This window comes from Hevea brasiliensis, chromosome 3 (assembly GCF_030052815.1).
Source record: "Hevea brasiliensis isolate MT/VB/25A 57/8 chromosome 3, ASM3005281v1, whole genome shotgun sequence".
In the NCBI taxonomy this organism is placed as follows: Eukaryota; Viridiplantae; Streptophyta; class Magnoliopsida; order Malpighiales; family Euphorbiaceae; genus Hevea; species Hevea brasiliensis.
In genome coordinates this window covers 71,025,111-71,169,289 of record NC_079495.1, presented here as the reverse complement: position 1 = coordinate 71,169,289, position 144,179 = coordinate 71,025,111, and the positions used below count along the sequence as shown (strand labels likewise).

At 37.3% G+C, this 144,179-nt stretch overlaps 1 protein-coding gene across 3 annotated transcripts; it reads right to left on the bottom strand.

Moving 5' to 3' along the window:
• Nucleotides 1–66,333: 66,333 nt before the first annotated feature.
• On the bottom strand, nt 66,334–138,297 carry LOC110657700 (uncharacterized). Of its 3 annotated transcripts, XM_021815028.2 has the most exons (12): nt 138,010–138,297; nt 137,898–137,932; nt 137,718–137,796; nt 137,340–137,418; nt 136,492–136,688; nt 136,166–136,222; nt 122,265–122,424; nt 117,311–117,524; nt 93,070–93,183; nt 74,072–74,197; nt 73,459–73,510; nt 66,334–66,962 (listed from the first exon to the last, which is right to left on the bottom strand). In XM_021815028.2, the coding sequence occupies exons 1-12, from the start codon at nt 138,076–138,078 to the stop codon at nt 66,810–66,812; spliced, it is 1,335 nt and encodes a 444-aa protein (XP_021670720.1). In that variant the 5' UTR covers nt 138,079–138,297; the 3' UTR covers nt 66,334–66,809. The 3 variants fall into 3 exon arrangements, with proteins under 3 accessions (XP_021670720.1, XP_021670711.1, XP_021670728.1); XM_021815019.2 differs by lacking the exon at nt 73,459–73,510; XM_021815036.2 differs by lacking the exons at nt 73,459–73,510; nt 74,072–74,197.
• Between the last annotated feature and the right edge of the window lie 5,882 nt (nt 138,298–144,179).

The window sequence follows — 144,179 nt, the reverse complement described above, 5'->3', positions numbered from 1 at the left end:
AATCCAATTATACTCACATACCACATTTTGGGTGCCAAATTTGTTGGTTTTGATTGTTTCTTCAAATTTTAGGTCTCTTAGATACAATTTCAAATTTTCCAAATTTAATGTCTTGTTTTGTACTATTCCATTCGTCATGTTGCTGTGAGAATTTGGCAAAGTATTATACATAAAACTTGTTCCTTATTGTCTTAACTTCACTTCCTTTTTTGAATCACTCCATTTGGAGTTTTGTAGCCCAAGATACGGCCATTTGAACATGGCTGGCTAGATTGGTTTAACCCAGATTTCTGGGCACCTAATTTGGTTCTGGCAGTTTTGGATCACTAATTTTGGGTGGCAAAATGACTGGGTTATAGATAGAATTTGGGTTGGTGGTCTTCATGAAAGTTGTAGTGCTATGTCATAGCTTTCCAATGCCACAAAAATCAGGTCATTTGGACCTATATAGCCCAAGTTATGGCTAAATAAACAAACACTATTTATTTGGTCATTTTTGTACAGTGGCAGTGCACTAGACCCGAGTTTGACCTAATTGTTCACTAAGTTATGGTCATTTTCTGGGCATGATTCCTACATGAAAAATGGTCCATTTTGTGTCTAGTTTCATTCCCAATTGGCCTCACACCAATTGAGTTAGTAAATTTTTAGTTTTGGTCCCTAAAAGGGACCTAGGTCAAGCTGCCAGAATTTGAACACTAACCAATCCGAATTGTAACTTGGTTCTATCAATTCACACACACCACAAATGGTCTCAATTGACCATTTCTCAACTCAAGTAAGGTCAATTATATCAATTGACCAATTCTTAAAATTTTTTCTAATTTTTCACATGCTCAAGAACCCTAATTTCATAAAGTTCAAATCTAATACATTCAAAACATATATCCATACTCTACATGTATAATTCAACCTAAACAAGCCTTCAATTGCACCAAATTCAATCAATTCAAACCCTCACATAAGCTAGAAAAAATTTCCTTTGGTCCCCCAATAATTGTTTTCTTTTGATTTTAATTTAATTTCTAAGTTACTTACACCAAGAACACAAGTAATAAACTAAAATTTTTCAATTCAAACTACTAACCTTTCTTTGATGTTCAATTCTTCACTTTCTTCCTTTTCTTCTTTTCTTTCCTTCTTCTAATGCTTTCTCAAGTTGATCTAACAAGTTTTTATAGAACACTTTAGGGGATTTAGGTCTAATTTGGCAGAAAATCAAGCTTGTACTCAAGGTTTAATGGAGGTGCACATGGAGGAAAAGAGAAGATGGGTTTCGGCCACTCTTGAGGAAGAAGAAGAAGGATTTTTTTTTTCTTTTTAATTATTTTATGTATTTTTATGTCTTTCACAATGCTTTTGACTTGGTCAATTGATGTAGGAAAATTAAAATTATTTATGATGTCACATATGAGCTCATCATGATGATGCAATAACTTTTCTTTTTTCTTTTTCTATTTTCATTTATTTTTTCATTAGTTCTTTAATTTAATTCTCGATTCCAAAATTTTTGTTTCTTCGATTTTATTGGATAGTTAGGTAAGGAGTCGCCTCTAGGAGTGAATTGACCAATTTGCCCCTTGCCAGATTGATCCGGTTTGCAAATAATCTAGTATTTCTTCCGGAGTCCTGACCTAATTATTTGACCTACTTATCAGCTATTTTCTGTGATTTTCTCTTTTCCCCTAGGTTCGCAATAGTCCTTAGGACAATAGCGTCACATTTTCGATTCAAAATTTGGCTTACGACTGACCTCGCAGTCACTTCCAGGGAAGGTCACCCATCGCTGTGACTCCCGGCTCATTTAACCTTTTATGTTCTCTTTTTCTTATTTATACTTAACCTTCTAGCACTCACTATTTATTTTCATTCAGGGATTTTCTAAGTTTCTTAAACATAGTTCTAATCCTCTTAATTATCTGGACCGATACCGGTCACCGGAATAGAATCTTATACTAGGCTATGCAAATAGGGGTGTTATAATTCTCCCCCCCTTAAAAGAAATTTCGTCCTTAAAATTGTGTCCACTATCTGTCCTCAAATAGTCATACGTGTTATTTTCTCATATTTTTCTCACATTTCTACATAGCTTCATAGTCTAAATAATAGTCCATAGCACTTTAACCAATACTATTTACCTAATCATTGGTCCTCTGACCATTCTAGTCAACAATCTTCCTAATATTCGTAACATTTCGTTGTTACACCTGAACCAACTGTTCAATTTTTTTTACTTTCACAACTCTTTTATCTACCGATATTCAATAATTTATCTTGTTCTAGGTGATGTCTTTCGCTAACAAACTCTTCCAAAACTGATTCTAAAAAGACTAGTCACTTACATATCAAAATTGATTTTTATACATATATATCTTAGTTAAGAATTAAGAAAATATCAGCAATAATGTCAGAAGTCTCATCCATGTCCTTCTACCGCATAGTGTATACTCTAGCTAGAGCATCACTTTGTCCTGGCTGATTCATAGTACTTTGACTTTCGGGTGTACTACCCCTACCTCTGCCTCTGCCTCTACCAACTGCTAGTGAATTTGGGGTAGAGACTTGGGCTGATACTTCTGACATGGTAAATGATCCATAACGGCATGGACTTACGCAATCCTTAGCAAAATTACTAGTCCCTCTACAATTAAAACATGCTCCTATAGCTCTATAACATACTCCACTATGTGGTTTACCACAAGTCTCACAAAGTCGATCCGACAGTGTATATCTGTGTGTCTGCTGAGTTTGCTGATCGGATTGGGGTGGTTTCTGTCCAAAAGATTTACCTCTAACCGATTCGCGTGAGTTAGATCCTATAAAATGTTTTCTCTTCCCTGAACTACTTTCTGTAACTTGACCAGTAACTTTTTCTGTTTTCTCTTTCTCTTGTGTGCTCTTTTTCACTGCCCCTTCTAATTCTATCCTTTTCAGTTCTAAGGCCTGTGAAATTAGCTCTGAGAAGTTCTGATGTTTGAACCCCACCACTTGCATTCTCAATGTAGGCCTTAACCCGGCCTCAAATCTCTTGCACCGGTCTCTGGGGGTGGTGACCAAGCTTCCAGTATAATGGCTTAGTCTTGAAAAATCCCATTCATATTCTACTATGGTCTTGTCCCCTTGCTTCAGATTCAAAAATTCTTGCAATTTGATATCAACATAGGTATCGGGGACCCATTTCTGTCTGAACTCCCTCGGGAAGTCTGCCCATGTGAGAACAGGGGGCTCAACCAGGCTGTGGGGGATGGTCTTCCACCATTCATATGCATCCCCTCGCAGAAGAGATACTGAGTATTCAAATTTTAATTCCTCGGCACATTGCAGCTTTCTGAATACCCTTTCCATCCGTTCTAGCCACTATTATGCCTCCAATGGATCCACGGTGCCCTTGAACTCGGTAGCCCTAAATTTCGTTAATTTTTCATATTGTCGAGCCAAGGGCTGTGGTTGTGCTACAAGTGCTTACATCTGATCTTGTGGTGGCACATTTCCCGCCATTTATTGAAAGAACGCAACCATCTATTGTGCAAACTGAGCAGGAAACTGCGGTGCTTGAGGAGGAGCTGGAGTGGCTGACCCACTCACATTCTGGAGTGCTGAGGCTTCTCTTTGGGCCTCAGCCTTGATAGATTGCTCAACGGAATGATCTCTTTCTTCCATTCCGCTTCCAAAAATTTTCTATTTTCTGATAACAAATACAAGGAGATTGACTTCCGTTAGTTTATATTCATGATGTAAATATATCATATGTATCAATTAAGGACACTTGAGCAGTTGTACTTATCAAAGGAAATATTCACATGCATAGTCAAAATTCATTTAAAAACTATGCTCTAATACCACTAAAACATGTCACACCTTAACCCTCTGTAGGCATAACATGATCCCGTAGTATACCTAATGAACTACCGACCTTCACCTATCGATAACCCATTAAGTACACTACAAGGGATTTTAAAACAAATTTTACTTCTTTTGAAGGTGGCGAGCACTTTTGGTAGGAATTAAAAACTTTTATTTGAAGTTAAACCACATATCAAATTTTAAATCAATTTAAAGTTTTCATAAATTTTATAAAAATTTCGGCAGAGTGCCTATAGTATTTGCAAAAATCAAAAATTTTACCTGTAGAAAAATACTCCCAATAATGATACACTTCACCAATTTAACCACCAAAACTTTCAATCAATACAAATCAACCCAATCTCCACAATTCAAAATAAAATTGTCATCTCAAATATTTCAAATTAATTTATACACATTGCATTCAAAATAAATCATTTGCAATCACAATTTAATTTACAGGCATAAAAATCCAAAAGGTAATATTATTATAATTTACTATACAACTGCTCAATTTTACATACATATATATGACAATACCATATTTACATCAATCAAAACACAATGGGTACAAATAATATACCCGTACAAAAATCTTCAAGTTGTGCTCACCTATTACTGTAGCAGCTCACTCTGCTACTATGTCCTTTTCCCTATCTGTGACAGCAAAAGAAGCTATTGCTGATATAAAAATACTCAGTGGTGCACAATAACATATAAAGTGCATAATATAAAACATTTGTTATCAATTCACAGTTCAAATAATTCACAATCACATTTCAATTTTCAAACCACAGTTATAACAAATCACAATTTAAATATTTCACAATTTTCAAAGTTTAATGTAACACAAATTTGATCAAACAATTTAATAAACATAGTATTGCCAATCAATAACACAACTTAGGCCATGACACAAAATTTCCAAACATGCCATGTTGTACACCACGACAAGGCAAACTCACCCCACTAATCCAAATCAATAAGGGAGGTGGCTAGCTAACTAATGAGTACTCATCCAAACTCACCTCAGACTGGCAAGCCAGAGAGGGAGGAAAATCATCAAATATCAAACTCAACCCCACAAGTGGAGGAGGAACATAGTAAGGGACTGCCATGCCAAGTGTGAATCAAAAATAATTTCAAAATCATCTTATTCAACATTTCATGCAAACCATTAATCAATTTTCATTTCAAATTTCCATTTACAAAGTAGGCAACACAACATTTCTCAAAGCATTGTTTAGCATAAATTGCTCCAAAATGTATTTAAATAAATTTTCCAATAGCAAATCGAAAGTGAAAAGTTATTGTGCACAAACGTGATGTGAGTCACCTCTAGGCCTTGACTCAGTTTTCCCGATCCTTTTCCAGGTCTTTTTCAGCTAAAACACGCAATTTATAGTGTTTCAGTATCTTATCTCACAATAAATCCAATAATTAATTCATATATATACTTAATTCTAGCCCTAATATGCTTAAACTAACGTTCTTAGAAATTTTCATTTCAGGGTTACTATTCATGTCAATATGTTGACTTTCTTATGATTAATAAGTATGGGAAATCCAATTATACCCACATACCACATTTTGGGTGCCAAATTTATTAGTTTTGATTGTTTCTTCAAATTTTAGGTCTCTTAGATACAATTTCCAAATTTCCAAATTTAACGTCCTATTTTGTACTGTTCCATTCGTCATGTTGCTGTGAGAATTTGGCAAAGTATTATTCATAAAACTTATTCCTTATTGTCTTAACTTTACTTCCTTTTTTGAATCACTCCATTTGGAGTTTTGTAGCCCAAGATATGGCCATTTGAACATGGCTGGCCGGATTGGTTTAACCCAGATTTCTGGGCACCTAATTTGGTTCTGGCAGTTTTGGATCACTAAATTTGGGTGGCAAAATGACTAGGTTATGGACAGAATTTGGGTTGGTGTTCTCCATGAAAGTTATAGTTGTACGTCATACCTTTCCAATGCCACAAAAATCAGGTCATTTGGTTCTGTATAACCCAAGTTATGGCCAAATGAACAAATACTGTTTATTTGGTCATTTTTGTGCAGTGGCAGTGCACTACACCCGAGTTTGACCTAATTGTTTACTAAGTTATGGTCATTTTTTGGGCATGATTACTAAATGAAAAATGGTCCAATTTGTGTCTAGTTTCATTCCCAATTGGCCTCACACCAATTGGATTGGTAAATTTTCAGTTTTGGTCCCTGAAATGGACCTAGGTCAAGCTGCCAGAATTTGAACACTAACCAATCCGAATTATAACTTGGTTCTATCAATTCACACACACCACAAATGGTCTCAATTGACCATTTCTCAACTCAAGTAAGGACAATTACATCAATTGACTAATTCTCAAATTTTTTCCCAATTTTTCACATGCTCAAGAACCCTAATTACATAAAGTTCAAATCTAATACATTCAAAACATATATCCACACTCTACATACATAATTCAACCAAAACAACCCTTCAATTGCACCAAATTCAATCAATTCAAACCCTCACACAAGCTGGCTGAAATTTCCTTTGGTCCCCCAAGCTTTAATGGAGGTGCACATGGAGGAAGAGAGAGGATGGGTTTCGGCCACTCTTGAGGAAGAAGAAGAAGGATTTTTTTTTCTTTTCAATTATTTTATGTATTTTTATGTCTTTCATAATGCTTATGACTTGGTCAATTTATGTAGGAAAATTAAAATTATTCATGATGTCACATATGAGCTCATCATGATGACATAATAACTTTTCTTTTCTCTTTTTCTATTTTCATTTATTTTTCCATTAGTTCTTTAATTCCAAAATTTTTTGTTTCTTCAATTTTATTGGACAGTTAGATCAAGAGTCACCTCTAGAGGTGAATTGACCAATTTGCCCCTCGTCGGATTGATCCGGTTTGCAAATAATCCAGTATTTCTTCCGGAGTCCTGACCTAATTATTTGACCTACTTATCAGCTCTTTTCTGTGATTTTCTCTTTTCCACTAGGTTCGCAATAGTCCTTAGGACCGCGGCATCACATTTTCCGTTTCAAAATTTGGGTTATGACTAACCTCGCAGTCACTTCTCGGGAAGGTCACCCATCGCTGTGACTCCCGGCTCATTTAACCTTTTATGTTCTGTCCTTTTTCTTTATACTTAAACTTCTAGCACTCACTATTTATTTTTATTCAGGATTTTTCTAGGTGTCTTAAACATAGTTCTAATCCTCTTAATTATCCGGACCGACGCTGGTCACCAGAATAGTAACATATACCAAGCTATGCAAATAGGGGTGTTACATTTAGGATTTTAGAGATACTATATATTACCCAAGATATTCGTATTGTATTTTTCAGCTTTCATTTTTCTAGTTTTAGTATGAGCATTAGGGAGAGAACTAGATTGCTGGAGCTTGAGTTTCTTCTATGTTTCTTCCATGTTTCTTGAAAGAACTTGGATTCTAGCAATATGAACCCCTTGCTATTCTTTTTTTTATGATCAATATGCTTCTGAAATTCTGCCTTGTTTGGATGATTAAAGATCTTGATTCCAATCTTTAGATGTTGTGTTTCTTGGCATCCTAGGAGTGCTCATCAAGGAAGATGTTTAGATTTTCATCATATTGGAAAGACCTTTCTTGGCAACCTTCGAGGCTATCATAGACGTTAAAAATGGGCGGTTAGCTCTTAAAGTAGGAGAAAAAGAAAGTTCAACGTATTTTGAGCTATAAAACACAATCTAGATACAAATAAGTGACACTATAGACAAACTAGTAGAAGAGAAATTCTGCAAGAGATATCCTAAAGATCCTTTTGAAGCATGTGTTGTGCACAATGACACCATAGACAATGATAACAAGGAAATAACAATCTATGCACAATCATTTGAAGCTAGCTCACCTCTACCCCTAGCTCAAGTACTTCAAGTGGAGGAGTTAAAGGAAACACAACCCATGGCTAAACCAAAAGAGGTTAAAAAGTAGGTAGAACTAAAACGCCACCCTTTTACTCTCAAGTATACATTTTTAGACTCTAATTCTAATTATCCTATTATAATAAGTGCTAGCCTAACTGAATTGGGAGAGGAAAAACTTCTAAGGGAACTAAGAACCCATACTAATTATAGGGTATACCATAGAAGACCTTGAAGGAATTAGCCCTTTTATTTGCATGCAAAGAATACCTATGGAAGAGAATAACAAACCCACCATAAAACATCAGAGGATACTATACCCTAACATGAAGGAGGTAGTAAAGAAATAAATTTTGAAACTATTAGATGTAGTAAATGGTTTAGTCTAGTTCATATAGTGCCTAAAAAGGGTGGAACAACTATTGCTAATAATTAAAATAATGAGCTAATTCCTACTAGGACAGTCACTGGTTAGCACATGTGCATTAATTATAGGAAACTAAATAGTGCCACCTAAAAAGACTACTTTCCTCTTCCCTTTATTGACCAAATACTTAAGAGGCTAGCCAAACATTTCCATTTTTGTTACTTGGATAAGTATTCGGGATTTTTCTAAATCCCAATTTACCCAGAAGACCAAGAAAATACCACCTTCACTTGTCCCTATGGCACTTTTGCCTATAAGAGAATGCCTTTCGGTCTTTATAATGCCCTAGCCACTTTTCAAACATGTATGATGGCTATTTTTTCTGATTTCATTGAAAATATTATGGAGGTTTTTATGGATGATTTCTCTATTTATGGGACTACTTTTGATGAGTGTTTAATGTCTAAAGTGCTACAAAGATGTGAGGAATTAAATCTAGTCCTCACCTCGAAAAAATGCCACTTTATGGTAAGAGACGGCATAGTACTTGGTCACCTGTTATCAGAATGAGGAATCGAAGTGGACAAGACAAAGATTGAGATAATAGAGAAGATGCCACTATCGGCATCAGTCAAAAGAGAGTGCAGACCAAATTTATTAAATCAAGATATTCCCTTTGATTTTGATGATAATTGCCTTGACTCTTTTTGCAAGATTAAAGAAGCCTTGATTTCTACCCCCATAATGCAACCACCAAATTGGGAGCTATAGTTTGAGGTGATGTGAGATGCAAGTAAAGCACTTGATGATGCATAGATCAATTATGAAGCTATAGAAAAGAAACTGCTAGTAGTAGTATTTATAATTGACAAATTTAGATCCTTACTAGTTGGATGCAAAGTCATTGTATACACATACCATGCTACTATCTGGTACCTCTTAAATAAAAAGGAACCAAGGTTGATCCAGTGGATTCTTCTTCTACACGAGTTTGACATGGAAATTAAAGATAAAAAAGAGATCGAGAATGTGGTAGCAAACCACATTTCTAGGGTAAAGTAGGAAAATAAAGGAGATCTTACCGAGAACCTGCCCACTTTTGGTTTTTTTTCCAGATGAGCACCTCTTATCCATCTCTCAACCCCCATGGCATGTGGATATAGTTAATTATCTTGTGTATTGAGTTTTGCCACCAAATATGTCCTATCAGTAGAAAAAAAAGCTCATAAGGGACTATACTTGAGAGGAACCTCTGCTATACAACAAATGTTATGATGGACTTATCAAAAGATGCATACCAAAGGAGGAAGTAGATAGTGTGCTATAGCATTGCCATTCATCACCTTACGGAGGACATTTCAGCACCTCTAAAACACTAGTAAAAATATTACAATCATGTTTTTATTGGCCAAACTCATTTAAAGATGTAAGAAATTTTGTGTTAGCATGTAATCAATGCCAAAGATTAGGGAATATTTCAAGAAGGAATGAGATGCCACTCCATGGAATACTTGAGATTGAACTATTTGATGTTTGGGATATAGACTTTATGGGTCCATTCCCATCCTTATTTGGTAACAAGTATATCCTTTTTTGGTGTGGATTATGTATCTAAATAGGTAGTGTCGACACCATATTTTGGCCGATCCCCAAAATCAATAAAACTTTGAAACCGATCCCCGGTACTAAGTCTCCATCGGACAGCTAATCACATTTCCGATCCCTCTTTGATAGGCTGTCACAATTCTGATCTCTCCTCGCAAAGAATTAAATCAAATTGTTAAGTTCTCGCATCAATCAAAGCTTTACCAGTCTATCGCTCACCGATCTCTCAAACCCATTGTCGAAACTCAGGACCCGTCAAGTATATTCCTAATAAACGAAATGAACTGGCACGAGATCTTTTCTTACCAGTTTTATTGCCGATCTCCCTTTCGAAAGTTTAAGAGCTAAGGTTTTGGTTCGGTTTAATGAGGATTCCGATCTTAAGTGTTCAAGTTAAATTTTCAATTTTAATCAAGTCCCATTCAGCATTTCTTCCCCACCGATCTCATGCTTATTGTGCTTTCCAATCTCTTATACTTAGATTAATAATTGCATTTAGTTCTTGTTTCGCTATGCTCATACAATCAAATACTTAGGCAATTCAGAGATTTTCCAATCACATCCATTCATTGAACAAAAGAGACATTCCATTTCATTTCATTTTTTTGTACAAGCTATTCAGCTGGAGGGTCACCCCCAGCCTGATTTACATTTTGCTCACTCTCTCTCTCACCCTCGGCTTCCTCCTCACTGTCCTCATCATCGCCCCCAGGAGCCGCATCCAAGAGAAGTCCTCCTCTGGGTAACGCTTCTGGAGTTCAACCAAGAGATCCTTGTGAGCATTCACATAGGCTCCGGCTATTCCCGTCACCATCTCTTCATCTTTCTCCTTAAGCTCCTCGTCTTTCTCCTTAAGCTCCTCGATGAGTTGAGCGACCTGAGCAGCTTCGTTGGCCTGTAGCGCCTGGACTTCTCCGAGAACCCGATTCCTTTCAGCCAGAACATGAGACTGTTCGGCCAGCTTGTCTTCATAGTACTTCGCCCGTCCCTCAACTTGAGATATATAATCCCGAGCGGATGAGAGTTGGGATCGGAGGGAAGCCACTTCCTGATTTTTCTTCCCGATCTCCTTACCCAGACGCTGAACCTTTTCCCAAACCATGGTCTGATTCACCAGGCACTCCACGTTCAGGCTCATGGATTGAGTCAAGATATCATCAAGGCTGTTCGAGGATAGCCTGTCCCGATCCTCCCGAAGGAAGATGGAAGACCCCAAGACTTGGGCAAAACCGGGGTTCTCCCGAACAGTCCGGTTATTCTTCAGGGACTCGATTAGCTTTTGAGCGCCACGAGAAGAGGTCCTCCCAGAAGATTGAGAAGGACCCCTTTCCGTGCTTGGAACAACTGGAAGAGCCGGAGGCTGCTCTTCCAATCTAGGAGGAGATCGGACAGCTTCAGCGGTCGGCAGATCCGAAGGTTGAGGCGGGTCCCCTTGTACTTCCCCAGATTCATGACCAGGTGTTCGAAGCATTTCCGAACGTTTCATCTCCTTTATTTTCCGAAAGATCTCTTTGTCCTTCTTCCGCTTCCTAGAACCCTCACCACCCGCCATACCTGCACAAAGAAAAGGTCAGTGAGATCGCTAAGGTCCTGAGAGCTGAGATATAGAAAATACCAATGCCGAGGTCAGAGAGCGGAAGTTCGCGGTCTTGGCCGGTGAGCAGTTGAATAGTCCAATGGTGCAGCTCGGCAGTCACCGCATCCAAACAAGAATACTTTTGAGTGGCGGCCTGACTCTTCAGATCCATCACTATTAAGCTTTCCTCCTGGTTCAGGGTAATATGCTTCGGAAGCAAAGGCCCCTGGTACCACCAGCTACGGGGGAAGTCCTCAAAGCAGCTCGGATCTTTGCTCCTCAGAATGAAGAAATGGTTCTTCCAATTCTTAAGGGATGAGGGCAGATCGGAAAAGAGCCCGCAATGAGGCTTCACCAAAGAACCAAATGTTCGTCATCCTTTCGCGAGTTAGTCATGCAGCTCGGTGAACACCTTAGCCGTAGGTCTGATTCCCTTAGCTCGGCATAGACCTCGGAAGGCTACCAAGATCCGCCACGAGTTAGGGTGAATTTGAGCAATGCACGCTCGGTGAAGTTTTAGGACCTCCTTATAGAAGTCATCTAGAGGGAACCAAAGACCGCCTTTAATCGTTCCTCGTACACCATAACCATGTCATTCTCTTCAAAGGAGTGATCGACACGAAGATCGTCGTGGCACTTGATTAGCTCGTACGAATCAGGCCGAATGTTGTATTCTTGGCTAAACGATTGCAGATCGGATTCTCGAAGAACCGACGGTAGCTCGTCTATAGGGAGAGTCTCCCTCCCTGAAACAGGTGCACGCCTTGATGGTATGATCCACCCCCGAGCTGGAACGGAGACCCTAGGAGGTTCAGGTTGCGTGCTTGGCCCGACTACCTCTTCTTCATCGGACGACCATGAGAACTGAATGGAAGGAGGGCTCGCCGCTCTCTGACCTTCGACACCACTCATTTTCAAAAGAAATAAAGAACTTAAACTAAAAAGAAGATCAAAGCCCTTACCGAGTCCGATCGGGCCTAAGAACTTGGGAAAAATGAGAGAACTTCGAAGTTGTGAGCAAGAGACTGAAAATGGAATGAGAGAGCAAATGGCTAACCCCCCCCCCCATCCCTATTTATACTAGTCCGAGCATTTAATGCTCACGAGGTTCCATGCAGTGCATCGGTTAACGGGATTCGCCAGCTATTCTGACACGTCTCTCGAACATTCCGAGATCGGTTAATTGGAGATCGGCATAATAAGTTGAATATTTTGAATAAAGGATCAGTTAAGAGTCATTTTGTTAGGAACCAGATCGGACAAATATATCAGAGATCGAAAAATAATCAATAAGATAATAATTGGAGAAATAAGGAAGGGAAAGATCGGAATAATAGATCGGAAGATGGGAGACCAGCATGAAAGATCGGAAAGAACATGTGAAAGAGATCAGAAAGAGGAGGGATCGGAAGGCAAAAAGAATAAGACAAATCCCAAATAACCGCCGAATCGTGAGCCGAGGTAGTTAAAGCGTTGCAGACGAGATCTCCACCGCATGCCTAAGAATCGCCCGCAATGCTGACAGGTGCCAGGGTATGTCATGACAGTCCTGTACATCCCAATCTCCACCGTTGATCCCCCTTGTAAGGACAAACCCGGAACCCTTGGATCAAGAGAGAAGACGACAATACCAGCGTCTTTCGCTCTTAGCCCTTAGATCGTTCCGGACAAGAAGATCTGGGACCGTCAGATTGAAAGAAGAAAAGGACAAACGTTCTGAAGAGGGATCTCAGCCATTCATTTTGATTATCTTTAATTCCTGGACATCCGATCATGTCCTTCGAAATCTTGACCCTCCATCTCCCTCAAAATAAATCCTGACCCTTCACGGGGAGCGCCCGATTCCTATAAATACCTGCATGAAAAAAACTGTTAAAGGGGGAGACGAACGGACAAAAAAAGAGGCTGTTATTATAGCGGAAGAACTCTGAAAACTTCATTCAGTTTGTTATTCCTCTACTTTGAAGTGTTGATAGGAAAAACTTTTGAAACTAGTTTTCTGAAGTGTTTCTTGAAAAGGATTACGAATCGGAACTCTACATTTCAGTTTGTTCATTATCTGGTCACACCCTCACTTTCACCCTTTATCATCTCTGTTTTCATTCCCCTTTGTCTAAGCTAAACTTCATTCCACTCGGCTTTTATCCTAATCTGATTATATTTTAGCTAAGCTCCCTTCACTTCCCGACGAACATCAGCTCTCAGGCTAATCAGTCCACTGTCTTATCTCTATTTGCCACCCCATAGCTATTTGATGGATTTGGCTCCTCACGGTAAGAGCTCATATTCTTTGTTTTAATTAGTTTTTACATTTATTTTTCGAACTTTATTTGTTATTCTTACGTATGTGATTTTCTCCAAGTTCATTTTATGCAAAAGGACCCAAAAGAATGTTACTCTCGAGTTATCTCTTTAGTGATTAGTCCGTCATTTTATTAATCTTCGTCATTTCTGAATGCAAGTTCTCTAGCTCCTAGTAGCGTGTAAATGGTCCTAAGGCGTAGGTAATCGCAACTTAAGGATCTCTTTTAAAGAGAGAACTGAATGACGTGTCGGAAGATAGCCAAACTATTAGGTGGCGTAAGCGACAATTAGACAAAGATGTCATAAAGTGGAATAAATCCAAAATAAACAAAACAGAATATATCGGTCATTAATAGATATTGGTAAAATGAATAAATGTAAGGTCGGTAAATCAAGTGTAGTTTTCACAATCTATCCAAAAGTTATCGAGAAGCCTTATCCCCAAGATCTTTGAATGCGTAATCCTTAGCTTTAGGCTCTTATGTCATGTAGCTGAAATTAAAATCAGGAGATCGGAAAAGTCCCTTTCGTGCTCTGTTAATCTAAAAGAGATCGGAGGAGAGTTCTTATCCGGTCTCAACTCAATTTTAATAACTATTAAATAGAGATCGGAGGAGGGTTCTTATCCGGTCTCCACTCAAAGTTTTAATAAGTGACCATTAAAAGAGATCGGAGGAGAGTTCTTATCCGGTCTCAACTCGAAAATTTTAATAAACATTAAAAAGAGATCGGAGGAGAGTTCTTACCCGGTCTCAACCAAAATTTTAATAAACGTCTAGAGGAGATCCGAGGAGGGTTCTTATCCGATCTCCCTCTAAAATTTTAATAAATAAGTTAAAAGAGATTGGAGGAGAGTTCTTATCCGATTCTCACATCAAACCTTAACCTGTACGTAAAATAATCCCAAAACCAAGATGATTCGCGACACCAACTCACTAAGGTTGTCTCATTTACTTGTGTATCTGGGTGATCCAAATTCAGTGAGAAATCAAATGTTCCTTTAGCCAAAAGGATTAACATTCCCATTCAAGCCCTCCTAAGTAATTTATAAAGAACGCAAAATTAAATCTACTTACCCTTATTAAGGGACGAGGTGGGGTGCCTAACACCTTCCCCACCCGTTTACGGACCCCGAACCTAGAATCTCTGTTTTGAAGTGGTTTCATTTTTAATTTATCTTCCCAAATGGTTTTCTTTAGTTTCCCTCAAAACTAAGGTGGCGACTCCTCACTCTTTCCCACTTCGGTGAGGGTTCGTTCAGGCGACCGCAAAATCCCTTGCGACAGCTTGGCGACTCCACTGGGGACTTAATTTTAACCCCGGTCTAGTGGTCCAAAAGTAGATTTAATTTTGTTAGATCAAATTATAGTTAGATGGGCTCATTCGGCGATGTTTTATACATTAATTATTATTGCTGCTAACTATTTTGTTTGTTTTGCCTGTTCTATTTCCTACAGTGCTCTTCATTTCAAAAAAAAGGGAAAAAGGGAAAAATGGAAAAATAAAATCCCCCTGAATTGGGAAGAGGTAAAGGTGTCCCTTCACACACTGAACACTCACACAATGTCCTCACACACTATGGTCCTAACCCGGGCTTTCTTACCCTTTTAGGAAAGTAGGAGGGGGTCATGTAGCGGTACCCGTGGGTTTTACCCCGTTAGTATCCGTGAAGGCTTCTGCTCAAATTGAAACTCGTTCTATTTACCGTGATACCCGTGGAATTTTCCCGACAATATCATGGGGGTAGAATGGGGCTCTCTTGTTCTGATGAGGGCAATTTGGGAACCTGTGGCTTTTAGAAAATTAGATCCTGAGCTAAACTATCACAATAGCTGAAAGCCGTAGTAAACTACCTTATAAGATAGAACTATCCAGATAGGTAGCGCTCACCCGGTATTAGGAGTCTCCCTACTATAGGACAAAAGGGGCATACTTACTCTTACCCTATTCTGCTTTAATTTCCTTTTGTTCATTTTTTTGAGGGTAATCTTGAATCCTACTAGAACACCTACACATTTTCCTACTTTGATAAATGTCTACGTGTCACCCTGTCAACAGTATGATTCAAAATTACCCCAATTTATCTTGCTAACGTATTTTCCCGCAGGCGTTACCAAACCAAGAGTCTGTAAAAGGATAGGCATCATTTTTATCATGGCATCCTCAAGTCAGTCGGCAGAAAAGGTTCAGAATGCTAAACTTTTGTCCAAATCAGCTCATAGTCCGGTACCCTCGCAAAATGATGTTTCCGAGGCACATGCTAGCTTACTACCTTCACTAGATCTGGATAAGATAGAGGTCAGAATGAACAACCTCGAGGGTCTGTCTGATAGATGGAGGTCGCTTCCCGATCAGGTCAAGGTACGATTTGAAGAGAAGTACGGAAGGATTGCAATCTTAATGCGAGTCAAGGTCCAAATCCCGGCATTAAAAGCCATGTTGTCGGTTTGGAATCCTAAGTACGGGGTATTCTCTTTCAATGACATTGATACGGTTCCCACTATGGAAGAATATCAGGCATTACTAGGGATTCCATACTCATTGCAGAACCGGATCTACCTACACCTTGAGCATAGGCAGACCTGGAAACGATTAACACATTTGTTGGGCATCCCTTCAGAGGAGGCGAAGTCAAAAGAAACAGTCAAAGGGAACACGCATGGATGGTATTGGACGTACCTCGAGAAGCGGTTAGATCATTACATCCAAGAGAAACAGTGGGATCAAGCTTGAGCACTCGCCTTGGGAATCTATGGTGCATACATTCCGGGGCCATTGGGAATCATCACTTGCGGTAGCGGTGGAGGTATTTTGGGCGGTAGAAAGGCGGGGATCAATCCGATGCGGCAATTCTTGCGAGACCCTATTGACCCTTACACCTTTGCGAGAAGAGGGCAAAGGGTCCATTAAGTGTTGTTCTCAATTGTTATACCTGCGGATTATCAATCACGTGTGTCCCGTGGAGACAAAGGGATTGACTTGGTACCTTGACCAGCCTCCCATCGAGAGAATGACCCGGTTAGTAATCAGTCTGAAGAATGAACAGCAGTGGTGGGAACGGATTTTGAGTTTCAATGGCCATAATTACTGTTGGAGGAAGCTGTGGACGTCAGACCAACCCGTTCTGATCGGTACAGGGGGTAATCAGGCGGTGTCCCTAATTGGAATAACCGGGTATACAAGTTACACTCCGGCATTGGTAATGAGGCAGTTTGGCTCAACACAGTCCGTGATCAACATCAAAGAATACCACCAAGGTCGCTTCTACCATGAGCTCAAGGAAGAAGAAGGGTTGAAAATGGCTCGCAAGTCTTGGGAAAACATCACTCTGATGGAGAGATCACCCAAAGGCCCAAGTGCCTCGGGCGATTATCTTAAATGGAGAGCTGACAGGGACCGAGAACACTCTACTGTAGAATTCAAGGATAGCAACCCTCGCCAAAACGCCCTATTAGAGGAAGCTGATAATCGCCTGGTTGACTCGCTACAAAAGGCAAATACCGAGAACTCACAGTTGCAAGAACGAATGAAACAATTGGAGGACCAACAGCAGAAACTTAAGAGAAGGATGAGAAGACTCAAGGAAGAGGCAAGAGCCGAAAGGATGGAGTTCGAAAAGCAAGAGGTGCAGTGGGAAAAGGAAAAAGACTCTCTTCAAGCTGAGGCCAAAGAAATGAAAGTGCAGAATAGTAAGCTTGGAAAAGATGAAATACCAAGAAATACTCATTGAAGAGTATAAGCAAGAAAACAAAAGAAGAAGCTTGAATTAAAGAACAAGCACTACTCACAACGATATCTTGAAAGAGTGTGCTAAAGAAAGGAAAGAGAAAGAAAAACAAATTTGCTCTCTATCAAGGATGAAAGAGAACGTTGACCACTGGAAAAAGCGATATACGGGGAAAACAAGAACTATTACACGAATCAAGTGCGCTCACGAAAGCATTCGATCCTGCCAAGCAAGAAGAAAGGTTATATGAGTATCTCAGAAAATGTCATCTCATTATAAAGAACCTCCCAGAGCCTAGGCCGATGTAAAGAATATGGTGTACAAATTATTCAGTTAATGAAATGATTTTTGGACCATTAATTAGTAAATTTGTGAATGAATAATATGACTCCCGTAGGAACTCCCTCGCTAGGGTTATGTGATTGAATGCGCTATATGGACAGGTATCATAAATGCGCATTCAATCCCGTCATTCACAGTCAGACTATCGGACGATGCCATGATAAAGTTGATGCGATTGTCCTTTTACAGATTTCAACCTGGCTCTCAAATGCCACTGTATCCTTCGTCCAGACCAGGACTTTTAGTTTCTTTGCAAAATTCAAAGTTCATTTAAAATTTTCTTTTTTTTACACCACAGGAAATCAATATTGCTTCAAACAACGCAAGTCTGACCAAGCACACGGTTCAACCTAAGCGAGTGTACTTAACAAGATCTCGAACAAGGAAGATAATGGAAAATCGGGAACAAAATGCAGAACCTACGAGGCGGTCTCCGAGTTGAAAGATCAGCTTTCTGAAATTATGAGACTAATGAAGGAAATGTCTCAGAATAAACCTACTTTAGAGCCTAGCCCACCATTACCTCCTCCGCCTCCTACGACAAATGATCCTCATCAAGCTTCAACTTCTTTTACCTTTCAGTCTCCCATCTCGGACCCGACAATCACTGTCAATCCGGTTACCACAAATAATGACCTACCTTACTCTCATTACCCAACCATTCCAAACACCGACCCTTACCCTTCAAATTCAATCCCTCCAATTCACTTCACCCCTCATCTCCCAACTGGGGGAATATCCCGAGCGATGGGAGGGAAAATAAGTCAAAAGAAAGCGGCTAAACTGCTCTAGAGGAAAGATTGAGAGCAATTGAAGGGCTGAATATGTATGGCTCTGTGGATGTGGCATCACTTAGATTGGTTCCCGATGTGGTGGTACCTCCTAAATTCAAGGTCCTCGATTTTGACAAGTATACTGGGAATTCGGACCCTCGAATTCATTTGGCCACCTATATTGCCAAGATGTCCTCTATGACAGATGATGACAGATTGTTAATCCACTTCTTCCATGAGAGCCTCTCTGGAGCAGCCCTAAGGTGGTGCGTTCAGTTAGATAGGAGCAGACTACGCTCCTGGAAGGATTTAGCCGAGGCCTTTTTGAAGCAGTACAAATTTAACTGTGATGTCGCCCCCACAAGGAGGGATCTTCAGAATCTGGTGCAGAAAGACCGGGAAAGCTTCAAGGAGTATGCCCAAAGATGGAGAGAAAAGGCGGCAGAAGTCCACCCTCCGGTGACTGACAATGAGCTGTGCTCTCTATTTATCGAGACTTTGAAGGCTCCCTACTTCAACTTGATGATTGGGAACACTTCTAACAGCTTCTCTGACATCATACAGGCCGGTAAAAGAATAGAGGCCAATCTAAGAATGGGACGGTTGCAGGAGTTGGCTGAGAACCCTGCCAAGAAGACTGCCAGCTTTGGCAAGAAAAAGGAGGGTGAGGTACATTCTGTCACCCGTCAAAACAATTATTCCCCATTCCCCCAAAACAACTACCGGCCGTATCCTTCCTCTCCTGGCCAAACCATCGCAAACATTCCACCTCCGTTTCCTAATTATCCGCAACCACGCCCACAATATCCCCCACCTACAAATTTCCAACCAAGACCACCTCCTCCTCCTGCTCAACCATGACCACCACAAAGCAACCCAAGACCTCCAAGGAACCCTGATCCACCTCTTCCCCTCCCTCTTAGTGAAATATACCGATACCTTATCGGTATAAACCAAATCGTACCAGTCCCCTTGGACCCAATCCAGCCACCATATCCCAGGTGGTATGATGCCACTGCCCGTTGTGAGTACCATGGAGGGGCACAAGGGCATTCAACTGATAACTGCGGGGCACTCAGAGGGAGAGTGCACGCTTTAATCCGAAATGGGTGGTTGAAGATCGAGGGAAATGGATCCCTCCCCAATGTTACCTCAAACCCACTGCCTAACCACAATGTGGGCAGTGGTGTAAATATGATTGAGTCTGAGGAAGAAAGATCAACGCCGGAAGTGAACAAGCTGGTTCCCTACTTTAAGGAGATTTTTGCTGTAGCAATGAGGGAAGGCTACCTTTGCCCTCAGGTAGCGGGATTCGAAGAGAGTACGGGGTGTCCTTACCATGGAGGGGCAGCTGACCATGAGCTGCGAGACTGTGAGGGATTCAGGCAAGAGGTCCGGAACTTATTGTCTCTCAAGGTTACGAGATGCGGACGAAGTCAAAGACAGAAGAGGGAGTGAACACCACTAGGTTCAGCCAAACTGCTTCTACCTCCAAACCCAGAATCACCTTCTTACCCCCGGTAGCCTCACCGCCAGTAACGGTTATCCGAACTCCGCCTCAGCTCCCCGTCACCAATACTCACGCTGTCCCATGGAATTATAATTTCCAAGTTTTCACTCAGGGAGCGTCAAGCAGTACATCGGCTCCTAGTCTTGTCTCACCTCCGGCACCACCAAAACCATGTTTCGCTCCTCATGAGCACTTCAGGATGACTTATGCTGGACCTGCCAGCGACATTACTCCCCAGACCAGTTCTCAGCCCGTTATCACAACAAAGCCCTCTCCACCTGAGCAAGAAGTCGAGTTTATAACTCGAAGTGGGAGTGTTCTGAGAGCGAAGAAAGAGAGAGGAGGAAAGGGAAAGTAAAAATGGGAGAGTCATCAAGAAATACAGAAGAGGAGGTTGAGAAAGCAGGGGAAGTAGAGCCTGTTGAGCACAAGGAAGAGGAAGAACTGCTGCTCCAAATAATGAAACAGAGCGAGTATGATGTGGTGGAGCAGTTGAGAAAAACACCCGCCCGGATTTCACTGTTATCACTGATCCTGAGCTCGGAAGTCCACCGACAAGCCTTACAAAGAATCCTGGATCAAGCCTTTGTAAACCCCGACATTACTCAGGCGGTTTGAGAAGATAGTAGAACAAATCCGGGCATCGGCTTTGTAGCCTTTTACGAAGAGGAGGTAGACCCCGCAGGCTTAGGGCACAATAAAGCTCTACATGTAACTGTGAAGTGTAAGGGTTGTATAGTGGCCAAGGTTCTCATCGATAACGGATCAGCCCTCAATGTACTGCCTAGCGCTACCTTAGCCAGGCTGCCGGTCGACCAATCATATATACGTCAGAGTGCTATGGTGGTAAGAGCCTTTGACGGTACCAGGAGAGAGGTGCTGGGAGACATTGACTTGCCAATCCAAGTCGGTGCATGTACTTTCAACGTCACGTTTCAGGTGATGAACATTGAGCCGGCTTACACTATGCTGTTGGGAAGGCCATGGATCCATTCTGCGAATGCTGTTCCTTCGACTTTGCACCAGAGAATAAAATACATTAAGGACGGCAAAATCGTCACTGTAAGGGGTGAAGAGGCCATATTAGTCACCAAACCGCAATCATTTCCTTATGTGGAAGCGGCCGAGGAGTCATTGGAGAGTTCTTTCCAGGCCCTTGAACTGCAAGATACCGGGAAGGAGGGGGCTATGGCTATGGTGGCCAAAGTGATGTCGAGGAACGGGTATCACCCATACCGGCTATTCAGAAGATAGGCCGTTGTGGTTTGGGATATGAGGAGGATGCCCTCGTGGATGGGCGGTTCTGGATGAGGAAAATACTTCGGGATCAGAGGTTTGACCAGGAGATGGGAAAGATGAAAATAGTCCCGAGAATTACGGAGATCTTCACTAAACCGGTCATTCAACATCCGGCAAATACAGAAGAATCACCCGATGATCCATCCATAGATGTCATCCAACTGGACTCCTTGTATGAGGCCCTAGTATCGCCAATGGCTGAGGGGCAGGAGTTGGACAACTGGACAACAGAGGATATCCCTGTACTCAATCTCGAGTAAAGTACCTTTGGTTATCAACACTTGATCATTTTGTCCATGGTGACAAGTGTAATACTGTAAATGGACCTTTTCTTATGGCATTAATATTAATGAATTGATAGCGCATTTTAAATCCAATACTCTCTTTCTTTCCTTTTTAATTCCATCCTTATAACACGTTCTATTCTTTATTTATTCAGGACCATTCATCAATTAACACCTAATAATCCAATAGACTCAGAAATCCCTCTGGTTAATTTTGAAATCCCCATAACTGCCATTACTTCAAGTGATTCTGAGGAAGACCTTACACAAGAAGACAGTGAAAAGGATGAGCCCTCCTCGTGCCTTGTGGAGGCAGAGGCGCACACAACAAACTTGGGCACGGAAGAAGTAAAGGGAACTTAAGGTAGTGGAGAGTGAAGAATCGGAGATATGATCGATGCAGCTTAAGAATTCCTCGATGTATTTTCTGGAGCTATGATGATATGGTGGGTTTGGACCCTCAGATAGTAACGCACAAAATTCCCTTAATTCCAGGAACGATTCCGGTGAAGCAGAAACTAAGGAGAATGAATCCCGACACACTGCTCAAGGTTCGGGATGAAGTCAAGAAACAGTATAACGCACGGTTATTCGAAGTGGTCAAATATCCCCAATGGGTGGCTAACGTCGTCCCGGTAATGAAGAAGGACGGGAGAGTCAGCGTGTGCGTTGACTACATGGCTCTTAAGAAAGCTAGCTTGAAAGTCGATTTCCCTCTCCCCACATTGATGTGTTAGTTGACAATCTTTGCGGGATTGGGCGGTGTTCGTGTATTGATGGGGCATCGGTACAATCAGATCCCAATGGGCCGAAGAAGACAAGGATAAAACTGCTTTCATCACTCAATGGGGAGTATTTTGCTATCGGGTCATGCCCTTCGGGTTGAAGAATGCCGGGGCTACTTACCAGCGCGCAATGGTCACATTATTCCATGATATGATGCATAAAGAAGTGGAGGTATACGTGGATGATATGATCATCAAATCCAGGGGAGAAGAGAGCCACGTTCAGGTGATGAGGAGGGTATTCGAAAGGCTCAGAAATACCACTTGAAGGTGAACCACCTGCTAAATGCATATTCGAGCTAGATCGGGAAGTTGTTGGGATTCATAGTAGCGAGAAAGGGATAGAAGTAGATCCGGACAAAGTCGAGCTATTCAAGAAATGCCGTCCCCAAAAGCGAGAAAGGGAGGTGCGATTTTAGGAAAGTGAACTACATTTCGAGGTTTATTTCTAATCTCACCGCCAAAGTGAGCCTATTTTCGATTACTCTAAGAACAACTCTACTCAATGGGATTTAGTTTGTCAAGAGGCTTTTGAGAAAATCAAGCGATTCTGTCAAATCCACCGATTGGTTCCACTGTGGCGGTGCCTTTGATCCTCAGTATATGGCGCTCAAAGAGAACTAGATGGGATGTGTTTTGGGACAACATGATGATACCGGCCGAAAAGAGAGGGCCATTTATTACTTGAGCAAGAAGTTCAATGATTGTGAATCAAGGTACTCTTTCTTAGAAAAGACTTGCTGTGCATTAGCCTAGACAGCAAATCGCCTCAAGCACTACATGTTGAATCACAAGACATGGCTCATCTCCAGGATGGATCCTATCAGATATGTATTTGAGAGCCCATTCGTGCCAGGAAGGATAGCCAAGTGGTAGGTTATACTCTCGCAATATGATATAGTCTACATGACCCGGAAAGCGGTGAAAGGTAGCGTGATTGCTGACCTCCTAGCGGAAAACCCTATCCAGGATTATGAAGCTCTGGATTTTGAGTTCCCTGATAAGCATATTAATGAAGTAGACTGCGAAGAAAAGGGGCCAACCGATGTATGGGAAATTTATTTTGATGGAGCAGTCAATTTATCCGGGAATGGAATCGGAGCTGTACTAGTATCCCCGGATGGAAAACACTTCCCGATAGCTGTCAAGTTGAGATTTGACTGTACTAACAATGTCGCAGAATATGAAGCTTGTGTAATGGGTCTACAAGCTGCTATTGAGATGAAAATCAGAAAGTTGGAGGTGTACGGAGACTCGGCTCTGATAATTTATCAAGTCAAGGGAGAATGGCAAACCAAAGACCTCAAGCTGATCCCATATCAGAAGTACCTACTGGAGCTAATCAAGGAATTCGAAGAAATCTCTTTCACCCATCTTAGCAGAGACAAGAATCAATTTGCTGATGCTTTAGCTACTCTAGCCGTTATGGCTCAAATGGAAGAAGGGCAGACAACTCAAGCATTGAGGGTTAAAGCAAGGGATGAACCAGCCTACTGCTTCATGATTGAAGAAGAGCCCGATGGAAAGCCTTGGTATCATGACATCCTGGTCTACTGTAGAACCAGAGAATTCCCCTCAGGGGCAAGCAAAAATGAAAAGAAGATGATTCGGAGATTAGCATTGGGATACTTCCCCAGTGGAGAAACCCTATACAAGAGGAGCTCCAATGGCGAATTATTGAAATGTGTAGATGCAAAAGAGGCAAAGAGAATCCTTTTTGAGACTCATGAGGGAAATTGTGCAACCCACGCCAATGGACACATGATGGCCAAGCAAATCATGCGACGTGGGTATTTTTGGACCACAATGGAGAAGGATAGCATCGAGTATTTCCGGAAGTGCCATAAGTGTCAGATCTATGCCGATCCGATAAATGTGCCACCTCACAAGTTATTCAACCTCGTCTCACCATGGCCTTTCGCAATGTGGGGCATCGATGTGATTGGTCCCATCAATCCCAAGGCATCCAATGGACATAGATTTATCCTAGTGGCCATCGACTATTTCTCCAAATGGGTCGAAGCAACGTCGTATGCTCACATCACGCAAAACACGTTTCTTAAATTCTTCAAAAGCAACATCATCTGCCGGCATGGCCTCCCGAATGAAATTGTCACTGATAATGCCAAGAACTTGAATGGTCCGAAGGTTCAGAAACTGTGTGATCAATACAGAATCCGACATCTCAACTCCTCCCCATACCGTCCCCAGATGAATGGAGCGGTGGAAGCCGCAAACAAAAACCTCAAGAGGATAATTCGGAAAATGACGGTCACATATAGGGATTGGCATGATATGCTCCCCTACGCTCTTCACGCATACCGGACTTCCGTGAGGACCTCAACCGGGGCAACTCCATACTCACTGGTCTACGGGATGGAAGCAGTATTACCTATTGAGGTCGAAATTCCTTCTTTAAGGATTCTGAAGGAATCAGGAATTGATGAATCAGAATGGATCCAGTCAAGGTTGGATCAGTTAAACCTGCTGGACGAGAAAAGATTAACAGCAGCATGTCATGGGCAATTATACCAGAGGAGAATGGCTAGGGCATTTTATAAAGGTGTCCGCCCACGCGAATTCCGACCCGGGGACCTAGTACTGAAGAAAGTGCTGCCGAACCAAAACGATCCCCGGGGCAAATGGTCACCAACCTATGAGGGACCCTATGTGGTTAAAAAGGCATTTTCTGGAGGAGCCTTGATCTTGACCCACATGGACGGTGAAGAATTCCGAGACTGTGAATGCCGACACCATCAAGAGGTACTATGCATAAAATGAGTGAAGGATGAAAACCCAAAGGGCGTCCCAAAAAAAAAAAAAAAAAAAAAAACACTTGGGGTGAAAACCCAAAGGGCGCCCAAGAACCAAAATGGAGAAATAAGGAAGGGGATATGAAACCGAGGATGGAGAGGAAAGCGTCGCATGAGGCTTCAGAGAACTTGAAATAATGGCAGTTAAAAGACTTCAAAACCAACTATAAGGAATATGTGAGATCTATCCTTGTACCCTTCCTTTTCCTTTGAAAGTCTATCCCTATTTTTCCTAAAGCCATAATAAAATTATACTTTATTCCTTCTGCTTTTGTTTTCCTATTTACTCACTTTTTAAATACTATCCTTTCTCTTTGTTTAATGCGCTATTGATTAGTTAAAATTTTTGCCATAAGATTTGAATTCGAAAATTGATAACCTCACGTACTTTACTATGAGATTTGCAGGGAATGGCCTTCAAAAAAAAAAAAAAAAAAAAAAAAAAAAAAAAAAATAAGAGTGAAAACCCGAAAGGGCGCTTCTGGTCGAATGGACGAAAAGAAAGTAAAAACCCGCAAGGGCGCTTTCCGTAAAATAAGGAGAAAGTCGGGAACAGAAAAGGGGCATCCGAAGGAATGGGATCATGGGTCAAGTCTTGCAACTCCTCCTCCATTAATCATCGGCCTTCGGTATCTTGTTAAGTACACTTCGTCAGGGAAAGAACTTCTTGTGTCAGGGTTAGACTTGCTTTGTAAGTTGATTTTAATTTCATGCAATTTAAATTTCCTGCTATCAACCTCTGGTTCCTTGATCTAAGTTGATTTTAAATTCCAGCAATTTACATTTCTGCTATCAACCTCTGGTTCCTTGATCTAAGTTGATTTTAATTTCCTGCATTTAAATTTCTGCTATCAACCTCTGGTTCCTTGATCTAAGTTGATTTTAAATTCCAGCAATTTACATTTCTGCTATCAACCTCTGGTTCCTTGATCTAAGTTGATTTTAATTTCCTGCATTTAAATTCCTGTTATCAACCTCTGGTTCCTTGATCTAAGTTGATTTTAATTTCCTGCTATCAACCTCTGGTTCCTTGATCTAAGTTGATTTTAATTTCCTGCAATTTAAATTTCCTGCTATCAACCTCTGGTTCCTTGATCTAAGTTGATTTTAATTTCACGCAATTTAAATTTCCTACCATCAACCTCTGTTCCTTGATCTAAGTTGATTTTAATTTCCTGCATTTAAATTTCTGCTATCAACCTCTGGTTCCTTGATCTAAGTTGATTTTAAATTCCAGCAATTTACATTTCTGCTATCAACCTCTGGTTCCTTGATCTAAGTTGATTTTAAATTCCAGCAATTTACATTTCTGCTATCAACCTCTGGTTCCTTGATCTAAGTTGATTTTAATTTCCTGCATTTAAATTTCTGCTATCAACCTCTGGTTCCTTGATCTAAGTTGATTTTAAATTCCAGCAATTTACATTTCTGCTATCAACCTCTGGTTCCTTGATCTAAGTTGATTTTAATTTCCTGCATTTAAATTCCTGTTATCAACCTCTGGTTCCTTGATCTAAGTTGATTTTAATTTCCTGCATTTAAATTTCCTGCTATCAACCTCTGGTTCCTTGATCTAAGTTGATTTTAATTTCCTGCATTTAAATTTCTGTCATCAACCTCTGGTTCCTTGATCTAAGTTGATTTTAAATTCCTGCAATTTACATTTCTGCTATTAACCTCTGGTTCCTTGATCTAAGTTGATTTTAAATTCCAGCAATTTACATTTCTGCTATCAACCTCTGGTTCCTTGATCTAAGTTGATTTTAAATTCCAGCAATTTACATTTCTGCTATCAACCTCTGGTTCCTTGATCTAAGTTGATTTTAATTTCCTGCATTTAAATTTCTGCTATCAACCTCTGGTTCCTTGATCTAAGTTGATTTTTAAATTCCTGCAATTTACATTTCTGCTATCAACCTCTGGTTCCTTGATCTAAGTTGATTTTAATTTCCTGCATTTAAATTTTTGCTATCAACATCTGGTTCCTTGATTTAAGTTGATTTTAATTTCACGCAATTTAAATTTCCTGCCATCAACCTCTGGTTCCTTGATTTAAGTTGATTTTAATTTCCTGCATTTAAATTTTTGCTATCAACCTCTGGTTCCTTGATCTAAGTTGATTTTAAATTCCAGCAATTTACATTTCTGCTATCAACCTCTGGTTCCTTGATCTAAGTTGATTTTAAATTCCAGCAATTTACATTTCTGCTATCAACCTCTGGTTCCTTGATCTAAGTTGATTTTTAAATTCCTGCAATTTACATTTCTGCTATCAACCTCTGGTTCCTTGATCTAAGTTGATTTTAATTTCATGCAATTTAAATTTCCTGTCATCAACCTCTGGCTCCTTGAACCAAGTTGATTTTAATTTTCTGGTATTTTAACTTTTGTTGCCAATTTCTAGGTCATTAACTTAGGTGTGCTATAGTTCCCTAACTTCGAACGCCTAATCGTCCAAAACATGAGTCTAAATCTTTACATAATTCCTACACGGAAATTTTCCTTTGATAGAAATTATGTAAAGAGGGGCAGCTGTCGACACCATATTTTGGCCGATCCCCAAAATCAATAAAGCTTTGAAACCGATCCCCGGTACTAAGTCTCCTTCGGACAGCTAATCACATTTCCGATCCCTCTTTGATAGGCTGTCACAATTCCGATCTCTCCCCACAAAGAATTAAATCAAATTGTTAAGTTCTCGCATCAGTCAAAGCTTTACCAGTCTATCGCTCACCGATCTCTCAAACCCATTGTCGAAACTCAGGACCCGTCAAGTCTATTCCTAATAAACGAAATGAACTGGCACAAGATCTTTTCTTACCAGTTTTATTGCCGATCTCCCTTTCGAAAGTTTAAGAGCTAAGGTTTTGGTTCGGTTTAATGAGGATTCCGATCTTAAGTGTTCAAGTTAAATTTTCAATTTTAATCATGTCCCATTCAGCATTTCTTCCCCACCGATCTCATGCTTATTGTGCTTTCCGATCTCTTATACTTAGATTAATAATTGCATTTAGTTCTTGTTTCGCTATGCTCATACAATCAAATACTTAGGCAATTCAGAGATTTTCCAATCACATCCATTCATTGAACAAAAGAGACATTCCATTTCATTTCATTTTTTTGTACAAGCTATTCAGCTGGAGGGTCACCCCCAGCCTGATTTACATTTTGCTCACTCTCTCTCTCACCCTCGGCTTCCTCCTCACTGTCCTCATCATCGCCCCCAGGAGCCGCATCCAAGAGAAGTCCTCCTCTGGGTAACGCTTCTGGAGTTCGACCAAGAGGTCCTTGTGAGCATTCACATAGGCTCCGGCTATTCCCGTCACCATCTCTTCATCTTTCTCCTTAAGCTCCTCGTCTTTCACCTTAAGCTCCTCGATGAGTTGAGCGACCTGAGCAGCTTTGTTGGCCTGTAGCGCCTGGACTTCTCCGAGAACCCGATTCCTTTCAGCCAGAACATGAGACTGTTCGGCCAGCTTGTCTTCATAGTACTTCGCCCGTCCCTCAACTTGAGATATATAATCCCGAGCGGATGAGAGTTGGGATCGGAGGGAAGCCACTTCCTGATTTTTCTTCCCGATCTCCTTACCCAGACGCTGAACCTTTTCCCAAACCATGGTCTGATTCACCAGGCACTCCACGTTCAGGCTCATGGATTGAGTCAAGATATCATCAAGGCTGTTCGAGGATAGCCTGTCCCGATCCTCCCGAAGGAAGATGGAAGACCCCAAGACTTGGGCAAAACCGGGGTTCTCCCGAACAGTCCGGTTATTCTTCAGGGACTCGATTAGCTTTTGAGCGCCACGAGAAGAGGTCCTCCCAGAAGATTGAGAAGGACCCCTTTCCGTGCTTGGAACAACTGAAAAAGCCGGAGGCTGCTCTTCCGATCTAAGAGGAGATCGGACAGCTTCTGTGGTCGGCGGACCCGAAGGTTGAGGCGGGTCCCCTTGTACTTCCCCAGATTCATGACCAGGTGTTCGAAGCATTTCCGAACGTTTCATCTCCTTTATTTTCCGGAAGATCTCTTTGTCCTTCTTCCGCTTCCTAGAACCCTCACCACCCGCCATACCTGCACAAAGAAAAGGTCAGTGAGATCGCTAAGGTCCTGAGAGCTGAGATATAGAAAATACCAATGCCGAGGTCAGAGAGCGGAAGTTCGCGGTCTTGGCCGGTGAGCAGTTGAATAGTCCAATGGTGCGCTTTGGCGACACCGCATCTAAACAAGAATACTTTTGAGTGGCGGCGACTCTTGAGATCCATCACTATTAAGCTTTCCTCTGGTTCAGGTAATATGCTTGGAAGCAAAGGCCCACAGTACCACCGGCTACGGAGGAAGTCCTCAGCGGCTCGGATCTTTGCTCCTCGGAATGAAGAAGCGGTTCTTCCAATTCTTAAGGGATGAGGCGGTCGGAAAAGAGCCGCAATGAGGCTTCACTGAAAGAACCGATGTTCGTCATCCTTTCGCGAGTTAGTGCATGCGGCTCGGCGAACACCTTAGCCGTAGGTCTGATTCCCTTAGCTCGGCATAGACCTCGGAAGGCTACCAAGATCTGCCACGAGTTAGGGTGAATTTGAGCAATGCACGCTCGGTGAAGTTTTAGGACCTCCTTATAGAAGTCATCTAGAGGGAACCGAAGACCGGCCTTTAACTGTTCCTCGTACACCATAACCATGTCATTCTCTTCAAAGGAGTGATCGACACGAAGATCGTCGTGGCACTTGATTAGCTCGTACGAATCAGGCCGAATGTTGTATTCTTGGCTAAACGATTGCAGATTGGATTCTCGAAGAACCGACGGTAGCTCGTCTATAGGGAGAGTCTCCCTCCCTGAAACAGGTGCACGCCTTGATGGTATGATCCACCCCCGAGCTGGAACGAAGACCCTAGGAGGTTCAGGTTGCGTGTTTGGCCCCACTACCTCTTCTTCATCGGATGACCATGAGAACTGAATGGAAGGAGGGCTCGCCGCTCTCTGACCTTCGACACCACTCATTTTCAAAAGAAATAAAGAACTTAAACTAAAAAGAAGATCAAAGCCCTTACTAGAGTCTGATCGGTGTCGGAAGAACTTGGGAAAAATGAGAGAACTTCGAAGTTGTGAGCAAGAGACTGAAAATGGAATGAGAGAGCAAATGGCTAACCCCCCCATCCCTATTTATACTAGTCCGAGCATTTAATGCTCACGAGGTTCCATGCAGTGCATCGGTTAACGGGATTCGCCAGCTGTTCTGACACGTCTCTCGAACATTCCGAGATCGGTTAATTGGAGATCAGCATAATAAGTTGAATATTTTGAATAAAGGATCAGTTAAGAGTCATTTTGTTAGGAACCAGATCGGACAAATATATCAGAGATCGGAAAATAATCAATAAGATAATAATTGGAGAAATAAGGAAGGGAAAGATCGGAATAATAGATCGGAAGATGGGAGACCAGCATGAAAGATCGGAAAGAACATGTGAAAGAGATCAGAAAGAGGAGGGATCGGAAGGCAAAAAGAATAAGACAAATCCCAAATAACCGTCGTCAGAATCAGAGCCGAGGTAGTTAAAGCGTTGCAGACGAGATCTCCACCGCATGCCTAAGAATCGCCCGCAATGCTGACAGGTGCCAGGGTATGTCATGACAGTCCTGTACATCCCAATCTCCACCGTTGATCCCCTTGTAAGGACAAACCCAGAACCCTTGGATCAATAGAGAAGACGACAATACCAGCGTCTTTCGCACTTAGCCCTTAGATCGTTCTGGACAAGAAGATCTGGGACCGTCAGATTGAAAGAAGAAAAGGACAAACGTTCTGAAGAGGGATCTCAGCCATTCATTTTGATTCTCTTTAATTCCTGGACATCCGATCATGTCCTTCGAAATCTTGACCCTCCATCTCCCTCAAAATAAATCCTGACCCTTCACGGGGAGCGCCCGATTCCTTTAAATACCTACATGAAAAAAACTGTTAAAGGGGGAGACGGACGGACAAAAAAAGAGGCTGTTATTATAGCGGAAGAACTCTGAAAACTTCATTCAGTTTGTTATTCCGCTACTTTGAAGTGTTGATAGGAAAAACTTTTGAAACTAGTTTTCTGAAGTGTTTCTTGAAAAGGATTCTGAATACTGGAACTCTACATTTCCAGTTTGTTCATTATCTGGTCACACCCTCACTTTCAGCCCTTTATCATCTCTGTTTTCATTCCCACTGTCTAAGCTAAACTTCATTCCACTCGGCTTTTATCTTAATCTGATTATATTTTAGCTAAGCTCCCTTCACTTCCCGACGAACATCAGCTCTCAGGCTAATCAGTCCACTGTCTTATCTCTATATGACACCCAGTAGCTAATTCAGTATATTTGTCTACTCACAGGTAAGAGCTCATATTTATATTTTACTAAGTGTTTACATTTATTTTTCGCACTTTCTTTGTTCTTCTTACGTATGTGATTTTCTCCAAGTTCATTTTGTGCAAAAGGACCCAAAAGAATGTTACTCTCGAGTTATCTCTTTAGTGATTAGTCCGTCATTTTATTAATCTTCGTCATTTCTGAATGCAAGTTCTCTAGCTCCTAGTAGCGTGTAAATGGTCCGGTAAGACGTAGGTAACTGCAACTTAAGGATCTCTTTTAAAAGAGAGAACCTGAATGACGCGTCAGGAAGATAGCCAAACTATTAGGCTGACGTAAACAGCAATTCGACAAAGATGTCATAAAGTGGAATAAAACCAAAATAAACAAAACAGAATAGATCGGTCATTAATAGATATTGGTAAAATGAATACATGGAAGGTCGGTAAATCAAGTCTAGTTTTCCCCATCTAGCCAAAAGGTATCGAGAAGCCTTATCCCCAGCATCTTTGAATGCCAGAATCCTTAGCTTTAGGCTCTTATGTCATGTAGCTGAAATTAAAATCCGGGAGATCGGAAAAGTCCCTTTCAGGCTCCTGTTAATCTAAAAGAGATCGGAGGAGAGTTCTTATCCGGTCTCAACTCAAAATTTTAATAACTATTAAATAGAGATCGGAGGAGGGTTCTTATCCGGTCTCCACTCAAAGTTTTAATAAATGACCATTAAAAAGAGATCGGAGGAGAGTTCTTATCCGGTCTCAACTCGAAAATTTTAATAAACATTAAAAAGAGATCGGAGGAGAGTTCTTATATACCCGGTCTCAACCAAAATTTTAATAAACGTCTAGAGGAGATCCGAGGAGGGTTCTTATCCGATCTCCCTCCAAAATTTTAATAAATAAGTTAAAAGAGATCGGAGGAGAGTTCTTATCCGATTCTCACATCAAACCTTAACCTGTACGTAAAATAATCCCAAAACCAAGATGATTCGCGACACCAACTCACTAAGGTTGTCTCATTTACTTGTGTATCTGGGTGATCCAAATTCAGTGAGAAATCAAATGTTCCTTTAGCCAAAAGGATTAACATTCCCATTCAAGCCCTCCTAACTAATTTATAAAGAACGCAAAATTAAATCTACTTACCCTTATTAAGGGACGAGGTGGGGTGCCTAACACCTTCCCCACCCGTTTACGGACCCCGAACCTAGAATCTCTGTTTTGAAGTGGTTTCATTTTTAATTTATCTTCCCAAATGGTTTTCTTTAGTTTCCTTCAAAACTAAGGTGGCGACTCCTCACTCTTTCCCACTTCGGTGAGGGTTCGTTCAGGCGACCGCAAAATCCCTTGCGACAGGTAGAAGTAATAGCCCCACCAACAAACGATGCAAGGGTAGTTATCAAGTTCCTCAAAAAGTACATCTTTAGTGATGGGGAAAGTCACTTCTGTAACAATCAGTTTGAAGCCTTACTCAGAAAATAAGGAGTGACTCACAAAATTGTAACACCATACCACCCTCAAATAAGTGGACAATTGGAAATCTCAAATAGAGAGTTAAAGAGGATACTCAAGAAGACAGTAAATTATTCAAGGAAGGACTCATCCCTGAAATTAGATGACGCACTATAGGCCTACCATACTGCCTTTAAAACACCTATTAGAGCCATTCCCTTTTGCTTGGTATATGGAAAGTCATGCCACCTCCCTATTGAACTTGAATACAAAGCCTATTGGGCAATCTAGACCCTCAGTTTTGACTTAAAAACTGCTAGAGAAAATAGGCTTTTACAACTCAATAAACTGGAAAAAATTAGGCAAGATGCCTATGAGAATGCAAGAATCTTCAAGGAAAGGACAAAAAGCTGGCATGACAAGTACATCACAAGGAGAGAAATTAAAAAAAGAGACCTTGTCTTGCTTTTCAACTTCAGATTGAAGCTATTCCCAGGAAAGCTAAGATCTAGATGGTCCGGCCCCTTTAAGGTTCTACAAGTCTTCCCACATGGAGCAGTAAAAGTGTGGAGTGAAACATCAAAAGCCTTCCAAGTCAACGGTCAAAGACTGAAGCCACCTTGCTTTGGAGAACTAATTGAGAAAGGAGCAACACACTCCTTCAGCAACCCTCCTGCCTAGCATTGAGCTAAGAAGTACAGTCAAGCTAAAGACCATAAATAAGTACTCCTTGGGAGGCAACCAAAGACTTTTGAATTTTTCTTTAAGTTTATTTTGTTTTTGCCTTTTTTTACATTTAAGTTTTATAGGCATCCTAAACTCTAACCTTAGACATTGTAGACAAAAGTAAGAAATAAAGAGGAAGGAACAGATTGAGAGAAAAGAGTCAAAACCGTACAAGATGGGAAAATTTCAAAACCAGGAAAGTACCTCTATTGTTAATCTTTGTTATGCATTTCACACATATATTTAAAAACAAGTTAGCATGAAAATTTGAAGAGAGTAAGAAAAATTATGCATATGAAGTGCTGAAATTTTAGGTCCAGAAGGTTACACAGGGGACCTCGTGCTTTAAAGCATGCACCATGTAACCCATTGAGCACAAAACACACAAATTTAGCACTCCAGAATGTTACATAGGGTGCCCCGTGCATGAATGTATGCCCCTTATAACATGGAAATGGAACAAAATAGGAAAATAGGCCAAACAGAAACTTACATAGGGCACCCCATGTATTGATACACGAGCCGTGTAAGTTGAGAGGCCAAAATAAAAAAAGAAAGAGAGGTCCAGTAAGTTACATGGGTCACCCCCGCGTATCGTTACATGAGCTATGTAATTCAGTAAACTTTAAAAAAAAGGGACTAAAAAATTACACGAGGCAACTCATGTAGTGGAACACAACCCCGTGTCATTCTTTGTAGAATGAATTTAAAAGGGTGTTAAAAATCATGTGAAATGACACACCCGCCCTTTCATCTCCTATTTAAACCTTCCCAAACATCATTCTATAACAGAAAACCTTTCTCTCTTCAAGAATCTCTCAAAAAGTCTCTCCCCCTTAAGATTTCTCCTATCCAAACTCTAAACCATTTTTTATTCCTCAAAACAATGGCTCCAAAGAAAAGAGTCACTAGATGTATCTCCTCCACCCATGTAAGAAATGACTCACCATCACCACTCTGTAGTTAAGAACGAGGCAAGCACACCAAAAAAACACACCACCATAACAAGTGCCTTAACCCCAACCATAACCATAGCCACAGGCACAACAACCCGACTTCACTTTGGCTTGGCCCTTCGAGAATGGTACCCACCATGATATCTGTACCAGGTTAAACAATTGTAGAATTATATCCACCAAATACCTAGACACAGAGTTACTAGAACAATTTGGAATAAGGGAAGAAGTGGATCACTATCTGGATAATGTTGGGTGGAAGAGATTCATCCAATTGCACTACCTAACATATAGAGATGTAATGTTGGAGTTTTTGAGTAGTTTCCAAGCAACCCTATGGGCTACAAATAGGGGAGATGAAGGAAGGATAGAATTTAGACTTATGGGCATGGATCAAGTAATAAACATAGATGAATTCAATGTTGTGTTTGGATTTAACAGCGAAGGCTTGCAGGAGATCCCTCAAAATAGGATAGAACACGATAGTGTTACATTTTGGAGGACCACTACTCCTAACACAGAGGTGTATAACTCTAGTCGCTCCAAATCTTTATGTAACACCCCTCACTGTAGCAATTCCGTATATTCTACTGTTCCGGTGACTAGTGTCAGTCTGGATAGCTAGAACGTCTAGAAAAATATTTAGACTAGAGTGAGGAGTCATAAAAAACTCAAATAATAATAATAATAATTTAGAAAAAATTTTAAAAATAAAATACAACCAAGTTAAATGAGCCGGTGCCCTAGCGATGGGTAACTTAGTGGGAAGTTACAATTTTTTTAGCTAGAAGCCCTAAACCCAGGGAAAAATTCATGAAATTATTTTAGGACTCCAGAGAAGAGTCATTGAGGTTTCTATGGCATTAGAATACCAAGAAAATGTTTAGAAAAATTTTTAGATCGGTACAGACGATTTTGGCTCGATAAGCCAAACAGAGGGCATTTTGGTCATTTCGTCTTCGGAGATGATTTTTGACCGACTTGTCCAGTTAAGTAAATAATTATTATGACATAAAATATGAATAAATATTGCTACAAATTAAATTAAAATTGAGTAGAAAAGAAAAGAAAAGAAAATGAATTAAAATTACAATTTTGACCTCAAAGCACTCCTCCCCAATCACATTGTAATACATGGCTATAACTCACTTAAAATGAGTTAAATGGGAAGAAATGAAAGAAAAAAAAAATCAGATTTCATCTTATTTTCTTCTTCTTGCCGAAACCTCACTTCTCTCTCCCTCCATTGATTCTCAACCAAAACTCCATTTCCCTCTCTATTTCACCATAAAACCACTAGCTTGCTTCACTAAAATTCATCCTTGCAACTAGAGCAAGCTTAAGGCAGCAATAAGGAAGAGAAAAGAAAGAGTTTTAGACGCTTAGAAATTCCATCAAACAAGGTTAGTGCATATACTTCTTTCCTTTCTTCCTATCTTTTGTTTAGAAAGCTAAATTGAGTTCAATTTGTTGAAGAATAAAAGAAAATATGTATGTATAACAAACCATGAATTTTGGCAGCTTTAAGTGAGTGATGATTTTGATGATTTAAACTGAACTAAATTGGTTTGATGATGGTGTGACACCCCTTACCCATCTACAGTGTAGCCGAGCAAGTGATGTCACTCAGTGTGTCGGAACATCAATTCATGTTTCAATTTCAATTAATCCCTTTTTATTCATTTATTTACAATTTTTTATAAATCTAAATTTTTCTGCAAATTTTATAGAAAATCCGGCAGAGTGCCGGCTATAAATTGGAAAACAGTTCTTCTGAACCTGTTTAAAAACACTTCCAATAATATTTTAATCTCACTCTCAATCAACCACCAATATTTTTCATCCATTTCTCAAATCAATTCAATATCTCAAAATTTACATTTATCTCATATCACACCAAATTCAATGTAAAATACTCATATTTATTTCTGAACACAGTTCATAGATAATTACAGCAAAAATATAATTACATGAGTTTATAATGTACATAACAAAAGTTTACAAAATACAAAATATCAAAATATCAAAATATCCCAGATGGCCTAATGTCCTACCAAATGCACTGCAATATGAGGTGACTCTGAACTCTGAGTGCAGATATGATGGCTCACCCAGTATGCGGTCTGCTAGACTCCCCAGCTACGTCTCCAGTACCTGCACGTGGCAAAAGTGACGCGCTAAGCAATTCTGCTTAGTGGTGACAATATAAAATAAAATAAAATAAAATAAAATAAAATATAATATAATATGAAGAATGTATATTTACATTTCTGAGTAGACTTAGTTTGTAACACCCTCCCGGTAATCATTCCGTACATTCTACTGTTCCGGTGACCGGTGTCGGTCCGGACAGCTAGAACGTCCGGAAAAATAATTAAACTTAAGTGAGGGACCATAATTAACTCAAATATTAATAAGAAAATTTTAGTAAAAATTTTAGAAATAAAATACAACCAAGTTAAACGAGCCGGTGCCCAAGCGATGGGTAACCAGAGGGAAGTTGCGGTTCTCGCAACGAGGAGCCCTAGACCCGGGAGAAAAATTATAAAATAATTTTTGGGACTCCAGAGAAGGGTTATTGAGGTTCCCATGGCATTAGAATGCCAAGAAAATACCTAGAAAAATTTTTCAATCGGTACAGACAATTTTGACCCGTTAAGCCAAACGGAGGGCATTTTGGTCATTTCGCCTTCAGAGGTGATTTTTGGCCGACTTGTCCAGTTGAATAAATAATTAATATAACATAAAATATGAATAAACATTACTAGAAATTAAATTGAAAATGAGTAGTGGAAGAAAGAAAAGAAATTGAGGAAAAAGGGCTATTTATGACATCATGGTGATGTCATTTATAATTACCAACCAATCACAATTAAGCCCTTATTTGACTAACTAATAAAGAGACAAATTGAAGACTAAATTCATCAAAGAACCAGCAGCCATCCTTCTCTCCTCAAGTGCAGCCGAAATCCATCTCCCTCCCTCCATTGATTTTTTTTTTTCAATCAAGCTCAATTTCTCCCTTGTTTCCACCACTAAACCCTAAACCCCTTCATTAAAACTTAACCACACCTCTTAGGGAAGTGTTTGGCAGCCTAGAAAGTGAAGGAAAGTGAAGTTTTGAGTGAGGAAAAATCTGCCCTAATCAAGGTTAGTGCATTAGATACTTAAAACTCCTTATTTTCATGATTTGCAACTTGAATTGAGTAAGAATTGTAACTAAAATGAACAAGAATTATGTGTACACATACTATGAATTTTTGGCAGCCCTTGTGAAGGAATTATTTTGATTGTTTTGATGGACTTAAAGTGGGCTATAGATCAAGTTTAAACCATGTGTGTATGTGATTATTGAAGGAGCTAGTAATTAAGGTGTTGTGAAAACCTATAATGGAACTAGGGTTTTGAAGAGTGAAAAATTAGCTTGGCTTGGGAAATTGTTAGAGCACATTTTAATGGTCAATTAGTGACCATTTTAGGTAAGTTGACCATAATTAGAACTGAAAAATAGTATGGTAAAGTGAAGGTGTAATCTGCCCTAGGGACAGCAAAGAATGGTGAGATTTCAGTCAATTACACAACCATAACTTTAATTACACAGCCATAACTTTGGCTGTGTTAGTCCAATTGGTGTTTGGCCAATTGGACATGAAACTAGGCTTATAATGACACATTTTTGCTGAAGAAACCATGCCCAAAAGACCAAAGCAAGAGGACCAAAACTTGGCCCCAATCCGGATACCCTGAAACTAATTCTGCAGAATTGACCAAATGAACAGTAACTGTTCATTTGGCCATAACTCACTGTAGATTTGGTCAATTGACCTGAAATTTTTACAGCAACAAGTTAAGACATAGACAAACAACTTTCATGAAGGAACCTACCCCAAATTATTGCCAGAACCCATCCAACCAAGTGACTCTAGTTATTGTTCCTGTTACTGTAGATATGGTCAATTCTGCAGATTGGCAATCCGGCCAGCTGTGGTTTTTGAGCCATATCTGGAGCTACAAAACTCCAAATGGAGTGATTCAAAAAAGGAAATTCAACTAGACAAAAAAAAAGGAACAACTTTCATGTTTTACATTTCTTCAAATTTCCACAGTAACAGTGTCCAATGGAACAGTGAAGTTGACTCACCAAAACTGAAAATTCTGCTTGTGTTGGTTTAAACTTTGAAATGGTATAAATGCTTAATGCCAACAAGTTTGGAATGCCAAATGTGGTATGTAGGGAGTGCCAAAGTCAATGTACATATTTTTATTCTAAAAGTCAATATTTTTATTGACCAATAAGATGAATAGTGACACTAAAAATTTGAAATTCACAAATTGAAGAATTTAAAAGTTTCAAATGCCCTAGTATACCTAACATGATTGGTTTGGATAGTTTGGCATGCCAATAGGGTTCAGTTAGCAGTACTGCACATGGCAATATGCCATTCTGTGATTTTATGGCTTTTAGCCATTCTGACTTTGTATTGAGCTTTGGCCTTGTGCCTGATATATTTACAGCTTGTTAGCTGTTCTGTTGCACACCGGGAGATGCATATGTGACCGATGGTGTGACGGCCCGAGGTACTTGATACCCAGTGCCAGTTTACCCGTTATTCAGTCCAGTCGTCTAGTGTAGGTTACTTGGGCAACCAAATGAATGAAAGTGAACAAAGTTACTGAATTAATGTATACATAACCATACTAAACAAATGAATCATACACATTCACTATATATTCGTTTTCTTGCTATTTTCTTTTATTATATTATTGCACCACTAAGCATTATTGCTTAGCGCGTTGCTTTTGCCACGCGTAGGTACTGGAGATCCCGATCGTGAGCCCAGTAGACCACAGACTGGGTGAGTTCATCCTGCAGATCTACACAGTGTCCGTGTCACCTCACTACCTGCAGTGCATTGGTAGGGCACTAGGTGTCATTTTTTCATTTTGTAATTAAATTTTTATTTTCTCATATGTATTTGGGATTATGTAATGTATTTTGAGGTTCATGTAAATAATAAAGATTTATGGTTATGTATGGAAGTAATTTGAGCTTTTAATTGTTATTTATATATATGAGAACCCTGAGAAATGGATGTTTGAGAAATGAAAAGGCTATTGAGAACTGAAATTGAGAAATATTGTTGAGTTTTTGACATTGAGACTCTGTTGATGAATTGAAGTTGGGTTTGTTTGAAAATTATTTGGAAGTGTTTTCACAGGTTCCGAAGAACGGTTTTCTCCATTTTTAGCCGGTATTCCGCCGGATTTTCTTTAAAATTTTCGGAACCTTAAATGAATAATACTTTTGATAAATGGCTTAAATAAATTGTATTTCATAAATTATATGCAAAAGCATGATATAAATTAATTGAGGAATATTAGAGTGTGCCGATACACCTTGTGGCATTACTTACTCGGGTATACTGTACACGGGTAAGGGGTGTCACATAGTTTCTGATATTTATTGCAGTGTTATTCGATTTAAGTTTGATAAGATTTATTAACATTGCCCGAGTAACCTAATTTACTCAACTAGACTGGATAAACGGGTAAACTGGCACTGGGTACTAAGTACCTCGGACCATCACACCATCGGTCACATTGTTGTGTCTCCAGGCAAATGTAATGTACCTAATAAGCTGTAATAATTATCGGGGATTAAACCCAAGTATAACAACTCAACATCCTAGCCAAAAGCTATTATGTTACATAATGGCATGGGAAGCCATGAAATACAGAATGGCATAAAGCCATATGCAGTACTGCTAACAGAACCCTATTGGCATGCCAACCTATCCAAACCAATCACATTAGGCCTACTAGGGCATTTAACACTTTTAATTTGTGTAATTTTTTGAAATTGAAATTTTTATGACCACTATTCATTTCATTAGTCAACCAAACTGTTGACTTTTGCATTGACAATATGTAATTTAGTTTAAATATCATCAATAAACCACATTTTGCATTTAAAACTTGTTGGTATTGGTTGCCAATACCATTTCTAAGCTTAATGGTAATTAGACAAAATTTTCAGTTTTCATGCTTTGACTTTACTGTTCCATTAGTCATCTTTGCAGTGGAAATTTGGAAAAGTGATCAACATGAAAGTTGTTCCTTATTTTGTCTAGATGAGTTTCTTTTTTTGAATCACTCCATTTGGAGTTTTGTAGCTCAAGTTATGGCCTAAATACCATAACTGGCCGGATTGGACAGATTCCAAATTTCTGGGCAAAACTGGTTCTGCCAGATTTGGTAGTTCAAGTTGGATTGGAAATTTGACTAGATTATGATCATAATTTGGGTCAGGTTTCTTCATGAAAGTTGTTGGTCTATATGTCACCTTGTTGCTGGTAAAATTTCAGGTCAATTAGACCTTTCTACATTGAGTTATGGCCAAATGAACAAACACTGTTCATTTAGTCATTTTGCCCAGACAGAGTGCAGGTCACCCGGATTAGGGCAAGCTTTTGGTCAAGTTGTTTTGGTTTTCTGGGCATGGTTTCTTCATCAAAGTTGTGCCATTATGTGTCTAGTTTCATTTCCAATTGGCCAAACATCAATTGAACCTCTACAATTCAAGTTATGGCTATCCAAACAGGCTGGACTCACAGCCAAACCTGCAGGTCACACAAGGTAGCCACTCCAACCTCAAATCCCACAACCCAATTCACTTCATTTCTGATTCAAACCCAACCAAATGGCCACTAATTGACCATTAAAACCTACTTCCCTCATCACAAGATCAAGGTCTCATTTCCCCACTCCAAACCCTAACTCAACATTATCAAACATGCATTTTCACTTTATTTCATCAATCTACTTAACAAATACATATTGTGGGCAGCCCTAATACCCTTTTAACTTCATTAAATTCAATACCATCAAACCCTAACCATGGCTGCCAAAAATAAGGGATGGCATACCAATGTCTTTCCTCAAGTTTCTTTGTCATTTAATCACTAATATAGTGTTTAAACATGAAATTGAATTAAAATTTAAGGTTTTAGTCACTAACCTCTAATGGAGTGATTTTCCTCCTTTCTCAAAGTCTTGATTTCCTTTTTCTTTTTGCTCCCAAAACACTTGCCAAGAGGTAAGAACACTTTTTTGTGTTGCTAGGTTATGATTTTGTTGGGTAGAAATTGGTGAATCAAGCTTTGAAAAGCTTGAGTATGCTTAGCTATGGAAGAGGTGGTTGACGGCAAGGAAGGTGGGAGAAGCTTTCTGATTTTGTTTCTTCATTTTCCAGCCCATTAAGTCTCTTTTAAATTAGTTTAGGCCATGTGTCAACCTTGGATTGGTGGAGAGAATTTTAATGACATCATGATGATGTCATTATTCCATTTTCTTTCAATTTCTCACCATTTCTTGTCTATTTAATTTCAATTAAATTTTTAACAACATTTATTCATATTTTATGTCATATAATTCATTTACATAAATGGACAAGTTGGTCAAAAATTATCTCTGAAAACGAAATGACCAAAATGCCCTCCGTTTGGCTTACCGAGCCAAAATTGTGTGTATCGATAGAAAAATTTTTCTAAGTATTTTCTTGGCATTCTAATGCCATAAGAACCTCAATAACCCTTCTCTGGAGTCTCAAAAATTATTTTATAATTTTTTTCCCCTAGTCTAGGGCCGCTAACGGCCTTCACCGTCACTTCCCTTTCGGGTTACCCATCCCTGGTGTTTCGGCTCGTTTAACCTTAGTGTATTTGATTTCTAAAATTTTTCCTAAATTTTTTTAATAATATTTGAGTTAATTATAGTCCCTCACTTTAGTTTAAATATTTTTCCATACATTCTAGCTGTCCGGACCGACACCGATCACCGGAACAGTAGACTGTACGGACTAGCTAAAGTGAGGATGTTACAACTCTTCCCCTCTAATAAAAATTTCGTCCTCGAAATTTACCTGATGCAAACAGTTGAGGGAACTGTTGCCTCATCATCTCTTCACTTTCCCAAGTTGCCTCCTCGGTGTTGTGGTGCTTCCAAAGCACTTTCACCAGTGGAATCTGCTTATGCCTCAACTCTTTTACTTCCCGAGCCAGGATTCGTATGGGTTCCTCTTTATATGTCAAATCCGGTTGTACTTCAATTTCTTCCATGGAGATGACATGTGAAGGATCTGAGCGGTATCGTCTTAGCATAGACACGTGGAACACATTGTGGATCTTATCCAGCTCTGGTGGTAAAGCTAGCTCAGAGGCTACTGGTCCCACACGTTCAATGACTTCATATGGGCCAATAAACCTAGGGCTCAACTTACCTTTTCTTCCGAACCTCAATATTTTCTTCCATGGTGAGACTTTGAGAAACACTTTATCACCAACGGTATACTCTATCTCTTTTCTCTTCAGATCGGCATAAGACTTCTGTCTATCGAAGGCAATCTTCAGGTTAGCTTTGATTATTTTCACTTGTTCCTCAGTCTGTTTCACCAGGTCTGGCCCTACCAGCTTATCTTTGCCCAATTCAGTCCAGCACACTGGAGTTCTACATTTCCTCCCATACAGTGCTTCATACGAGGCCATTTGGATGCTAGCTTGATAGCTATTGTTGTATGCAAATTCTGCCAGTGGAAGATATCTATCCCAACTTCCCTCAAACTCAATGACACAACTCCTCAGCATATCCTCAAGGACCTGACATATATTTCATGTTATTATTATCATTTCAGTTCAATATTTGCATTAGTTCAATTGGTTTCAGTTGTTTACCTGGATTACTCTTTCTTATTGCCCATCCGTCTGAGGATGGAAAGCTGTGCTAAAATGGAGTTGTGTATCCAAGGATTCATGCAACTTCTTCCAGAATCTTGATGTAAACCTTGGGTCTCAGTCAGATGTGATAGAAAGTGGGATTCCATGCAGTCTAACTATCTCACTGATATACAATTCTGCTAGCTTCTCCAGTGAGTAGTCAGTCCTAACTGGTAGAAAATGTGCTGACTTCGTCAATCTATCCACTATTACCCATACTGCATCATGCTTTCTTTGGGTGAGGGGTAGACCACTAACAAAATCCATAGTGACTCGGTCCCATTTCCATTCAGGTATGTTTATAGGCTGTAACAAACCCGATGGAACTTGATGTTCTGCCTTAACTTGCTGACATGTCAAGCATTTAGTCACATAGTCAGCTATATCCCTCTTCATACCAGGCCACCAATAATGAGGCTTCAAATCATTATACATTTTTGTGCTCCTCGGGTGCATAGCATAAACACTAGTGTGTGCTTCATTCAGAATATTAGTCTTCAGTTCCCCATCATCTAGTACACACACTCTTCCTCTGTAGTATAGACACCCATCAGCTTTCACCTCATATTCAGTTTCCTTCCCCTCAGAAATTTTACCCACAATGGCCATTAGTTTTTCATCTGCCCTCTGCCCATCTTGTATTTGTTGTAGTAGGGTTGGCCTCACTTGCAACTCAGCCAAAATAGCTCCGTCTTGAGCTAAGGACAGACAGGCATTTAGTGATCTTAAAGCTGTGATGGACTTCCTGCTCAAAGCATTAGCCACTACATTTGCCTTCCCAGGATGATAATCTATCACACAATCATAGTCCTTCAGGAATTCAATCCATCGTCTTTGTCTAAGGTTGAGTTCCTTCTGGGTTGGCAAATATTTTAGACTCTTGTGGTCTGTATAAATGTAGCATTTTTCACCATATAGATAATGCCTCCATATCTTCAGTACGAAGATGATTGCTGCTAATTCCAGGTCATGAGTAGGGTAGTTCTGTTCATGTGGCCTTAATTGCCTGGAAGCATAGGCAACCACTTTCCCCTCTTGCATCAATACACACCCTAGCCCATTATGCAAGGCATCACTATAGACCACAAAGTCTTTCCCCGACACTGGCTGTGTTAACACTGGTGCTTCTGTCAACATAGCCTTCAACCTCTCAAAACTGGCCTGGCACTTGTCGTTCCAGCCAAATTTCACATTCTTATGCAACAACTTGGTCATTGGAGCAGCTATGAGAGAGAACCCCTTCACAAATCGTCTGTAGTATCCAACTAGCCCCAAGAAACTTCTGACCTCAGTTGTATTTCTAGGAGGCTTCCATTCCATCACTGCTTCTATCTTTTTGGGATCTACTCTAATCCCCTCAGCTGACACTATGTGTCCAAGAAAAGAGATCTCACTCATCCAAAAATCACACTTGGACAACTTAGCATACAGCTTCTTATCTCGCAGGGTTTGCAGAACAATCCTCAAATATTCATCATGTTCTTCCCTGGTCTTGGAATACACCAGAATATCATCAATAAAGACCACTACAAACCGATCTAAGTATGGATGGAAGATACGGTTCATAAGGTCCATAAATGCTGCTGGTGCATTTGTTAACCCAAACGGCATCACTAGAAATTCATAGTGCCCATACCGGGTTCTGAATGCAGTTTTTGACACATCTGCATCCTTTACCCTCAACTGATGATACCCTGATCTAAGATCAATTTTCGAAAATACACCGGCTCCCTTTAACTGATCAAACAGATCGTCAATTCTGGGCAATGGATATTTATTCTTCACAGTTACTTTATTCAACTGCCGGTAATCAATACACAATCTCAAGGTTCCATCCTTCTTCTTCACAAATAGCACCGGAGCTCCCCATGGTGACACACTGGGGCGTATGAACCCCTTATCAAGCAACTCTTGCAACTGAATTTTCAACTCCCCCAATTCAGTAGGTGCCATCCTATAAGGAGCAATAGAATGGGTGTTGTACCCGGCATTACCTCAATAGCAAACTCGACTTCCCTTTCTGGTGGTAAACCAGGCAACTCCTCAGGAAACACATCTGGGAAGTCTCTTACTGTGGGTATATCACACAAGTTTGGCTTAGCTTGCCTAGTATCAACCACGTGTGCTAGGTAAGCTTCACAGCCTTTTCTCATCATTCTTCTTGCAACTGTGGCTGAGATAACATTGGACAGGAAATCTGTCCTTTCACCCACAACAGTGATCTCATTACCCTCAGAAGTTTTCAGAGAAATCCTCTTCAATTTGCAATCAACTATTGCCTGATGACGTGACAACCAGTCCATTCCCAAAATCACGTCAAACTCGTGGAAGGGCAATTCAATTAGGTCTGCTGAGAATTCATACCCCTGAATCCTCAACTGGCAACCTTTATACACCTTATTCACTACCACACTGTGGCCTAGTGGATTTGTGACCAGAATGTCTTGATCACTTTCCTCTACTGAAACTCCCCTCTTTATGGGTAGTTTGATGCAAATGTAGGAATGAGTGGATCCTTGATCCACCAATGCATGTACAGAAGTGTTGTAGAGGGAAAACGTACCCCTGATGACATCCGGGGCATCTTGCTCCTCCTGAGCTCTGATGGCATAAGCCCTAGCTGGCATTCTAGTGTCTGGCCTCTCAGCTGACTCGGATGCAGGCCTTAGTGATGGACCAGCTACCTCAGGTTTACCAGGCTTCCTACCTCTTTGTGGTGCAGGAGCAGGTCTGTTAGTTTGTGTTGGAGCAACTGTAGTAGTCCTCTTCGGACAATTCTTGATCTGATGTTCTGTTGATCCACACCGTAAGCATGCACCAGTCACTCGCCAACATTCCCCCTTATGCCACTTCTGACAGTACTGACAGGCAGAAGATGCAGGGGCTGGTCCCCTAAACACCGTCCCTGGAGAGCTGCCCATTGATGGTGTGGACTGGCCTCTCCTAGGTGTAAACTGTGGTCTGGGCCCCTGAGACTGACCCTTACTCTTCTTGCTGGGAGTAGAGAATGCACTGGACTGACCCGGACCTCTCTTCTGCTGTCTTTCCCTTCTATTTTGTTCATTGATTCTAACCCTTTCCACTTTTGATGCAGCATCCACTAGTTTAGAAAAATCCGTAATCTCCAGTGCTGTGATCATGACTTTGATGTTGTCATTGAGCCCTTCCTCAAACCGTCTGCACCTCTCTGCCTCAGTAGGGACTATCTCCCTCCCATACCGGCTCAGTCTGACAAATTCACGCTCATACTCAGCTACTGACAACTGTCTCTGTCTCAGACTGATAAATTCCCTTCTTCGCTCCTCTAAATATACTTTGCTAATATACTTCTTCCTGAACTCTGCAAGGAAGAATTCCCAGGTAATCCGTTCCGGTTGCACCTCACTGGTTACTGTGTCCCACCACTGATACGCATCATCTTGAAGTAGGGACACAGCACCCACCAGTTACCTCGAAGTGCGGTTTAGCTGATTACTCACGATGGTTCTGTCCAACCAATTTTCCGTAGCCATGGGATCATCCTCCCTCTTCCCAAAGAAGTCTACAGCCCCATGTTTCCGTAATTTCTCCAGATGAGATTTTTGTGGTGCTGGTGGAGGTTGTGGTGGTGGAATTGCCCCCATCATTTGTCGATAAAATTCAGTCATTTGCTAGAACAGAGCAAACTGAGGTTGAGCAGGTGCCTCAGCTGCTGGTGGAGCAGATTCTCCTCTGCCCCCAGACTCAGCCCTTGGTGGAGCATGACTCTCCACCTCTTCATCAACTGCTCTTTGCGAAGCAGGATCCATGTCCTATTCAAAATAAGAAGACAAACAGACTGCATCAGTGTCACCTCAACATTTACAAATGAAATGCAATGGCATGTACTCTATCTAGGCCCAGAAACGCCTAAATCGATGCTCTGATACCACTAAATGTGACACCCCTTACCCGTCTACAGTGTAGCCGAGCAAGTGATGTCACTCAGTGTGTCGGAACATCAATTCATGTTTCAATTTCAATTAATCCCTTTTTATTCATTTATTTACAATTTTTGATAAATCTAAATTTTTCCGCAAATTTTATAGAAAATCCGGCAGAGTGCCGGCTATAAATTGGAAAACAGTTCTTCTGAACCTGTTTAAAAACACTTCCAATAATATTTTAATCTCACTCTCAATCAACCACCAATATTTTTCATCCATTTCTCAAATCAATTCAATATCTCAAAATTTACATTTATCTCATATCACACCAAATTCAATGTAAAATACTCATATTTATTTCTGAACACAGTTCATAGATAATTACAGCAAAAATATAATTACATGAGTTTATAATGTACATAACAAAAGTTTACAAAATACAAAATATCAAAATATCCCAGATGGCCTAATGTCCTACCAAATGCACTGCAATGTGAGGTGACTCTGAACTCTGAGTGCAGATATGATGGCTCACCCAGTATGCGGTCTGCTGGACTCCCCAGCTACGTCTCCAGTACCTGCGCGTGGCAAAAGCGACGCGCTAAGCAATTCTGCTTAGTGGTGACAATATAAAATAAAATAAAATAAAATAAAATAAAATAAAATAAAATATGCAGAATGTATATTTACATTTCTGAGTAGACTTAGTTTCTGATATTTATTGCAGTGTTATTCGATTTAAGTTTGATAAGATTTATTAACATTGCCCGAGTAACCTAATTTACTCAACTGGACTGGATAAACGGGTAAACTGGCACTGGGTACTAAGTACCTCGGACCATCACACCATCGGTCACATTGTTGTGTCTCCCGGTGTGCAACAGAACAGCTAATAAGCTGTAATAATTATCGGGGATTAAACCCAAGTATAACAACTCAATATCCTAGCCAAAAGCTATTATGTTACATAATGGCATGGGAAGCCATGAAATACAGAATGGCATAAAGCCATATGCAGTACTGCTAACAGAACCCTATTGGCATGCCAACCTATCCAAACCAATCACATTAGGCCTACTAGGGCATTTAACACTTTTAATTTGTGCAATTCTTTGAAATTGAAATTTTTATGACCACTATTCATTTCATTAGTCAACCAAACTGTTGACTTTTGCATTGACAATATGTAATTTAGTTTAAATATCATCAATAAACCACATTTTGCATTTAAAACTTGTTGGTATTGGTTGCCAATACCATTTCTAAGCTTAATGGTAATTAGACAAAATTTTCAGTTTTCATGCTTTGACTTTACTGTTCCATTAGTCATCTTTGCAGTGGAAATTTGGAAAAGTGATCAACATGAAAGTTGTTCCTTATTTTGTCTAGATGAGTTTCTTTTTTTGAATCACTCCATTTGGAGTTTTGTAACTCAAGTTATGGCCTAAATACCATAACTGGCCGGATTGGACAGATTCCAAATTTCTGGGCAAAACTGGTTCTGCCAGATTTGGTAGTTCAAGTTGGGTTGGCAATTTGACTAGGTTATGATCATAATTTGGGTCAGGTTTCTTCATGAAAGTTGTTGGTCTATATGTCACCTTGTTGCTGGTAAAATTTCAGGTCAATTGGACCTTTCTACATTGAGTTATGGCCAAATGAACAAATATTGTTCATTTAGTCATTTTGCCCAGATAGAGTGCAGGCCACCCGGATTAGGGCAAGCTTTTGGTCAAGTTGTTTTGGTTTTCTGGGCATGGTTTCTTCATCAAAGTTGTGCCATTATGTGTCTAGTTTCATGTCCAATTGGCCAAACACCAATTGAACCTCTACAATTCAAGTTATGGCTGTCCAAACAGGCTGGACTCACAGCCAAACCTGCAGGTCACACAAGGCAGCCACTCCAACCTCAAATCCCACAACCCAATTCACTTCATTTCTGATTCAAACCCAACCAAATGGCCACTAATTGACCATTAAAACCTACTTCCCTCATCACAAGATCAAGGTCTCATTTCCCCACTCCAAACCCTAACTCAACATTATCAAACATGCATTTTCACTTTATTTCATCAATCTACTTAACAAATACATATTGTGGGCAGCCCTAATACCCCCTTTAACTTCATTAAAATCAATACCATCAAACCCTAACCATGGCTGCCAAAAATAAGGGATGGCATACCAATGTCTTTCCTCAAGTTTCTTTGTCATTTAATCACTAATATAGTGTTTAAACATGAAATTGAATTAAAATTTAAGGTTTTAGTCACTAACCTCTAATGGAGTGATTTTCCTCCTTTCTCAAAGTCTTGATTTCCTTTTTCTTTTTGCTCCCAAAACACTTGCCAAGAGGTAAGAACACTTTTTTGTGTTGCTAGGTTATGATTTTGTTGGGTAGAAATTGGTGAATCAAGCTTTGAAAAGCTTGAGTATGCTTAGCTATGGAAGAGGTGGTTGACGGCAAGGAAGGTGGGAGAAGCTTTCTGATTTTGTTTCTTCATTTTCCAGCCCATTAAGTCTCTTTTAAATTAGTTTAGGCCATGTGTCAACCTTGGATTGGTGGAGAGAATTTTAATGACATCATGATGATGTCATTATTCCATTTTCTTTCAATTTCTCACCATTTCTTGTCTATTTAATTTCAATTAAATTTTTAACAACATTTATTCATATTTTATGTCATATAACTCATTTACATAAATGGACAAGTTGGTCAAAAATTATCTCTGAAAACGAAATGACCAAAATGCCCTCCGTTTGGCTTACCGAGCCAAAATTGTGTGTACCGATAGAAAAATTTTTCTAAGTATTTTCTTGGCATTCTAATGCAATAAGAACCTCAATAACCCTTCTCTGGAGTCTCAAAAATTATTTTATAATTTTTTTCCCCTGGTCTAGGGCCACTAACGGCCTTCACCGTCACTTCCCTTTCGGGTTACCCATCCCTGGTGTTTCGGCTCGTTTAACCTTAGTGTATTTGATTTCTAAAATTTTTCCTAAATTTTTCTTATTAATATTTGAGTTAATTATAGTCCCTCACTTTATTTTAAATATTTTTCCATACATTCTAGCTGTCCGGACCGACACCGATCACCGGAACAGTAGACTGTACGGACTAGCTAAAGTGAGGATGTTACAGATGGTGTTTGAGGAGTGTGTATGGATTAGAGGTTGAAGTCTATGTGTTATGCATTAGTAGGAAAATTGAAAATTTAGGGTTAGGGTTTGGGCAAGAAATTTATGATTTTGCTCATGTAGTGGTGAAAGGAAGTTCTAATGGTCAATTAGTGACCATTTGGTTGTGTTTCAGTAGGAAATGAAGTGAATTATGCCATGGGAATTGAGGTTGGAGGTGCTGCCTTGAGTGACCTATAGATCTGGATGTGAGTCTAGCAAGGTTGGGCAGCTTTAACTTGAGTTGTGTAGGTTCAATTAGTGCAAGGCCAATCGAACATGAAACTAGACACATAATGGCACAACTTTGATGAAGGAACCCTGCCCAGAAACTAAACTTAGGATGCCCTAAAAATTGACCAAATTCGGGTAGCATCAATTCTGCCTAGGCAAAATAACCAAATAAACAGTGTTCATTCATTTGGTCATAACTCAGTGTAGAAAGATCCAATTGACCTGAAATTATATCAATGGAAAGCTGAGGCAATTTAGAACAACTTTCATGTAGAACACAAACTCAAATTCTGGACTTAACTAAATAAAATTGCTAGCCAAATTTGAACTACCAAATCTGATAGAATTAAAATTGCCCAGAAATTCTGGGTAAAGGCAATTCGACCAATTATGGTGAAATAGCCATAACTTGAGCTAGAAAACTCCAAATGGGGTGATTCAAGAAGTGAAATCTAACTAGACACAATAAGGAACAACTTTCATGAAGAAAGATTTGTCAAATTTTTACTGTAGCAAGGTCCAATGGAACAGTGAATTTGGTCCTCAAATTCTGAAAATTTGAAATAAAACCTAGGAGGCTAGGAATTGAGTTTGGCAATCAATGCCAACAAAAATAAAATGTAAAATGTGGTATCTTGGTGAACTTAGGCTCCACAAATTTATTATAAATCAAAAAGTTAACTTTTGAATGGAGATGGTCAAATGAATAGTAACCACTAAAATATGTGAAGTAGAAAGACAAACTATAAGAACTATTGCAGTCAATAATATAGGAAAGGGCATAATAAATGAGAAAGCTATTGTAATGGTTAATATATAGATAATATAAATAGTTGATTTAAATTTTTGGAATTGAGTGACACTAGGATTTAAGGAAACTTAGCTAAATTTGAAATCCATGAAACATTCATGGACTACTTGAAATATGAATGATAATGCACCTAAATCATGAAAAAATATAGATAGTTAAGGCTTATATGTCTCTTTGGTAGCTAAAAATTTATACTTTGCATAATTAATGGCATATGAGAAACAAAAAGAATGTTTTGAGTACAATGGTACATGAATACCATTGTTGTGAATTGAGATCAAAATGAATGATGTAAGGAATGTATAAATTATAATGAATGCATAAACTATATAGAATTGTGATTTAGAAATTTATACTTCTGCTAAGAACAAAATTAAAACGTTATAAATTATAATTGGAACTTATAATGAAATAATGAAATAAGAAGACATATTAATATTAATGGTACTATGTGCCCATGTATTGCCTAGACACGTGTGTCAGATTGGATAGATTGACATGCCAATAGGGTATTGTTTAACAGTACTGTGAAAGGCTTTATGCCTATATTTATGGCTTTATGCCCGCACTCATGGCTATATGCCCGCACTCATGGCTTTTATGCTCGATTATGTTTTATCATGGCTTTTTAGCTATTCTGACTGCATACGTGGTTGACATTCCGCGTCCCATGGTATGATGACCCGAGGCACCGCAGTGTCCAGTGCCAACGACCCGTTATCCAGTTTAGTCAGCCTGTCATAGGTTACTTGGGCAGTGAAATTTATTGAAATAAGTTAAGAATATTAGCAACTGGAAATATTAGCAATTAAATAAATGAGTAAGAATATTTAAAATAAATTAGATTAGTTATTTAGCAGAAAGAATTGAAATGAATTGGAACGATATTAAAATTTAATTATTATGAATGTAACAGCCCGATCCTTCTCCAGTTAGTATTGTCCGCTTTGGCCCATGGGCCTTACGGATTTGTCCCTTGGGAGGTTTCATTCCCAAAAGCGTGCTGACCAGGTGAGGAAGACTCCCACATATATGGCCCAAATCTTTTCTTCCCGTTTCCGATGTGGGACACGAAGTTTCCAGCACGTCCCAACCCCATCCCTGGGTCGTGACAAGCCCACCAGCTTCCGCCTGGTGCGTCCTCGCACCACACACCGTACTAGAGGGAGTCCAGCTCTGATACCAAATTGTAACAGCCCGATCCTTCTCCAGTTAGTATTGTCCGTGAGGCCCATGGGCCAAAGCGGACAATACTAACTGGAGAAGGATCGGGCTGTTACAATGAAAGAATTGAGCGCTTCTGAAGAGGAATAAATTAGAATAAAAGATAGTTAATACTAGAAGTATTATATGAAATTAGATTAAATTCCAGAGTATCCAAATTATGATCCATTCTTTCTTTATTTGTATACATTATTTCTTGTTATATTATTGCACCACTAAGCAGCAATGCTTAGCATGATGGATTTTTTTCCTCACGTATGTATTGAAGATAAAGCCCAACAAATATTAAACAGAGATTTTGGAGTTCTGATCTGCAGAACTATCTGAAGTATTCAAGGTTGTCACCTCCTCAGCAATGCATGTGGATAGGGCTCACATTAGTCATATTATGTAATTTGTGCATTATAATTATTTATTATGTTGTAATGAAAATTAGGAAATTATATGTAATATGCACCTAATGTAAATTATGAATTTATGCAATTAGTTTGCAAATTATGCAAACTAATGAAATTGAAAATTTTGATATATGTAATAAGCATGAATGAATTTGTACAAATGAGTATGGATTTGAATTACATAATGATTTTTGAAATGATGATATGAGTATGGATGAATTATTGTATGGAAAATATTATTGAAATTTTCAAACAGGTGAATATTGAGATACGCCAAACGATAATAAAATAGGGGAAACTCCGTTAGTTTCTCTGCCGAAAAATGATTGATATTAAGAGATAATAACTTGAAAATGATTAAAGGAATAAAGTAAGATAAGATAGGGTGCTCCGGCACCGAATGTAGCGCACCTTGCTCGGCTACACTGTAGTCGAGTGAGGGGTGTCACACTTTAGGGTTGATGGATCGCGCATTGAGGTATCTTCACAAGCTAACAACCCCACACCATCATAGGCCGTGGTGATAGTCTAGGCATGGTGAACGCCAGTGAGTTGTTTTTCCTTTAGTGCATGGTAAATGGAAAGCAATGCAATACTGGGTACTTCCTTTGCCAACACCTTAGTTGGATTTCTCACCAGGCCACTCGGCATAGTGGTAGAAGGGCTTATTACAGCACTTGCTCTACACTTCGAATTTGTGCTAGCGTAGGTAAGGATATGTGCCATTACAAGCACCACCCATATAGACCAAACTATATGCATATCAATGGGGCTATGTAGAAGGGCAGGGGATACATGTTACTTGTTAGATGCATAAGGGAATGTTATCCCCTAGGAGGCCCACATCAAGTAAAGAGAGCCATCTCATGCCCAGGAGCAAACCCAGGAGCAGCCTCAGGAGCAATAAGAATAATTAGACCCTTGCTCTAAGGATCACTAGACAGAGTCCCTCCATACACACCATCACTAGCGGACACAGTCCTTACCTATCTACAAAAGATAGAGACAATGATCAGTAATAAGATGAAGACACTGGAGACTACACTATTCGACAGGATAAAAGCCTTAGAAGAAAATCTCCATGAGGCTCACAACAAATTAGATATGATCTTGGAGCGACAAGATGAGATGGCACCTTCTTCACCATGAAAGACCTTTTAGACTTAGGATAGTAAGCCAGGATAGATTTTGAGACCATTGTACAAGCTTATGCCTTAGTCTTAGTTTCTACCTAATCCATTTGGTTTATTTTGTAAAAACTTTGGTTTAATGTCCATATGCTTTACCTTAATTCAGATATGCTTTACTAATATCATGTGTTTATTATCTTATTATATCTCTATATAGCTTGCATATTATGTTGCCATTGAGGATAATGTCAAGTTTAAGTTTGGGGTTCACTTATGCATTGCATTTCATCTTAGTTATTTTGCATTTATAGTTAATAATTGCATTGCTTTCTTATACCTTTATCATACTTATGTAACAAAATCCAGAAAATTTTTGTAATTTTTGAACCTTTTCCAAAAATTTTTATCTTAAAACTATAACTAAAAACCTTAATGAGCTAATAATTGATCTCTCTTGAAGAGTGGAATGGATGTAACTAGACAGGCAGAAAGGCCATTGTTCGTGAAAAATAAAAATTTCTAAGTGAAGTCAAACTGATTAAAACTATTCATAACCATGAGTTTGTCATATTAGACTTGTAAAACTATGAGAAAATTTTTTAAAATATGAACAAGCTTAAATATGCCTCACCAACCTTAAAACATATCTCTTAGACCTATTAAGGCAAAATTTTAGCATATGCTTGATAAATAGATGATTCAGACATTCTTTGTTGGTAAACTCATTATAGCCTTAGCCACCTTAAATCAAATTTTCACTACTTGTAGCCAACTTGAGCATATATTTATTCCCTTATATGATTTCTTTGATAACCCATAATATTGCACTAGCTCTTAGCTTCAACACTTATCCTAAACCTATGAGGAAACTAAAGTGCATTGGAAAAGGGTACACTAGGTGTATAAAAAAAAAGGAGAAGAAAATGGAAAGAGGATGCAAAAAGAAGTGCAAGTATGTAGTCAAAACATCAAAGAATTACCCTTCCAACCCATCAAAAGCAATGAGTTTAGGGGTAAGCACTAAGGGGACACAAATACCGAATAAAGTTAAGTAAACAATCAAAGAAGTCCCAATATGAGTATCAAGCAAGCATACTTAAGACTAAAACCAAGTCATGAAGAAGAATGCTCCTCTTTTCCATGCAAAAATTTAAAAAAAAAAAAAGTAATAAGCCTAGCATATTTAGAGCCCTTGCATGATAGTACTTGCATTCCCTAAAACCTTTTCATCGGCAACCAAGTCATGAAAAAGAATGCTCCTCTTTTCTATGCAAAAATTAAAAAAAAAAAAAGTAATAAGCCTAGCGTATTTGGAGCCCTTGCATGATAGTACTTGCATTCCCTAAAACCTTTTCATTGGTAGCCAAATCATTACCCTCTAGCCCTATTACAATCCTATTAAAGACCTTTTGATCTTTTGAAAAGTGTATGCTACGTTAGAGGAGATAGAAATTTGAGGTATGCCTATGGGATTGAAAATATATTACCTCACTTCATCACAATCATCCATAATAGAGGCAATTTGGGTTAGTAAGTGTTTCTCAAATCTATTTTAGTAAAATAAATTATTTGTGACTTATTAATGACCTTGTGATTGGAATGATTGGTTGAAACTCCATTAGGGGAATGGAATTCTAATAAGCAAACATTGATGTCTTTATGCCTTGAGAGTAGGGAAATTGGTATGAGGTTGTAGAGAGTTCAATTATATGCAAGTTATGTTTTTGGTTATGTTTCTAAGAAAAAATCAAGTACCCTAATGAGTTTTCAAAGTTTTATTTTGCTTGAGGACAAGCAAAAGTTTGAGTTTAGGAGTATTTGATACACTTGTATTATATAGGTATTTTCAGGCACTTTTGCATTGGATTTCATAGCATTTAGGTAGTTAACTTCGTGAATTTTACTTAGTTTTATTAATTTTTTTTAATTTTGATAGTCTCTACTTAATTTTGTATTTTTTCTATCTTTTTAGGTGATTTAATGAGGAGCCAAGGCATAGAAGTCAATTGAACAAGTTGAGAAGTCAGAAAATTTAGGAAAGAGTGTTGCACAAAGTATACGGGTCGTGTAAAGCCAAAGCCTACCCCATGCAACCTTCTGGCTAAGAGAACCTGAAGGTGCTTAGAAAAACTCAAGTACACGGGCCGTGCATTTGACCCAACGTAACATGTCATGCCTCGTGTAACTTTCTATTCTCCATAAAATAAAAAACACAAAGTGGTTAAGAAACTTAAACGGCCTGACCTGTGTAGTGCCACATGGGTCGTGTAAAATGCACCAGACAAGACTTCCAATTTGACCTGGATTTCACTGCACTCATTCCAAACAAACTTCTAAGGCTTTTGGGACTTTGCAATAAGACCTTTAAGCACCTGATATAAATACTATAAGACAAAAACAAGCAGAAGAGAATTCACTTTACTTTCAACTTTAGTTTTCTAAGCAATTTGGAGAGAGCCTGCATCAAAGCTAAAGGAGAAAGATTATCAGCTGAAGTTTCAAAATTCTAAGGCTGTAGACCCTTATTTTGGGTTCTTTTGTTCTATTTCTTCATATTTTTTTATGCTTTTTTTTTTAATTTTAATCTCATTATATTTGTTAAACTTACCATGAGTGAGTAGTTTGTTTAATTCTAGGATTAGGGAAGTAACACTCTCAAATTCTATTATGGATCTATACTAAAGTTATTTAATAAATTTAAGTTTTGTTCTTTAATTCAATCTTCTGTATTCTTAATTCATGCTAAGTGTTGGTACCCACCTAGTTATGATATGAGATACTAATTGAAGAAATGAAAGGTGAAGATTAGCATTGAAAATTAAGATTTTGAACCTTGAAAATCTAACCTAGAGATAGGCTGAAATCCTTTATGGAGTTCCATAATTAATCAAAGAGCTTAAAGAGTTTTAATTAAGATTGATCGCCATGAAAGTAGGATTCAAGTTAATTAAAATACACCTTAGGAGCCTTGAGAGAGGACTTATGATATCTTAGGATTAGTTTCCATCAAAGTAACAATTCTCAATTTGTTGAATAGGTAATATTAAGTCCATGATAAGGTTGAAGTTTGAAATCCTAGCTCTGAAATTGATTTCGTGAATTGCTTTCTAAATTTAAGTTTACTACTTTACCTTCTTTTATTCTCAATAGCCTTAGTTAGTTTAAATTAGTTTAATTAAATCTCTTTCATCATATTTGGTAGTTTAAATAGACAAAGTTGTTGTCTTACTTGATACTTACAAATTTCTCATGGGAATGATACTCTATTAACTATTATATTCCTTGTTAATGATTCATGCACTTACGGGATTGTAAACTAGCAAATAGAAACAAACTAATGACCCTAAATTAGCACTTTTTGGGAGGCAACCCAAGTTTTACTTTTAATTTTTCACATTTGTTTATTTCTTTTGTTTTATCACCTTCCAAATTTGTTTTCATGATTGTTCACTTTGTAGGTTCAAGAAGCAAGAAGCACTTGAAAGAAGCGATGGAGATTAAGCCCATAAATCTCAAGGGAAAGCAACACTTGAAAGAAGCAATGGAGATCAAACCCATAAATCTCAAGGGAAAGCACACTTCAAAATGGAGTATTTTATATCTATTATGTAACACCTTAAAATAATAAGTAGTTCAGTACATCCTACTGTTCCGACAGTTAATGCCTGTTCAGACAGCTAAGATGTCTAGAACCAAACTTAAATCACGAAGAGAAACCATAAATTAAACTAATAAAGATCAAATGAGGTTGGATGAAAATAAGAGTAATGAAGCACAAATAGGTTAAATGAGCCTAGGTCTCAGCGATGAGCGACCTACACGGGAAGCGATTATAAGTTCAGTTGCTACCCTAAATTTGTGTAAGACCCTATAGAATCCTTAACTGAGGTTTAATGGAGAAATTATTGGGAATGTGAAAATCATAGAATTGAAAAGAAAATAAGTACCAATAAGTGAATCAAAACCTAAGGACTCATCGGGTATAATAAAAAAAGATGGACTATAACCCGATGAGGGGCATTTTGGTCAATTCACTTCAAGTGTTGACTTTTGACCTAAATATCCATTAATTTGAGTGAGATTAAAACATTGAAAAAGAATTAAAAATATGAAGAAGTGTATGGAAAGAAAGAAAAGAAAAAAAAGGATTAGGAAATTAAAATTTTGCAATTATGACTTCACAATGACATTATCATGACACAATTAAAATTTAATTAATATATATATGTTAGATAAATGTAAAAAAGAAGACAAAGATCATTTAATTCAAACTAACTTCTTCTTCTCATCCTAGTTGACCCGGCCACTTCCACCATTCTTCTTCCACCATTGTTGCTCCTCCAAGCTCTTGATTTCCTTGAATTTCTTCCATGAATCCTATAGTTCATCAATTGGCAACTTGAAAATTAACATTAGTTAGAAGATTGTGAGCAAGGGGAGTTGAAGATATTGAAGGAAAAGAAAGATTTAAAAAGTGCCAAGTGAGGTAAGCTTCTTCCAAGCATAATTAGTTGTATAGTTACTTGAATTAAGATCAATTATGAAGAAATAACATAAAGAAATGAGGAAATCATGCATGTTAAGAAGGGATGAAATTCGGCCAGCTTTGGTAGGTTTAGGGTTTTAATGTGTTTGATGAAATTAAGCATGAATTTAAGCTTGTATGGAAGGGTACATGGGAGTTGCATGTTGAAGTTGCATGGAATTGCATGAATTGGGTAAATAGGAGATTAAGGTTTTGGAAAATTGGAGGTTTTGTGCCATGAAGTGCAATTGATGTCTTTAATGTTAAATTATGGTCATTTGGTCTGTATTGATTGTGAAATGAAGTTGGTTGGTGAAGAAAATTATTGGGAGTGTAAATGAACCTTAGTTTGGAATTTTGGATACTTGAGTCTAGCACACTTAAATGCTCATAAGTTGAGCTACCTAACTCCAATTGGTGTGAAACCAATTGAAAAAGAAAGATAAGACATAATGCTAGAATTTCCATGAAGAGAGTCTACTTAGGAAATTACCATAAGTTACCCTAAATGAGCCTTGAATCCGGAATTGTAATTCTGGACCTGACAGAAATGACCAAATGAACAGTACTTAGTAAATTAGGCATAACTCACTCTGGGAAACTCTAATTTAGGTGACTGTTTAACCTATGAAAACTTGAGACACAGGAGAATAATTTACCTAAAGATCAGGAAGCCTAATTATGACCCTAACCTGATCAAATTGCTAGACAAAGTTGGTCCAGCAAATCTGCCCTGATTCTGGACTAACCTGGAAATCCTGAACAATTAGCTATCCGACCAGTTTTTGCAAAATTGCCATAACTTGGGCTACAAAACTGCAAATGTAGTAATTCCAAAGCCAAAATTCTCATAAGATATAGAACTAAAAACGTCATGTTTTGACTAGAACCCATTTTTTAGGGCAAGGTAGGAGAATTGTTAGGGTAAATCAAGAATGCCAAACCTAGAATTCCTACACCTTAGCCAAATTTTCCTGTGACCTTCGAATGGTTATCAGGCCATAACTTCCTCTAAAAACTCTAATTGAAGTGATTCAAAATAATTTGGAAACCTAAGATAGAGGCCTAAAATATTGTTTCAAGGAACATGGCCAAATTATGAGCTTAGGATCCCCGGATATAGAATATAAGTTTAAGGTACAAATATGGAAAACCTGAAATTTTAGGATAGTAAATTGGTCATAACTTGAGATCCAAAACTCCAAATTGAATGATTCAAAAAGGAAAATAAAACTAAGACATAGAGGAATAACTTTCATTAAGATATCCTTCCCAAATCATGATTGGAATTAGGTTGAATTTGGGCTCTAAGATTAGGTTTCAAATCAGCCTTGAGTCCATAATCAACTAGAACTTGGGAATTCATTAGAATTTTGTTTAGGTAACTATAAATGGAACTTAGAATGAGTATTAAAGCTTGGTAATTGTGTGATTTCAGTGGACAAAGAGACTTCCAAGGAAGGGAAGGCTTAAGACATAAATAAATAGATTCATTGAAGGTTTGTGCACAACTATACTACTCTTTTATTTTAAAATTTGAAATTGAATTGAATGAACTTTGAATGTGTCAATTATGTTTTCTCTTGCTACAAATGAGAATTTTGTATTTTGTTTTGAAAACTTTGAATTGTGGAGTGAATTTATGATTATGGAAAAGACAGATGTTGGCTATCAATTTTATTGTAGTAAAGGGGTGAGCCAGTTTTGAATGTCTTTGGAAGTGTTTTGAGAAATTGTGTGTTGCCAATCCTATAAGGAGAATTTGATGAATAAAATGTGTTCATTTGATTTGCAATGCAATTCTTTGAATGGAAATTATTTGAATTTGTTTTGAAATCACAGTTAACATGGCAATGTGATTTGTGTTTCTCATTAGCTTGCCTAGTGAGATGATATTTTATGTGATCTCCTCCACTTGTGGGGTTGAGTTTCCCTCTCTAGCTTACCAGTTAAGGTTAATATAAGTACTCATATAGCTAGCTAGCCTTTGTGTCCCCCTTTAGCCTTGGTTATTAGGGTGAGATTACTTTGTCATGGTGTACAACACGGCATTGATCGAAAATTTTGTGTCATAACTCTAACTGTATGAATTGTTGGCAACACCCTTAAATTGTGAATATTTTGGATAAAATATGATTGAAATAAATGATTTACAATTATTGAAATTTGTGATTTTGGTTTCATGAATTGTGGTAAATTTGAATATATTTCAAATTCCTTGTTATGATTTGATAAAATATATCTTATATTGTGTTTTAAAAAATTACCTGTGCACCACTGAGTGAAATACTCAGCGATGGCTTCTTTATGCTGTCGCTGGTCAAGAGAAAGGTACAGTAGCAGAGTGAGCTGCTTGGAGCTGTTAAAGATCTTCTTTGGGTATACATATTAGGTATACCCTTTATAGATTCATTTTGATGTAAATTAGCCTATATGTATATAAAAGACAAATGAGCAGTTGTATAAATAAAATTATAATAATATTTTGATATCTTTTGGTTTGTAAATTTGTATATGAACATTTATTTTGATTTGTATATGAGATAAGTATATTTTCTTGATGTTGGTGGAATGAAAGGAAATTATTTGAGCTTGCTTGAATTCAATTTGTGTATAATATATTTTATAGATTGATTTTCAACAGGTTTGAAGAACTGGTTTTGTATAGTTTTAGCCATCACCATGCAAAATTTCTATAAAATTTTAAAAATACTAAATTATTTCTAAATAAATTTTATGGCATATACCCAACTCAAACACTTTAATAATTTTTTTTATCATCATTTTCACTTAAAAATGAAATGAAATTATTTTAAAATCCCTTGTAGTATATTTAATGGGTTATTGGTAGGCAAAGTTCGATAATTTATTAGGTATACTACGGGATCATATTATACCTTACATAGTAGTAAGGCGTGACATATTAACTTTTCCTTGTTGATTGCATTTATGATATTGCTTTTAAACTGATTGTGCTATCTTGATGACATTGAGGACAATGTTAAATTTGAGTTTAGGGTGCAATAAAATTCGCATTTTGGATTTTGCATTTTAGGTAGAAAATTTTTGCATTTTTATCAATAAAATTTTTGCTAATATTTTGACTCTTTTGATATGATGAGAGAATTTTTCTGATGGATGATTGAAATGACTTTGACAGGTTTGATATGTTGATTGCTTAGAAAAGTATAAGGGAAAGAATGTTCATAATAGAATTGATATTCAGCTTTGTGTAAATTATTTTTCCTGGGCATGTGTACATCATTCCATTATAATGAAATTATGAGTTCTTAAAGTAATTATATGTGCATGGATATGATTTTCTAATTGTCTCACCAGCCCTAGAATAGGTCTTTTAAACTTATCGAGGCAAAATCTTAGGATACACTTGATGAAGAGATGATTTAGGTATTCTTTGATTTCGCTTTATTATAGCCTTAGCCACCTTTAATTAAAATACATCTCTTGTAGCCAATTTGAGCCTATGTTTTACCTATATTTTTTCCTTTTTTCACCCATATTATTTAATTAGCCCCAAGCCCAAACACTAGTCTCACCCTTATGAGAAAGGTTGTCTATTGAAGTGAAAGGTTAAAAAGAAAAAGAAAAGAAAAATAGAGAATGAAATAAAATAGAAGTGCTAGTGTACGAAATAAATTATAAAGAAATAATCCAGCCAAATGTTCAAAGAACGAGTTTGGGGGTGAAACCAAAAAGTTAAAGTCCCTATTCAATTATCAAGAAATATGCTAGCATTAAAGTGAATTTATAAATTTCTTCTCTCCACAAATTAAATAAAAAGAAAGAAAAATTAGGGTGTTTTGATCTTTTATAGATTAATAGCTCTCATATTTTGATTACCTTTTATCTTTTTCTTTGATTGTCACATTACTACCATTTAACCCTATTACAATATTATGAAAAAACATTTTGATCTTTTGATAGTGTGTGCTATATTAGTGGAGATAGGGTTAGGAGGTCTGCCTATGGGACTTAGGAAATTAAATTCAATACATTCATATAGATGCATTAGAGATTGCTACGTTTACATGTGCTTATTTAAGTAAAGCAATTTCCTATAACTAGTGTGTGTGTATATATGTTTTGGGTTGGTAATTTGGGCTTTGCTAGGTATTTGTACATATAATAGATGTTTGACTTCTTAGCAGTTTGACGAGTTATTGATATGTTGATCTTTTTGAGGTTATCTTTAAAAAGTTCAGAATTTCAATTCTTGTTATACCAAAAAGAAAATATGTCTCATATGCATTTAGTTTCTTTTTGGTTGAGAATAAGTAAAGGTTTGAGTTTGAGTGTATTTAATGCATTCAAATCATATAGGCATTTAGGAATTATATTTGTTGCATTTTGTTATTATTTTGTTACTTTCATTGCATTTTGTTAGTATTTTATTACCTTCATGCTTATTGTAAAGTATTTTTAGTTTTCTTTTAAATTCTGTGTTAAATCGATCTGATTCCTTGGTTTTCAGCCATTATTAAGTGTGCATCGACGACTCGGGATGGAATGGAGGTGATTGGAGAAGTGTTGGAACGTAAAAAGTAAAGTTTGGAGGCCCTAAAAGATAACATGGCCCATGTTATGAGTCACATGGCTCATGTTTCTTGGTTTTTAAAATTACACGACCCGTGTTATAAAAACACAACCCGTGCCATGTTTTGAGTTGTCAAAACTTTGAAAATTAATTGTTCAAAGAGTTACACAGGGCAAGGCCGTGTAAACTAAAAAGATTACATGCCCCTGTGCTGTTGTTAATCACAAAATTACAAAATCAACCACCCACAACTCCTAGCCACTCCTGAAGGTTTTCTAAGCCTTTTAGGACTCTAAAACAAGGATTTTTCAATAGCTACAAATATAAGAAGTCAGTATTTCAATTGAAATCAACTTTTTTACTTTCAAGAGAGCACAACACCTATGAGAGAAACGAAAGGAGAAATGGATCTGCCAGATGCGAGAAGGGATTTTCAACTGAAATTTCAAAAGTCCAAGGATGCAATTCTCCATCTAGGTTCTTTCATTCTATTTCTTCTCATATCTTTTCTTTTTTATTTCATCAATTTAGTTATGGATTTAGTTTGTTTCTATTTAATATATTGGGTATTTTATTCTTTGATTCAATCTCTTATATTCTTAACGCATGCTATGTGATAAGCTCCACTAAGTATTGATTTTAGATATTAATTGAATGACTGATAGGTGATTATTAATATTGGAATAATTGAATTTTGAACTTAGGATTCTTGATCTAGAGATAGGCTGTAATTCTATATGGAATTAATAATTAACCAAAGGACATAATGGATTTTAATTAATTTAATCACCACAAATGTAGGAGTTTGGATTAATTAAAATACAATTTGAGTTCCTTAACTCAATAATGCTTTTATTAATTGATATTCAAGTTTAGTTAATTGCTTTAGATTTTATTTCATTTTATTTAGATTTCATTACTATTTCTCTCGAATTTGATTGTCTAGATAATTATATTTGTTGTTTAGTTCAGTACTCAACACAGTACTGGTCAGAATGATACTTACTTGTCACTTTATTATTTGTTAATAATCCGCGCACTTGCGAAATTTTACACAACAAATTTCCCAAGTTCTTATTAATATTCGTATTACTTTGAGTGGAATGTAATGTTTTCAATTGGGTTTTAAGCTTGCTTTGCAGTGCAGCTACTATAATGTCCTGTAGCCTAGCAAGTAAATAAGCCTCTGCTAAAGTCTGTGGCTTGAACATTGTCACGAGCATTTGGAGTTCATCCACTAACCCGAACAAGAAAAAACTAACGGCCTAATCCTCACGAATTTCTGCTTTGGGATAAAGCTCGTCAAAAGCCTCCAGATACTCTTGCAAAGACCCTTCTTGTCTCAAATTCCTCAACTCAAAGGATCATCATACACTCGAGTACCAAACCTAGCATTTAAAGCCCTCACATAACCCTGGCAATCTTGATATGCTTCTAACCCTTTTGCTTTGACATATGACTAATGCCACAGATAGCTTTTCCCTCCAAATGCAATGCAACAACCTTGACTCTTTTTGCATCTGTAGTTCCACCAACTTCAAAGAAATACTCCACCCTAAGCAACCAACCATCCACCCCTTCACCATTAAACTTCGGAAATTCCAGTTTGGTGGATTGGCGCCAGGGTTTATTACGTATTACTTCAGTTGAACTCCTCGCCATCTCTTAGTTCTGTGCATTTAAAGCACTCGGCAGCGTTTTGAGTTCTGCCACGTAAGCTCTCGACATTGCTTCCTCCCTTTGTTCGGATTCAATGATCATTGTTACCACCTCATGCTTTAATTCTTAAGCCCGTGTCCCTTCAGCCATGGTCAATCTGATACCAGTTGATACGAATTAAAGAAGAACTGAATTAGAGAATGAGAATAGAAGGGAGAAACAAAGAAGAATTCAAAGAATAGAAGACAAATCAATTCACTAATGTTTCATTCACATCTCAAGACAGTTACAATTCTCTTTTATACAGCTCATAGAAATAACCGTCTCTAAACTACTATAACTCCATATCACTTATCACCCACTGCGCATCAGTTTACTTATTCTTCCAACACACTGTATCGCTCATCGTCTCCCTCTTGTATCATGTTGATGCTTGTTTAATATGTTTTACAATATTAATTTAGGTTAGTGATTGTTGTTAAAGAACATTGAAATTGGAAATTGTGCAATTACATGTTAATTTTTTGAAATCATTGAAAAAGAGAGAAAATATGGTTGCTTTTTGATTTACTAAAAACACTTTTCCATTCAATTTTTAGGGATTATACAAAGCAAGTTTCTTCTCAGGTCAACAAGAGAGAAAATATAGCTGCATATTAATTTACTGAAATCACTTTCCCATGAAAATTTTAGGGATCATACAGAGTAACTTTGATAATGTTTCAGCTTATATAAAGGGTACAAATTGGGAAATAAAAACTGAATCTACAAAGAAAAAATAGCTTGCCTAATTGTTTAATATAATATAATCAGATCTAAGAAAAAAAAAATAGCGCACCTCCTGCGTGTTATTCACGAATAGAAAACATAATTCATACATTTGCCGTGAATTTCCATAAAAATAAAGAAATAAAAAAAAACCTCGATAAAATATCACTCTACAACCATAATTAGAACACTCGAACATTGCTCATGACTATGGGGAAAATACCACCTTTTAGCAAGCATGAATTTCCGGCTAAAAATATCTAATCCCTAGGGTATTAGAAATTTTGTTTCTAATATAATTACCAACTCATAGCGAATGTAGAAGTTCTAATTATGTGCTTAATTTAATTCATTCTCTTAAAGAAATTTTATGGCCATAAATATAGGCCGTGCAAAATATATACATGTTTTGCTATTAAAAAATTTATTATTAACATTTAAAATAAAATTATAATTATTTTATAATATGATTTTAAAAATATAAAATATTAAAAAATAATATTAAATTACATTATTAAACTATAATAATAAATAATTTGCACAAGTACATTAATTATGACAATCCATCAAATCACACCGAAGGGACAAGAAATTTATTTCTTAAAAAAATAAAATTATTCTATTATCCAATGCCAGTTAATTAACAGTGAAATTAAAATAATAATAATAATAATAATAATAATAATAATCTTGGATCCTAAGAGTTATTATGAATCATATTTTAAAATAAATATATAAAAAGAACAGGAAGAAAGGGGAGTATAAAGTACATGATGAACCATACAAAACTGCAGAATGCACAAGTGTGTTGGAGAAACCGTTTCATTTCCTGCAAAGCAGGCGCAGGCATTCCATGCTACACTGCTAGTCCGACCATTCTCTTGCAAAACCATGAAATGGACATTTGTTGACGGAAAAACCCAAAATGCCTGAAACCAATTAGCCTCCGCTCACAGCTACACCGGCCTCCTACTTTCATGTCACCGTTAGTTCCAGCCCTGAAACCACCATCCATTTTCACAAATCCACACTATTTCAATCAGAACCTCAGTCTGCATCACCAAGCCCATCACTCCCATCCCCTTTCTTTGAGATAGGTGCATAATGAGAACCATATTTTTTGGCTTGCGAAGCAATTTCAGCGTTCTTTCGCAAGACAGCTCCTGGAGATGGGTATGGCCGTTGTTGAAACAGAGGACCCTGACAATCCCCAAAAGAAACATATAGCATATGAAGCATGACAATCAAACAAATAATGAACTTACATGGTGAAAACAGATAAAACAGGCATTAATTATTCAGATCAGTCCATGACTAAGCAAGCATGCATGTTATTATAAAGAGAGAGGGAGACAGCGAGAGAGAAGGGAGGTTAAGAAGGTGAGGAAGCACGAGGGGTTATATGTATGATGATGCAGGCAAGAAAAATCAGATTTAGAAATTATTTTGATTTAATTTTTAATTATGAAAAATGCCACAACTTTAGAGGCTTGGATACAATTGCTTCCAATCTTAAAGGTTTGTCCCTCTCCAGCCAAAATTAAAAAGTGTAGATATAATTACCAATTAGCATAAAGGTTTGGCCTTTTTTTAACTTTATGGTTTAAAAGACCGTAAAATTTTTTAAAGTTTATTATGCTGCTGGAATTATATTAGAGACATGTTGGTTTATGGAAATTGTTCTAGGTGTAAAATTTATGCAATATGAAGGCCAACAAACCAAGTAGTACAGAACAAATGTAATTCACGTACAACAATCTAAATTAGCATACCAACTAATCCTATCCTCTACGTACCTTGTATCTAATTTGTGTACCACCTACCACATCCCCTTACCATATATCGAAGGGTATTTTGTTCTAGGTAACTATGTAGTCAACAGTAACTTCAATTGGTGAGAAAGACAATAGCCTATTATTAATTGAAACACTACATTTGACTAATTTCACTCGACCATGTGGCAAATATCTAGGTAAAATTTAATTGAAAGAAAATTAAACTTGCCAATTGAAGTTTTTAGTGACCTGCTAAAATTAGTGACAAGATCAATTGACCAAACGTGAAATCAAGTCCAATCAATTTCGAGGGGCAGGTTTCAGGTATTGTATTTCCAGGTTCACAAGAGTACAAGTGATGTGAACTATTGAGCACTAAGAGTCGCTAAGGTTGCACTACGTCATGATAGACCACCTAAGTAGAACTCACCTTAAAAATCGGCTTGAAACGGGAGGGTGTTTAGGGACTTATTAACCACTCACCAATGTTGTTCCTTAGCAACATAGGATCGTAACAATACCGCACAATTGGAGAACCAACATCCTCGTTAGTCACAACCATGTTGGTCATAGCTAAAACCGTACATCGGTCACCTGTCCTTACACAGTAGGCCTAGGCCACCACTCCGAACGTCAGGTCTCACAAAATGCAATTGGTTCTGATACCAATTGATAAGAACTATTGAGTACTGTAGAAAGAGATGTAAAAAGAGATGATTCTCATTCATTTCAATTAATCTGTACATGGGTATTTATATACAATTGATTCCTATAATTGTGTTATACTAATTAGGAAGAAATCCTAAATAAGAAATCATAAATAGGAATACAGAATACAAAATATACACAGAAATAATATAATGATTGACTTTCCATAACACTCCCCCTCAAGTTGGAGCATAGATGTTAATCATGCCCAACTTGTTACAAATGTAGTCAATCCTAGCTCCATTCAGAGCTTTTGTGAAAATATCTCCTAACTGCTCTCCAGTTTTGATATGTCCTGTTGAGATGATCTGTTGTTGAATCTTTTCACGAACAAAGTGACAATCAATCTCAATATGTTTGGTCCGCTCATGAAATACCGGATTAGAAGCAATATGGAGAGCAGCTTGATTATCACACCACAATTTCGCAGGTTGGGGGGTCTTAAAACCTGTCTCATCTAGTAATTGAAATATCCACATTACCTCACATACCGACAGCCATGGCTCAGATTCGGATTCAGCACTAGATCGAGAAACTACACTCGCTTCTTGCTTTTCCAAGACACCAAATTTCCTCCAACAAAAACGCAATATCCAAAGAGTTGACCTCCTATCAACCTTAGATCCAGCCCAGTCGGCATCTGAAAAACATTCAACATTCAAATGCCCATGATTACCATATAACAAACCTCTTCCTGGAGCTCCCTTCAGATAGCACAAGATTTGTCCCAAGGCTTCCCAATGAGCAACAGCTTGGGGAAGACATAAACCGACTTACCACACTAACGGCATAAGCAATATCGGGACGAGTGACAAGAAGATAGTTCAATTTTCCTACCAATCTCCTGTATCTCTCCGGATCTTCAAACAACTCACTATCCCCGCTACAGCTTGTAAATTTGGAGACATTGGTGCACTACAAGGCTTAGCACCTAATTTTCTGTCATCAATAGATCGATGACATATTTTCTTTGAGACAAGAAAATACCCTTCTTACTTCTCATAACTTCAATACCCAAAAATACTTTAATAATCCCAAGTCTTTGGTCCAAATCGAGTTTGGAGGAAGGTTTTAAAAGATGAAATACTGCAGAGTCACTCCCGGTGATGATAATGTCATCCACATAGACTACCGTGAGAATTAGACCAGCCTCAGTTGCTTATAAAATACCGAGTGATCACACTTACTCTTTTGCATACCAAATTCTCATCGCTTCACCGAATCTCCCAAACCAGGCCCTAGGACTTTGTTTCAAGCCATAAAGAGACTTCCGAAGCCTACAAACTTTACCCAACTCCCCCTGAGCAACAAACCCAGGTGGTTGCTCCATATACACCTCCTCCTGAAGATCACCATGAAGGAAAGCATTCTTGATATCCAATTGGTGCAGTGGCCAATCATATGTAGCTGCTAAAGAGATAAACAAGCGAATGTAGTAAGTTTAGCTACGGAGAAAAAGTGTCGAGTAATCAACCCCATATGTCCGAGCATATCCTTTGCTACAAGGCGTGCTTTTAACCTAGCCACAGAACCATCAGGATTTACCTTTAATGTAAATACCCATTTGCAACCAATAGCTTTCTTACCAGTGGGCAAAGGCAACAGTTCCCATGTACCATTAGCATCTAAAGCCTCCATTTCTTCTTTCATAGCAAGACACCACCAGATGAGACAAAGGCCTCACCAACAGATTAGGGATAGGAACAGAGTCTAAAGAAGTAACAAAACACCGAGAACAAGAAGACAATTGATTATAAGAAACAAAAGAAGAGATAGGGTAAGTACATGAACGTTTACCTTTACGAAGAGCAATGGGTAAATCTAGATCGTAATCATGATCGATGAGGTACAGGATCTCCCAACGAAGTAGCCGGTGGAGGATCTGAGTCGGAATCTCAATCTTCCGAATAAACATGAACAACGGGAGGCCGAGTAGGTCTAGAGACGTAAGAAACAGCAGTGTGAGAGAGGACTAGACATTGATTGGGCAAGATATATTAAGATATCATCCTCCTCCCCCGACTCTCATACACGGATGATTGAGAAAAAATGGAGTGGACTCAAAAATGTGACATCTGCGAAACAAGATAACGATTAAGAGTAGGAGAGAAACAATGTACCTTTTTGAATCGGAGTACCCAAGGAAGACACATTTGAGAGACTTTGGATCCAATTTAGTAACTCATGACGAACATCACGTACAAAACAAGTACAACCAAAAATACGGGTTCAACAGAAACAAAGATTTTGTAGGGAACAAAGCGGTATAAGGAATATCCCCATTAAGGATGTAAGACGGCATACGATTGATCAAAAACATGTCGAGAAACTGCATCCGCCCAAAAGTGTTTAGGAACTTTCATATGAAAAGGAGAGCACGAGTTACCTCAAGAAGATGCCGATTTTTCTTTCGCCACGCCATTTTGGGATGGGGTATCCACACAGAAGATCGATGAAGAATGCCATTTTGTGTCATGTAAGACTGAAATTGTCTTTGAAAAATATTCTTTAGCATTGTCACTTCTTAATATGCGCATGAAATATTAAATTGAGTTTTGATTTCATTACAAAAGGCACAAAAGATAGAAAACAACTCGTAACGATTCTTCATTAAATATAACCAGTAACACGAGAGTAATCATCAACAAAAGTAACAAAATAACGAAATCCAGCTTTTAGAAGTAATGAACAAGGACCCCAAACATCGTAATGAACTAACTCAAAAGGGGATGAAGCCCGCTTATTGACTCTAGACACGTAAGGCAAACGATGATGTTTTGCAAACCGACACGACTCACATTCTAGTATCGATAAAGATCAAATCGAGGACACAACTTCTTCATGGTAGACAAAGAAGGATGACCCAATCTACAATGAGCTTCAAGAGGTGTTACGATGCTCGAGCAAACAAGCGACCGCGTACATGATTTTCCGAATGTAGAGACCACGACTCACGTCCTCTACCAATAATCTGCCGTCGTAAGATCCTCAAACAAACACCGATCGAAAAAAGGAAATAGAACAATTTAAGGTACGAGTAAGTTTACTAACGTAAAGTAGATTAAAAGAGAAATTTGGTAGACACAAAGCAGATGACAAAGAAATTGACGGTCGGGCCATAGCCTAACCCATGACACAAGAAGTAGAACCATCGGCTAAAGTAACAGAGAGGAAGTGGGATTAGACGAAAAGCGGATAGAAGACTAGAATTACTGTCATGTGATCTGCTGCACCGTAATCAATAACCCATTTGGATGAGGAAGACACAAGGCATGTAGTGGATTTACGACTCGTGATCGCGATGATAGGGAACCGTAGGCTTTAGAGATGCTCGACATCGGGAAAACTGTGCAAAATCCTCTGCAGATACCAAAGCAGCTTTTCTCAGAGGAAGATACCAGAGAATCCTCTCACGCCATATTTGCCATCTGTGATCGCTGATTTTTCCTCCGAAGTTGCGGACAATTATATTTTGTATGGCTGTGCTCATGACAATAATAACAAATGACTCCTCTTGAGTCCCGATTAGAACTAGCCTCTCCATTACGCTGATTACTCATTGCTGTAATTCCTCCTCTACTTCCTCTTCTATTACCCTGTTGTCCATTTGGATTACGGCTAATAAGAGCACTACTGGCAGGCTGTATAGATTGGGTACTATATGTACGTAGGACCCGTGTGAATGTTTCATGCAAAGAGGAAATCTCAGAACTGGAAAGAATCTGAGATTTAGCACTCTCATACTCAAGGAAGGCTCGCAAGAAAACTCATAACAGCCGATTGCTCCCGTTGGGCTCATTGAACTTTCACATCGTAACTAAAAGGCAACAATACATTAAGTTCCTCATATACCCGCTTAAAATCCATAAAATAAGCCGTGAGAGACTTATTCTCTTTCTCAAGACGGTAGAATGCTTTACAAACATCATAAATACGGAGATATTCCTTTACCGTAATACAAAAATCTAAGTAATCCATCAATTCTTTAACAAATTCACGGTGATTAATTAAACTAATTACCTCACCGTGAATCGAGTTCAAGCCGCAAAAACAACCGAGCGTCCTCCCTTAGCCAAGTTTGTTGTGTATCATCGAGGTGGATCTTTAGTAAGGTGATCATCCTTATCAATGCTACGCAAATAGACCCTACAGCCTTACTCCACCTGTAATTTGAATCATTAAGTTTGTGTTCCGTGATCTTAGTCATCATCGGAATCACATCGTAAATAACATTCTTATTCTCGCCATTTGTTGAGACAAAGAAACTAACCAAACGCTAATCCAAAGTGCCGATAAAGAACAAAATAATCCAAAATCACAAATCAAGTAAATACCAAATAGGATCCGAGAGCCAAACCTCGAAGTCCTTTAATGGTGTAATCGGATCGTGCAACAAAGACACAGTGGTGGAATGAGGGGATTGAGGCGACGCTGGCAATGTTGATCGGAATCGAAACGGCCGGTCGGCGGCCAAGGTCTCTCCTGAGCTGGGTGGTGAGAACAAATAGTCACCCTAGATGGCCTGCTCTGATACCATGTAGAAAGAGATGTAAAAAGAGATGATTCTCATTCATTTCAATTAATCTGTACATGGGTATTTATATACAATTGATTCCTATAATTGTGTTATACTAATTAGGAAGAAATCCTAAATAAGAAATCCTAAATAGGAATACAGAATACAAAATATACACAGAAATAATATAATGATTGACTTTCCATAACAAGTACCACGAGTCGCTGAGATTGCGTCACGTGAGGATAGACCACCTAAGTAGAACTCAACCTTGAAAACCGGCTTGCAAAAGGAGAATGCTTAGAGACTTATTAACCTCTCACTAAGGTTGTTCTTTAGCAACGTGGGATCGTAACAAGAAGTATGTTTATCACATATGTCAAGATGGATAACCTAGAAAATTTGTCTCATTGCAATGGTAGTATCCACTTTGTATTCATCCCAAAGTGAGGAAAAATGGGACATTATAATCATTAATTGCAGAGCAAATTTTCATGTGACAGTTGCTTCTTTTGTGTTAAAAATCCCACTTCAATCTGGTAACTAGCCATTTCCTTCACCTAAATTGATGTTGATTTTCTATGCATAAAAAAAAGGCCCATTTCATTAAACACCCAAAAATAGTAGAGGGTGGGGAGGGAGGAGGAGCAAAGATATAACAAAGCAGAGGGTTTTGCATTTTGCACAGATAACTCACTGTAGCAGTAGTGTCGGCTGCTCGTGGCTGCACTCCTTTCAGGCCAACAACCCTGTAGAATCAGCACTAGATGAAATTAATAATTATTACTCAAAACTACTCTCATGGTTGTTTTGTATCAAATCTAGTATGAACTATTTGGTTTGTTGAGAAATTGGGAGAAGGAACTAGAAACTACCATTTTTACCAAAAGACTTTGACTAAAACATGTAGGCTTGATTTTACCGATCATCATTTAACTCATCATTGATTTTAGTACGGTGACTAAACTTCAATTTGTTTTAGGAAGAGTCACTCAGCTTTAATTTTGTTTCAATAAAGTCACTATTGATAAATTTTGGCAGAAATTAAATAAAATCTTCTAGTTAATAATAAAATAAAAAAAAATTTAGTCTGATTCTAAAATTAAAGAAAGGCTTCATGATTTCTTAATTAGCACATAAAAAATCAACTAAACTCTCTATAGACATTTGGCAATAGTGATTTTATTGAAACAACATTGTAAAATGATTTTACTGATACAAATTGAAATGCTATAACCACAATGAAACTCGGATAAGTTTAGTGACCGTTGATGAAATTAAGCCAAAATATAACATTAGATAACACATACCAACCACCACGGGGAGCATCTGAATAAGAGCTTGGGTCCATAGGATCCAACTCATCATCTTCAATATATGCACGCTTTCTGCTTTCTCTTCTGTTTCCTTTGGCCACAGGAGGTTTCAAATTGGACCTAGAAACAACTCAAAATGAGCAAGAATTGGTGAATTTGACATATGCCAAAACTGTTAACTTGGTTACCAACAAGAAAGATCAGGCTCATTAGTTAGGGTAAATTTCACCCATTGTCTCTCAACTTATCATGGATAAAATTAAGGTCCTTAAACTTTAATTTGTCACTTAAAACACATTGAATTTCTACTTTGATCTCACAAAACCCTCACATCCTGTTCCATCAAACTCTTAGGAGAAATAGTGATGCGGCCTTTCACATGTTATTTTAATAATTTGCTAGGCTTTTGGAACCATAATAGAGCAATTAAAGAGAATTGAGAAGAATTGAAGGAAGTTAGAAGATGCAGAAACAATTGAGAAAGATCAGAGAATAGAGAATGAGAGGAAAAATATTATTTCTTGAAAAGAATCTGGATGGATTTACAAAAACTCTCTCTCTCTGCATTATATAGCAGTACTGTCAGCTCAGTAACTGCTTTGTAACTACCTGCAGCTACTGTCGAGTAGCTCCTAACAGAATAACTGCCTACCTGACTCCCTTTCCCTCCAATTCCTTTATTCCTTTCACACTTACACTCTCATCTTACCGATTTTAGGATTGAAGTACTACCAGAGAAGAATTAGAAGAATTTAGGAAGAAAGAAGGAGAAGTAGGGAGAGAGAAATAGAAGTTAGGGATGAGAGAGAAATAGAATCAGAAAAGGGAGAGAATTGTTATTTCTTGAGAAAACATCAGAATGCCTCTACAATAAGCTACAGCTGAATTTATAACTAATTGACAGCTACTTGACAACCATTCTCCTGTCAATTACAACCCATATAACTAGCCCCTATTCTGCCTCAGCCTTCTCCTCTGGTTTGTAACAATACCTCCCCCATTAGGAATTTCTTGTACCCAAGAAAGTTCAGCTTTTGTAAACTGGTTCACAATAAGAGAATAGTCTTCTCAAGTTGCACCTTCTACAGGAAGATTCAACCACTTGATTAACCCGTGAAAAACATGCTGCTGATCTCTAGTAATAGTTCTTAGTATTTAACCTGAGCATCAAATTGGGCACGAATCATTTGATGAAATTATTGGAAACAAGAAAAGACCTCACTCTTTGTTTTCATTAGGTAAACCCAAGTCAACCTAATGCAACAATCAACGAAAGTTAAAAAAAACCATCAATATCCAAATAAGAACACAGTTTGAGTAGGTCCTCATACATCATAATGAATAGTTATGATGGGAATCAAAACTTTATTATTTATTGAAGGATAAGACTGTCTTATGTTTTTATCTAGCTCACAACACAAGCATCACAAATTAAAAGTTCTAACTTGCATTTTTTAAATAAAATGGGACTTAACCTCTCTAGAGTTGAAAAAAAAGGACGTCCTAATCTCTTATGCCAATGGAGGATCTCTTGGTCAGCACTCACAGGTTGTCCTAAAAAGGCTTGACTGGTATTAGGATTTGAAAAACCACCACAATCATCCAACAAATATAGACCATCTTGCAGTCCACCACTGCTAATCGTTTTCTCTGTTTCAACTCCAGAAAAATACAATGAGTAGGGAAAAATGAGATTTTACAGTTAAAAGCTTTTGTAACAGAGCTAACAGACATCATATTAATGAGAAAGCTAGGCACATGCAAAACTGAGGTGGGATCCAAAGTAGTAGCGCATTCAACTGAACCTATTCTTCAAATATTGGCTAGAGACCCATCCGCTATGCGGACTCTTGCCTTTCCTGAACATGGTACATAAGTGGTTCTTAAGAAAATGGATCAGGCCTAACTCACTTCCAAAAACTAGCTCAAGGGGAGGAGGTTTATCCAAATCTTATATATAGCAGAAATACCTTATTTCAAACTAATGTGGGACAACACTCCCCCTCCTCCCTCACGTCTAGGCATGAACATATGAATCATAAAGTTTGCTGGCAAATACATTTACAAGTAGCCCAACATCTTCCCATGAGCTAGCTTATGGGGTAAGATTATCCTGAATTCATATAAAAAATTCTCAAGGGAAGGAAGTTTACAAAAGTCTTATATATAGTTCAAATATTTCGCCCCACCAATGTAGGAAAACACACATATGAGGTGGCCCAACATTTAAGTAGGGCTCTGGTATCATGTTAAGAAAATGAACCGGACCTAACTCCACTCCAAAAACTAGCTCAAGGGAGCAGGAGTATCCAATGCTGTATAAGGGACACATTACCCTCATCCACTAATATGGGATAATACACATCTGCGAGTGGCCCAATATTGAAGTAGAGCAGGCTCTGATACCATGTAGAGAAAATGGTCTTGGGCGAACACTGCTATTTCGGTGTCACCGCTTGTGCTGCACAATTGCAACTGAGAGTCATAGTAGTTAGCTCTGATACTATTGATACGAATTTAGAAGAACCACACCCAAAAAGCTAACTCAAGGGAAGGAAATTTACTCAAATATTATACACGGTTATCAAAGGCACGCAGGAGGTGCGCCTCAGCACCCAATAGAAGGAGAGACGCGACACCTCACTGAGGCGCACCAAGGCAGGCACGAGGCGCAAAAGGGCGCTTCCCATTGATCCCCAGCGCAAGGGAAAAATGTTAGGGCTTAAAAGCCAACAGCTAGCATTCAGCACCAACCAAAGAAAAGAAGAAGTAGAAAAAGAAGAAGAAGAGGAGAAGAGCTCAAACCTGTGATTTCCAACAGCCAGAAATGTTCTTGTTATGGAAAGTCAATCATTATATTATTTCTGTGTATATTCTGTATTCTGTATTCCTATTTAGGATTTCTTATTTAGGATTTCTTCCTAATTAGTATAACACAATTATAGGAATCAATTGTATATAAATACCCATGTACAGATTAATTGAAATCAACGAGAATCATCTCTTTCTACATCTCTTTCTACATGGTATCAGAGCAGGCCATCTAGGGTGACTATTTGTTCTCACCACCCAGCTCAGGAGAGACCTTGGCCGCCAACCGGCCGTTTCGATTCCGATCAACATTGCCAGCGTCGCCTCAATCCCCTCATTCCACCACTGTGTGCTGTTGCCTGATCCAGTACACCATTAAAGGACTTCTGAGGTTTGGCTCTCAGATCCTATTTCGGTATTTACTTGATTTGTGATTTTGGATTATTTTGTTGTCACAAGACTTTGGATTAGCGTTGGTTAGTTTCTTAGTCTCAACAAATGGCAGACAATAAGAATGTTATTTCTGATGTGATTCCGATGATGACTAAGATCACAGAACACAAACTTAATGGTTCAAATTACCTGGAGTGGAGTAAGACTGTTAGGGTCTATTTGCGTAGCATTGATAAGGATGATCACCTTACTAAAGATCCACCTACTGATGATACACAACAAACTTGGCTAAGGGAGGACGCTCGGTTGTTTTTGCAGCTTCGGAACTCGATTCACAGTGAGGTAATTAGTTTAATTAATCACTGTGAATTTGTTAAAGAATTGATGGATTACTTAGATTTTACAGATTCTGGTAAAGGGAATATCTCCCGTATTTATGATGTTTGTAAGGCATTCTACCGTGCTGAGAAAGAGAATAAGTCTCTCACGGCTTATTTTATGGATTTTAAACGGGTATATGAGGAACTTAATGTATTGTTGCCTTTTAGTTCTGATGTGAAAGTTCAAAGAGCCCAACGGAGCAAGCGGTGTTATGAGTTTTCTTGCAGGCCTTCCTTCGAGTATGAGAGTGCTAAATCTCGATTCTTTCGATTCGAGATTTCCTCTTTGCATGAAACATTCACGGGTCCTTCAACGTGCAGAGTACCCAATCTTCACACTGCCACTAGTGCTCTTATTAGCCGTAATCCAAATGGACAACGTGGTAATAGAAGAGGAAGTAGAGGAGGAATTACGAACAGTAATGTCGGCATAATGGAGGCTAGTTCTAATCAGACTCAAGAGGAGTCATTTGTTATTATTGTCATGAGCACAGCCATACAAAATATAATTGTGCGCAACTTCAGAGGAAAAATCAGCGATCACGGATGGCAAATATGGCGTGAGAGGATTCTACGGTATCTTCCTCCGAAAAGCTGTTTTAGTATCTGCAGAGGATTTTGCACAGTTTTCCCGATGTCGAGCATTTCTAAAGCCTACCGGTTCCCTATCACTGCGATCACGAGTCGTAAATCCACTACATGCCTTGTGTCTTCCTCATCCAAATGGGTTATTGATTACGGTGCAACAGATCACATGACAGTAATTCTAGTCTTCTATCCGCTTTTGATCTAATCCCACTTCCTCTCATTACTTTAGGCGATGGTTCTACTTCATGTATCATGGGTTGCAGGCTGAATCCGACTTCATCAATTTCTTTGTCATCTGCTTTGTGTCTACCAAATTTCTCTTTTAATCTACTTTACATTAGTAAACTTACTCGTACCTTAAATTGTTCTATTTCCTTTTTTCCTGATCAGTGTTTGTTTCAGGATCTTACGACGAAGCAGATTATTGGTAGAGGACGTGAGTCAGGTGGTCTCTACATTCTGGAAAATCATGTACCGCGGTCGCTTGTTTGCTCGATCTGTAACACCTCTTGAAGCTCATTGTAGATTGGGTCATCCTTCTTTGTCTACCATGAAGAAGTTGTGTCCTCGATTTGATCTTTATCGATTACTAGAATGTGAGTCGTGTCGGTTGCAAAACATCATCGTTTGCCTTCTGTGTCTAGAGTCAATAAACGGGCTTCATCCCCTTTTGAGTTAGTTCATTCTGATGTTTGGGGTCCTTGTTCTGTTACTTCTAAAACTGGATTTCGTTATTTTGTTACTTTTGTTGATGATTACTCTCGTGTTAACTGGTTATATTTAATGAAGAATCGTTCTGAGTTGTTTTCTATCTTTTGTGCCTTTTGTAATGAAATCAAAACTCAATTTAATATTTCTGTGCGCATATTAAGAAGTGACAATGCTAAAGAATATTTTTCAGCACAATTTCAGTCTTATATGACACAAAATGGCATTCTTCATCAGTCTTCCTGTGTGGATACCCCATCCCAAAATGGCGTGGCCGAAAGAAAAAATCGGCATCTTCTTGAGGTAACTCGTGCTCTTCTTTTCAGATGAAAGTTCCTAAACAATTTTGGGCGGATGCGCTTTCTCTGGCATATTTTTGATCAATCGTATGCCTTCATCCTTAATGGGGATATTCCTTATACTGCTTTGTTCCCTACAAAATCTTTGTTTCCCGTTGAACCCCGTATTTTTTGTTGTACTTGTTTTGTACGTGATGTTCATCCGCAGGTTACTAAATTGGATCCAAAGTCTCTCAAATGTGTCTTCCTTGGGTACTCCCGGATCCAAAAAGGGTACCGTTGTTTCTCTCCTACTCTTAATCGTTATCTTGTTTCTGCAGATGTCACATTTTTTGAGTCCACTCCATTTTTTTCTCAATCATCTGTGTATGAGAGTCAGGGGGAGGAAGATGATATCTTAATATATACTGTCCAACCAATGTCTAGTCCTCTCTCACAGCCTATTTCTTCTGTCTCTAGACCTACTCGGCCTCCGTTGTTCATGTTTATTCCAGAGATTAGAGATTCTGACTCGGATCCTCCACCCGGCTACTTCGTTGGGAGATCCTGCACCTCATGCGATCATGATTACGATCTAGACTTACCCAATGCTCTTCGTAAAGGTAAACGTTCATGTACTTACCCTATCTCTTCTTTTGTTTCTTATAATCAATTGTCTTCTTGTTCTCGGTGTTTTGTTACTTCTTTAGACTCTATTCACATCCCTAATACTGTTGGTGAGGCCTTTGTCTCATCTGGTGGTGTCTTTGCTATGAAAGAGGAAATGGAGGCTTTAGATGCTAATGGTACATGGGAAGCTGTTGCCTTTGCCCACGGTAAGAAAGCTATTGGTTGCAAATGGGTATTCTGATGAGTAAATCTGATGGTTACGTGGCTAGATTAAAAGCACGCCTTGTAGCAAAAGGATATGCTCAGACATATGGGGTTGATTACTCTGACACTTTTTCTCCTGTAGCTAAACTTACTTCTGTTCGCTTGTTTATCTCTTTAGCAGCTACATATGATTGGCCTCTACACCAATTGGATATCAAGAATGCCTTCCTTCATGGTGATCTTCAGGAGGAGGTGTATATGGAGCAACCACCTGGGTTTGTTGCTCAGGGGGAGTTGGGTAAAGTTTGTAGGCTTCGGAAGTCTCTTTATGGCTTGAAACAAAGTCCTAGGGCTTGGTTTAGGAGATTCGATGAAGCGATGCAGAATTTGGTATGCAAAAGAGTAAGTGTGATCACTCGAGATTTTATAAGCAATCGAGGTGGTCTAATTCTCCTGGTAGTCTATGTGGATGACATTATCATCACTGGGAGTGACTCTGCAGGTATTTCATCTCTTAAAACCTTCCTCCAAACCCAGTTTCAGACCAAAGACTTGGGATTATTAAAGTATTTTTTGGGTATTGAAGTTATGAGAAGTAAGAAGGGTATTTTCTTGTCTCAAAGAAAATATGTCCTTGATCTATTGACAGAGACAGGAAAATTAGGTGCTAAGCCTTGTAGTGCACCAATGACTCCAAATTTACAACTGTTAGCAGGGGATAGTGAGTTGTTTGAAGATCCAGAGAGATACAGGAGATTGGTAGGAAAATTGAACTACCTTACTGTCACTCGTCCTGACATTGCTTATGTCATTAGTGTGGTAAGTCAGTTTATGTCTTCCCCAACTGTTGCTCATTGGGAAGCCTTGGGACAAATCTTGTGCTATCCAAGGAGCTCGGGAAGAGGTTTGTTATATGGTAATCATGGGCATTTGAATGTTGATTTTTTTGAGATGCCGATCTGGATCTAAGGTTGATAGGAGGTCAACTCTTTGGATATTGCGTTTTTGTTGGAGGAAATTTGGTGTCTTGGAAAAGCAAGAAGCGAGTGTAGTTTCTCGATCTAGTGCTGAATCGAATCTGAGCCATGGCACAATCAGTATGTGAGGTAATGGGAATATTTCAATTACTAGATGAGACAGGTTTTAAGACCCCCCAACCTGCGAAATTGTGGTGTGATAATCAAGCTGCTCTCCATATTGCTTCTAATCCGGTATTTCATGAGCGGACCAAACATATTGAGATTGATTGTCACTTTGTTCGTGAAAAGATTCAACAATAGATCATCTCAACAGGACATATCAAAACTGGAGAGCAGTTAGGAGATATTTTCACAAAAGCTCTAAATGGAGCTAGGATTGACTACATTTGTAACAAGTTGGGCATGATTAACATCTATGCTCCAACTTGAGGGGGAGTGTTATGGAAAGTCAATCATTATATTATTTCTGTGTATATTCTGTATTCTGTATTCCTATTTAGGATTTCTTCCTAATTAGTATAACACAATTATAGGAATCAATTGTATATAAATACCCATGTACAGATTAATTGAAAAAAATGAGAATCATCTCTTTCTACATGAACCTATTCATATTGTTCAAGAAAAGAAAAAGTCCGCATAGCGGATGAATCCCTAACCAGTATTTTAGGAACAAGTTCTGTTAAATAAAATCTCACTTTGAATCTTACCCCAGTTTTACATATGCCTACCTTTCCTATGAATCTCTTATTTGTTAGCTCTATTATAAAAGCACTTAACTATAAAATCTCATTCTTTCCCACTCATTGCATATTTCAGGAATTGAACACAAGGAGAATGATTGGCAGTGGTAGACTGCAAGATGGCCTATATCTACTAAATGACTGTGGTAGTTTCTCAACTCCTAGTACAAACCAAGTTTTGTTAGGAGAATCAATGAGAGCTAACCAAGAGATTTTTCAGTAGCACAAGAGATTAGGACATTTTTCTTTTCAAACTTTAGAGATGTTATATCCCATTTTGTTTAAGAAATGCAAGTAAGAAAGTTTAGTTTGTGATGCTTGTGAACTAGCCAAACACAAAAGACAACCTTATTCTGCAATAAATAATAAAGCCTTAATTCCTTTCATGACTATTCATCTGATGCATGGGGACCTACCTAAACTATGTCTTTATCTGGATATAGATAGTTTGTTACCTTCATTAATTGTTGCACTAGATTAACTTGGGTTTACCTAATGAGAACAAAGAGAGATTTTTTTATTGTTTTCAACAATTTCATAAAATGATCTGTACTCAATTTCATGCTCAAGTAAAAATTCTAAGAACTAATAATGGTATAAAATATATGTATAGACTATTTCAGACTTATTCGAATCACATGATATTTTACACCAAACCAGCTGTACTAATACTAGTACACAAAATGGGGTGTCTGAAAAGAAAAATAGGCATTTACTTGATGTAGCTCAAGCTCTTATGTTTACAATGAACGTTCCTACACCTTACTAGGGAGATGCTATTTTGTCTGCAGCCTATTTGACTAATAAAATGCCTCTTAGAACCGTAGATTTTAAAAGTCCTTTGGAAGTTTTGCAGGGAAAAACTCTTATACTGTTCCACCTAAAGTGTTTGGTTGTGTATGCTTTGTTCATAAGACTAATGTTGGGAAATTAGAACCTCAAGCTCTTCAATATGTTTTTGTTAGATATTCTAGTACTCAGAAAGGATATGATGTTTTCATCCACCTTCGAGAAAGTATTATGTAAGCATGAATGTCACTTTTAAGAAATTTGAATCATTTTTTCAGACACCTCTTCAGGGGGGGAGAATAAGAGGAAAGAAGTGTTTGTTCCTCCTTTCCTTCCAATTCTTCAAGGTGAGAGTAATGATGTTCAAGATGAATCGCCTCAACAGGTTCAAAATGGATCACCTCAGGCTAGAGAGAGATTAAATAGGTTGCATTTGAGAACCTACACTCGTCAGAACAGAATAATTGAGGCCATTGAGCATGATACTCCTGATCAATTGGAATTCCTGGATTCAGTCACTGGACATCCTAACGTATGTAATGAGCCTCCTTATATTGCTAATTCTAATTCCGATCTTGATGTCCCTATTGCCTTAAGAAAAGGAGTCAAAGCTTGCACCAAGCACCCTATTTCTAATTTTGTGCCTTGTGACTTATTATCCCCATCCTATAGAGCCCGTGTTATCTATTTCTTCTATTTCTACTCCACAGGATTGGAAGAAAGCATATCTTGATTCAAAATGGAAGACTACTATGATTGAGGAGATAAAGGCTTTGGCAAAGAATGGGATATGGAATCTTGTTACTCTCCCTGGTGGGAAAAAAAAAATCAGTTGAATGCAAGTAAGTGTTCACTATAAAGCACAAAGAAGATGGCTCAATTGAGAGATATAAAGCCAGATTAATAGCAAAGGGATTCACACAAACATATGAGGTAGATTATCAGGAGAATTTTCCCCTATTAAAATAAACACCAACAGGATTTTATTGTCCTTTGCAGTAAATCTTGCTTGGAATTTATAACAGTTCGATGTCAAGAATGCTTTTTGCATGGAGACTTAGAAGAAGAACTGTATGGAAATACCCCTAAGATTTGAAGATGAAAAAACCAAAGGGAAGGTCTGCAAATTGAAAAAGGCTTTGTATGGCCTAAAGTAGTCTCCTAGGACATAGTTTGCCAAATTCAGCAAGGCTGTAATCTCCTTTGGCTTCTGTCAAAGTAATGTTGATCACACTTTATTTATAAATTATAAAGGTAAGATCGTATTACTTATTGTTTATATGGATGATATAGTAGTGATAGGAGATGATGAGGAAGAAATTGCAAATCTAAGTAACGCCTAGCACAGGAGTTTGAGATTAAGAACTTAGGAAAACTAAGGTACTTTCTTGGAATAGAGGTTGTCAGACCAAATAAGGGGCTTTTTTTTCTCAGAGGAAGTACAAATTGAATCTTTTGGAGAAACATATATACTGGGCTGTAAACAAGTAGAGTCTCCCATTGAGGAAAATCATGGATTGCAAGCTGGAGTTAGAGAGTCGGTGGATTTAGGGAGATATCAAAGATTAGTTGACAAATTGATCTATCTTTCACACGCTAGACCAGATATAGCCTTTACGGTAAGTCTAGTGAGTCAATATATGCATGATCCTGATGAATATCATTTAGAAGTTGTTATTCACATTCTAAGATATTTCAAATTTACCCCTCGGAGAGGACTTCTTTTCTCAAAGCATGGACATCTTCAAATAAAAGCCTTTATAAACGCAGATTGGGCTAGATCTCTTGATGATAAAACGTTAACAACGGGTTATTGTACTTTTATTGGTGGTAACCTGATCACTAAGAGAAGTAAGAAACAAAGTGTGACTGCTAGATCCAATGCAAAGGCTGAATATAGAGCCATGGCTCAAGGTGTCTGTGAATTGTTGTGGTTACAAAAGTTAATGAAAGAACTAAAACTATCAGAAACAAATAGTTTATACTTGTTTTGTGATAACAAATCTGCTATCAGTATTGTCCATAATCCAATACAGCATGATCGAACCAAACATATAGAAATTGACTAAGGAGAAAATTGTAGACGGATCGTTGAGTTATAAAGATCAGTTAGCCGATATGTTCACCAAAAGACTCATCTAGTTTCCAAGTTGAATATGTGTAATATACATGAACCAACTTGAGGGTGAGTGTTAGAATCTCAATCCCTATATTAAAGGAATTATTATTTCTTTCTCCTTGTGTATATCTTATTTCCAATTTGTATTAGTTTCCATTAAATTAGGTTTCCTTGTAAAGCTAGAAATCTTGTATATAAATAGGCATATGTACAAAGTCATTGATGCATAAGAATATACAGATTTTTCTCTCCAATCTGTTATTTCAAATCAACATGAACAATAGGAGGTTGAACTATTGCTAGGATAGAAAAAGAGTAGACTCAAAAAAAAGTAGCATCTATAGATACAAGATAACGATTGAGAGTTAGAGAGAAACACTTGTAACCCTTTTGGAGCCGAAAATACCCAAGAAAGACATACTTCAGAAACTTCAAATCCAATTTAGTAGTCTATGGATGAACATCACACGCAAAACAAGCACAACCAACAAGATGAGGTTCAACGGGAAAAAGATAGAAGAATGTCCCCATCAAAGATAGAAGATGATATAAACATGCCATGAAAATTGCAATAGTCCAAAACTATTTAGGAACCTTCATTTGGGAAAGGAGCTTTAGCTGTCTCAAGCAGATGCTTATTTTTTTACTTTCAACAACACCATTTTAAGATAGTGTATCAACACAGGAGGATTTATGAAGAATGTCATTTTTTAACATATAAGACTACAAGCTTTCTGATGAATATCTTTGGCATTATCACTTCTCAACATACGTACAGAAATATTGAATTGAGTTTTAATTTCATTATAAAGGTACAAAAGATAGAAAATAACTCATAACAATTATTCATTAAATATAACAATGTAACATGAAAGTAATCATCAATATAAGTAATAAAATATCGGAATCCAATTTTAGAACTAACAAAACAAGGACACCGGACATCAAAATGAACCAATTCAAAGGGGAACGAAGCTCGTTTATTGACTCTAGGCATAAAAGGCAAATAATAATGCTTAGCAAACTGACATGATTCACACTCTAAAACCGACAAAGATTAATACTGAGGGCATAATTTTCTAAAACAGACAATGTCGTATGTCCCAAACGACAATGAACCTCAAATGGAGTTGAAGTAGTATAGCATACAAGAGAACTTGGTACCTATTAGTCAAGGACATAAAGACCTCTAGACTCATAATCTCTACCAATAACCTTGTTATGGAAAATCAATCACTATATTATTTCTCTGTATATTCTGTATTCAAATTTAGGATTTCTTATTTAGGATTTCTTATTTAGGATTTTTTCCTAATTAGTAGAACACAATTATAGGAATCAATTGTATATATATACCCATGTACAAATTAATTGAAATTAAGAAGAATCATCTCTTTCTACATGGTATCAGAGCAGGTCATCTATCTAGTGTGACTATTTGTTCTCACCACCCAGCTCAGGAGAGAACTTGGCTGCCGACAGGCCATTTCGACTCCGATCAACATTGCCGGCGTCGCCTCAACCCCCCTCATTCCACCACTGTGTATTGTTGCCTGATCCAGTACACCATTAAAGGACTTCTGAGGTTTGATTCTCAGATCCTATTTCTGTATTTGTTTGATTTGTGATTTTGGATTATTTTGCTGCTGTAAGCACTTTGGATTAGCTTTTCGGTTAGTTTTCTTTGTCTCAACAAATGGCAGACAATAAGAATGTTATTTCTGATGTGATTCCGGTGATGACTAAGATCACGGAACACAAACTTAATAGTTCGAATTACCTGGAGTGGAGTAAAACTGTTAGGGTCTATTTTCGTAGCATTGATAAGGATGGTCACCTTACTAAAAATCCACCTACGGATGATACACGACAAACTTGGCTAAGAGAGGATGCTCGGTTATTTTTGTAGCTTCAAAACTCGATTCATAGTGAGATAATTAGTTTAACTAATCACTGTGAATTTATTAATGAATTGATGGATTACTTAGATTTTCTGTATTCTGATAAAGGGAATATCTCCCGTATTTATGATACTTGTAAGGCATTCTACAGTGCTGAGAAAGAGGATAAGTCTCTCACGCTTATTTTATGGATTTTAAACGGGTATATGAGGAACTTAATGTATTGTTGCCTTTTAGTCTTTATGTGAAAGTTTAGCAAGCCCAACGGGAGCAACTGGCTGTTATGAGTTTTCTTGCAGGCCTTCCTTTAGAGTATGAGACTACTAACTCTCAAATTCTCTCCAGTTCTGAGATTTCCTCTTTGCATGAAACGTTCACACTGTCCTTCGTACAGAGAGTACCCAATCTTCACAACCTGCCAATAGTGCTCTTATTAGCCGTAATCCAAATGGACAACAGGGTAATAGAAAAGGAAGTAGAGGAGGAATTACAGGCATCAGAAGTCATCAGCATAATGGAGAGGCTAGTTCTAATTAGGACTCAAGAGAAGTCATTTGTTATTATTGCCAGGAGCCTGGCCATACAAAATATAATTGTCCGCAACTTCAGAGAAAAAATCAGCGATCACAGATTGCAAATATGGTAGCAGATGATTCTACAATATCTTCCTCTGAGAAAACTATTGTGGTATCTGCAGAGGATTTTGCACAGTTTTCCCAATATCATGCATCTCTAAAGCCTACCGATTCCCCTGTCACTGCGATCACTGAGTCAGGTAAATCCACTACATGCCTTGTGTCTTTTTCATCCAAATGGGTTATTGATTCTGGTGCGACAGATCACATGACAGGCAATTCTAGTCTTCTATCTGCTTTTCAGTCTAATCTCACTTCCTCAACTGTTACTTTAGCTGATAGTTCTACTTCTTGTGTCATGGGTTCTGGAACTGCGAATCTTACTTCGTCAATTTCTTTGTCATCTGATTTGTGTCTACCAAAATTCTCTTTTAATCGACTTTCTGTTAATAAACTTACTCGTACCTTAAATTGTTCTGTTTCCTTTTTTCCTGACCAGTGTTTGTTTCAGGATCTTATGACGAAGCAGATTATCGGTAGAGGACGTGAGTCAGGTGGTCTCTACATTCTGAAAAATCATGTACCGCGGTCGCTTGTTTGCTCCGGTACCTTAACACCTCTTGAAGCTCATTGTAGATTAGGTCATCCTTCTTTGTCTACCATGAAGAAACTGTGTCCTCAGTTTCAGTCTTTATCAGTACTAGAATGTGAGTCGTGTCAGTTTGCAAAACATCACCGTTTGCCTTCTATGTCTAGAGTCAATAAACGGGCTTCATCCCCTTTTGAGTTAGTTCATTCTGATGTTTGGGGTCCTTGTTCTGTTACTTCTAAAACTGGATTTCGTTATTTTGTTACTTTTGTTGATGATTACTATCGTGTTACCTGATTATATTTAATGAAGAATCGTTTTGAGTTGTTTTCTATTTTTTGTGCCTTTTGTAAAAAAATCAAAACTCAATTTAATATTTCTGTGCGCATATTAATAAGTGACAATGAAAAAAAATACTTTTTAGTACAATTTCAGTCTTATATGACACAAAATGGCATTTTTTATAAGTCTTCCTGTGTGAATACCCCATCCTAAAATAGCGTGACCGAAAGAAAAAATCGACATCTTCTTGAGGTAACTCGTGCTCTTCTTTTCCAGATGAAAGTTCCTAAACACTTTTGGGCAGATGCAATTTCTACGGCATGTTTTTTTATCAATCGTATGCCGTCTTCTGTCCTTAATGGGGATATTTCTTATACTGCTTTGTTTCCTACAAAATCTTTATTCCCTGTTGAACCCCGTATTTTTTGTTGTACCTGTTTTGTGCGTGATGTTCGTCCACGGGTTACTAAATTGAATCCAAAGTCTCTCAAATGTATCTTCCTTGGGTACTCCCGGCTGCAAAAAGGGTACCGCTGTTTCTCTCCTACTCTTAATCGTTATCTTATTATGCAAATGTCACTTTTTTTTAGTCCACTCCATTTTTTCCTCAATCATCTGTGTATGAGAGTGAGGGAAAGGAGGATAATCTCTTAATATATACTGTCCAACCAATGTCTAGTCCTCTCCCACAGCCTATTCCTTCTGTCTCTAGACCTACTCGACCTCCCGTTGTTCATGTTTATTCCAGGAGATTGGAGATTCCTGACTCGGATCCTCCACCAGCTAATTCGTTGGGAGATCCTGTACCTCATATTGATCATGATTCTGATCTAGACTTACCCATTGCTCTTCGTAAAGGTAAACGTTCATGTACTTACCCTATCTCTTCTTTTGTTTCTTATAATCAACTGTCTTCTTGTTCTTGGTGTTTTGTTACTTCTTTAGACTCTGTTCTTATCCCTAATACTGTTGGTGAAACACTGTCTCATCCTGGCTGGTGTGCTGCTATGAAAGAGAAAATGGAGGCTTTAGATGCTAATGGTATATGGGAACTATTGCCTTTGCCCTTGCCCACTGGTAAGAAAACTATTGGTTGCAAATGGGTATTTACAGTAAAGGTAAATCCTGATGGTTCTGTAGCTAGGTTAAAAGCACGCCTTGTAGCAAAAGGATATTCTCATACATATGGGGTTGATTACTCTGACACTTTTTCTCCTGCAACTAAACTTACCTCTATTCGCTTGTTTATCTCTTTAGCAGCTATATATGATTGGCCCCTGCACCAATTGGATATCAAGAATGCTTTCCTTCATGGTAATCATCAGGAGGAGGTGTATATGGAGCAACCACCTGGGTTTGTTGCTCAAGGGGAGTTGGGTAAAGTTTATAGGTTTCGGAAGTCGCTTTACGGCTTGAAACAAAGTCCTAGGGCCTGGTTTGGGAGATTCAGTGAACCAGTACAAGAATTTGGTATGCAAAAGAGTAAGTGTAATCACTCAGTATTTTACAGGCAATCTGAGGCTGGTCTAATTCTCCTGATAGTCTATGTGGATGACATTGTCATCACTGGGAGTGACCCTGCAGGTATTGCATCTCTTAAAACCTTCCTCCAAACCAAGTTTCGGACCAAAGACTTGGGATTGTTAAAGTATTTCTTGGATATTGAAATTATGAGAAGTAAGAAGGGTATTTTCTTGTCACAAAGAAAATGTCCTCGATTTATTGACAGAGACAGACAGGAAAATTAGGTGCTAAGCCTTGTAGTGCACCAATGACTTCAAATTTACAACTGTTAGCAGGGGATAGTGAGTTGTTTGAAGATCCAGAGAGATACAGGAGATTGGTAGGAAAATTGAACTACCTTACAGTCACTGGTCCTAACATTACTTATGCCATTAGTGTGGTAAGTCAGTTTATGTCTTCCCCAGCTATTGCTCATTGGAAAGCCTTAGGACAAATCTTGTGTTATCTAAAGGGCGCTCCAGAAAAAGGTTTGTTATATGGTTATCATGGGTATTTAAATGTTGAATGTTTTTCAAATGCCGACTGTGCTGGATCTAAGGTTGACAGGAAGTCAACTACTGGATATTGCGTTTTGTTGGAGGAAATTTGGTGTCTTGGAGAAGCAAGAAGTAGAGTGTAGTTTCTCGATCTAGTGCTGAATCCGAATACAGAGCCATGGCACAATCAGTATGTGAGGTAATGTGGATACTTCAATTACTAGATGAGACAGGTTTTAAGACCTCCCTGCCTGCAAAATTGTGGTGTGATAATCAAGCTGCTCTTCATATTGCTTCTAATCCGATGTTTCATGAGCGGACCAAACATATTGAAATTGATTGTCACTTTGTTCGTGAAAAGATTCAACAATAGATCATCTCAACATGACACATCAAAACTGGAGAGCAATTAGGAGATATTTTCACAAAAACTCTTAATGGGTTAGGATTGACTACATTTGTAACAAGTTGGGCATGATTAACATCTATGCTCCAACTTGAGGGGGAGTGTTATGGAAAGTCAATCACTATATTATTTCTCTATATATTATGTATTCTGTATTCCTATTTAGGATTTCTTATTTAGGATTTCTTCCTAATTAGTAGAACACAATTATAGGAATCAATTGTATATATATATATACCCATGTACAGATTAATTGAAATTGAGGAGAATCATCTCTTTCTACAAACCTGTTTCGTCAAAAGATTTTGAAATAGAAAATGGTTAGGAAAGAATAAGACACAACAATTTAAGGCTCAAGTAAGTTTACTAATGCACAATAAATTAAAAGAGAAGTTAGGCAAACAAAAAACAAATGACAACGAGATGGATGATGTCGGGTTTGCAATTCCGAAACCCATGACACGAGGCATAGACCCATCAGCTCAAGTAACAATGAAAGAGGTTGTATGAGACTGAAAGGTACATAAAAGGTTAAAGTTACCTACCATATGCTCTGTTGCATGATAATCAATGACCCATTTAGAATCGGACACAAGGCATGAAGTGAATTTACCAGACTCGGCGATAGCAGTGACGGAGGAATTGGTATGCTTTAGTGATGCCTTATATTGAGAAATTGAGCAAATTCTTTTGCAGATGCAAAAATAGTTTTTTGGATGATTATGCTACTAAAAATTCCTTAAGAGCCATGTTATGATGTTGAGAAAGACCAATTTATAAGAACAGGTCACCCAAAATATCAGCCAAAACCAAGTTTCTCAAGTCACAAAAAACACTCCAAAGCACCAAAGCTCGACAAAATAGTACCAAAAGTACTTAAACAGGTTACCTAAAGTCCAAAAGAATCCTCAAATATCCCAAAAAAAAAGGTTTTCAATCCCAAATAAATACCCAAAGTCCAAAAGAGTCCTCAAATAACCAAAAAGGATGCCGACAGTCCCAGTTGTAGTAGAAATCACTTTCTGATATTATGTTGAGAAAGACTCATTTATAAGACCAGTCACCCAAAATATTAGCTGCAACCAAGTTTCTCAAGTCATAAAAAAAAAAAAAAAAAAAAAAAAAAAAAAAAAACACTCCGAAGCACCAAAGTTCGGCCAAAAAGTACTATCAAAAGTACTCAATTATCCAAAAAAGATGCTCACAGTCGCAAATAAATACCCAAAGTCCAAAAGAGTCCTCAAATAACCAAAAAGGATGCCAGCAGTTCTAGTTGTAAGAGAAATCATTTTCTAGTCAGAGACCCAAGAAACAAACTAAAGGAAGCAACCAAGAGAGAAGAACTAAAACTCAAATCAGCTCACAAGGCTACAACAAGCTCACCAAGGTGACACCGAAGGAGGAGAAACGGCGGTGGAAGGTCACCGGAGAGCAGCTTACACGCCTACACTCACCAACCCATGAGACAGAGCCTGAAGAAAAAAAAAATAGCGCGTGGGCCTCACTTGTCAGTCGTCTAATAACCAAACTTTCTAGGCAGACCCACTGGCAGTTAGGGGTTCTTCCTGGGTGGGCGGTATGAGCATGGAGTCACCCTAAACAGAAGACTTAGGAACTGACATTAGCTTTTGGAAAATAGACCAAGAAAACAAAGGGAAGAAAAGAACTTAATTCATGTAGATGGCTCTAATACCATGTAAGTTTTGAAGGAAAAATCTCTTGTATATCTTCATGATTTAATTTACATATATATATATATATATATATATATATATATATACACACACACACACACACCACGAAGTTTCCTAAAGAAATAAGAATTCCTACAATTCCGCTATAATAATTGAAATGGGAATATTTACGTGTCTCACTTCCTATTCTATAACACAATTGAAGTAGACAAGACAGTACAAGACAACACAATAAATATTGTTTTCCAATCTAGTGTTTGGTGCGAAAATAGACAAGATAAACTTAAAGCAAAATAAAAGGTTAAAAATGACTATAATACCCTTTATGTATCCTCCTGTTTTAGTACAAAATAATAAAATAAAAATAATGTTAATTTCCCAACAACCAACGTCGAATAGGCCATAATTTGGTATTGGCCTGTATATAATGAGATTGGGCCAAACTTAGTGCTGCTTTTCTTCTAAGGACTTGAGTAAAGGAACACATCAAAGCAAAAATGATGCAATGAGGGTCAAGAGAGGGAAATAGGAAGTATCTTGCTAGAAGAAAGTGGCAATAGTGGAACACTAGAAACATCTTCCAGCGATAACATCATTATAAGTTTAAATTATTACTAGCATGCTGATTGAGATAGTCACTTGATCTAAAGAGTTCTTTCTTTCCAACCAATTGTCCTGAACTAGCAGGAAATTTCTCCATATCATCTTTTTATTTTTTTCAAGTAATTTCTCCTCTTTTCTTTAAGTTCCTCCACAATATCTAAGATGGACATAAGGAAGATTATGGGAGTCTCAGCTTACATAGACTCATCCTGGTTCAACATAATTGCTTGAGCTATATCATACATTTTTTACATTTTTCTAATCAAATCCATTCAAGCATAGACCTAATCATCTAGAAAATTTAAGTAAGATCAAGTACCTCTGCTTCGAATCCTTTTTATCAAAATCTCTTTTGACATTTCCAAGATTGCTGGTCCGCTGCTGGTTATTGAAACTAGATGTTGAGCTGTGGCACTGTGCAAGATTCAGAACTCTGCATAAGATATAGGTTTTCAAAAATAAGTAAATAAATCAATGACAATTTAACATCTACTTGATAAAGAAAATTCAACTTATAGATGCTTTCATGAAAAACAAGAAATAGAAAATAAAAGAAAAGGGGAATTAAAGAGAATTAAAGTGAAGTTTTCTACTGCACAATGATTATTCTTTCTTTGCCTCTTCATTCTTTAAGATAGCCTGATTCTCTAGAGGTTAAAATGTGAGAAAGATTGTTGCCATGAGTGCCACTTGGACCTCATGTCTAAATCAAGAAGGAAAGCGATCCTGCAGTATTCATTATTCATAAAAAATTGGATTCTGATTAGTTAAATTCTTCATGCAATTTCCCAAAATGTTCACAAAAACAATTTCTTGAAGATGGACTAGACATTACAAAAATTCATATCTCTACACCAAAATCCCAATTTATTAAAAGAGTGAAAAAGTACTGAACCGTTTTCAAATTTATAATTAACTCAACTCAACTCAACTCAACTCAACTAAGCCTTTATCCCAAAAATTTGGGGTCGGCTATATGGATTCGCTTTCTCCACTCTAAACGATTTTTGGTTAAATCCTCAGAAATTTGTAATGCTTCTAGGTCATGTTGTACTACTCTCCTCCAAGTCAATTTAGGTCTACCCCTTTTTTTCTTTCTATCCTCTAACCCAATGTGCTCTACTTGTCTAACTGGAGCCTCCGTATGTCTACGCTTCACATGACCAAACCACCTCAATCTCCCTTCTCTCAACATATCCTCAATTGGTACCACCCCTACCTTTTCTCTAATACTCTCATACGGACTTTATCTAGTTTAGTATGGCCACTCATCCACCTTAACATTCTCATCTCTGCAACTCTTATCTTAGACGCATATGACTCCTTCAATACCCAACACTCACTACCATATAACATAGCCGGTCGTATGGCTGTACGGTAAAATTTTCCTTTCAACTTATTGGGAATCTTGCAATCACATAAAACTTCCGTGACACGTTTCCACTTCAACCATCCGGCTTTAATCCTATGACTAACATCCTCCTCACATCCCCCATCTACTTGAAAGACTGAGCAGAGATATTTAAAGTGATTGCTTTGGGACAGTACCACTCCATCCAAACTAACTCATTCCCTATCACCAGTTTGGCCTTCACTGAACTTGCAATGCATGTATTCTGTCTTCGTCCTATTTAACTTAAAGCCCTTTGACTCTAGAGTACTTCTCCAAAGCTCTAACTTTCTATTGACTCCTTCTCGCGTCTCATCTATCAGAACAATATCATCCGCAAACATCATGCACCAAGGAATACTCTCTTATATATGTTTCGTTAATTCATCTAAAACTAATGTAAAAAGATAAGGGCTTATAGCTGATCCTTGGTGTAATCCAATTGAGATCGGAAAATCTCGTGTCCCCTCCCATTGTGCGCACAATAGTAGTTGCTCCTTCATACATATCTTTCAACACTTGTATGTACCTTGTAGAAAGAGATGAGTAAAAAGAGATAATTCTCATTGATTTCAATAAATCTGTACATGGGTATATATATACAATTGATTCCTATAATTGTGTTCTACTAATTAGGAAGAAATCCTAAATAAGAAATCCTAAATAGGAATACAGAATATACAGAGAAATAATATAGTGATTGACTTTCCATAACACTCCCCCTCAAGTTGGAGCATAGATGTTAATCATGCCCAACTTATTACAAATGTAGTCAATCGTAGCTCCATTCAGAGCTTTTGTGAAAATATCTCCTAACTGCTCTCCAGTTTTAATGTGTCCTGTTGAGATGATCTGTTGTTGAATCTTTTCACGAATAAAGTGATAATCAATCTCAATATGTTTGGTCCACTCATGAAACACCGGATTAGAAGCAATATGAAGAGCAGCTTGATTATCACACCACAATTTCGCAGGCAGGGAGATCTTAAAACCTGTCTCATCTAGTAATTGAAGTATCCACATTACCTCACATACTGATTGTGCCATGGCTCTATATTCGGATTCAGCACTAGATCGAAAAACTACACTCTGCTTCTTGCTTCTCCAAGACACCAAATTTCCTCCAATAAAAACGCAATATCCAGTAGTTGACCTCCTGTCAACCTTAGATCCAGCCCAGTCGGCATCTGAAAAACATTCAACATTCAAATGCCCATGATTACCATATAGCAAACCTCTTCCTGGAGTGCCCTTCAGATAACACAAGATTTGTTCCAAGGCTTCCCAATGAGCAATAGTTGGGGAAGACATAAACTGACTTACCACACTAACGACATAAGCAATGTCAGGACGAGTGACTGTAAGATAGTTCAATTTTCCTACCAATCTCCTGTATCTCTCTGGATCTTCAAACAACTCACTATCCCCTGCTAACAGTTGTAAAGTTGGAGTCATTGGTGCACTACAAGGCTTAGCACCTAATTTTCCTGTCTCTGTCAATAGATCAAGGACATATTTTTTTTGAGGCAAGAAAATACCCTTCTTACTTTTCATAACTTCTATACCCAAGAAATACTTTAACAATCCCAAGTCTTTGGTCTGAAACTGAGTTTGGAGGAAGGTTTTAAGAGATGAAATACCTGCAGAGTCACTCCCAGTGATGACAATGTCATCCAAATAGACTACCAAGAGAATTAGACCAACCTCAGATTGCCTATAAAATACTGAGTGATTACACTTACTCTTTTGCATACCAAATTCCTGTACTGCTTCACGGAATCTCCCAAACCATGCCCTAGGACTTTGTTTCAAGCCATAAAGAGACTTCCGAAGCCTACAAACTTTACCCAACTCCCCCTGAGCAACAAACCCAGGTGGTTGCTCCATATACACCTCCTCCTGAAGATCACCATAAAGGAAAGCATTCTTGATATCTAATTGATGCAGGGGCCAATCATATGTAGCTGCTAAAGAGATAAACAAGCGAATAGAAGTAAGTTTAGCAACAAGAAAAAAAGTATCAGAGTAATCAACCCCATATGTCTGAGCATATCCTTTTGCTACAATGCGTGCTTTTAACCTAGCCACAGAACCATCAGGATTTACCTTTACTGTAAATACCCATTTACAACCAATAGCTTTCTTACCAGTGGGCAAAGGCAATAGTTCTCATGTACCATTAGCATCTAAAGCCTCTATTTCCTCTTTCATAGCATCACACCAGCCAGGATGAGACAGTGCCTTATCAACAGTATTAGGGATAGGAACAGAGTCTAAAGTGTTAGTAGTATGCCCTAGAGCATATCATTTAGTATGTATCTTGTACATATTTTTAATAATAAAAGGCATTTCCACTTTTCCGTTTACATAATATATTTATGTGTAATAGAAAAGGTCCATTGATATTTTGTTAGAAATATTATTCTTAAGTTGTTAAGAATATGAGTGACAATATTTCTAGCACAAAGTATCATAAATAGGTTCACAATCGAGGATACTTCATAATAAGGACATGACTTATCCAGAAAGATTGTATTCATGTTTGTTCCCAAGTTATTTATATGAGATATAAATAAGATGGAATGGTGAGTCTCATGCCATATAACAAACATGATAGGCACTTATAAATGATAAGGACACTTATGACAAGCACATGAAGTTTACTCTTGTCAATGTTTTGTCATAAATCATATCGGTGCATATAATCTATAGGTAGTTTGAGTTTGATTCATACTTGTACTATGTATGGGTATATGGGCATGTGTTGGCTAGTTATATATGGAGGTAGGTGTTGATCAAGATGGAAAGTAAATAGAGTTAAAATCCTATGTTCATTTAATTGTTCTTGATGTTTAAGAGTTTCGATGAGAAAATCTTTTAATCGAATTAAAAGAGAACATAATATTCATAGCAAATGGAGTTTGACATAAACCATGACTTGAGTTGGGATTTTGAGATTCTAGTGCATGGTAACATATGATTATAGGTTCATTTAAGGTAAATCTTATTACTAATTGGGTGGCCATGGCATGCTATGCTAGGTGTTAACCATGGTCTATGAGGTTCATAAAATGATTTAGAGAAATCATTTATGGTAAGAAAGAGTTCTGATGATATTAAGAGTTGATATCATGTCTCATTGCCAATTAGTGATGAGCCTAGTAAGTCACACACATACACAAGTTATCACCTATTTAAATATGATTTAATTAATTAATTAAAGAGTTTAATTGATTAATTAAATAGATTTGGTTTGCAATAAAATTGCAAAGTCCCTAGCATGACTTGAAACCAAATCTAGATTATTGGATGTGTAGTATAAATTAAATTTATATTTAATTTATATTTAAAGTGTTTAAATATGAATTTAATTGATGAGAAATTAATTAATAGAGATTAATTAATTAATTTATATTTGATATAAATTAATTAGAAGAAGAAAATAATTATTTTGGGTTAAGAACTCAAAATTAAGGGCATTTTGGTCATTTCAGCACCATGAGATGGTGACACATGGCATAACACATAAGCTTGCCAAATATTTTTAATCATGTAAGATGATTAAAATCAAGATTAAATATAGGTTTGACACTTGGCACAATGTGATTGGGTCACTTAAACCTAGAGCTAATCAAAAGGTGACATGTGGCTAGGGTTTAATGTGTTAACCTAGCTATTTAAGTGGGGTTATGAAAAGAAAACACAACCAGCAGCCTCTCCTCTCATATGTCACGCCACTTTGAGCTTCATCTCTCATCAATTCAAAGAGATTAGCCATCAATCTCTTGAATTAAGAACACTAGAAATTGTTTCTAGTGTAACTTGATTTTCTAATTAATAGAAAAAGCTTTAGAAGCATTTCAGGGGCTGCCATAGGTGTCTTGGGTGTGGACAAGAGGGACATGATTTAATCTAGGGTTCTAAAATTAATTAATTTTAAAATCTTAAATGGCAAATACAGATCCAAAACATATTAAAAGAGTTTTAATATGTTGTTTATCATTGAAATCAAATAGATAAAAATAAATCTTGCATGGTGCTTGTGACCCTAGGTGAAAATTTTTGAATTCAATGGTATAATCTTGTGTTTTTCACGCCCTTCCTTTCAAATTGGTATGAGCCACTATATTTGCCATTTAGATTGTTGATTATATAATTTAATTGTGTGTTTGATCATGAGATCAAGAGATTCATTGCTGGTTGGATCATGAGATGTGGCGTCACATGGCAACAATGGTTCCATGGGTGGTTCAAGGTTTGGCTTTTAATTCTGCAATTGTTGTATGATCTAAGGCCTATTCTTTGACTAATTAAAGTGTTTAATTAGTTGTTTTAATCACACAATTAAATTATGATTCAAATCAGAATTTTAAAAATTGTTTGAATGTGATTCAAATCTGAATTTTAAAAGTTGTTTGAATGTGATTCAAATCTGAATTTTTAAAGTTGTTTGAATCATATTTAAATCTGATTTTAAAATTGATTCAATAAAATTCAGATCTGATTTTTAAGAAATATTTGAATGTGATTCAAATCTGATTTTTAAAAATATTTGAATGTGATTCAAATCTGAATTTTTGAAGTTGTTTGAATGTGATTCAAATCTGAATTTTTAAATTTGTTTGAATGAGATTCAAATCTGAATTTTTAAATTTATTTGAATCATATTCAAATCTGATTTTTAAGTTGAATATGAGATATTCAATTTAATTTAAGTATGTATGTTTTATTTAATTGTTAAATAGTGATATGCATGATGGATGATCATGGACTATAAAAGACCAATGTGATTGGATTTATTTCTTTTATGTTTCTTTGGGATTGTAAATTAATTAATTTATTTTAATTTATTTTGGGCATGTATTATTAAGTTTGTAATAATTTTTGGGTTGTAATTTCATTTATTTAAGTTCTTGTAAATTCGCCTTGGTATGCCAGGATTACTATGTAATATTGGATTGCAAGAAGTTCAAATTCAATATCAAGTGTTGATTATGTACTCCTTCAGCAACTCTTGTAAAATGAATGAATGAAATGCACCATGATCATACCATATTTCCATGAATGCATGAGATGTATGGGAATGTATGCAATTATATGATATATGCATGCTAAATGGATAATGTGCAAAGTGAGACCTTAATAGTAATTAGGATGGCCATAAAATCTTCCAAACAAATGATTAAGTTGGAAATGCTATAATTAAAGTAATTATAACATAAGCCCTCCATTGGGGCAATTATTTTAAGAAATTTTAAATAGTTGCATAAGATGCAATTTATTTAAGAGATTTTCTTAAGAATAATTGTTAAGCATGAGATGTTGTAAATATGTAAATGGTTTAGTGGCCAATATTGGATGTGACATTAAAATTATTTGCATAATTGATCAACTTAACTAATGCAATATAAGTCAATAATGGATGTATTTGAGCATTACTCACATGAGATGTGATGGGCAAGGAGTTGCTCACTTATAGTTTATTGTAATTCCAATAATGGATGTACCGAGGATGATCAATAGAATTATAAGAATTCAATCACCCACTAGAAATCCATCCAACTAGGATTTGAGGACCAATTTGATTAAAAGACCATAATAATTTTTGGTTAATTACATGATACATTTACTAATTAATCTGGTTATTTCTGCAATTAATTTTCTGAATAATATGAGCAAAACAACAACCACCATCCAATATCAGAGGAACATGAAACTTTGGACAAGTGGAAGGAGCATGATATGAGAGCTAAGTGTTGCATGCTTGCTTCCTTCCCGAGTCTTTTTGGGATTTTGTGACAAATTTTCATATGACTAAACAGAATGCACCTTAGCTGAATTACAACATGCTGGTTATTGCCCAAAAGAATATAATAAAGGAAAAGAGGTAGCTTTGTTGCATCTTCTTCTGTGAAAAGTCCAAAAAGAAGAGAGCAGAGAAAAAAAAAAAAAAACCTTTCGGTCCTTCCAAGAAAATAACTAAGACTAAAGCTGATGGAGGCAGGAAAGTGTTTAGGACAAGAAGGATACACCTTCGAAGGTATGTCCATATCTTGTTATTTAGATTCGATGCATTTCTAATGATATGCATGCTTGCGTTCTCAAGATATTAGAGTCCGATTTGCAATGGCTCAAACTGTTGAGCTTTAGCCATAGGATCTAAATCTTTTACATGTTTGGACATGTTTTGTGTTTGGATAATATTTTATATGTACTGATGCTTTTAAGAACATCATTTCTATATCTAGTTTGACTAGAAATGGCTATGAATTTATGATGTTTGCAATATTTATTTTGGAAATAAATATGTTGGTTCGTTATATGAATGATGATCTTTATTATTTGGATAATAATGACAAACACAAATTGAATGCAAGTGATCTAAAAGAATACAATGCCATGGTGAAAACCAACTCAAGTTCAAAATATATTTGGCAAGATAGGATTGCAAAATTGGAGAAAATGGGGATTCTATCCTCATTGGGCTCTCCTACCTACTCAACTTGAATCTTGCCTTCAAGGCAAAATGACTAGATCACCCTTTGTTGGACAGGGCTAAGAGCTGAAAATATTTTGGAGCTAATACATAGTGATGTATGTGGTCCATTTAAATAAATGGCTAGAGGGCTTTCATTATTTTATTACCTTTAATGATGATAAATCAAGGTTTGGGTATTTGTATTTGATGAAATACAAACATGAATCCTTTGAAAAGTTCAAAGAATTTAAATCAAGTAGAAAATCAAACAGAAAGTATTAAAGCTCTTCGATCGATCGTGGGGGTGAATATTTGAAATTTGATGAATACTTGAGAGAGCATGGCATTGTTTCTATGATGAGCTATCTTGATATGCCAATCTCCTTTTGGGATTTGCATTAGAATCAACTTTATATATTCTGATAGGATTCCATCCACCTTATGAGATATGGCATGGAAGAAAACAAAGTCTTAAGCATGTTAAGATTTTTGTTGGATATCCAAAAGATAGTTTTGGATATTATTTTTATTTGCCTACTTCACAAAAGGTTGTGATAAGTAGAGATGATGGATATAGATCCATCTAGTCAATCTATACCCGTTGATGAAACATCTGAGATATGGTTTTCTTCATGAAGAAGAACAAGAGTTGTCTACTCATGAAGAAATAGATCATGGAGATGATCCACTTACAAATGGATTGATGCTATGAAATCCGAGATTGATTCCATGTATAAGAATCAAGTTTGGGATCTTGTTGACCCACCCAAGGTATTGTACCTATAGGGAACAAATGGGTTTTCAAGAAGAAAATTGGTTACGATGGAAAGGTAGAGACCTATAAGGCAAGGCTAGTAGCGAAGGGTTTTTCGCCAAAGGCAGGAATAGACTATGAGGAGACTTTCATGCTTAAATCAATTAGGATTTTATTAGCAATAGTTGCATACTATGATTATGAGATTTGGCGGATGGATGTCTTTCTCAATGGATACATTAAAGAAAACATTTTCATGGAACAACCTAAGGGATTTGAATCCCAAGATGGTTCCAAGGTATGCAAGCTAAAGCGATCCATTTATGGGTTGAAACAAGCGAGTTGGAACATCCGTTTTGATGAAGCCATTAAATCTTTTGGTTTTATCAAAAATGAGGATGAGCCATGTGTATATAAGAAGGTTAGTATCACTTTCCTTGTCTTATATGTGGATGACATCTTGTTGATGGGTAATGATGTATGGTTGTCAAATACATTCTCCATGAAAGACTTAGGGGAGGCAACCTATATTCTTGGGATTCGCATCTATAGAGATAGAGTGAAAAGAATAATTAGTTTATCCCAAAGTCTATACTTGGAAAAGGTGTTAAAGAGGTTTAACATGCTTGATTGACATGGTATCCACCTTTCTAAAGAGATGTCTCCAAAGACACCAAGAAAGAGATAAGATGGATTGGAAGTTTAATGTATGCAATGTTGTGTACTAGGGAATATCCTTAAGTACTTGAGAAGAACTAAGGATTTATTCTTGATATATGGAGGTGGAGACTTGCAATTGGATGATTATATTTCCAATCGATATCGATGATAGAAAGTCTACCTCTGGATATGTATTCATTTGTAATGGACCTTCCATTGAGTCATGTGACAACAATGGAGCCAAACACATAGAAAGGCGCTACCACATTATCGGAGAAATAGTTAAATCCAGTGATCCATTCACTAAGCCTATGTCACATCTTGAGAAGATAGGTCTAAGATATTGTAATGAATGGCTCTAGTGCTAGTGGGAGATTGTTAGTAGTATGCCCTAGAGCATATCATTTAGTATGTATCTTGTACATATTTTTAATAATAAAAGGCATTTCCACTTTTCCGTTTACATAATATATTTATGTGTAATAGAAAAGGTCCATTGATATTTTGTTAGAAATATTATTCTTAAGTTGTTAAGAATATGAGTGACAATATTTCTAGCACAAAGTATCATAAATAGGTTCACAATCGAGGATACTTCATAATAAGGACATGACTTATCCGAAAGATTGTATTCATGTTTGTTCCCAAGTTATTTATATGAGATATAAATAAGATGGAATGGTGAGTCTCATGCCATATAACAAACATGATAGGCACTTATAAATGATAAGTATGACAAGCACATGGAGTTTACTCTTGTCAATGTTTTGTCATAAATCATATCAATGCATATAATCTTTAGACTCTTGTATATAGGTAGTTTGAGTTTGATCTCATACTTGTACTATGTATGGGTATATGGGCATGTGTTGGCTCGCTAGTTATATATGGAGGTAGGTGTTGATCAAGATGGAATTCTAAGTAAATAGAGTTAAAATCCTATGTTCATTTAATTGTTCTTGATGTTTCAAGTTCATAGATTTATTAAGAGTTTACGATGAGAAAATCTTTTAATCAAGAAAATTAAAAGAGAACATAATATTCATAGCAAATGGAGTTTGACATAAACCATGACTCGAGATTCTAGTGCATGGTAACATATGAATATAGGTTCATTTAAGGTAAATCTTATTACTAATTGGGTGGCCATGGCATGCTATGCTAGGTGTTAACCATGGTCTATGAGGTTCATAAAATGATTTAGAGAAATCATTTATGGTAAGAAAGAGTTCTGATGATATTAAGAGTTGATATCATGTCTCATTGCCAATTAGTGATGAGCCTAGTAAGTCACACACATACACAAGTGATCCCCTATTTAACTATGCTTGAATTAATTAATGAAAGAGTTTAATTGATTAATTAAATAGATGATTAAATTGCAAAGTCCCTAGCATGACTTGAAACCAAATCTAGATTATTGGATGTGTAGTATAAATTAAATTTATATTTAATTAAATTTATATTTAAAGTGTTTAAATATGAATTTAATTGATGAGAAATTAATTAATAGAGATTAATTAATTAATTTATATTTGATATAAATTAATTAGAAGAAGAAAATAATTATTTTGGGTTAAGAACTCAAAATTAAGGCTTTGGTCATTTCAGGCACCATGAGATGGTGACACATGGCATAACACATAAGCTTGCCAAATGTTTTTTTAATCATGTAAGATGATTAAAATCAAGATTAAATATAGGTTTGACACTTGGCACAATGTGATTGGGTCACTTAAACCTAGAGCTAATCAAAAGGTGACATGTGGCTAGGGTTTAATGTGTTAACCTAGCTATTTAAGTGGGGTTATGAAAAGAAAACACAACCAGCAGCCTCTCCTCTCATATGTCACGCCACTTTGAGCTATTTCTCTTCATCTCTCATCAATTCAAAGAGATTAGCCATCAATCTCTTGAATTAAGAACACTAGAAATTGTTTTTTAATCTCTTAAAAGGCAGAACTTGATTTTCTAATTAATAGAAAAAGCTTTAGAAGCCATTCAAGGGCTGCCATAGGTGTTCTTGGTGTGGACAAGCTAGAGGACAACATCATCAAGAGGTTAGTGTAATCGTTCTTGATTTAATCTAGGGTTCTAAAATTAATCTGATTAATTTTAAAATCTTAAATGGCAAATACAGATCCAAAAACATATTAAAAGAGTTTTAATATGTTGTTTATCATTGAAATCAAATAGATAAAAATAAATCTTGCATGGTGCTTGTGACCCTAGGTGAAAATTTTTGAATTCAATGGTATAATCTTGTGTTTTTCACGCTTCCGTTCCTTCATAAAGAAGTAACAAAACACCGAGAACAAGAAGACAATTGATTATAAGAAACAAAAGAAGAGATAGGGTAAGTACATGAACGTTTACCTTTACGAAGAGCAATGGGTAAGCCTAGATCAGAATCATAATCAGTATGAGGTACAGGATCTCCCAACGAAGTAGCTGGTGGAGGATCTGAGTCAGGAATCTCCAATCTCCTGAAATAAACATGAACAACGGGAGGTCGAGTAGGTCTAGAGACAGAAGGAACAGGCTGTGGAAGAGGACTAGACATTGGTTGGACAGTATATATTAAGAGATCATCCTCCTCCCCCTGACTCTCATACACAGATGATGGAGGCAAAAATGGAGTGGACTCAAAAAATGTGACATCTGCAAAACAAGATAACGATTAAGAGTATGAGAGAAACAACGGTACCCTTTTTGGAACCGGGAGTACCCAAGGAAGATACATTTGAGAGATTTTGGATCCAATTTAGTAACCTGTGGACGAACATCACGCACAAAATAAGTACAACCAAAAATACGGGGTTCAATAGGGAACAAAAATTTTGTAGGAAATAAAGTAGTATAAGGAATATCCCCATTAAGGACAGAAAACGGCATACGATTGATCAAAAAACATGCCATAGAAACTGCATCCGCCCAAAAGTGTTTAGGTACTTTCATCTGAAAAAGAAGAGCACGAGTTACCTCAAGAAGATGACGATTTTTTCTTTCGGCCACGCCATTTTGGGATGGGGTATCCACACAGGAAGACTGATGAACAATGCCATTTTGTGTCATATAAGGCTGAAATTGTGCTGAAAAGTATTCTTTGGCATTGTCACTTCTTAATATGCACACAGAAATATTAAATTGAGTTTTGATTTCATTACAAAAGGCACAAAAGATAGAAAACAACTCAGAACGATTCTTCATTAAATATAACTAGGTAACACGAGAGTAATCATCAACAAAAGTAACAAAATAACGAAATCCAGTTTTAGATGTAACAGAACAAGGACCCCAAACATCAGAATGAACTACTCAAAAGAGGATGAAGCCAGTTTATTGACTCTAGACACAGAAGACAAACGATGATGTTTTGCAAACTGACACGACTCACATTCTAGTACTGATAAAGACTGAAATTGAGGACACAGCTTCTTCATGGTAGACAAAGAAGGATGACCCAATCTACAATGAGCTTCAAGAGGTGTTAAGGTACTGGAGCAAACAAGCGACCGCGGTACATGATTTTCCAGAATGTACAGACCACCTGACTCGCGTCCTCTACCAAGAATCTGCTTCGTCGTAAGATCCTGAAACAAACACTGGTCAGGAAAAAAGGAAACAGAACAATTTAAGGTACGAGTAAGTTTACTAACAGAAAGTAGATTAAAAGAGAATTTTGGTAGACACAAAATAGAAGACAAAGAAATTGACGAAGTTGGGTTCGCAGTTCCAGAACCCATGACACAAGAAGTAGAACCATTAGCTAAAGTAACAGTAAAGGAAGTGAGCGTAGAAGACTAGAATTACCTGTCATGTGATCTGTCGCACCAGAATCAATAACCCATTTGGATGAAGAAGACACAAGGCATGCAGTGGATTTACCTGACTCAGCAATCGCAATGACAGGGGAACTGGTAGGCTTTAGAGATGCCTGATACTGGGAAAATTGTGCAAAATCCTCTGCAGATACCAAAATAGTTTTCTCAGAGGAAGATACTGTAGAATTCTCTGCTACCATATTTGCCATCTGTGATCGCTAATTTTTCTTCTGAAGTTGCGAACAATTATATTTTGTATGGTCAGGCTCATGGTAATAATAACAAATGACTCCTCTTGAGTCCTGATTAGAACTAGCCTTCCTGATTAGAACTAGCCTCTCCATTACGCTGATTACTTCTGTTGCCTGTAATTCCTCATCTACTTCCTCTTCTATTACCCTGTTGTCCATTTGGATTGCGGCTAACAAGAGCACTACTGGCAGGCTGTGAAGATTGGGTACTCTCTGTACGAAGGACCCGTGTGAACGTTTCACGCAAAGAGGAAATCTCAGAACTGGAGAGAATCTGAGATTTAGCAGTCTCATACTCTGAAGGAAGGCCTGCAAGAAAACTCATAACAGCCAGTTGCTCCCGTTGAGCCTGCTGAACTTTCACATCAGGACTAAAAGGCAACAATACATTAAGTTCCTCATATACCCGTTTAAAATCCATAAAATAAGCCATGAGAGACTTATCATCTTTCTCAGCACGGTAGAATGCCTTACAAACATCATAAATACGGGAGATATTCCCTTTACTAGAATACAGAAAATCTAAGTAATCCATCAATTCCTTAACAAATTCACAGTGATTAATTTAACTAATTACCTCACTATGAATCGAGTTCCGAAGCTGCAAAAACAACCGAGCATCCTCCCTTAGCCAAGTTTGTCGTGTATCATCAGTGGGTGGATCTTTAGTAAGGTGATCATCCTTATCAATGCTACGCAAATAGACCCTATGATCTTACTCCACCTGTAATTCGAACCATTAAGTTTGTGTTCCTTGATCTTAGTCATCACCGGAATCATATCAGAAATAACATTCTTATTGTCTGCCATTTGTTGAGACAAAGAAAACTAACCGAAACGCTAATCCAAAGTGCTTATAGCAGCAAAATAACCCAAAATCACAAATCAAGCAAATACCGAAATAGGATCTAAGAGCCAAACCTCAGGAGTCCTTTAATGGTATACTGGATCAAGCAACAGCACACAGTGGTGGAATAAGGGGTTTGAGGCAACGCCGGCGATGTTGATCGGGGTTGAAACGGCCGGTCAGCGGCCAAGGTCTCTCCTGAGCTGAGTAGTGAGAACAAATAGTCACCCTAAATTGATGACTTGCTCTGATACCATGTAGAAAGAGATGAGTAGGAAGAAATGATTCTCATTGATTTCAATTAATCTGTACATGGGTATATATATACAATTGATTCCTATAATTGTGTTATACTAATTAGGAAGAAATCCTAAATAAGAAATCCTAAATAGGAATACAGAATACAGAATATACAGAGAAATAATATAGTGATTGACTTTCCATAACATAGTGATTGACTTTCCATAACATACCTAATAGATACCCTCATTTGTTCTAACACACTCCATAGGACATCTCTTGGAATACTATCATAAGCCTTCTCCAAATCAATAAAAAACATGTGTAGATCTTTCTTCACATCTCTATATTTCTCCATCAAGCTTCTAATGAGAAAGATCACTTACATAGTTGAATGACTGGGCATGAAGCCAAATTGATTAAGAGAGATAGAAGTATCACGACGTAGTCGATGCTCCACAACTCTCTCCCACAACTTCATAGTATGGCTCATGAGTTTAATTCCCCTATAGTTCTAGCAACTCTGTATGTCTCCCTTATTTTTAAAAATAGGTACTAAAATACTCCTCCATTCATCAGACATTTTCTTTGAGTTTAGAATCTTATTAAATAATTTAGTTAACCATGTCACTCCCATATCTCTTAAACACTTCCACACTTCAATTGGTATTCCATCAGGTCCACAGGCTTTACCCACTTTCATTCTCTTAAGTGCTTAATTTATTTCTAAAGATCTAATCCTTCTAGTATAATTCACATTCTTTTCTATGGTTCTATAGTCTATATTCACGCTATTACCATTTTGACTATTATTAAAGAGATCATTAAAATAATTTCTCCATCTTTCTTTAATGTCCTCATTTTTCACCAACATTTTTCCTTCTTTATCCTTAATGCACCTAACTTGATTGAGATCTTGACATTTCCTTTCTCTCCTCCTTGCTAATCTATAAATATCTTTCTCCCCCTCTTTAGTTCCAAGTTTCTCATATAACTTTTCAAAAGCCTGTGCTCTTGCTTGACTAACTGCCTTTTTTGCCTCTTTCTTTGCTATTGTACTGTTCATATGCCTCATTATTATCACATTTAGGTAATTTCTTATACCATTCTCTTTTCCTCTTCACTGCCTTTTGTACTTCTTCATTCCACCACCATCTCTCTTTTGAGGGTGATCCATGTCCTTTAGACTCTCCAAATACTTTTCTAGCTACTTCTCTAATTTTTAATGTCATCTGTATCCACATATCATTAGCCTCTATATTCAGCTTCCATGCTTCGGACTCAAGAAGCTCATTTTTGAACTTTACTTGCTTTACTCCTTTGAACTCCCACCACTCTGTTCGAGCTACACTATTTCTTCTGACCTTACTTGAATTGTTTCTAAACTTGACATCCAAGACCACTAACCGATGTTGACTTGTTAAAGCCTCTCCTAGAATGACCTTGCAATCCTTGCATAGAGCTCTATCTGTCTTCCTGGTTAAGAGGAAGTCGATTTGGCTTCTATGCTGCCTACTTTTGAAAGTCACTAAATGTGACTCTCTTTTTATAAAGTAGGTATTTGCTAGTATTAGGTCGTATGCCATAGCAAAATCCAGGATGCTTTTTCCCTCCTCATTTCGACTGCCAAAACCAAAACCTACATGAACATTCTCATAGCCTTGCCTATCACTTCCTACATGTCCATTCAAATCTCCACCAATGAAAATATTCTCTTCACTTAGTATGTTTTGCATTAAATCATCTATATCTTCCCAAAACCTTTGTTTACTCTCACTATCTAGTCATATTTGTGGGGCATAAGCACTAACTACATATATTGTTTTTCCTTCTAGTACTAGCTTTACTAGTATAATTCTATCTCCTACTCTTTTCACAGCTATTATAGCGTCTTTCAATGTCCTATCTATGATTATGCCCACTCCGTTCTTATTTCTCTCCTTTCTGGTAAACCACAGTTTGTACCCTGAATTACCCACTTCTTTGCTTTTCTCTCCTACCCATTTAGTCTCCCGAATGCAAGCAATATTCACCCTTCTCCTTTCCAAGGTATCCATAAGCTCCATTAATTTTCCTGTAAGTGATCCAACATTCCAAGTACCAACCCTGATCCTCTTCCTATCCTGTTCCTTCTTAATTGGTCTCCTTTTATGATATCTTCTATTATTTTCTATGTCTATGTTGTGTTCTGTTCCATTATCTGTTCTACTATCTATCCTATGGACTAACTTCTTTACCCACACCCGTCCATGATGTGGGAACCCTTGCTCACTTAACACCACACCCGGGCGCCGGCATGGCGTGTCGCTTTCGGTGAACACCCTACACCCTTGCATATTTCTCACTACACCTGGCCTCCGATGTAGCTCGTCGTTAGTAGAGGACGCCCCAACGTTTATATCATTTGAATCCATATCATAAAGTGTGACGAAATTTTTACGCTGGTTGTCACCTACCGCCTAAGTAGTTTGCGCTTAGCCGGTCCCAAGTCCGGATGAAGGAGGAGGGTTCGGTAGGTGACAACCAGCGTAAAAATTTCGTCACACCTTATGATATGGATTCAGAGTGGAAAAAGCGAATCCGTATAGCCGACCCCAAATTTTTTAGATAAAGGCTTACTTGAGTTGAGTTGAGTTGAGTTGAGTTATCACCTACCGCAACCCTCCTTTTTTATCCGAGCTTGGGACCGGCTAAGCGCAAACTACTTAGGCGGAGTTTCAAATTTACAATTATGGCTTAAAAAAAAAAAAAACCCAAATTCGGCCAATAGTTATGAGATGGAATTGCAGCTAAGGCATGGATACCTTAAAGTTAGATTTCATGAAAGGGACTAATTTGGGACATTACTGAGTTCTTTCTAAACTTCAATGGGTATTTTATGTAAATTTATTCAAATAAATTAGTTACTGGTGTAGTACTTCATATCTTCATGATTTAAATAGAAGTGTGCATTATTCATGTATAACTAAATAAACAAACAGATGAAATTTGGTCATTTCAGTAAGAGAAAATTCGGTTATCGGTTTAGCCCGGTTAGTAATTCCTGAACTTTTCAGTTTTCAATTATCCCTAAATTGATAACCAAACTAACAGAAAACCGATTTTTTATTAACTTAAATATAAATTATAATTTTATTAATAACATATCGTTTATAATCATTAGTTTATCATTTTATTACTAGCATTTGATTTGTATTATTCTTTAATTAACAATACATCATATTTATTATTTTCATAGATAAAAATTTATTTTTAATGATTTTTTAATTAATATTTTATTGATTAATAATATATGAAAACAGCCTCTCTGAATGCAGGGATAAGGCTGCATACATCAACTATCCCCAAAGCCCACAAGTGTGGGATACTTCGTGCATTGGGTCACCCTTTTTTATTAATAATATATAAATTATATATCTTTTTTTTTTTATATGTCAGCTTTCTACTACATTTTGGCTTGGTTTAATTATTATTTTAGAGGTGCTAAAATTTTCAGTTGAAGTTTCAGTTAGGATCAATACGGTTAACCAAATGCTCACCCCTAAATTTAAAGGTATCTTTGTCAGTGTTGTCACGAGGCACCAGGGCGCTCGCCTAGGTGCCCGGGCGAGGTGAAATCCAAGCACCTCGCCTAAAAAGCCTCCGGATGAGGGGACTTCATCCAGGTGCTGCCTAGGCGCTCAAGCGACGTGAGGCGAGAAAAGGCAAGAAAAAGCAATAATTTAAAAAAAAAAAAAAAGAAATCTAAGAGGGGAAAGTTGATCAGCTTTTCTTTTCACTTTTTGGCACATGTGTCCCTATGCAACTAACCACCTAATTCCAAGAAAGTAAAAGCTGGAAAAAGATAAAAGTTGCCCTTTAGTTTTCCCAAGACTCTAATCAGATCAGTTCTTTTCCCATTCTCCTTCTCCCATGCTACTGCTCCTCTTTTTTTTTTTTCTCCCTTCTTTCTCATTCTGCAGGCTATCACTCCTTTGCTTCTTCTTCTTCTTCTTCTTCTTCTTCTTCTTTCTAAACCCTAAGGTTGCTGCTGCCATGGAAGAATGTAATTAAATAAAAAAAAAAAAAATGAACTAGCATTCAGGAGTTAGAACCCCTATCCAGTGAACCAACATGTCAGGTATTAGAGGAATGCTTTTGATCTTGAAATTTAGAACACATAATATATTATGAAATTGGATAGTTTATACTTTTTATATTGTATATTTAATTATTTATTATTTTAGAACAAATTAGCGCCTCACTTTGCTTGGATGAACGCCTAGCGCCTCGGGCAATGAAGGACCTTCTCGCCTTAAGGGCGCCCAGCGCTTTTGACAACATTGATCTTTGTTGCAAATTAAAGCTTTTTTAAAACAAGCTGCCTCAATGATAGCAGCCCAGCGATAATTGATTCAAGCCCAAGGCAGCTGCAAGTATACAGTATACTACAAAAGGAATAGAAGGAATGCCGATGTTAGGGATGCTTTTGTGGGCCAGACCTATGCAAGACGCAGGGAAATGCCAATGATAGTGGCAACAAGGAAAATAATATTTAAGCAATATTCTCATTACAATAAAAGTCTTGATTTGAGGATTCCTATTTTAGAGGTTGTAACAGATTGATGTAATCTCTATTTAAGGAGCATTTGAATGCAATAAAAAATCAAGCAGCTTATTTCAAACTTTAATGAGATCTAAGACTCTTTCTAACAAGCCTGAGGTTGTGAGCTCCCTCTTGTCAGATCCCTCCATTGAGTCCATCACTGCAAGTCTATAAGGTTCCTGCACATCAAAGGGTAGGAATTGCAAGTCTGTTCTTGATGGATAAGGCTCATGCCTGGTTTCATAACTGGACCAGGGGAAAATCCTTCTTGGGATGAATTTAAGAGGGCACTCTGTGTTAGATTTGGGGATGAGGGCCTTGAAGATGTTGTAGAAGAGTTTATGAAAATTAGGCAAGAGAATTCAGTGGAGGAATATCAGGATAGATTTGAAGATTTGAGAATTACAATGGAAAGGTTGTTACCCAAATTGAGCGAGGCCTATTATCTGCCAGTGTTCACTGGGGGTCTGCGAGATGATGTGAGACCTATGGTAAGGATTATGAGACCTGCCGCTTTAACTCATGCCTTTGAAATAGCAAAATATCAAGAACAACTTCTGGGGTATAACAAGAAAAATGACCCTAGTTTTAAGTCCTTCTCCAGTACTTTCTATACCAGCAGACAAATTTCTATTACTACCACTTACAAGACTTCCCAATTACACCAAAACTTTCCTTATTCGCTAAAAACCACCCAATGTTGATACCAGTACCAAACCAGCTGCAGTAACTAAACCCACAACTTCCACCACCAAATTCTAATTCTGTAAACCAACCTCCTTTGCTTAAAAATCCACCTACTTCAAACCAAACAAGTACCAGAACCACAAGACCCTGTTTTAGATGTGGGGAGAAATATTTCCCAGAGCATGTATGCAAACAAAAAGCAGCAGTAGCTATGATGACAGCTGAGTCTAGATTAGGGGAAGGAGTGACAGTGGAGGAAGGGAATGGGTTGATGAATATGGAGGAAGAATTGGGCGGTACAGAGGTAGAAGAAGTTACTCTTTCTCTGCATGCTATCGAGGGGAAACAAGGGGTGGATACTATTAAAGTGTTGGGACACTTTAAAAATAGAGAATTGGTAGCGTTGATTGACAGTGGAACTACAAATAGTTTTATGGATGCTAGAATGGCAAGGGAGTTAAAATTACCACTGGTTGCAATTCCTGCAATTAATATTTCTGTTGTTAATGACAGAAAGATCACTAGTACTTGTATTTGTCAGAAGTTTCAGTGGAAAATGCAATAGCATATCTTCTCTTTTGACATTAGGATATTGGAATTGGGCAGCTATGATATGATTCTTGCAGTAGATTGGATGAGGAGTTTCAATCCCATAGTATTTATTTTGATTCTTCCAAAGTTAATTTATGTACAGCAGGGAAATCTATTACTTTGCAAGGGCTGACTGAGGCAATAAACGCTACAAAATTATTGCCCTGTGATTCTTATCAATTGTTAATGCAAAAGCAAGGAAGTGATTCTTATCAATTGTTAATGCAAAAGCAAGGAAGTGATTTTCAGTCTCCCCATTCCTGCATTCAGTTTGAGCAATACCAGCAACTTGAATTGGATTCACTTGACCCTGTTCTTAATTCTATTTCTGATGACTCAAGTACTTCTACAACTGAATTGCAATTGCTATTACATAAATACAAATCTGTTTTTGAGGACCCTAAGGCCTTACCTCCCTTCAGATTTCACAATCATGCCATACAATTACACCCTATTACCAAACCTGTAAAAATTAGACCCTATAGGCTTCCCCATTTCCAGAAAGCTGAAATAGAGAAACTAGTCAATGAAATGTTAGCCAATTCTATCATACAACCTAGCACCAGCCCTTATTCATCTCTAGTATTTTTTTAGTCAAAAAGAAGGATGGCTCTTGGAGACTACCAAAGGGAATAGGAAGCGTGATTCTGCGCCTTTAAGGTTAGTCTTCTTCAATCCCTCTTTTAGTTAGGGTTTGGCAGATTTAAATGTTAAACCTCAATCCTTAATGGCAAATGAATCCCAAATGCATGTTAGAAGAGTGTTTTGACATGCTTTAGGGCATTAGAGATTGGCTAGGATCATAATACACTTGTATGTATACATAAAACCCTAGAGAAAATTTTTGAAATCCATCCTCTAAGGCCCTAAACACGCTTCCCAACACCAACACTAAACCAGCTATGTCTGCCTTTGGCGAGCTCAAGCAGACGTTAGATATATCACCAATCCTACAAGTACCAAATTTTTAGGATAAATTTGTAGTGGAATGTCATGCCACAGGTAGTGTAATTGGGGCGGTCCTCCAATGGCAAGGCCATCCCATTGCTTTCTTCAGCAAAAAATTAGCAGATAGACACTCCTAGCTACAGCTTATAAGAAGGAATTAATTGGGTAGGCCAAAGCAATCTAGCATTGTCAGGGGGAAGAGCTTTTCTCATCCGAACAAATCATTACAGCTTGAAGTATCTCCTGGAGCAACTTCTCACCACTCCACTGCAGCAACATTGGATAAGCAAACAATTGGGATTTAATTTTCGAGTTGAATACAAGGCTAGGTAATTGAACAAGGCTAGGTAATTGAACAAGGCTATTGATGCTCTATCCAGCCGCCCTAATGAGGAAAATTGGTTATGTGCTTTTTCTCAACCCAAATTGCTACTGTTCGACGCCATTAAACAAGAGATTGCAAGGTCTGATACTTTGCAAGCCTTATTTGTGCAAGCAGAACAAGGCAAGCTAGACCATTCATGGTCCGTGAAAGATGGCCTCTTACTCTACAAGGATAGAATTTACCTGCTTCCATCTTCACCTTCTTCTATTCTATTGAGAATACATGATGGTACCCACGAGGGACCGCATAAAACCTTATAGCAGGTACGAAGTGACATTTATTGGCAAGGTATGAAGAGGGCAGTTCAAGATTATGTGGCAACATGTCCAGTTTGTCAACAAAAAAAAGCCGGACACTTACATTCTGAAGGTTTACTCTAACCTTTCGCCGTTCCCATTTTAATGGATTTTACTGATGGTTTGCCTCGATCATAGGGAAATATGTTATATTTGTGGTGGTCAACCGTTTCTCAAAATATGCTTACTTCATCCCAATATCTCAACCTTACACTGCTATTAGTGTTGCTAACACTTTCTTTAAGCACATTGTTAAGTTACATGGCTTACCCGAATCCATCGTCTGTGATCGCGATGCCATTGCTATTTCCCTTATGTGGTACTAAGCTGGCATTTTCATCTGCCTACCATCCCAAACGGATGACAAACTAAAGTAGTGAACCAAACTGTTGAAATGCACTTGAGGTGCTTTGTGGGAAATCAGCACGATAAATGGGTGGCATGGATTCCATGGACTGAATACTGCTACGATACATCTTTCCACACTTCTCCTTTCAAGGTGGTTTATGGCCGTGACTCACCCCTTTTGCTTTCATATATTGTTGGGTCATCACGAGTAGATGTTGTGGATCAAGCTCTATTAGACCGTGATGTGGTTCTTGAAGATATCCAACTTCATCTCCAACCGCCTAAAAAACGCATAGACACTAATGACAAGGGCCATCATTTGCCCAAGTCTTATATATAGCTCAAATACCTCATCCCAACCCAATGTGGGACAACACAACCCCCTCATGCCCAGGCATGAACATCTAGAGCATGATATTTGTAAACAAATACATCTACAGGTGACCCAACATTGAAGTAGGGTAAGCATTAACAACATATTAAAAAAATGCATCGGACCTAATAAACATTGGTTAGGAAGGCTCTAATACCATCTTGAGAAAATGAACCGGGCCTAACTCCACCCCAAATGCTGGCTCAAGGGGAGGAGGTTTGCCCAAGAAACCTTTTTTTAATTCAAATGAAGAAACCTTTTTCCAAAGAGGAAAACATTTTTTTCAAACTTTGACAAACTCATTAAAAATATAGAAACCTAAGAAAAAAAACTACCTAGTAGCCATCATCCTTCGCTGACACTGGTCACCAACAACCAAAATTTACCACTTTCTTTCCTAAGTTTTCTTATATTCAAAAATAAATAGTAAAACATGAAATTCTTATGGGTCTACACTTTTTTATACTTATATATTATACGAAAAATATATTTTTAGTGTATTCCAAAAACTATGTTATATGGTAGTGAGTGTTGGGCACTGAAAGAGTCGTATGCGTCTAAGATAAGAGTTGCAGAGATGAGAATGTTAAGGTGGATGAGTGGCCATACTAGACTAGATAAAGTTCGTAATGAGAGTATTAGAGAGAAAGTAGGAGTGGCGACAATTGAAAATAAGTTGAGAGAGGAAGATTGAGGTGGTTTGGTCATGTGAAGCATAGACATACGAAGGCTCCAGTTAGACAAGTAGAGCACGTTAGGTTAGAGGATGGAAAGAAAAAAGGGGTAGACCTAAATTGACTTGGAGGAGAGTAGTACAACATGACCTAGAAGCATTACATATTTCTGAGGATTTAACCCAAAATCGTTTAGAGTGGAGAAAGTGAATCCATATAGCCGACCCCAAATTTTTGGGATCAAGGCTTATTTGAGTTGAGTTGAGTTCCAAACACTAGAAAATAACTTTCAATTGATTTTCAATATTGAAAGCAAACAAAAAAACAGTTATTTTCTCAAAATGTTTTCCTCAAAAATTATTTTTCACAAACAGTTATATTCAAAACAAACAAAGCCTTTATGGGAGCCCAAATCCTTGTGGCATTAATGTTAGCTTTAGGAGCTATTACTCTAAGGACTTATTTAGATCATGGAATGAAATATGGTAGGAATGGGAAAACTATTCATAGTAATGTAATAGTTATTCTTCACTTATAATTTGAATTTATACCATACTAATTTAAAAAAATATTTATCCTATCTAACAATCATTGCACATGTTAAAATTTAATAAAAAATTAAAATTTTAAAATTATTATTCAGTGGAATGGTATTCCACATTTAAATTTGAACCAATCTAGGAATAGCTATTCCTATTCCCATGCTATTCCGCAAACCAAACAAAATCTAATGTGTTGAAGTTCAGAATTTATGAATCTAATTACCCATGGTTGTGATGCTTTATTAATATGTTTTATATGACTAAGGTTTCAAGAGTAGTTGCTTCTTGGATTGTGTGATGCCTAAAGAATCCTAAGTGTCCTCCACCCCCAACAACACCCCCCCCCCCCCCCCTCCCCCCCCAACTGCTAACCAGATATAAAATTCTGCAAATAATTGCAGATTTAGCAACCTAAATTAAGCCTCCAGTTTGCTAATGGAGAATCTACCCTTCCTAGCTTTCAGTTTAACTAAACCTGCTGGTTGTGCTGCATCATACATACATTAAAAGAAAACAGACAAGGTGCATGTGTGTTTCCATATGCAAAACATATTGAGGGCTTAATGAAATTGATTTTCCGCCAATGCATACATGTATCATCTTTTTTTTTTTCTTTATTTCTTTAACAGTTCTACCAGTATAAAGGCAAAGGAAGCAACCTAATTTACAAACTGCAGATGAATTTACCGTGTGCAATGATTGCAAAAGCCCCATTCTTGTACAAGGCCTACTCCCCATCCACCACATCCCAAGCATTTCTTTCGCTCAGATGATTGATCATTCCAACCATGATTTCCAGAATCTGAGATGTTACAGCGTTGTTGTGAGGCAACAATCTGTGAAGAAATAGGATGCTCCCACTGTGACACATTGGTCTTTGTATTGTAGTAATACTTTTGAGCTGTACATAGAACACAAAAGTTTTCAATAGAAGCAAAGGAAAGAAATTGAAAACTAATTTTGTGTTCATTTAATTTTTTCACATGTGAATAAATATTCACTTCACTTCCAAATTTATTAGAAGTTTGAACATGCATGAAATTTCTAAATTCAGCATAAAGCAGCATAAATTCTGGCTCCAAGGAATATGGCATCATGAATTTCACAGTATAATTGCATTGAACAATAACCGAGTGAGATCATGAATAAAATTCTGATTCTGCACGGTATAAACTAACTCCGCCTAAGTAGTTTGCGCTTAGCCGGTCCCAAGCCCGGATAAAGGAGGAGGGTTGCGGTAGGTGACAACCAGCGTAAAAATTTCGTCACACCCTATGATATGGATTCAAATGATATAAACGTTGGGGCGTCCTCTACTAACGACGCGCTACATCGGAGCCCGGGTGTAGTGATAAATATGCAAGGGTGTAGGGCGTTCACCGAAAGCGACGCGCCATGCCGGCGCCCGGGTGTGGTGTTAAGTGAGCAAGGGTTCCCACATCATGGACGGGTGTGGGTAAAGAAGTTAGTCCATAGGACAGATAATAGAACAAATAGTGGAACAGAACACAAGATAGACATAGAAAATAATAGAAGATATCATAGAAGGAGACCAATTAGGAAGGAGCAGGATAGGAGGAGGATCAGGGTTGGTACTTGGAATGTTGGATCACTTACAGGAAAATTAATGGAGCTTGTGGATACCTTGGAAAGGAGAAGGGTGAATATTGCTTGCATTCAGGAGACTAAATGGGTAGGAGAGAAAAGTAAGGAAGTGGGTAATTCAGGTTACAAATTGTGGTTTACCGGAAAGGAGAGAAATAAGAACGGAGTGGGTATAATCATAGACAGGACATTGAAAGACGCAGTAGTAGCTGTGAAAAGAGTAGGAGATAGAATTATACTAGTAAAGCTAGTACTAGACGGAGAAACAATAAATATAGTTAGTGCTTATGCCCCACAAATAGGACTAGACAGTGAGAGTAAACAAAGGTTTTGGGAAGATATGGATGATTTAATGCAAAGCATACCGAATGAAGAGAATGTTTTCATTGGTGGAGATTTGAATGGACATGTAGGAAGTGATAGGCAAGGTTATGAGAATGTTCATGGAGGTTTTGGTTTTGGCAGTCGAAATGAGGAGGGAAAAAGCATCCTGGATTTTGCTATGGCATACGACCTAATACTAGCAAATACCTACTTTATAAAAAGAGAGTCACATTTAGTGACTTTCAAAAGTGGGCAACATAGAAGCCAAATCGACTTCCTCTTAACCAAGAAGACAAATAGAGCTCTATGCAAGGATTGCAAGGTCATTCCAGGAGAGGCTTTAACAAGTCAACATAGGTTGGTGGTCTTGGATGTCAAGTTTAGGAACAATTCAAGTAAGGTCAGAAGAAATAGTGTAGCTCGAACAAAGTGGTGGGAGTTCAAAGGAGTAAAGCAAGTGAAGTTCAAAAATGAGCTTCTTGAGTGCAGTATGGAAGCTAGATATGGAGGCCAATGATATGTGGATACAGATGGCATCAAAGATTAGAGAAGTAGCTAGAAAAGTACTTGGGGAGTCTAAAGGACATGGACCACCTTCAAAAGAGAGATGGTGGTGGAATGAGGAAGTACAAAAGGCAGTAAAGAGAAAAAGGGAATGGTATAAGAAATTACCTAAATGTGATAATAATGAGGCATATGAACAGTATAAGATAGCAAAGAAAGAGGCAAAAAAGGCAGTTAGCCAAGCAAGAGCACAGGCCTTTGAAAAGTTATATGAGAAACTTGGAACTAAAGAAGGGGAGAAAGATATTTATAGATTAGCAAGGAGTAGAGAAAGGAAATGTCAAGATCTCAATCAAGTTAGGTGCATTAAGGATAAAGAAGGAAAAGTGTTGGTGAAAGATGAGGACATTAAAGAAAGATGGAGAAATTATTTTAATGATCTCTTTAATAATAGTCAAAATGGAAATAGCGTGAATATAGATTATAGAACAATAGAAAAGAATGTAAATTATACTAGAAGGATTAGATCTTTAGAAGTAAAGGAAGCACTTAAGAGAATGAAAGTAGGTAAAGCCTGTGGACCCGATGAAATACCAATTGAAGTGTGGAAGTATTTGGGAGATATGGGAGTGGCATGGTTAACTAAATTATTTAATAAGATTCTAAACTCAAAGAAAATGCCTGATGAATGGAGGAAGAGTATTTTAGTACCTATTTTTAAAAATAAAGGAGACATACAGAGTTGCTCAAACTATAAGGGAATTAAACTCATGAGCCATACTATGAAGTTGTGGGAGAGAGTTGTGGAGCATCGACTACGTCATGATACTTTTATCTCTCTCAATCAATTTGGTTTCTTGTTCGGTCGTTCAACTATGGAAGCGATCTTTCTCATTAGAAGCTTGATGGAGAAATATAGAGATGGGAAGAAAGATCTACACATGGTTTTTATTGATTTGGAGAAGGCTTATGATAGTGTTCCAAGAGAGGTCTTATGGAATGCGTTAGAACAAAAGAGGGTATCTATTAGGTACATACAAGTATTGAAAGATATGTATGAAGGAGCAACTACTATTGTGCGCACAGTGGGAGGGGACACAAGAGATTTTCCGATCTCAATTGGATTACACCAAGGATCAGCCATAAGCCCTTACCTTTTTACATTAGTTTTAGATGAACTGACGAAACATATACAAGAGAGTATTCCTTGGTGCATGATGTTTGCGGATGATATTGTTCTGATAGATGAGACACGAGAAGGAGTCAATAGGAAGTTAGAACTTTGGAGAAGTACTCTAGAGTCAAAGGGTTTTAAGTTAAGTAGAACGAAGACAGAATACATGCATTGCAAGTTCAGTGAAGGCCAAACTGGTGATAGGGAAGGAGTTAGTTTGAATGGAGTGGCACTGTCCCAAAGTAATCACTTTAAATATCTAGGCTCGATCCTTCAAGTAGATGGGGATGTGAGGAGGATGTTAGTCATAGGATTAAAGCCGGATGGTTGAAGTGGAGACGTACCACGGGAGTTTTATGTGATCGTAAGATTCCCAATAAATTAAAAGGAAAATTTTACCGTACAGCCATACGACCAGCTATGCTATATGGTAGTGAGTGTTGGGCACTGAAAGAGTCGTATGCATCTAAGATAAGAGTTGCAGAGATGAGAATGTTAAGGTGGATGAGTGGTCATACTAGACTAGATAAAGTCCGTAATGAAAGTATTAGAGAAAAGGTAGGAGTGGTGCCAATTGAAGATAAGTTGAGAGAAGGGAGATTGAGGTGGTTTGGTCATGTGAAGCGTAGACATACGGAGGCCCCAGTTAGACAAGTAGAGCACATTAGGCTAGAGGATAGAAAGAAAAAAAGGGGTAGACCTAAATTGACTTGGAGGAGAGTAGTACAGCATGACTTAGAAGCATTACACATTTCTGAGGATTTAACCCAAAATCGTTCAGAGTGGAAAAAGCGAATCCATATAGCCGACCCCAAATTTTTGGGATAAAGGCTTAGTTGAGTTGAGTTGAGTTGAGTTGCACGGTATAAACTCATTGGCAACAATTAAATAAGAGAACAACAAAACTAAGCAATCAAAATTTCTAAATTCCAACAAAATGAAAATAATCATGGTCCTAAGGCAGTATTTTAACCCCTTCCCAAGCCTCTTTGTATTTCTTGTTTAGACAAGATCCTTCACAGGCCTTAACAACACTGAAATAACATCCTGGGATATAAACTTAAATGATGCCACACGGCTTGTTAGAAATTCCAACTTTTTGAGCACTAACCCCCAGGGCTGTTCAAAAGTTGATTGACCCAATTAAACCCACTGTAGCAATCCAACCCAAGCTGTAAACTCCATTTCCAGATGATTTCAGTTAGGTTGGTTTGGTCTGCACCACCATACAACTTAAATAGCAATTGGATTAGGTTACTTAGTAAACTTACCAAAACAAATTGAGTAGATTTGTTGTATGTTTTAGGTTTTTGAGGAAATAGCCATTCTCTAGTTCTTTCCCAAAAGTCTCCATCAATCTCATCTTTCCTCTACGGCTCTACCAATCTCCTTCACCAATCATAATTGGTGTCATCACCCCAGCAGTCACTGTTAATTTAATTCATTCCTCCAACGATAATCTTCAACTCTTCATCCCATTTTTCATCAGTTTTCCTCCATGGCTTCTCTACTTTTCATTAATCTTCTCAGTCCTCCCTTTAGGTATCCCTTTAGGTAATCAATCTCTCCCCATTTTCCATTGATGATGGGTGCTATACTGATGGGTTAATGGGATTGCCAAGCTATAAAAATGGATAGGAGGAAGTTAACGTTTTGATTGGGTAAACAACTTTCCTCCTGCTTGTAATGTCCTCATCTTTCATTTTGTAATAAAGTCTTTGTTTCTGATATAAAAGAAATACTAATAACTATATGATCATCAAAAAATCATTAGTCTTTCAAAATTTTGGTAGACAGTGCCCAGCTCCTCCAGAAATAGAATAAGAGAAAACTTGTGTTCTTTTCATTAAAACTACAAACAGATTATTACGCATGTTGCAACACTACAAAACACCAAAGATATGCATATTATTGAACAAATTGATTCTATGAATCCCCTTCCTCCAGTTTTGTTTGCTTCTCCTATAATAAATAGAGAAGAGAGAGAGAGAGAGAGAGAGAGAGGGGTAAATAGATATTCATTATGCACTGTACCAGAAGTTTCATCCAATGCCTCAACCCAGTCTTCTAGAAGAAGTAGAGGTGACGGCATTTGTGTAATTGAAGACATTTCAATAGGCCTTTCCCACTGACTCTTTCCAATGCTTTCATTGTAATAATATGTAGAACCACTGGTGGGATCTTTTGCTTCCACCTGAGTAGAAATGAACAACATTAGCAGCAGCATCAAAGAAGGCCATGATAATAAAATAGACTAAGAAAATATAATCAGTAATAAGAAGGATGAGAAGCAGGAGCATAGTGCATACAAAACTAAGGTTCTCAAATTTCAAAAGATATTTAACTTCATTATCCTCTACAAAGTCTAATGAATGCATTGCCAATATATTTTACACAACAAACAAAAATCTCTACTTATTGGAACCCATTTTTCTTTTTTTTTTTTTAAAAAATATCTAGGTTTCTGCAAGTGCCACAACACATAACTTAGGTTTTTGGTAATCAACCTCTTTTTTCCTTTTTATTTAATTCTATCATTAAACCAGCCCCCCCTTGCACTCTACATGAAAATGGACAAAAGACCAATTTGGCCATGAATTTGTCACCACTGCTTATATATAAAAATAACTCTTATGACCAAATCAACATTGAACTTGGCAAATTGACTCGATTTGACACAAAATTGGTGCCATGAATCACAAATGCCGCAGAAAAGCATGAATAGATGGTTTTATGAATTAAAAAAATGGGGGAAAAATTAAAAAAAAATAAAAAAATAAAATCCATGTGTGATATGGATTCAAAATTGCAGGTGGGCTGTAATGGACCTGGGCCACTAAGAGTGCACTCTAGAAGGAAGATTAAAGGAAATGCTAAAGGAATGGCTGTTGAGCTAGACGATTCTGGAAGAAAGAATATGCCAGAGACTGAGCTGGAGGTTGTTACAAGAAAAGGAATGCATGTGCGAGAATGAGTGTATAAAGAGAGAATAATGTTAAAAAAGGAGAGGGAGGGAAAAGTTGTATTACCTGGCATTTTGGCTTGTAGCTGGGCCAAAAGCTTCTTAAAAAGTCTCTTTGGTATTACTGGTTCTTGTTATTGTATTTGTTGAAGACAATAGTAAGAATTCAATGATTGTATTGCTGATTGAATCCTTTAATTAGTAATACAAATTCAGTTTCTTCTTTATCATTATCTGCTTTTAAATTCCTAACTCTATCATTTTTGGTCCACCTGCCGAATCCAAAATAGCCCGAATGCCAAACACTCGGATGGATTCTAGAGTAGACGCGATAGAGAGGAGTTTAGGTGCATTAGAAGAAGGAAAATGATGAGGATGGCAGGAGAACAGAAGCAGAGTGAGAGAAGGGTAAGTAGAGTTATGGAGGAGATGGCTCAGACAAGGAAACGATTAGAGAAGCTAGATGCATTAGAAAGCATGATAGCACAGTTGCTTAAGGGAAAAGTTAATGAAACAGAATCAGAAGGGATATCAGCCTCTCCATTGAAATATGAAGAAAGAGATGATTCTCCTTAATTTCAATTAATCTGTACATGGGTATATATATATATACAATTGATTCCTATAATTGTGTTCTACTAATTAGGAAGAAACCCTAAATAAGAAATCCTAAATTGGAATACAGAATATACAGAGAAATAATATAGTGATTGACTTTCCATAACACAATATACACATCAGGGACAAACATCTAACCAACGCAACCATGTCCCTTTGGTAGTTACAGTTGATTCACAAGTTACTGCCAAGAAAGTGGAGTTACCTAATTTCGATGTACAAGATCCTGTAGGGTGATTGGCTCGAGCTGACCAATATTTTTCTGCTTATCGAACCCCTGTGGAGACGAAAGTCCCTTTGGCTCTGGTTTGTATGGAAGGTGCAACATTACATTGGGTACGTTGGTTGAAACAAAGGTCACCAAATATGACTTGGGAACAATTATCAGTGGAGTTGTTGCAAAGCTTTGGGGGAGATGCATTTGCCAGCCCTTTTGAAAGGTTGGCAGCCATTCGTCAAGATGGATCAGTACATGATTTTATTGATGAATTTGTGGCAAGAACAGCACAAGTTTCCGGAATTACAGACCAGTTTTGTTTTGGGTTTTTCTTGAATGGATTAAAGGCAGAAATACGAGTAAAGATTTGATCCCAGGATACCGGAGACATTTTTCAATTGATGACTCTGGCTTGAGAAGTTGAAAGAGAGCTCTTGCATGCTAGAATGACAAAGACTATTGGTGAGAAATCTCCAGATGTAGTAGGACGATGGAGCTTTGGTTCTGGGCCAAGTTATAAAGCTGGAGGCATGGGCTTTTCTAAACAAGCCCAACAACAATTTAAGGCTCAGACTGATTGGGTAGGGGCGGCTAAAGAGAAAGCTCAATCCAAAGTTGGGAATATTGCACAGAAAGAGATCCAAAGATTGCTAGCTCCACCATTAAAGCAAAACAAGAGTCAACAGCTATTCTCCAAGAAAAGTAGAGGAACTCGCCATCATTCCCATCACGAATTTGATGAATTACGAAGCTATCGTTGCAAGCAGCCATATCATCCTATGCATGAATGCCTAAAGAGAACTTTACGAGTAATCATTGTTGGAGATGGCAAGGAAGCATTGGAAGAAGGCGAACCAGTGGGCGGGGAAGCTAATCAGAGTCCTATGATAATCACAGAGGTGGATGATAGCCAAATTACTCAATTGGAACTGCCTTTATTTTCGGTAGGAGGAATTTCTCGATCGAAGACGATGAAAATTCGAGGAAGGCTAAAGGGGCATGAATTGACAGTGATGGTAGATAGTGGGGCTAGCCCTAATTTCATAGCAAATAATCCGGTGACTCAGTTAGGATTGCCTGTTCAATCCACTCCCACTTTTGGAGTAAAACTGGGTGATGGTCATAGGTCTGAATCACGCGGTATGTGTACTAATTTGGTTATGGAATTCGGGTCTTTCAATATTCAGACTGATTGCTATTTATTTCCCTTGGGGGGTGTGGATATGATTTTGGGAATTGCATGACTTGAGACATTGGGTGACGTGAAGATTAATTGGGCAAAAATGCAATGTCCTTCAATCACAATGGATCAACAGTATCGTTGACAGGGGATTCTTCATTTGGCTTCTATGCCTTCTATTGAAAAATTAGATGATGTGAAATATTATACACTACTCTGGGAAGCTTCACCAGAGATGAGTCTCACTCTTACAGATGCCAATTTGAAAAGGGAAAAACAGGATCAGCTACAGGTCCTACCAGAAAAGTTTCAACTAGTGTTTAATGACAATTCTAGTTTGCCTCCAAATAGACGGACAAACCATCGAATTCCTTTATTGCCAGGTATTGCTCCAATTAGTGTGCGTCCTTATCGCTATGCTCATGGGCAAAAAGATGAAATTGAGAAATTTGTTGCTGAGATGTTATCTGCAGGAATTATCCAACCTAGTTCAAGTCCTCTTTCAAGTCCCGTATCATTAGTGAGAAAGAAAGATGGTAGTTGGAGGTTTTGCGCGGACTATAGGGCTTTAAACAAGGTTACTATGCCTAATAAATACCCAATCCCAGTCATACAGGAGATGTTGGATGAGTTACATGGATCTATGTATTTTTCGAATATTGATCTTCGTGCTGGGTATCATCAAATTTGGGTACACAAGGCTGATGTTCCTAAGACTGCATTCCGCATTTATTCGGGGCATTATGAATTTTTAGTCATGCCATTCGCCTTACTAATGCCCCTACCACCTTCCAAGCCACCATGAATGACTTATTTCGACCATACTTGCGACAGTTTGTATTGGTTTTCTTTGATTACATCTTGGTTGATAGTCATTCTTGGACGGACCATTTGGATCATTTGAGATTAGTTCTTCAGTTATTGCAATCACACCAGTTTGTGGCTAACCAAAAGAAAAGTGTTTTCGGCAGGCAACAAGTGGAATATTTGGGGCACATCATTTCTAAACAAGCTGTGGCAATGGATCCGAATAAGGCTGCTAGTGTGCTCAATTGGCCTTTACCAAAGACTCTAAAAGAAGTGCAGCGTTTCTTAGGCCTAACTGGTTATTATAGTCGCTTTGTGAAGGATTATGGGAAAATTGCTCAACCTTTGACGCAATTGTTACGGAAAGAACAAGCTATTCAATTTCAATGGACACCATTGGTACAAAAAGCTTTTGAGAAACTCAAGCAAGCTATGACTACTTCGCCTGTTTTAGCTATGCTGAATTTCAATCAACCTTTTGTATTAGAATGTGATTCGTCCGGAAGGGGTCTTGGAGCTGTGCTAATGCAAGATAGAAGGCCAATTGCCTACTTCAGCAAAGCATTGTCAGTCCATTCTCTTGGCAAGTCTACTTATGAAAAAGAAATGATGGCATTGGTGCTCACGGTTCATCATTGGCGATCATATTTGATGGGAAGAAAATTTGTGGTTCACACCGATCAGAAAAGTTTGAGGCACTTGTTGCAACAACCAATTACAACTCCAGCTCAACAACATTGGGTGGCAAAATTGTTAGGGTATGATTTTGAGATCAAGTATAAGCCGGGCAATACCAATAAAGCTGCAGATGCACTTTCTCGTTGTGAGGAGGAACTTGAATGCCAACCAGTTATTATTCAAAATTGGGTAGACATGGATCAAGTGGACAAGGAGGCAAGCCAAGATCCTAAGTTACAAAAGTTGACAACTGAATTGCAGCAAGACCCGCACTCTCATCCTCAATACCAACTTATACAGAATCGACTATTTTATAAGGGTTGAATGGTAATCTCAGCTACCTCTCCTCTTATTTCTAAGTTATTATTAGAATTTCACACATCTCCAGTTGGAGGACATTTTGGAGCCTACCATGCATATAAGCGAATTGCTGCATCTCTTTATTGGAAAGGAATGATGAGAACAATACAAGACTTTGTGGCATAGTGTATTGTTTGTCGGCAACATAAGTATCAAGCCACTAGTCTAGCGGGTTTGCTATAGCCTCTTGCGATCCCAAAGGCAATTTGGGAAGATATTTCTATAGATTTCATCACGGGTTTACCTCGGACGTATGGTATTGATTGTATATTAGTGGTAGTAGATCGACTCTCAAAATATGGCCACTTTCTGCCTTTAAAACACCCATTTACAGCAAAAGGAGTAGCAGTTGTTTTTACTAAGGAAATAGTTCGACTCCATGGCATAACTCAATCAATAGTGAGTGATCGGGATCCAATTTTTCTAAGTAATTTTTGGCATGAACTATTTAAATCACAAGGCACATTTTTTAGAATGAGCATAGCCTATCACCTGGAAACAAACGGGCAAACCGAAGTATTAAATCGGTGCCTTGAGACCTATCTGAGGTGTTTCTCTTCAGAGCAGCCTAGGCAATGGAGTAATTGGTTAGCTTGGGCAGAATATTGGTATAATACAAGCCATCACGCTGCTATAGGCATGTCACCTTTTGAGGCAGTATATGGTTGACCACCGCCCAATTTACTTAAGTTCTTGCCTGGTGAACAAACGTGGAAGCAGTGGCACATACCTTTTTGGACAGGGACGAAATATTGCGTCAACTTCAATACAATTTGGCAAAAGCTCAGCAGAGAATGGTAAAAGCTGCTAATAAACATCAAAGGGATGTTGAATTTCAAGTTGGTGAAGCTGTATTTTAAAGTTCCGACCACACAAATCTGTCTCTTTACAATCGAGAGTTATTCCAAAGTTAGCAGCTCGTTATTTCAGACCTTTCCAAATATTGGAACGCGTGAGACCTGTTGCCTATAAATTGCTCTTACCGGTGGAAGCCAGAATTCATCCAGTCTTCCCTGTTTATCAACTCAAACGTGTAATAGGCAATCATCCAGTTGTCACTGAACTTCCAAAGGAAATGGTGGTAACTGAAAATTTGGTAGAGCAGAGAAAGTGTTGAACTAGCGCAAGATTATAATTTGATCAATACCCAGTCATTCAAATTCTAATTCAATGGAAAGGGAAACCTATGGAAGAAGCAACTTGGATAAATTTAGTTGATATCCAGAACCAGTTTCCTTCATTCAACCTTGAGAACAAGATTTGTCTTTCAAAGGTTGGCAATGATGTGAATTCAAAATTGCAGGCGAGCTATAATGGACCTGGGCCACTAAGAGTATACTCTAGAAGGAAGATTAAAGGAAACGCTAAAGGAATGGCTATTGAGCTAGACGATTCTGGAAGAAAGAATATCCTAGAGGCTGAGCTGGAGGTTGTTACAAGAGAAGGAATGCATATGCGAGAATGAGAGTATAAAGAGAGAATAATGTTAAAAAAGGAAAGGGAGGACAAAGTTGTATTACCTTGTATTTTGGCTTCTAGCTGGGCCAAGAGCTTCTTAAAAAGTCTCTTTGGTATTACCGGTTCTTGTTATTGTATTTGTAGAAGACAATAGTAAGAATTCAGTGGTTGTATTGCTGATTGAATTCTTTAATTAGCAATACAAATTCAGTTTCTTCTTTATCTTTATCTGCTTTTAAATTCCTAACTCTATCAATGTGGATTGCGCATTAACATATGCAGGACAGTAGTTTAATTTTTATCAAATTGATACCTTATATTTTCTCCGTTAGCAAATATGATCCAAATTGTTAGTTACAGTCAAATGATGCTAAAGCGGCGAATATTATGGCATTGATGTGGCAACACATAGAAGACGTAATGCTTACATGGCATTTATGTGGCGAACACGTAGCGCTTACGTATCACCATGTTAGCACAGTGCGTTCGCCAAGTCAACATCATTTAATGGTAACTAATGGTTTGAACCATATTTATTAATGAAGAAAAACACATGGTATCAAATTGACAAAAATTAAATCATGGTTCCTTATGTGTCAAAGCGCGACACCATAAGGTTTTTTTTTTTTGTACTTCTCTCAAAAAAAAGGAATGATGAGAGAAATTTTTTTTATTCTCCTCTATCTGAGTTTTTAACTCCGCCTAAGTAGTTTGCGCTTATCCAGTCTCAAGCCCGAATAAAGGAGGTTTCGATAGGTGACAACCAGAGTAAAAATTTCGTCACACCTTATGATATGGATTTAAATGATATAAACGTTGGGGCATCCTCTACTTACAACGCGCTACATCGGAGCCCTGGTCTAGTGAGAAATATGCAAGGGTGTAGGGCATTCACCGAAAGCGACGCGCCATGCCGGCGCCCAGGTGTGGTGTTAAATGAGCAAGGGTTCCCACATCATGGACGGGTGTGGGTAAAGAAGTTATTCCATAGGATAGATAGTAGAACAGATAGTGGAACAGAACACAAGATAGACATAGAAAACAATAGAAGATATCATAAAAGGAGACCATTTAGGAAGAAACAAGATAGAAGGAGGACCAGGGTTAGTACTTGCAATGTTGGACACTTATAGGAAAATTAATGGAGCTTGTGGATACCTTAGAAAGGAGAAGCGTGAATATTGCTTGCATTCAGGAGACTAAATGGGTAGAAGAGAAAAGCAAGGAAGTGGGTAATTCAGGGTACAAACTGTGGTTTACCGGAACGGAGAGAAACAAGAACGGAGTGGGCATAATCATAGACAGGACATTGAAAGACGCTGTAATAGCTGTGAAAAGAGTAAAAGATAGAATTATACTAATAAAGCTAGTAATAGAAGGAGAAACAATAAATGTAGTTAGTGCTTATGCCCCACAAATAGCACTAGATAGTGAGAGTAAACAAAAGTTTTGAGAAGATATGGATGATTTAATGCAAAGCATACCGAATGAAGAGAATGTTTTCATTGGTGGAGATTTGAATAGACATGTAGGAAGTGATAGGCAAGGTTATGAGAATGTTCATGGAGATTTTGGTTTTGGCAATCGAAATGAGGAGGGAAAAAGCATCCTGGATTTTGCTATGGCATACGACCTAATACTAGCAAATACCTACTTTATAAAAAGAGAGTCACATTTAGTGACTTTCAAAAGTGGGCAACATAGAAGCCAAATCGACTTCCTCTTAACTAGGAAGACAAACAGAGCTCTACGCAAGGATTGAAAGGTCATTCCAGGAGAGGCTTTAACAAGTCAACATCGGTTAGTGGTCTTGGATGTCAAATTTAGGAACAATTCAAGTAAGGTAAGAAGAAATAGTTTAACTCGAACAAAGTGGTGGGAGTTCAAAGGAGTAAAGCAAGTGAAGTTCAAAAATGAGCTTCTCAAGTTTGAAGCATGTCAGATATGGAGGCCAATGATATGTGGATACAGATTGCATCAAAGATTAGAAAAGTAGCTAGAAAAGTACTTGGAGAGTCTAAAAGACATGGACCACCCTCAAAAGAGAGATGGTGGTGGAATGAGAAAGTACAAAAGGCAGTGAAGAGAAAAAGGAAATGGTATAAGAAATTACCTAAATGTGATAATAATGAGGCATATGAACAATACAAGATAGCAAAGAAAGAGGCAAAAAAGGCAGTTAGTCAAGCAAGAGCACAGGCCTTTGAAAAGTTATATGAGAAACTTGAAACTAAAGAAGGGAAGAAAGATATTTATAGATTAGCAATGAGGAGAGAAAGGAAATGTCAAGATCTCAATCAAATTAGGTGCATTAAGGATAAAGAAGGAAAAGTGTTGGTGAAAGATGAGGACATTAAAGAAATATGAAAAAATTATTTTAATGATCTCTTTAATAATAGCCAAAATGGTAATAGTGTGAATATAGATTATCGAACAATAGAAAAGAATGTGAATTATACTAGAAGGATTAGATCTTTAGAAGTAAAGGAAGCACTTTAGAGAATGAAAGTGGGTAAAGCCTGTGGTATCGATGGAATATCAATTGAAGTGTGGAAGTGTTTGGGAGATATGGGAGTGGCATGGTTAACTAAATTATTTAATAAGATTCTAAACTCAAAGAAAATGCCTAATAAATGGAGGAGGAGGAGTATTTTAGTACCTATTTTTAAAAATAAGGGAGACATACAGAGTTGCTCAAACTATAGCGGAATTAAACTCATGAGCCATACTATGAAGTTGTGGGAGAGAGTTGTAGAGCATCGACTACGTCATGATACTTCTATCTCTCTCAATCAATTTGGTTTTATGCCCGGTCGTTCAACTAAGGAAGCGATCTTTCTCATTAGAAGCTTGATGGAGAAATATAGAGATGTGAAAAAAGATCTACACATGATTTTTATTGATTTGGAGAAGGCTTATAATAGTGTTCTAAGAGATGTCTTATGGAATGTGTTAGAACAAAAGAGGGTATCTATTAGGTACATACAAGTGTTGAAAGATATGTATGAAGGAGCAACTACTATTGTGCGCACAGAGGGAGGGAACAAAAGAGATTTTCCGATCTCAATTGGATTACACCAAAGATCAGCTATAAGCCCTTACCTTTTTACATTAATTTTAAATGAATTGACGAAACATATACAAGAGAGTATTCCTTGGTGCATGATATTTGTGGATGATATTGTTCTGATAGATGAGACGCGAGAAGGAGTCAATAGAAAGCTAAAGCTTTGAAGAAATACTCTAGAGTCAAAGAGTTTTAAGTTAAGTAGAACGAAAACAGAATACATGTATTGCAAGTTCAGTGAAGGCCAAACTGGTGATAGGGAAGGCGTTAGTTTGGATGGAGTGGTACTGTCCCAAAGTAATCACTTTAAATATCTCGGCTCAGTCCTTCAAGTAGATGGGGGATGTGAGGAGGATGTTAGTCATAGGATTAAAGCCGGATGATTGAAGTGGAAACATGCCATGGGAGTTTTATGTGATTGCAAGATTCCCAATAAGTTGAAAGGAAAATTTTACCGTACAGCCATACGACCGGCTATGTTATATGGTAGTGAATGTTGGGCACTGAAGGAGTCATATGCGTCTAAGATAAGAGTTGCAGAGATGAGAATATTAAGGTGGATGAGTGGCCATACTAGACTAGATAAAGTATATAATGAGAGTATTAGAGAAAAGGTAGGAGTGGTGCCAACTGAAAATAAGTTGAGAGAAGGAAGATTGAAGTGGTTTGGTAATGTGAAGCGTAGACATACGGAGGCTCCAGTTAGACAAGTAGAGCACATTAGGTTAGAGGGTAGAAAGAAAAAAATGGGCAAACCTAAATTGACTTGGAGGAGAGTAACATAACATGACCTAGAAGCATTACATATTTCTGAGAATTTAACCTAAAATCGTTTAGAGTGGAGAAAGCGAATCCATATAGCCGACCCCAAATTTTTGGGATAAAGGCTTAGTTGAGTTGAGTTCAGTTCAGTTCAGTTCAGTTCCTCTATCTGAGTTTATCTCTCTAAGGCAATCCCTAATCCAAAACCTATTTTATTTTTGTCTCAAGTTTTCCTTATTCTCCAATTTCTTGCACTAAAGATTCCTAATGATGCAGGACATACTTCTTCAAACCAGTAAAGTACATGCCTTAGGCATATACCAGGGCCCATTCACATGCCCAGGGCGTGTGAACCACTGTCCAGCTGAGGAAAAGAAAGTCTAGAAACATATAGTTCTTTTTTAGTCCAAATTCATCTCCAATAGTTCTAAATCTTCTGGACTTCTTGCTTTGTCTAGCAACAGCAGCAAAATTTATTTTACAAATAACTAGTCATCAATCCACTCGTTGCGTGGTAATAATTTAAATTTTTTATTTAACTTAAATTAAATGAACTTCAACCGTTTAAATTATTTATTTTCTCTATATATTGACAACAAAAATTTTGTTATTATATTAATTTGTATACTATATATATATATATATATATATAGGATTAATTGCCGAACAAAGCCATGAAATTTGTCCATTTTTTACAATTACACCTCAAAGATTGCATAATAGCCAATTAAATCTTTACGTTTAATTGATGTCTCAAATTGATCCGACCATCAATAAACTATTAATATACTTCAACAAACAAGAAATTACAAATCAAATTTTATTCGTCTTTATCAACACTTCAACTCTACTCTGTAAATTATTAATTAGTACATCATTTTAATCACACTATTCAAGGGGTTGAATCCATTTCTTAGCGATTTTATTGTTAATTTCCTCCAACTTTATAACTTTCTCCTTAAGAGCATTTCTTTACTGAAACAAATTTATCAATAGCTCATTCTCCGAGCCATTGCAAAGGGAATCAAACCATTAGAAGAAAGAATAGTCATTCCCCTGAATCAATTGTCTATTAATATCAACTATCAACAAACTTATAAAGTGCAGCTCCTAACTAAAATAGTCAAAATAAAAGCCATTACAATTACCTCCTAAGCACTACATACTAATAGTTTATTAACGGTCAAATCAATTTAAGACATCAATCAAACGTGATATATTAATTGGCAATTATAAAAACTTTAAGATTTAATTGTAAAAATTGAAAAATTTTATGGTTTTTTTGGCAACTGACCCTAATTTGGGGTTTCTGTTGTAGCTTCTCCAGAGATGATATGGCAGCTGACATGGAATTCTCATTAAGTATACTAACGGTTTATTGACAGTCGATTCAATTTGAGACATAAATTAAACGTGAATGTTTAATTGATAATTATGCAAATTTCAAGGTTTAATTGCAAAAACTGTCAAATTTCAGGATTTTTTTGGCAATTAACCTTATATATATATAATTGACCAAATAAAAATAAAAATAGGAGAAATTCTAAAAATAAAGATTTTTTAAAAGATAGAATTGTAATTCTCGGATCAAAAGATAATTAGTAAAAATAGCTTTTAGCATATTTGATATTACGAAATAATATGAAAGTATTTAGGTAAAAAATATGATTAAGGATTGAGTATCTCCAAAATAAAAAAATATAATTTGCTAATATACCTGACAAATTTTTGTTAATAGTCATATTGAAATAAAGTTGAAGATGTCACATTAATTTAATATTTTAAAAGGGGGCTCTCCATTTATCAAACTGTCACAATTCGAAAACTTTGAAATACGTAATAAATATAATATTTATTCATATTAATTATATCTTATATGTACTATCTATAAAATAAATTATTAATTTCTTTTAAAAAATATAATTCTTAAATTTTAATATATATATATATATACACACACACACACACACACAAACTGAAATTATATTTACATTAAATATATTATATATTTTAAGATTAAATTATTAAGTAAAGCATTATCTAATTCCCATAATTAAACTTATAAAGCAGATAAATTAAAATAAATTTTTACATATTTTAAAATTTGTAAATTCTAAATATTTCATATTTTTTAAATAAAATTATTTTTTTAATTATGCCATGTGTCAATTAATTATGAATGTGTTAACCATTTTTTAGTCTTTAACTTTCACACACACACACATATTTTATATATATATATATATATATATATATATATATATATATATATATATATATATATATATGACTCTAATAAGATTTATTTATGTTTTCCTATTCTATAAAGGATTAGCTAAATTACTATTTTATCTAGGTTTCTCATATGTGTTTAGGTTTAACACACACACACACACACAGAGAGAGAGAGAGAGAGAGAGAGAGAGAGAGAGAGAGAGAGAGAGAGAGAGAGAGAGATGACTCCTAATAGGATTTATTTATGTTTTCCTATTCTATATAGGTTTAGTGAAATTACTATTTTATCTAGGTTTCTCTTATGTATTTGGGTTTATCTAAACTTCCTAATTATTAGCTTTATTCCTATTGGTTTTAGGAGCCTAAAAACCCTATAAATACCCTAAAATCTGTATGTTTCAGTTCAATTTATCAGTAACAAAATTCCAGCAGAGGTTTCTCTCAAATTTTCTCTCCCTCACATGCGAGTGTAAGTGTTTTACCTAGCTACATTACGTCACCTAATCTTTGTTACATTCTGCTTCTACAAGCATTCAATTTCTCTGGGAGCTTTGCTGAGCTTTCTATTGGCTGCGATAATAGCACTCATTGGAAGCTATTTGGGTTTTCTGTTCACAGCAGCATTTGGATTTGGTTTGGTGTTATGTTTCATGATTTGATAGATTGGGTTGGCTGCGGAGCACAAATTTGGCTTTGGGTTTAGGCGCGTGAGTGTGAGGATTCTTGGGATTTTTTTTCCAAAGAACTTATTTCTTCTAATTATGTGATGAGAATTGTAACCAGAGGATAAACGACGCTGATGCTGTGTAGCAGAGAGCGCAGGGGGTGAGGAGCAGGAGCGACAGCAGCAAAGCAGGAGGCAAATCCAACAGAGGCAGTGCGGTGGAGGCAATCGCAACAAGGACCATGCAGAAGGCACGCAGCAGTGGCAGCTGCAGGAGCTGCACCTAAAAACAATAATACTAACAACACTAATGATAAGGACCAGTAACAGCCAATAGATGAAAAGATAATTGGTGCTGCAGTGGGGGAGAATAGGGGTTTGGAAGGGGGAGTGGGAGTTGCTGGTGTTGACACTATTAGTGAAGGGGCAGAAATGGAGGAGGAAGTGGGAGAGAAGCCTTGGTTACTTGATATTTTAATTCAGTTGATTTTTTTTTTTCATTTTTCGGCCTTTTTTCTACATGAAAATTATCTCCAAACCCTTTATAATTTTAGTCTGGATAGCAAGACACATTTAAGAATTTTAGCCACTTTGCACTTCCAAAGTCCAGACCGCAAGCCAATGAAACACAATCTACAAAACCTAAACAGTTCCTCTATGATACCAGTTAAATTCAAAAATTCTCTTAAACCTAGTTGACCAAATATGTATCACTACTTCAATAGGCAAATTCCATCAAAACTTTTAAAGTTCTACATCATGGTTATCAAGTCCAAACATTCTGTATAGTAGTTCAATCTTAACTAGAGTAAATAAAACTATAATGTACATAGTCATCAAGTACAAAGATGTTATGCAGTTGTTCAATCTTAGACAAGGAACAAGAAAAAAAATAAAAGAGACACAGATACAAACAAAAAGACATACCCATCCAGAAGGCAACTTTCCAATATTAACAGGTTGAGTTGAACTTGTCTCCAAATTCTGCAATTCAAAATTACAAGTTTTTAAGTGCAAAAAAAAATGATAGCTCAGAAAGCAAACCTCAAGAAAACTAGAACTGGGCATGCAAGTTGGATATTTCAAAATGTGAAAGGTCAATATGGCTACCAAATTAAATAAGGAAGTTGTACAAAACACCTAAAAATGAAATCCCCACAGCCAAGCCTTTTTTGCGAAGGCCGACTAAACAAGTATTAAAAAAATAGGTTGACAAAAATGAAGCAACAAGAGATCAAAGAAAATAAACTTGCAGTGTCATCTTTTAACGGATCGCCTTTTCCTGTGTCATCTTTAAGAATACCCCTTGCTCTCAGCTTCTGCTTAAGGTACTCAGGGAGTTCCTTAGTAGCAGACTTCTTTTCAGACTCTGTATTAAGTTCTGGCCTTGAAGAACCATAATATGCCCCTCCACCAGGTACACCATAGCCATTACCAATTTCTACATGTCCTGCCAAAAAAGCAAGGGATTAGCACATCTTCCAACAAAATAGTTGGATTTAAATCAGATCTACAGATGGCTGAGTTTCTGATGTCTATTGTTTTAGTCTACCATTTAGAAAACTCAGCAATTCAAAGAAATTGCAACAAACTCAAAATTTTGTTGTTTTCTTGAATAGAGGCCATGCTAACTGCCGCTGCTTACGAAGTTACATTCTTTCACATATAGCTATGTGAAATATACTCTAAGATCTATGCAGAAGGAGCTTATTTAGCAGCCAACACTCACCTTGATATTTTTGTCACCATTATTCATTTACCACAACTTTATTCAAGCATATTTGAGAAATCCCACATTGCATACAAGTAAAGACCCAGTCAATAGGTATGTGAAATATTTGTGCAATCTCACATTGCCCCCAACCTTCCATTTTCTTGCATTCAGCCCCAACCCCGAAAGAACCATAAGGCTAGTTCCTAGTTTTTTCAAATTAGCAAATTCTTCCCTTGCATGTCTCTAGAAGATATTTTTACTTTCCCAGGTAATTCATCTTTGCAAAATTTGCCAAGTAAATCTTCAGATGGTTAGAAAGCCTAAATATTATGGAAAAAAGATATGATCATATCATATCAATAAGAATGAAGGCAAAACATCATCAACCTTCTTCAACAACAGCAGGTTTCCCGCGCTTTAAAGCCATTTCTGCACGATGTTCACTGGTGATCTTCAGTAGATGCTCCTGCAAAGAACATCCATATTGAGAAATGACAATCTAATACCACCAGTTTGGAAACTAGAATTTTGCAAGAATTAGTATAGTAAGCGAAAGAATTCAATTCTTTTAACTTAAGAAAAAAAAAACAAATTCATTTTAAAAGAAATAAAAATAAGGCCAAAAGTTGTATGATTCTTGTATATGATTTATTCCAAAGGAGCCATAAAGAACCTTCACTACTAAGAGCAAGAGAACTGATTCACATAAATGTGACTACAATCAAGAAATGTTTATTATCATACAAATGTTAGAATATCACATACCTTTAAAGCACTGGGATCACGGCGATCAGCAAAAATATCTGTATCATCTTTTGGAGTTGCACGCGCTTCACCTGCCTCTCTAAACACACACACACACACACACACAGAACCCACATATTTAACCATCATGTTCTATAGTAATTTTGAAAAAATGTTATCTAAAAGCATATCATCACTAACCTTTGAACTTGTAGAACTCTTTGGGTTTCAATTTCCTATCAACAGAAAACCCAAAAATCATTTCAAAACACAGTGGTTATATACTGAAAAAAGCAAGGCTACAGATGATTACTTGTTCACGCAGAAGGGTATTCTGGGCTGCAGATTCAATGTCAATTGCAGTGAACAATTCCTCGCCCATGTTTTCTCTTTAAACCTGTGATTGAAACTTAATTAGGGTTTTACAAATTGAAGTCAGAAACGACTCTTATTGCAAAGCAATTGCTTTTTAATATTCTGGATTCGGTTTCTGTTGGGGGCTACAATTTGTTCATAAATCGCGTTTCGCACTTGTTAAAGCTTTTGGAAAACCTGATAACCACGAAGAAGAACCCCGTGTTGGATTACTTCAGCGAGCAATATATCGGCTAATTTTTTTATTTTTTATTTCACAAAGATCCCCTAACTTCCAATCTAAAATCAACTAAATTACCTTTTACTGCTTCCCTCTCCTTTTTCATTTCATAATTTTATTAATTAATAAATTTAAATTAATAATAAATAGAAAAAATAAATTAATAAATAATTTTATTAATAAATAATAATTTTATTGAGAAAAAGTAAAATGCCAATTTTATTTTAGAAAGGAAAGATATAATAGTAATTTTTAATAATTTTAACCTGCAAACTTATTATTATAAGTCAAAAAAAATTTTATGAAATAAAATTATGATTTAAAATTTTTTTAATAATAAATTAAAATTAAAAAATAAAAATAAAATACCGGATAAAATTTAAAAATGAGTTATAAAAATTATCTAATATATCAAATAATTCACAATTAAAACTTAATGTATAATAAAATTTATATATTAGTCCTTGATATGTTTTTAGTAACAATCTAATCCATAAATTCATTTTCTAACTGTTTTTCAAATTAAAATAATTTAGTCTTGAAATTTTATTTTATTAATAAAATATCTCAAAAATTTTGTTTTATTAGTAAAATAATGACTACATCTAAATTTATTTATAATTATTTAAACATAAAATAAATAGTTACTTAAGCATAAAATTTAGATGTAGGCACTATTTTACTAATAAAATAAAATTTAGGAGCTAAATTATTTAAAATTGAAAAGCAGTTAATAGCAGGAATTCATTTGTTAACAAAATTTAAATATAAGGACCAAATTGTTATTGTAAAACAAACCATGGGACTAACTTGTGGATTTTGCTATACCTCAAAGATTTAATTACAAATTATCTTAATATCTAATAAACCAAAGGATTTACTGATTACGAATAAAGTGAGGGAGAAAAGGGATAAATATAGAAAAATACTAAATATTATAACTAGAAAATTATAGCATTAATCGAAAGCACTAAAAAATAATATTTCTTATAAATAAATAGTTAAAGTTATTTCCTAAATTAAAAAGCAGTGATCCAATACTTTATAAGAGAGAGCTTGTACTCTTGAAACACACATTAATAATATCTTTCTTTCCCTATTGTTAGGTTTAATAAATATTATCTTTAGCATTTTTCAAGCTTTAATTTTTTTTTTTTCTCTTTCACCTCCAACTCCTATATTTAGATTTGTCTTTGAGTCTTTCTTTTATCTCTCGTTTTTTACTTTATCCCTCTTATTTCTAACTTTGCCCATGAAAGTTTAGTCATTTCCACTAGTAAAAACACAGTCAAATAAAAATTTATTATCAAATTACACATATTAAATTTGAACCCAAAGACACTAATGTATGTTTTGTCTCTCTTAGAATTTTATTATCCCAACAGGGATAACAAAGCTTTTTCAAATAAATGGCTTTGGCAAAATTTCTACTCCATAGTCTAAGATTGAAGGGATTGAGATAGAATTTTATTAGCATTTAATTTTGCCCCTTTTTGTTTGGAACTGTATATGGGAGAAATTTGATTTATTCTTTATGGGAGACAATTTGATTAAAAGATAAAGACAATTTAAACTTTTCTATAAGTGCACTGCCATTTTCTCAATGCATATGAAAATTGAATCCATATCTATATAAATACATCAAAAGAGAATTTAGGCTATTGTTCAAATGAATAGTGCATGTCACGACTCAATTTTTGGGCCAGATCAGCACTAGGACTTGGGTCGTCATAGAGCACTCGAAGTGTAACTGTGACACCCCTTACCCGTGTACAGTATACCAGAGTAAGCAATGTCACACGGTGTACCGGTACACTCTAATATACCTTAATTAATTTTTATCATAGTTTTGAATATAACTTGTGAAATATGGTTCATTTAAGTCATTTATTGAAATTGAAATTTATTTGAGGTTCCGAAAATTTTAAAGAAAATCCGGTAGAGTACCGGCTAAAAATGGAGAAAACAGTTCTTCGGAACCTGTGAAAAACACTTCCAATATTCATGTCTCATCATCTCAAACTCCAATATCAAAATCCCAACAACATTTCTCAATTTCAGTTCTCAATCATCCATCACATGTGATAATCAAGTATAAATCATAATTATATATTTACTTTTCCATTCACAAATACAATTTTCATAATTTACATGAACATCAAAATATATTACATAATTCTAAATACATATGAGAAAATAAAAATTTAGTTACAAAATGACAAAATGACACCTAGTGCCCTACCGATGCAATCGCAGGTTGAGGTGACACGGACATCGTGTAATCTGCAGGATGGACTCACCCAGTCTGTGATCTACTGGGCTCTCGATCTGTATCTCCAGAACCTACGCGTGGCAAAAGCAACGCGCTAAGCAATAATGCTTAGTGGTGCAATAATAAAATAAAAGAAATAGCAAGAAATAAATATGTAGTGAATGTATATGTTTTATTTATTTTGAATTTGTGTATCATTAACTTTGTCCACTTTTATTCATTTGGTTGCCCCAAGTAACCTACACTAGACGACTGGACTGGATAACGGGTAAACTGGCACTGGGTATCTAGTACCTCAGGCCGTCACACCATCGGTCACATATGCATCTCCCGGCAGTGCAAATGCAGCCTACCAAGTCAGAATAATCTCAGGCACAAGGCCAAATCTCAATGGAAGGTCAGAATGGCTAAAAGCCATGAAATCACAGAATGACATATTGCCATGTGCAGTACTGCTAACTGAACCCTATTGGCATGCCAAACTATCCAAACCAATCTTGTTAGGTATACTAGGGCATTTGAAACTTTTAAATTCTTTCATTTGTGAATTTCAAGTTTTGGTGTTACTATTCACCTCATTGGTCAACAAAAATGTTGACTTTTGGATAGAATATATGTACATTGACTTTGGCACTCCCAACATACCACATTTGGCATTTAAGACTTGTTGGAATTTGTCACCATTACCATTTCTCAACTTAAATCTAAGAGGGCAGAAATTTCAGTTTTTGTGACCCAACTTTACTGTTCCATTGGGCCCTGTTGCAGTGGGAATTTGAGGAAATGGTAAACATGAAAGTTGTTTCTTATTTTGTCTAGTTGAATTTCCTTTTTTGAATCACTCCATTTGGTGTTTTGAAGCTCCAGATATGGTCCAAAAACCACAGCTGGCCGGATTGCCAAAACTGCAGAATTACCAAATCTACAGTACCATGAACAGTAACTGCCACTGCTTGGTTGGATAGGTTCTGGTCATAATTTGGGGTAGGTTTCTTCATAAAAGTTGTTTGTCTATGTCTTAACTTGTTGCTGTAAACATTTCAGGTCAATTGACCATATCTACAGTGAGTTATGGCCAAATGAGCGATTCCATCGCTCATTTGGTCATTTCGCAGTGTCAGCAGGTATCCGGATTGGGGCCAACTTTTGGTCCACTTGCTTTGGTCTTTTGGGCATGGTTTCTTCAGTAAAAATGTGCCATTATAAGCCTAGTTTCATGTCCAATTGGACAAACACCAATTGGACCTACACAGCCAAAGTTATGGCTGTGTAAGTGGGATGGAATCTCAGCCACTCTGCTGCTGTCTCTAGGCAGCCTACACATTCACTTTGCCATGCTATATTTCAGTCCAAATTGTGGTCAACTTACCTAAAATGGTCACTAATTAACCATTAAAATGTTCTTTAATAATTTCCTAAGCCAAGTCAAATTTTCACTTCTCAAAACCCTAATGTCCAATTCAATTTACCCATACACCTTAATTAGCACACTAGTTCATTATCCATGCATATACATACCTTAAACATCATTTCTAGCCCACTCTAAGTCCATTAAAACAATCAAACTCATCCTTCCTTTGGGCTGCCGAAAATTGAAGATACCCTAACATATATAATTTACTTCAAATTTTTACAATTTCTTAACTTAAAGTGATGCTCTAACAAAAATTAAATGAGTGAGAGTGGAAGTATAGCACTAACCTCTTTGCTCAACTTATTGAGCTTGTGAAAACTCTAGAATTCCTCCTCTTTATGGCTGCCTAGAGTTACCTTGTGATGTGGGGATAAGTTTTAGTGAATGGAGTAGGAAAATTTATGGTGAAATAAGGAGAGAACTTGAGCTTTGGTTGAAGGATTAATGGAGGTTTAGGGCAAGCAAAGTTTCGGCTGGAATTGGAGAAGAAGAAGGCAGCTGCATTTTTAATTCCTTTGTCTTGGTTTGTCTCTTTTATTGGTTAGTTTAAAGGGTTGTTTAATTTTGATTGGTGGAAGTTTTTAAATGACATCCTAATGATGTCATATTGGGCTTTTTTATTGATTTTCCTTTTCTTTTCTTTTCTACTAACTTCAAATTAATTTTTCATCAACATCAATTCATATTTTGTGTCATATTAATTATTTACTTAACTGGACAAGTCAGCCAAAAATCACCTCTGAAGGCGAAATGACCAAAATGCCCTCCGTTTGGCTTAATGGGTCAAAATTGTCTGTACCGATTGAAAAATTTTTCTAAGTATTTTCTTGGCATTCTAATGCCATGGGAACCTCAATAACCCTTCTCTGGAGTTCCAAAAATTATTTTATAATTTTTCCCCCGGGTCTAGGGCTCCTAGTTGCGAGAGCCGCAACTTCCCTCTGGGTTACCCATCGCTAAGGCACCGGCTCGTTTAACTTGGTTGTATTTTATTTCTAAAATTTTTACTAAATTTTTCTTATTAATATTTAAGTTATTTATGGTTCCTGACTTTAGTTTAAATATTTTTCCGGACGTTCTAGCTGTCCGGACCGACACCTGGCCACCGAATGAGAATGTACGGAGTTGATACAGGGAGGGTGTTACAACTCTTCCCCTCTAATTTAAATTTCGTCCTCGAAATTTACCTAATGCAAACAGTTGAGGGAACTGTTGTCTCATCGTCTCTTCACTTTCCCAAGTTGCCTCTTCGGTGTTGTGGTGCCTCCAAAGCACTTTCACCAGTGGAATCCGCTTATTTCTCAACTCTTTTACTTCCCGAGCCAGGATCCGTAGAGGTTCTTCTTCATATGTCAAATCTGGCTGTATTTCAATTTCTTCCCTGGAGATGACATATGAAGGATCTGAGCGGTATCTTCTGAGCATGGATACGTGAAACACATTATGGATCTTGTCCAGCTCTGGAGGTAAAGCTAGCCTATAGGCCACTGGACCCACACGTTCAATGACTTCATATGGGCCAATGAACCTAGGGCTTAACTTACCTTTCCTTCCAAACCTCAATACCTTCTTCCACGGTGACACCTTGAGGAACACTTTGTCGCCAACTTTGTATTCTATTTCTTTTCTCTTCAAGTCGGCATAGGATTTCTGTCTATCTGAGGCAACCTTCAGATTGGCTTTGATTAGTTTCACTTTCTCCTCAGTCTGTTTCACCAGTGCAGCCCTACCGCTTGTCTTCGCCAATTCATCCAAAGACACACTGGAGTTCTACATTTTCTCCCATACAGTGCTTCATATGGGGCCATTTGAATGCTAGCTTGGTAGCTATTATTGTATGCAAATTCTGCCAGTGGGAGGTATCTATCCCAACTTCCCTCTAACTCAATGACACAACTCCTCAGCATATCCTCAAGGACCTGGATTACTCTTTCGGATTGCCCATCCGTCTGAGGATGGAAAGCTGTGCTGAAGTGGAGTTGTGTACCCAAGGACTCATGCAACTTCTTCCAAAATCTCGATATAAACCTTGGGTCTCGATCAGATATGATGGAAAGTGGAATTCCATGCAGTCTAACTATCTCACTGATATACAATTCTGCTAATTTCTCCAGTGAGTAGTCAGTCCTAACTGGCAGAAAGTGTGCTGACTTCGTCAATCTATCCACTATCACCCATGCTGCATCATGTTTCTTCTGGGTG

Bases quoted from the DNA above. Each gene is read 5' to 3' on its own strand.
- LOC110657700 (XM_021815019.2), bottom strand. From the start codon at position 138,078: ATGGGCGAGGAATTGTTCACTGCAATTGACATTGAATCTGCAGCCCAG. The intron at 117,525-122,264 runs GTACAGTGCATA...TTCTATGTACAG, and splicing joins GGCATTGGATGAAACTTCTG to CTCAAAAGTATTACTACAAT. The intron at 66,963-74,071 runs GTATGTGTTATC...GGGGATTGTCAG, and splicing joins GATGCTCCCCGTGGTGGTTG to GGTCCTCTGTTTCAACAACG.